The sequence below is a fragment of the Leptosomus discolor genome, chromosome 2 (genome assembly GCF_034619465.1).
Source record: "Leptosomus discolor isolate bLepDis1 chromosome 2, bLepDis1.hap2, whole genome shotgun sequence".
Lineage (NCBI taxonomy): Eukaryota > Metazoa > Chordata > Aves > Leptosomiformes > Leptosomidae > Leptosomus > Leptosomus discolor.
This window is the reverse complement of record NC_141392.1, coordinates 36,007,764-36,151,942: the sequence shown is the minus strand read 5'-3', so window position 1 is coordinate 36,151,942 and position 144,179 is coordinate 36,007,764. Positions and strand designations below refer to the sequence as shown.

At 43.5% G+C, this 144,179-nt stretch overlaps 2 protein-coding genes across 4 annotated transcripts; one reads left to right on the top strand and one right to left on the bottom strand.

The window, feature by feature from the left end:
• The first annotated feature begins 55,773 nt into the window (after positions 1-55,773).
• Positions 55,774-113,069, top strand: MRPS5 (mitochondrial ribosomal protein S5). Its single transcript, XM_086460892.1, has 11 exons — positions 55,774-55,837; positions 64,515-64,652; positions 80,082-80,207; positions 80,510-80,743; positions 85,324-85,358; positions 102,426-102,516; positions 105,160-105,206; positions 106,317-106,374; positions 108,200-108,262; positions 110,896-111,032; positions 112,468-113,069. The coding sequence occupies exons 1-11, from the start codon at positions 55,774-55,776 to the stop codon at positions 112,690-112,692; spliced, it is 1,218 nt and encodes a 405-aa protein (XP_086317018.1). The 3' UTR covers positions 112,693-113,069.
• Positions 113,070-119,837: 6,768 nt separating this feature from the next.
• Positions 119,838-124,072, bottom strand: MAL (mal, T cell differentiation protein (MAL blood group)). Of its 3 annotated transcripts, XM_009960864.1 has the most exons (4): positions 123,986-124,072; positions 120,398-120,565; positions 120,153-120,290; positions 119,838-119,912 (listed from the first exon to the last, which is right to left on the bottom strand). In XM_009960864.1, exons 1-4 carry the CDS (start codon positions 124,070-124,072, stop codon positions 119,838-119,840), a joined length of 468 nt encoding a protein of 155 aa, XP_009959166.1. The 3 variants fall into 3 exon arrangements, with proteins under 3 accessions (XP_009959166.1, XP_009959167.1, XP_009959168.1); XM_009960865.1 differs by lacking the exon at positions 120,153-120,290; XM_009960866.1 differs by lacking the exons at positions 120,153-120,290; positions 120,398-120,565.
• Positions 124,073-144,179: the final 20,107 nt, after the last annotated feature.

The window sequence follows — 144,179 nt, the reverse complement described above, 5'->3', positions numbered from 1 at the left end:
ATATTCAAGGCAAAGCTGCTCTTTCCAAAGTGCAACTCTTTCAACCTCTCACAGGACTGTGGTTTCTTTGACCCAGCAGGGAGGAATTTGACATATCTCATCAGTATGCCATAGTTTTGAATATACGCCAAGCTTTCTGCATGAAGCCTCCTCGCACACCCACTCTGTCCTGAAGGCCTTCACCCGCGTGACATTTTGGACCGAGGACAGAATTTGTGGCCTGCAGACCACAATTCAGTCAGTGAGGGGAGCAAAGGAGACACATCTCAGCGAAGCCCATCAGAGCAGCCTGATCTACCCTCCAAAATAGCCTCCATGACTGCAAAGGGAAAGGAACATCTTTCTCAGCAGCTTAGCAGCACATATGCTGATGGATTATTTTCAGACATAAAGTGTCCTTGCAGTTGTGTTTGAATTCAGCCAAAAAGCTGAAAAAAGCATACGTAACTGTTATTCGGCAGAGTTAGCTTCAGCTCAGCAAAGAGTCCCTGTGTGCTGTCTGAAGGCTCTCTTTTGAGTGCACCATTGATTGCACAAATGCTCTTGGGGAAGCTTTGAAACTTGGCTGAATCCTTCTGTTACAAGTATAAGGCAGGCTGAAATGTAAATCTTGACATCTGCTTGGAGACAGTAATGCTCCCCCAGCAGCCAAGTCAAAGTTACACACTCAAGGAGACGATTTTCTTGAAAAAGAATCATAAAAAAAACCCAGGAAGTTGAGAGAATCAGCCAAGAATTGGAAAAGCTGGTCTGGAAAAAGGCTGAGAAAATGTGACTTTAACCCAGGAAGGAGGCGATGGGAGCAAAATGTGACCTGCTCATGAAGAACTCAAAGAGTGGTGGAACTCACTTGTATGCAGAAGTCACAAGGCAGATGTTGGCAGTTCCCAAGAGGGAGGGAGTTTTACAAAGACATCAAGAGTTAGTGTTCCAATAACTGGAGCTTTCAAAGGGATATCAGACTTCTTTCCTTTAGAATACACCGCAAGACAGTTCAAACTCATTTCTTATTTGTAGAAAACTGTCATTTTAAGCTTTGTCTTGCTTTATATTTCTGACTGGAACAGCATGCAAATGCAATTCCCAGAGTATTAATTTTAAAAGACAGTTTTGAAAAGGCAATTTTGTAGTAAACTTATTTTTTATTTTAAGGTTTCACTTCTCAGGAAAACACAATCTTCCTGAGTACCACCAAAATGACCTAAGAAATTCTGATAAAATGCTAAATTTAAAATTGTGGAATGCAGCTTCTATATCATACAGATTTGAAACAGCTATTGTACATGAAAATGTATCTTTAATTACAAGGAAAGTCTGGCAAAGTATACTATAACCAAGAAGACATTTGGATGTAGGTAAGATAAAATTCACCCCACAAAGCATTTCTGTCAAAATAGCACTGAATAATTTTACTAAATGTAAAAACTTTTGAATTTAGTGATCTGGTCTTGCGGAAGCTTATCTGTAGAAATAAGTCATGTCATAATGATTTTTGGCCTCTATTGACAGCCCTACAACATGACAAATTTAGTAACGGTGAGCCTGCAAAATCTTTCTGTGCGTTGCAGCTTTCACTAGGAAATTGGCCCATTTGTGTTCCTCCATCTTCATGTAGCAGGAAATAGGAAAATTCACTGCAGTTTCTCTCCCATTTCATCTGCCCAGGGAACCGGACATCCAAGCAAATAACCTCCAGCACTGAGACAGTTTGAAGCACTTTGCAAAGCGATTCCACAAAGAAACTGGCTAAGATAATTGATGAGTGAAAAGTTTGCCATGTGTTTAAAAATCTGCTTGGGAAAGGGACTAGAAATACAGCATGAACAACTCTTTACAGTGGCTTAATTAGCAAAGGGTTTCTATTACTATATTACATTTTAAACCTATGTCACATCAAGAAAGACAGGAAATGATAAAAGGCCCCTCCAAGCTAGCCTGGTCTCTGCTACTGAAACCAGACTATAGCTAAGAGTTATGGACCTCTGTTTTTTCATTTAAAGTGCCACCTTTTACAGTGTTTTTTCATTTGTTATGTACTGTGACTGCTCATGGTGCTTTGTGTGATAACATGTTATAACTATTAATAGCCACCAAACACAATAAATCCATATTACCTGCTGTTACAGGGAGGCAGAGTAACTTTGTCATGTGATAAAAAGTGCTGAGAAAAATATATAGTGCACTTTCTGAGAGTATTTCAGAAAGATTTAAGACAGTAGGAAGATTTTATTTAAGGATTTAGCTTTATCAGACAACAAAGCTGTAATATTAAATCCTCCTGAAATCTGCCATGTAAAATTCAAGGTGGGATATTATTAGAAGCACTAGTCTTGGCAATTGTTGAGAGAAGTATGGGAGTTTGACAGCTTAGCCTGGTTAGGGGAAAGATGCTAATAAACAGCTAGGCTAAGGGCAGGGAAAGCTGTTCTTGTTAACACCATGTAATATGCATCATGACCTAAAGAGAACGAAAGCCTGTATCTAATAAGCCTGCAGGCAGCCAAAACCTTCTTCAAGGAGTTAAAGGCAAAAATCCAACAATAAAGGTGCAGGGGTTTTGTCTCCTAGTTCCTAGATTAATACTAAGTCAAACTGTTTCTTTGTGAACGGCCACATTCATCTGAAAGCACATCTGCAAAGTTAGTGCCAATCTAGAGGAGGCTGAGGTCTGGATTTGAGCCATTTTTTTCTTGCTTCTTCCTATGACAGAGTTTGCACCCACTCTTTGCTCTTGGAGCTTTTCATGAGCAGGTCCAGTCCCCAGGGAGCCAAAGGAGAACCTGTCCAACAGTCATTGCTTGAATCAATGTGCAGCTTTGTTTCAGAGAAAGGCTTGGAAGGGAAGGAATAAAGAAGAGGCAGGAATGTTCCTTTCCCCCTGCACTCTGGACGGTTAGTGTACAGGAAAATTTTCTATTTGCTAAAGAGGTAGGTACATGGTGAGGTAAATAGACTTAGATGTCCTAACAGGGCAGAACTTGGTGCAGTGCCCCATCTACCCACAGGAATAACATGCCTTTGGCCCTTAGCTCATCTGTTCCTCCCAAAGCCATAATACATCCCAAAGCACATCCAAAGGACTATATGACTCTGATTTTCCTTTGTGTCCATGGGCTGCTTACCATCAGTAGCTCCTCTGGCAAGGCGAAAGCCATGAGAAGCCCAGCAAGCCTGTTGAGCCACCGCCCCATCCCTTCCTGCTATTTGTCTCTCTCTCTCCCCTTGCCTCTCTACAAATCAGCCTTTCATGAGGATACAGGCCCTGGTCTGCTCCTCCACCTGATGCTTCTTCCCCCACTCCTTTCCAGAGATCTTTTTCCAGTTGAGTGGTGTGATTTCTCCTCGCTTAAAAATGTGGCTCAGATAGCTGTCTCTGTGGGGGTTGGCAACTAACTGGCACAGCTGCTGGTGCGAGCTGGCCTTGCTTATTCACACTGCAGTGCTTGCCTAAGCCCGAGTAAGACTGACGGGAGATGTAAACTCCAGTAATCCCATGGCAGATGGGATTAAAAACATCCCTACCTCCTTTCCACAGCAAGCACCTTCTCTGTATCACTTTAATGCAACAGCGCTTGAATGTTCTGTATGGTTGTAAGGCATTCCATCCATTATCTGCTATTAAAAAAAAAAAAAATTGCTTAAACACTTTCCAACAGTCAGATCTGGACTTGACGCAACTCTTGCTCTGCTTGCGTAAGACCTTCCCACTCTACAGTCATTTCTCACCTCAATTGTTTAATGTACCCTTTCTGCTTGTAACAGATTACATTATCCCAATTCTGGCATAAGAGAAAAAAGTTTTTCCTCCCAGTGCTAATTAGCAGCCATGGTTGGCTGTTCCCAGCAGAGTGGACCTTCCTTTGCAAAAGTCTTAAAACAGTAGAGAAAGTGAAATATCTTGTGTTAAAAAGCTGAAAATTGGCTATGTTAGATTCCACTCTTCTCTGTGTCCGGCAAGAAGAGCTTAGCATGGATGTTTCTAATTGCAGCTGAAAAAGGATTCCTGGTGGCCATTCCTTGCTGTTGCTTCATTCCATGGGTTTGCAACAGAGGGGCTGCTGGATGGCAACACATGTGGGAAATGTGAAGGGACTAGCCATCTGTGGCTCCGGTGAGATGGGAACACCAGTGAGAGGTGGCTGGCATCTGCCGTCTGGGAAAGCTCTCCCATACCTTGGCACTACTTTTGCCACCTTCTTTAATGTGCCTTCACAGAGAAGCAGCGTTCATGGTAGTTACTGTCAAAATGAACACGGTGCTGTCCCACCCGAACAATCCAGGGTTAAACACAGCTTCCCATGGAAAATAAACTCTCTGGCTTGCTGAAATTTGAGCCTTTAAAAGGACATGATGGCTCCAGTAACAACCAAGCTTGTCAATTCCCTTGGTGGGCTGATACAGGCAGGCTTACATGCCACAACAGCACTTTGAACTAGAGTTGTATCTGATGTAACTGTATTTGTACCTTGTCTGTTATAATCCTCGGTCTCTAAAATGAAGTTTGATTTGTTTTGGTGGTTTTTTTAATATTCCATTGACAAGCAAGCTAACATAATCCACTTGAGAGGGAGTACTTTAGTAGAATAAGGCCAGTCTGATTGCTGCCACATCTCATTAATAACTAGCTGTCCTGCTATTGCGACTCCAATTTCACAGCTCCCATTTGCACCCTCTCTGGTTAATCACTGCCATTTTTAGCTTGCCGATACTAATTGGTAATTTATTGTGGCTCTATTGATGGACACTGATTTCATCTCACCACCAATGCTTCTACCCCACTGCTTCTCTGTGGTCGACTGGTAAAACTAAAATCAATGAGAATTAAGTTTGAAGCTGGTTTGAAGTAAGAATCATTGCTGTAATTGATTCACTATAATTGTGGTGTCTCAGCCTCCTGTCTCAGTGCTTCCATTCACTGTTACTGCCTTGAAGGATGCACAAGGGTGTCCTGCCTCAGCACTATGGCAGCTACATCTGAGAGACCAAAGTAGCACAGAGCTGCAGTTCCCATGACTTACAGCTCAGGAACAAGAGAGCAACTGCCTCGCAGCATACCCACCTGTGTCTATCACCAGCAGAGGCTGTGAGGGGATGCCTAGAGAGAATAAGAGGAGATCAGGGAGCTATGCTGCTCCATAGGGAACCCTCTATAGGCAAACACTGTTCTCACCAGACTTCAGGGCTGTCAGTGACTACGACAAATGCACTTAGTCCCAGAAAACACATGTCCATGGCCAGCATCCAAAGGGGTACCAGGCTTTACTACACCTGGAAGCTCAAAATGGCATGGCTGTGTAGTTACAGCTGTAACGGCTTGATCATGCAAGCAGAATGAGGTAGGGAAAGCTAGTATCTTCTATTAGCTTGAGTGACATTGTTGAGGAAAAGACCCTGCATTAGCCACTGATAAGCACCTTTAACTGCACCTGCAGGTGGCCCTGCAGGCCAGCACACTTACTAGTCACCAGCAATGTTACACGGGAAAACAGCAGGCCATGGCCCTGCAGCACTTGAGCATTAGCAGGGGATGATGCTGCCCCTATGTGTGGTGACACTGGGACCTGGAAGGTCAAGGCTGGGATGGCCATGTGTCCATATGCCACCAAGAATGTACATGGGTAGGATTGTCTACAGACGGCTGCGATGTGGCTCGTGCAAGTGTGGATTTCCTGCAAGCCCCAGCAACTGTTCTGAGTCGAGATGAGTGATGGCACAGAGCTGAACCTCACGAGTTTGGAGGCTGTAAATCTCATAAAGGGCACTAGGAAATGAGGGGGACAAGGAGAAAGCAAGATCCTGCACTGGAACAACATTATGTAAGCAAAACTTTGAGCCCCAGACCAAGCCTTTTGTGACTCCACAGCTGCATATGCATCTGTCACGGGGTGAGAGCTGTGGGATATGTTGCATGTACCTTGGAGGTCTGAGCAGGGACCCAAGGGTTTCTGGGGAGATGCAATACTTATTCTCTGCTCACCATCCCACTTCCACCACCCAAGGCCCCTCACCTGCATGCTGAGTCCCAGATAATTCCTGGATCGTCACTATGTACAGGTCTGAGAGCATCACTCTTCCCTATGCATTTTCTGTAGGTAGAAAATGGGTTTTTGTTTGGCAAACTCAGGGGGCTTCTTGGATCATACCATTGCATACAAGTTTTGTACTCTGTCAAATATGCAGTTGGGAAATGAATATAAAATTTAAGTGTGATTTGCAAGATAAATTTGCATGGGCTCAATCAGCTCCAAGGGAAGCAAGAATGAAGCCAGTGGCTTAGAGCAAGCGATGTGTTACAATCCTTGCCTACAAAAGTATACTTCTAGTTCTGATGGGTTGTCAAGCCTCTCCTGCATTGACACCACGAGTTCAAAACAGCACACCCAATGTGCTGCAGCTGTGCGCATTACAGAGTCAGTGTTTGCAGCTCAGCAAAGATGCACTGAGTAGGCTACCATCTAACTTCCAGGTGCACAGCCAAGCACTTACCAGGAACAAAATTGCAGGCTGGAGGCTGACAGTAAATCAGAGTTGAATTGCATCTCTGGGGTCTCAAAAGAGCAACTGGCTGGTTTATGCTGTTAAGTTTTTCTTGGCCTTCAATGCTGCAAGAGCCCAAATTAATAATTATTATCATAATTATACATATAAACAGTAACAATAATAATACCAAGAGCTAGGTGATAACATTAACTTGTTACTAGTAGAATACTTTCTAGGCCAAAAAGAAAGGAACTGGGACCTGTATTTACTTACCATTGTAAGATCCAGATTTAAAACATAAAGGAGAATGGATGTAGCAACAGAGGCTGTTCGAGTTTCCAACTTGGAAATGCAATTCAGTTAAATTACACTTTCAGTCCCTTGCCCTTCCTGGAGATAGTCCCCTGGGAGAACTAAAAAATCAGCATCTTCATCCCCATGCACAGAACAGCTCCAACAGACTGTGAGCCTGCAGACAGAGAGTGAAAATGTTGGGGAACCGTGGGAGGGAGGCGAGCAAACAAGACCCAAGATAAGATGAGCTGGGAGGGCAGTTCACTGCTGCACTGGCTAGTTACAGGACAAGACTAGTTATGGCAGCAGATTTATCCTCTGCTAGTGAAGGCATGCAGCTCTCTGCTGCCCAGGAACCTGGCCTTTCTTGTGGATGAGCTGAGCTGGGGGCTTGGAGGAGCTCCCCCTGTCCTACACTCCTATGCAGCTGCAAGCTGGTGGTCTCCACAGTGGGAACCTCATACAGGAGACAGACAGATCCTGCTGCAATAACTGCAGCAGTCTGGGCCCATTATGTTATTTTCCCACTATTTTTCACAGCAAAGAAAGGAGCAAATGCCACACAGTTTTGTCCCAGCTGGTAATGTTTCTTACTCAATAGCATTTCCAAGAGAGAGAGACTAAGCACGGACCTCTGCCAGTGAATCAGAAAATTAATATCTTCCGCTCTGTATATCTTAAATTTTCATCTTAGCATATTGCTGTTAGCATTTTTCCATGTTGGCAGCTATATTGCTGTAACACTTCCAGCAGATACCTGAGCACTTTGGAAAAACCCTCCTGGCCACATAGCTCATAAAATACATCCAACTTTTCTAACTAGTGGAGCGGTTTGTTAGAGTGGAGGGAGAGTTTCTTTAAAGAACAGAGAAGAAAATAATGGGGGGAAAAAATCTCAGAATGTGCCAAGGTCAGGCCATAACGACCTGATCAAATCTGACCCTGGATAAGACATGGAAATATCAGGGATTATAAGAATAATAGAGTTCAAATACCTGGGGCAAATCACTCCTGTTACACCTTCCCTGTAGTTCCCCCTAAGAACGGAAAAAATGTGTCAACCTGAGTTACCTGCTGAAATCCAGGGAAATCTCTAGCTGCCTTCTTAAATGACCTGATATATCACTCTTGGCAAAGGATTAATTGCAGTGCACAGGTGGCTACTCATCCATGCATAGGGCAGGCTACACCCAGAGCTTAGGGGCTTTCAGAGCAGATACTGTTCAAACATTCCTGGAGCGACTGGGAATGCATACTCTATGGAAAGTCAATTAAATTTGTTTCCTTCTTTTGGTTCCACAGGAGCAGCTCTAAACTCTACTAATGTGGAACTTTATAATCTATGTCATATCCTCCCAGCAAGGTGGCTTCAGTCTGTCAGCCTCATGGTGACACACATGGTGCAGAGTCCTTGCACCTCCAGCACAAGGTGGGTCTATGTGTGCTCACCTGCCCCAATATGACTCGCTCCTATCTTGTATAAAACACACCCTGGCAGTGGAAAGTCTACTTGGATAGATTTCAGATGTGTTGCGCATAAAGCAAATACCTGCCCAGCACTATGACACATAGACCCCATTCGATATGTAGTGATCTAGATGTGGCTGTGCATCAGGCCACCACTAGCAATGTGCATCACTGCATATGTCTGTGACTGCCCAGAGCCCCACCAGAGCTGAGAAGCTGAGCTTCTCCCTTTGGTAAGGAGAAGCACTGCTGGACCTTTGGCAGAAGCCGGAGGAGCCAAATGACCTCTGGTTGCCTAGTAAATATTTCTGCACATCACAGCCTATTTGCAAACATTGGGCATGACTGTTTCCAATGAGATGCCGTCTGGAATAAGAACAGGCAACTTCAAGCATATATTTGAGCATTCAGACAACTTCAGAAAGCAGACAGGAATGGGGAAGTTAACATTCAGATATTTCCCAGGCTCATATACCTGGAAGCCAAATGCTCCAGTTAAACAGATTGTGCCCTATTAAATCAAAACAGCCCGTTGACAAAACCTTAGCCCACAAGATGTCATCTGGATCATCGTTACACAACAGTGTGTCCATTGGCTATGGATATTCTCCCTGCATTCTCAGGAAAAATATCAATGCCTTGCTAGCTTCCTTGCCCACCCTAGCCACATTTCAAGGGAAGAGGGATTAGTTTCATAGGAGGACAAACAGTGCATTGTGATGCTGTGCTCTTTGCATTTGGAGTTGACTTTTGCCCTGGGGTGCTTCTGTGCTCACGCAGCACCAAACACAGTGGGGTCCTCATCCACCTCTGGATAACCCAAATAAATAACTATGATAATCTACCAGGTCTTTGAAAACTGATAAGCGAGCCAAAGTCAAAATCTATTAATCTGATTCTCAGGTAGACTAAAGCCATTTTAAGCCTCTATGGCAATAGAAAGGGCTTCATAATTACAGCAAATTATATTTATAGTCACTTCAAGGAAATGTTCTTAGACCTCTCTTCCTCTAGTTCATTCATGGGCATTTAACTTAAGATGTTGAACTGCATTGCAAAGACTACAATAGAGCCTCCTTCCTTTATATACTCTGCAAATTGAGCTAACACCGAATTTTCTCAATTTGTGGACCCTTAGATGTTTTCCAGTGCAAGTACATTTAAGCTTCCTGGGAATGGACTTGCTCTTTTTTGCAGATTTTTCAGAGCTGCCTGGTGCTTACAGGCAGCAAAACACCACTTTGGCGCAAAAGGGGAAGAGGTGGCAGTCTTGTTGAGAGAGAAAAGCTAAAGAACATAAGCTTTTCAAGGACGTCTTGCATAGCAGAGGATCATGGTTTTGGTGTATTTATCCAAATTTATAATGCGTTTGTCGTCATGGTACCTAAGCATTACATAATGGATTTAAAACAAGAGCAGTAGCCTGGGGCTGTCATTTAAACCTACTTAGGTTTTGAAGGCTGAGGTGGGATGGGGGAGACAGAGCTGTGCACAGAGATTTAGAAATGGCATTAAAAATCGTGGAGCCACTTTTAACTCATTCACAGCCAGGCGCTGCCCTGCATTTGCTGAAGCCAGGTTTGCTTGCAGCATGCAGTACCAAGTGGTCATCCCTCAAACCTCTAACTCAGCAGAGTAGGTCTGGCCCTCATTGAGCAGTGTCAGGAAGAGATAGACATGAACTGGGATGTGTTCTCATGGGAACATAGGTGGGAATTTCTTTATTCCCCACTCCAAGCACCCCATGACAGTTCAGGATTTATCAACACAAGCAAACCAATCTAGGTCTCTTCCTACTAAGTTAAAAGAGTGAGAAAAGAAAAATGAAAGATGATTCATGATGGTTTATGGTGCTGCTGTTCCGGGTGAAGAGATGTTTGCATGTATCTATGGTAAGAGGTGGGCTCCCAGCCAGGGACCTCCAGCATCCCAGCACGGTCCATCAGCCATGCCTGAAGAAGAGACTTTTTGGAGTGAATTTAGATCTAGGAGCACGAGCTGGCAGCCCCAGGTGTCAATGTTCTGCTTTTCTGGGGCTCACATTGCAGCTACCTCTTGGAGGCCAGCAGAAATGGCTTGTGCTTCTGTGCAAAGAGTCTGGCGTGGGTCTCTCGATCTTGGCACTCCTCACCACTGCCTCTGGTTGTCCTGTGTTTGGAGGGAGAGGGGCAGATACTACCACGGTGAAGCACAGTACCATTAGGTCCTTTCACTCTTCTTCCTCCCACCCACCAGCTCGCCCCTTGCTGGGTCTCCCCCCACTTCCTAGCTCTTCAGTTCTGCTCCTCCTCCACAGCTGGGGCAGGGAAAGGCATGGAGCACCACATGGTAGAACTTGCATTTGGCCAGCCAAATGCAGCTGCATCACTCACTTCCTTTGCACTGGTCTCAAGAATCTGTTATTTGGTATAGCAAACCCCCAGGCCCCATCCCAAGATGCCACCAAAACCATTAGCCTTTTCTTCCCCAGTTAAAAAAGCCTTTCAACATTTGCATCTCCTGCAGACTGCATGCACTAAATCCAGTCAGTTCACGCTCCTCTTCTCAATAACTGGAGCAGAACAAGCTCTCTCTTCTCATGAAGTATCATCTCCAGCTGCTGGCCAAGTTTTATTGTCTTTTTCTAGATTTCTCCAGCTTTTCAGCAGTCTTGAAAGAAGAACAGATCTGAGCCTGGCACACAATCTGCTCAGGGCCAGGCTTCTCATCACAGTTGGTGCTCCACTGCTGCTCCCTGGTACAGCCAAAAGTGGCAATGTGCCTCTTGACCACAGCATTCCAGCAATGCCCCCTCACCCTTCCCAGTCCTGTGTCCCTCACTAGCAGAGGGACGTGGAAATTAGGCCAAACTTTTTTTTTGCCTTCTGAAAATGTTTCAAAACCACACAGACTAAGGCTGGAACCAGAGAAAACAGAATGCTTCTATGCAATGGAGATTTTAAGCAAGAAGAAGCTCCCCCTCCCACCAATTCCTCTGCCTTTCTCCTTTCATGTAAATAAAGTTGTATGTGATCCTTGGATTAATCTGAGTTTGATATGACTACAGCAATACATTATATTCTTCATTGAGATTAATGTATTCTATAATTCACACTCCATTACATTGTTTAGGCGGTAAAACCACAACGTGACTTTTGCACATCCACGCCTTCAAGGCAGTTGAAAGAATTTGGGTGGGAGGGGGAATTAATCTTCCAGAAATGATGTTGAAATGTTGCCTTTTCTTTCCACTTCATAACTAAATTAAGTATTGAGGCATTATCATTTCCTGCATGGTGGAAATCGTCTGTCCAGCTCTAATTATAATGCACTTATTTGAATGGGATATACTTACTATGTAAGTTAACTAAACTGCCCATTGTTTTTATTATATACTCCATTAAACATTTATTATACATATGTGTATCTAATTATAGGTAGTTCCTAGTAGTCCCTGTTAGTCTAAAATTGTTATCAGCATTGATAACACCACTAAATAGCAGTGAGTTATACTCATCATACAGCCAGGTTGTAATCCTTCTAACATGGTCTTTGTGCTTTGTCCTAAACCCATTCCTGCACCAAAGCCTCACAGGCTACAGCACTGCCCACAGATCAGACAGCAGGCACCTAGCCCTTTTGAATTTTGGGGTGCAGGTTATTTGTGTGTGCTGGGTGATGGCTGGGGATAGCAGGGGCATTGTTGCACCTCCCTCCTGCTGTGCAATGGCCATGTGGCTTCCAGAAGCTTGAGGAGGAAAATATTATAGAGTTGAAAAAACCTGCCTGAATAATAAAAAAAGTCATGTGCTTTGGTTGCCAAGTACGGGTGCCTCTCCTAGCTGATGCAGCCAAGTGCAAAGCCTCTGAGTGCTCAGATTTTGCAGTCGTAATAAAGTAATTCTGTGGTATTAATAAAAACTTTCAATGAGAACAGAGGTTTCTCATGTATTAATGAACTTTTCTGGAGGAATCTCTTCTGTTCAAATGCAGAGATGGGGCTTGCTCTGCTTTTTGCCTCCTGTTCAGCCTCCTTGGCTTTCCTAGCAGAATTCATGACCGTGGAGAACATAGACTCATAGAATCATAGAATAGTTTGGGTTGTAAGGGACATTTAAAGGTCATCTACTCCAACCCCCCCTGCAATGATCACAGACATCTTCAACTAGACGTTGCAATGAGAGCCCTGGCAGCAGTGTCACCATGAGCTCACTGCAGGGAGGGTTCCAGCTTTGCCCTGCAACATCACTGTGTTTGATGTCACATAGAGAAATGTTCTTCTTCCACTTCATCTTTGGCAGAAATTAATTTGTCAAGCCCCAAGGGAAACAGTTGCATTTAATATGGTGAGCCTCAGGAAGTGGAGTGATCTTGGGAAATAAGCTCATACTGGACCTAAATTTAATCTCTTCCTTGAAAGGCTCTTTAAAAATCAGCACTGCCTTTCAACCCTATTCCTTCTCCTGCTCGCCACCCTGTGGTTCAGCACTGCTGATGGCAGCGCGCTTCTGCAGCACAGTGGGCAGAGTCCTTCTGCAGCACAGTGTCATGTCTAGGCCTGTGCTACTGGGTCTGAGCAAGCACAAGGCATCCTCAGACACAGCTTGCCCCATGCTTGCCACCCCTCTCCCACCCCCATAGCATGGTGCCCCAGGGGCCTTACGCTGCTGGGGTAGGCAGTTCCACGGTCCTTCTCTCCGGAGCAGAAAAAGTTTGCCCGTTCAAGTGAGATCTCACCTCAGCCTGGCTTTTTGGCCACCCTCAGGTAAAAGGAAGGGATGTGGAGCACCCGCAAAAAGCCAAAGCCCTGGGCTTGCAGAAGAAAATGCCACTGCTCCTCCATAACCCAGCAGCATGAGGCATACCATACCTTCACTATCCCTCAGTCTCTCCTGCTCCTACCCTCCACCCAGCTTACCCCCCAGCCTGCAGCATCCTGGTCGGTACCGCAGCGAAGGCAGGACTGTGCTCACTGCTTTCGGCTGTGCTGCCTGGCAGAGGTGATTTAGCTCAAAGATTGTTTGTTTGCGCTCCTCCTAGGCAGTGTTTGGGATTGAAATAATAAGTGTAGGACTAACGCCGGTGGGGGGATCAACCAGCAGCATTTCAGAATTATGGGGGGGGTTCCATTTTATTGTTCACATCAGAGTTTTGCTCTGAACCTCCACATCTGTTCTGCTGTGAATACTAATCAGTTTTAATACAAAGCATCAGTCATAGGAAAGCTCCGCTACAGAAAATATCTCTGCATACAGCAATAATTCTTCAATCTTAATGAAGTCTTTCACAGGAAAGCTGTTCTCCTTCTGCACAGCCAAGAGCAGGGAGGTAGAGATGAACTTTAGATTGCAAGCCCACATAAACCAGTCATTTTTGCATTCATCAGGTATGTACATGTATGTAGCTTATGGGCTTTAAGCAATCCCTGCTGATTTAGAAAGCCTGGAGAAAAGTCCCTGGATCCCAACACGGATGTTACTTCTACCCCTGAATATATTCTCCTTGAATATTATTACAATTGTGCCAAAGATGCATAGTTGGGGGTAAAATCTGCTTCATGCTTGGTGCTATATAGATAGAGCAGAGAGATGGGCCTTGCCTCAAAGAGACTGAGGTCATTTTAGATACTTTTGTAGTAGAATATTGCTGAAGTATAACATGCTTGGAAGGGTTGTAGCTCTCATGACAAAACAAAATGTTAAGGGTTTTTTGGAGGGCATCCATTATATTCTGGGGGCCAAAGGACCTAGGTAAGGTATCCATAAATAGAAAACCAGTGTTTTCCTCCTCCTTCTCCACTGCTCCTGCTAGTCAGGACTGCTGTAACCCTATACCTATAGAGCTGTTTACAGGATCAATGCTGAGGAGGAGGGCCTGCAATTTGTGCAGCGGGCAGCTCTTTTCCATCAAGAGGAAAGATGCTGATGGGTCTTTATTTCAATGAAACAGTGTTTGCAGCCTTCTTTAGCATGGAGAGTAATTGCACACAAAAGCTCTGCGATGGGAACAAACCTCTCTTTTGAGCAGCCAGCTAAACTTCTCGGAAATGGCACATAGACACAGGGGCTTCTCTACAGACCTTCTCTTTTTGAAAGGGCGTCTCAGGACTGCACTGCTTTTATGGGGAAGAATTTTTTCTCATTTCCAATTGTAACTTCCCTTGTCCCTGTCTTTCCGCTGTGCATCCCTGAGATATCCCCCTTCAGACAACTGATGATAGCGTAAGACTTCTCTTCTCTAGGCAAAAGAAACTCACAGTGTGTCGAGCCCCTTGATTGACTTAGTGGTCCCTTGCTAGATGACTCTTATCCTGGAGAACCCAAAACTGCACACGATACTCCAGGTGCTGCCTCAACAATATCAAATAGAGAAGAACAATCAGTTTCCTTGATTGTTTGGCTGATGTACCCCAGTGTGTACTTGGCCTTTATCAGCACAAGGGCATAATGCTGGCTTGTAGTGTTGCCTGGTGTTATTATACAGGAACACACACTATAGGTCTTTGCAACAGCAAAGCTAACCCAAGATATGGTGTTAAGTGCAGGTTTCCCTCTCCTTAGCTAGAACAATTCCAGTACCTGTCCTGCAGATTAATGAAACTGCACCAACAAAAGGCTGCGGGACGGCAGTGAAATGTGCTGGCTCATTGAACTAATTTTTCCACTTTAATTGTGCAAAGCATTTGACACTGTCCTGCATGACATCCTTGTATCTAAACTGGACAGACATGGATTTGATGGATGGACCACTCGGTGGATTGCGTGGTTACAGTCAGAGAGTCACCGTCAACGGCTTGATGTCCAAGTGGAGACCAGTGACAAGGAGCGTTCCTCAAGGGTCGGTATTGGGACCAGTGCTGTTCAACATCTTTGTTGGCAACGTGGACAGTGGGATTGAGTGCACCCTCAGCAAGTTTGCCGATGACACCAAGCTGTGAGGTGTGGTTGACACACCAGAGGGAAGTGAGGCCGTCCAGAGGGACCCTGACAGGCTGGAGAGGTGGGCCTGTGCAAATCTCATGAAGTTCAACAAGGCCAAGTGCAAGGTCCTGCACCTGGGTCGGGGCAATCCCAAGCACAGATACAGGCTGGGCGATCAGTGGGTTGAAAGCAGCCCTACAGAGAAGGATTTGGGGGTGATGGTGGATGAAAAACTGAATATGAGCCAGCAATGTCCTCTCACAGCCCGGAAAAGCCAATCGCATCCTGGGCTGCATCGAAAGAAGAGTGGCCAGCATGTCGAGGGAAGGGATTCTCCCCCTCTGCTCTGGTGAGACCCCACCTGCAGTGCTGTGTCCGGTTCTGGGGGCACCAGCATAAGAAAGACTTGGACCTGCTCAAGTGGGTCCAGAGGAGGGTCATGACGATGATCAGGGCGCTGGAGCACCTCCCCTGTGAGGACAGGTTGAGGTTGTTCAGCCTGAAGAAGAGAAGGCTCTGGGGAGATCTTATAGCAACTTTCTAGCACTTAAAGGGGGCCTACAGGAAAGGTGGGGAAGGACTCTTGATCAGGGAGTGTAGTGATAGGATGAGGGGTAATGGTAAAGAGGGTACATTTAGATTAGATATCGGAAAGAAATTCTTTACCGTGAGGGTGGTGAGGCACTGGCACAGGTTGCCCAGAGATGCTGAGGCTGCCACCTCCCTGGCAGTGTTCAAGGCCAGGGTGGATGGGGCTTGGAGCAACCTGCTCTAGTGGAAGATGTCCCTGCCCATGGCAGGGTGTTGGAACTAGACGGTCTTTAAGGTCCTTTCCAGCCCAAACCATTCTGTGATTCTATGAAACACTTGTTTTCAGTCTTCTAGACAGAGAGTGGACAGGGAATCCAGCAGGGCAAACTTCTAGTTTTCTATTGCAGTGTGGCGTTCTCATCTGGGCTGGAAGGCATGTCCTATGAGGAGTGGCTAAGGACTCTGGGTTTGTCTGTTTCAGAGAAGTGGAGGATGAGGGGCAACCTCATTACTCTCTGCAGCTTCCTCAGGACAGGACGTGGAGAGGGAGGTGCTGAGCTCTTCTCCTTGGTGTTCAGTGATAGAACATGTAGGAATTGTTCAAAGCTGCACTAGGGGAGGTTCTGGCTGGACATTATGAAGCATTTCTTTACTGAGGGGGGTGGTCAAACACCGGAATGGTCTTCCTAGAGAAGTGGTCAATGCCTCATGCCTGTCAGTGTTTAAGAGGCATTTGGACAATGACCTTAACACCATGCTCTGACTTTTGGTCAGGCCTGAATTGGTCAGGCAGTTGGACTAGATGATCATTGTAGGTCCCTTCCAGCTGAAATTTCTGTTCTATTCTATTCTATTCTATTCTATTCTATTCTATTCTATTCTATTCTATTCTATTCTATTCTATTCTATTCTATTCTATTCTATTCTATTCCATTCCATTCCATTCCATTCCATTCTATTCTCTTTGCAGTGATAAGGCTTTGCAAACAGGAGAATCATGTCTATTGCAAACACCCAGACATGGCTGCTAATTAGCACTTCATAGATCTCCAAGGAAGATTTTTTTTTTTTGTGAAGAAACCGGGCTAACATAATCTTTTACGGGGAAAAAGGGAGCATAAAATTGTTGAGATGAGAAATTATTGCAGCATGGTCAGGTCTGAAGTGAGCAGAGCAGAGCAGTATGGGAGTCGTGGAATGAGTTTCTTCATGCAGTTTGAAACACAGAAGAGAAGGAAGAGAGTGCAGACAGCTCTGTTTTCTCTCTGAGATATAGAAGTTATTGGTTCAGATAGTACATAGCCTAAATTAAAAGAGATGACTCACCCATCTTAGTAGTTTTAAAGTACCATTGGGGATTTTTTTTGGTTTTTAGAAATCAGATATTCAGCTCTGCATAGTAGAGAGTTGGGTGAGCTGTAAGATGAATGTTCCTAAGAAATCCATGCACTAGGGGGAATGAACTCACGGCAGAGAGAAGAAATAGAATAGCCATCCATTAATACTGCACAGCAAACAGCACCACATGCTTTCAGGCACTCTCACACCTTCGATGGACACATTTTGTAAAGCTCAGTCATATGGAAAGACATAACGTTTTTTTGTTCTCCCCAAGTCACAGTGACAAACTGAATTACCACTTCTGGGGGCAGTAGATGAAAAATAATCTTGATTCTTTTCCTATGCTTGCTTTTGAAACCACCTGTGGTAGGTGGAAATTCCACATTCCACTGGCTTATGAGAAGCCTTAGTGCCCCATTTGCCCTGAGAGAACGTGGTCTCTCTTCCTGTCAAAAGGAGCTGAGCATAATTTCTTCTCCCTTAACCACATGGCCATGGGGTAAAATAGAAATAGGAAGCCTCTAGGAAAAAAAAGAAAGAAAAAAGATTTTTTGTTTGGATAATGGTGGATCACCAAGGTTAATTATAATGCTTCTATGCAATGGTTTGGAAGGTATCAGAACATGACAGGCCATGGCACTGACCTGTTTAGACAGCAGTGCTTGCTTAGTGCAACACCACGTAATTGTTCAAATAAGACACAGTGGCAGGCTGTTCTACAAAAAGCTACCTTTATTAAGCAATTGCTTTCATTAGCAGCTTTTTCTCTACCACCAAGACCAACTCTATTAAACAGCTAATTTCTCCTGGCCCCCTTCGTCAGGTTTGATGGGGGTTAGAAAATATTTCTGTCAATCTTCTTTCACCATATGTTTCAAACCAGTCAGTTAAGGATTAGTGGTCAGTTTAAAAAAACAAACAAACAAACAAAAAAACCACGGTGAAGACCTGAAGGCTTCAAAAATCTTAATAAAAAAATCATGCAAAGGAACACTGTTTTGAAACTGTTTTCAAAAATACATCATTTATTACTGGAGCAAGGAAAACTGCAAGCACAGGTGAAAGCAGATGTGAAGTGACACAGCAATGAAGGAACAATCATATCTTTGTGTATAAAGTGATGGTTTGGGTGCTGGGTGTTACCACTTGGCAGGGAGATACCTGGTGAGCATGCTGAAAACAAGGCATGAGAACACCAGCTTAATGCATTTGTAACTATAAGGAACAAAATAAGTGCAAAATAGAGGATATCTCTGTACTTCTCAAAACAATCTATGGACTGCCATCAGTCTTCATACAGTGTGCAGTTCTGGTCCCATATCTCTAAAAGGACCAGAATGGGAGAAGATTAAACAAAGGATGAGGAATGATCAGAGATTCTGGAATAGCTTCCCTATGAGGAATGATAAATCATGTAGGCTGGGACTCTTCTTGTTTGGAGAAGCAATGCTTTGGGAGGGCATGTGGTAGAGCTCTGCCAAATCCCAAGTGATCTGAAGAAAGTGAATGCTGACTGACTATGTAAGAACTAAGTGTCACAAAATGATACTGCTTGAGATCAAGTCCAGAATAAATGAAAGTACGCAACTTGTCATAGCTCAGGTGTAAACTCGCAGAACTCCTTTCCAAGGGACACTGTGGGTACAAGACAGTACTTAGAAGAGACATCTGTTAGGGCTATGGAAAAAATGAACCACAACTTCAGGAAACCACCTGTGTCTAGAAGAATATAAGCTGTGAAAGTATCAGGTATGCTTGTCTTCTTATTCTTTTGAAATAGTTGAGAAAGCTCCATGCTACACACAGAAAACTCAACTATCAGGCCGAGGCATTGCTGTGGTTTTTATTGCAGTAATATCTGAAGACCATAGTCTCTCTGAATAAAAAACACAGGACCAGTAAGAAGAAAGGTAATGCTGTGTCTCATTGTGTTATTATCAGTATTAGGAATTTTTCATGCTTGCAGTGAAACTGGTGTCCACTGAAATACCCTGAAGTAACTCTGGATGTGGGGAGAACAGATTCAGGCTGCTGAAGGAATAGTTAGTAAGGTCCCTAGGAATCTGCTTTTAAAGGTATTGAGGTCCACGAATGCTGGTCAGTTTTTAAGAGACATCTCTTAAGAACACAGAAGCAAGCAATTCCATAGTGGCAGAAGTCAAGCAAGCAGGGCAGAAGGCTGGCTTGGATGAGCAGGGATCTTCTTCTAGAACTTCAGTGGAAAAGAAAAATGTACGGATATCAGAAGCAAGGACAAATGACACAGAAGGACTAAAGAGATGCTGTTTGCCACTGTAAAGAGAAAATCCATGCAGCCAAAGCTCAAAGTTCAAGCTGGCCAGTACCGTGAGGGATAACAAAAAGGGCTTTTTGAAATATGCTAGCAGCAAAAGGAGAATGAGAGGTAACACTGGTCCATTACTTGATGAGGTCGGTCACCTCACAAATAGGGATGGAGACAAAGCAGACGTTTAATGCTGCCTTCTCCTCTGTCTTTAATATTGACGATGCGCCCCCAGAGGCCCGTGTTGGAAGACCATGACTGGGGGAACAATAAACTCCCAGAGGACTCTGAACTTGTTTGAGACTTGCTGCTCCAGCTGGATGCACATAAATCTATGGGGCCCAATGGGATTCATCTCAGGGTACTGAAAGAGCTGGTTGATGTTATCGCAAGACCTGGCTCCATTATTTTTCAAGAGTCTTGGGAGTCTGGAGAGGTAACAGTCAACTGGAAGCTGGCAAATGGTATCCCAATTTTCAAGAAGGGTAAGAAGGAAGACCCTGGTAATTACAGGCCTGTCAGTCTCACTTCAGTGCCTAGTAAAATTACAGAGAAGGTTATTCTGGGTGTTAATAAAAAACACTTGAGAGACACAACAGCTATTGGTCATAGCAAATGCGGGTTCGCAAGGGCAAAGTCCTCTTTAACTAATTTAATTTCCTTTTATGACAAGGTCACCTGTCTTGTGGACCAAGGGAAGCCAGTAGGTGTGGGATATTTTTAATTTTAGCAAAGTTTTTTATATTGTCTCTCACAGTATCCTTCCACACAAAATGTCCAGCAGAAAGCTAGACATGTCCCTAATACGTTGGGTGAGCAATTGGCTGACAGGTCGGGCTCAGAGGCTCATAGTAAATGGGGTTACATCAGACTGGTGGCCAGTCACCAGCGGTGTTCTGCAGGGCTCAATTTTAGGGCCAGCACTCTTTGATGTTTTTATAAATGATCTGGATGCAGGAGTCAAATGTACATTAAGTAAGTTTGCCACTGATAATAAATTAGGAGTTGAGGGCTCCCTCAAAGGTAGAGAGAGGCCTTACAGAGAGATCTGGATAGACTAGAGAGCTGGGCAATCACCAATTGTATGAAATTTAACAAGAGCAAGTGACAGATTATGCACCTGGGATGGGGTAATCCTGGTTATACATACAAACTGAGGGATGAGAGGCTGGAGAGCAGCCTTGCAGAAAGAGATCTGGGGGTTTGGGTTGATGGCAAGCTGAATTTGAGTCAACAGTGTGCCCTGGCAGACGAAAAGGCCAGCTGTGTCCTGCGCGGTGCATCAAGCACAGCGTAGCTGGCTGGTCGAGGAGGTGATTGTCCCACTCTACGCTGCACTGGTGCGGCCCCACCTCAAGTACTGTGTGCAGTTTTGGGCGCCTGAATATAAGGAGGACATGAAGATATTAGAGTGTGTCCAGAGAAGGGCAACCAAGATGGTGAAAGGTCTCAAGGTCAAGACTTATGAAGAGCAGCTGAGGTCACCTGGTTTGTTCAGCTTACAGAAGAGAAGGCTGAGGGGTGACCTCATCGCAGTCTACAAATTCCTCAAAGGGGGCAGCACGGGAGGGGAGATGATGATCTCCTCTCCCTGGTGATCAGCAATAGGACACTAGGAAATGCCATGACACTGCATCAGGAGAAGTTCAGACTGGACATTAGGAAAAGGTTCTTCACTGAGAAGGTGGTCTGTCACTGGAACAGGCTCCCCACAGAAGTGGTCACAGCACCAAGCCTATCAGAGTTCAAGGAGCATCCGGACGATGCTTTTATTCTTATGCAATGTCTTGATGGCTATGCAGCAGCTGCCAGCCTTGCTGCATTTTCCAGTGCATGTGTGGAGATGGAGCCAAACACCCTGCCTCTGCACATCCCTGTCCAAAATCTAAAATGCTCTATGACTCCCCAGTGTTGGTGGGAGACATCTGGCTGCCTCAGGAACAGGAACACTCATGTCCCAAGTTCAGTTATATGGAGCTAACTGACAACCATTTCTACCTGCAGGTTGATTTGTACGACAGAAGCAAGCGAGGAGGGGACATATTGACAGAGGCTAAAACTGTTCTGGGGTAAGTGTGGCCAGCTAGGACTGTCTGACCCTCCCTACCAAACAAAGATAAAAGTTGCTGAAGTAGCCAGGAACTGGCAGTGTCGTTTTTGTAACTGACCACCCAACCAAGAAGGGCAAGCTGCAGAAAAACATATTTCCATTCACTCAGGCAGCACTGAATATATTGAAGAAATCGCAGTCTATTCATGCCTTTTGTCAGCTGGGAAATAGGTTGAATTCATGCAACAAATTATTGAGGAAAAATTCTTTGCCAGACTCTCATTATGAGCTCTACAGAACAGAGGAGTTGAAACATCAGATACAATTAACTTCATGTTATAAAACCCTTTTGGGACGTAAAGACTAGACCCTGCCAGCCCTACTGTACTGTAAGGGCCTGATTGCTGATGATTTGAATAGCAACCTATGTCTATTCAGCTTGTGTCTGTCTGCGTGTAGCAAAATCCATGAAAATCCTATGAGATTTGTCCAGGATATGTCTGAGGAACAAAGCAACACTCCAGGCCAATGTAAGCAGAACTGAAGTTTGAGTAGGAATAAGCATTCCTCAAAGTAGTGAAATATCAAGCTCGTAAGCATTAGCACTGAAAAGGATTTTCAAAATGTGTTGCAGCTAGCAAGCTTTTGCTGAGGGCAAAGCTAGACCAACAGCAGTCGTCTTCCCTAATTGGATCATTAACTACAAGATCTTTGCTCAATGCAAATAATAAATCTCTTCAGGACAAGACACTGTGAGAACATGCATTCTGCTCAGCACAACATGGGGTCTGTGGCCAGAGCAGTGGTCCACAACCTGTACAGTGGAGAAAGTGCAATTTGTTCATGAGCATGTGAAAGCAACAAATCAGATTCAGCTGCAAATGTCCTACGGACTCTATGCCATTTCACCAGATTGCTCACAGCAGCTCAGCAAGTGTTGATTTTGCCTTTTTTTAATACACTGTGTTGGACTTTAATGCAAATTTATATTCTTGTCAACATCTGGTTTTCAGTCCTGTTCCAGCTAAACTTATTTGGGCAACTTGAAAGGTATTTTTAACTTTTAGGGACCTCAGTTAAAAACAAAAATAGTAATGGAAATTATTTCTTTTTCTTAACTGACAGGGAAATGGAAAATCATTTAGTTGCACAGCTCTGGCTAGAATCAATGGGAGAATGAAAGGAGGATGAGTCCTCTTTCTGCAGCTGAGCAGAAAGCATTTCCTGATGCATTTTGGAAGGTAAAGTTCATAATTGCTCAGAGGCGAATACTGTGTATTCCTAAGGATGTGTTGGGCATTTCCAGTATTTTTAGCTGTCATTTATTCAGAAAGACGGTTTTAGCGCTTTTAAGGTACACGCTCATCTTAGAAGAACTCCAGTTAATTAACCAAACCTGAAACAATGTTTGCATTAGCAACTAGAAAAAAAAGACACTCAAATCGCTGCAATTATCCCCTGAAATCTCACACAAAGGAAACTTAGTAACATCTGTCACTTCCTCAGCTAGAGAAGAAAAAAAGCATTAAAGGAAAAAACCAAGATGAATCCTGCTGAGAATAGGGGCCTTAAGCATAATTCCTCTAGACTTACTTTCTTTTTTCTAAAACAGCAACTGTGATGGTGACCCTTAGAATAACCTACAGTGATGATTCAGTTGCGCAGCCTGTAAACAGCAGGGATCAGATTTAACTTCGTGTCTACACACATTGCAATGTGGGACAGATGCTCTGTAAAACACCATTTATAGCTAATGTTAATAAACAGCCACCACTTCGTGCTTTCAGAGCAGGGCTTGTTCAAGAAATAGCTAAGACCATGGCTGTGATGTAACTGCACCCAACAGCCTCAGAAAAAGGAATGTTCCCAAAGGTAGTGCTTTGTTTTCTCAAGTATCACAATTACCCAACATAGGCAACTCATACAAATAAGACATGGAAGACCAAGCTACAATAAGGCTTGGTCAGGGTGGCTAGGACCAACTGGTGCATCTCTAAGCTGTAATGGGATTTAGGAATAAAATCAGCTGTTAAGAAGGGTCCAGTTCATGCAGCTTTTGCAAATGCAAACTAGGTTTTGCAACCAAGAACACTATGATCACAGCAGCAAAAAGACTCTGCAATTGTCAAACCTAAACCACTTGCACCATGCAAAAGGGAGGAATGTAACAGTCTCCCCACATTGGACTGGCTGAATGTGGAACTGGGATTGTCACTTTTCTTGGGGAACAAAGTTCTCCTGAGAAGGTCCTGTGATTATGCACGTGGGCTGGTGTGTGTGTGTGCTGTGTTTGGGCAGATATCAAAAAGAAAGCAGAAATGGAAGCACTGAAATCCACGTTAAGAGGCAGAAGTAGTTTTGAAGCAGGGTCCAAGTGAACGGAAAGGAAAAAAAAAAAAAAGGCTTCATGATTGCTCGGGAAGTCGAGTGTAGCTTTTTTCCTTAATCTCACCGAGATGCCCTTTTCCCTGTAGAAAGTCAGTGATACTTTTAAAAAGGGGTAGGAGGATAAGGGCACAGAAATCGGGTGACCTTTCAATGAGATGCCCTGTGATGGCAGCTATTTCCTGGGGTGCCTTCTCATGATGGTTCTGCTACATTTTAATTGAGTACAAGCCTACCAGGGTCAGGCAAATCAGCAAACCAAGGGAACAGATACAACCATTCTTACAGAAGCATCTGGTGTCAGGCTCTCATTAAAATAAGCAGGACATTCGCTTTAACATCTGCAGAAGCCTTAACTATCACTGCTAATTGAATCGGGAAATTTGTTTAATTAAGCTAAGCAGATTAGTACAGAGATCTGCAGGAGAAAGATGTTGCTTGGCCTTAACAAGCGAGAGGTGCAGTAGGGACTTCTGTGCAGGTGAGACAGTGGCTGTTGAGTTAGTGGGTGTTCCAAGAACTTCACTGGTGCCCTTGCAGGATTTGAGGTCCAGCATTTGGCTCCTCAGCGTTTGTAATTCTCTAGATGGAGCCAGGTGCCTGTATCCACATCTGACTTATAAATCTGCCCATCAGGTTTTCACACTGGTACAATTAAAATGGAAGTTCTAAATTGTAGTGCAAACAGGCATGCTTTCCAGCCATTTCCAATCTGTCATAGGGGAAATAATCACAGGAGATGGGATCTGTAGGGATTTTGGCCCGGGATAAACTCCAGCTCAATAAAATACGTAACAAGAAACAACATCAAAGGAAAATGATTGCCACTGCAAAAACTAAGTACTCAGGATTTAGCAGGTAATAGAGTTAATGTTGCCTGTGAAAATTTTATTCGACACCTCCCACCTCCCCAACAGCGGTTGATTGCAATGTCATGAAGTGCTTTTTTTCTACAGTGCTAATGTCTCTCTCATGGAGGAAATTTTATTTTTTTAATTGCATAATATTAAACTATAATAGATTGTTAATGTGAATTCCTGCCAAGCAGTCTGGATCACAAATGCTGCAAACCTGAAAGTAGCTGTGTAACATTATTTGTGACACTCAAACTGCAAAGGTTTGTGTGCTGTTTAATTTTCTTTGGATGTAGCAGAAACTAGTAAGCAGTATTTGCAATATACAATACATGGTACCTGGCATTATTGAGAGAGAGAGAGGACTAATTCTAGACTAGAGCCTGTCGAGATTTGTGCCCTCAGAAAGGGAGTCTGCAAAGGACCAAATTGTGGCACTGTATCATGATATTTCATGCACCCTTCATGCAGGGGATGTCAAGGTCAATATACTGAAGCACTCAGGGAAACAGACAATCGATCTCAACGGTGTGACAACAGGTGTTGCTTGCAGGGTGCTTAGCTCCCATCTCCAGTCCTGGGCTCACATCTGGTGCAAACACGTTGGGTGGATTCCTAGCTAGCTTTGCTTGGTACACTACTATTCATATTGGTGAAACTGAGTGGGTTTTACACCAACCATGGACCCAGCCACACCCGTGGGCAGGAGGAATGGATTCAGGTGCATTTTGCTTGGCTGAGGCAGTAATATACAGCTGTTGTCAGCTCACTGAGTAGCTGCTGTTCATCACAGGTTTTGCTGGTTGGAAGCCAGCTGTTTTGTGCATTCATGTTGGATACACTGCATTATCTGGTATCCACATGTGCATGTATTATACATAATAAATTGCACAAATGCACAATTGCAATAATGTAATAATACATTCATATTATACATGTGTTTATGTATATCATGTTAGCTACTTCTATGAGAGTTAGTGGAATCTGAGAAGCAACTGCTTTTCCAGTAAAACACGAGTAAAGAAGAAGTAGAAACTATTTGAGGGTTGCTAAATCTGAAGTTAATGAATGGCATTAGGGGCATCTAAAGTCACAAACAGCTCTTTGGACTGGGCAAAAGCACTTAGATCCAGAGTAATGCCTCCTAGCTGGTGCCATGTGGGGTACACTATAAATACTCACTTAAAAGGATGTTGCCTCTAATATGAAAGAATGGGAACACGTGGTGATTCGGCTGCAAAGCTGAAGAATCCTGTTTGGATCTGTGGAGAAAGCAACTGGGAAGAACAGAGGCAGGGAAGCCGATGCTGCTGTCCGTCCCTGCTGTGCACCTTCCACCAAGTGCTGTGAAGTTTCAGCCCAGATTGCATCGTCACACAGCTGCAACAGTAGGCCAGGCCCAGGGAGGACAAATCCTTCAGGTCTTGCTTCAACCTAGAGCTCTTTGATATTCAATTGAAAAGAAAAAAAGTTTGTATTAAAAGAAAGACCAAATGACCACATCACCCTTTTGCCATATGAGACAGTGCCATGCAATATTTTTAGTTTTTTGAAATTTAATGTTTTACACTTCATGTTTTTCTGTGGAGAAGAGAGTGAAATGGAGAAAAAAAATCTTTCTTAGGCTTTCATTCCCCTGTGCTGTAGCAAGCCTCTTCCCATTCCTTGCATCACAGAATACAGAATAATGTAGGCTGGCTCTGAAAAGCTCAAGTCCAACTCCCTGCTCTGAGCAGGTCCAACTACGTGGTTTGCTCAGGGCCATGCTCGGCTGAGGTTTGAATACCTGCAAGGATGGCAATCCCACAGTCACTCTGGTCCCTGTTCCAGTATGCATTGTGAAAAAGACATTTCCCTGTAAAATGGAGAGTCTCAGAAACGCAGATTTTCAGCCAGGGCATTTTCTTATAATAATATTGAACCCCTATTTTTTCCCAAAATGTCAGAATATAAAAAACAAAATCAGGAAATAATAACAGATGAGACAAAATATTCCAAAATTAAGTGACAAACATTTTCACTGTATGTTTTTTGTCAGAACCACAGAGTTTTCACAAGGTTTTTCTGCTGTGAGAGAAAGGCATATTCTTAGGGATTATTGCCTGGTCTAAACCTTTCCAGTTACCTATAACTAGGATTTTGGTCAGTGTTACTGTGAGATGGGGTCCTGGCATGCTGCCCAGTGCCATACTCCTAACTTGGGCTCCAGAGTAGGAGCTTGTGATCACAGAATCATAGAATCGTTTAGGCTGGAAAAGTCCTTTAAAGTCATCAAGTCCAAGCACAGATCATCGAGTCCAACCATTTGATTGTTTAACCCCTGTACTGGCTTCTCTGTTCCCATCAAAATGTCTCTAACCAAAACACAGTGATCTGTGAATTCCAGGACTGGGGGATTGCTTTATTCACTGTGTGGTTTTGTTTGCTTGTTTATTTTGCCAGATACACTTTCATGTGCAATGGTGCTGTTTACAGCTGGGTATATTCATCTGCCATTGCTCTCTTCCTTCAAACACTGTTACTTACTTTGATTTTAGTGACTGGATGAAGTTTTGCATGTTTGCTTTCATTGTTTCTACGTCTTTCAGAGGGTTCTGGTCTTGATTAAAAGCTGGGTAAATTACTCAAAGGCTTCTTAAGGACCTAAGCCCAGATTTTAAGCACTCAGCTCCCGTCAGCACTAGTGGAGTTATGTGATGAAACAGTCGTGGCAGATCTGGGTCCAGTTGTGCAGAGAACTTTTCAGAGGTTGAGGTAAAGGAAGATGCCTCACCTAGGTATTTTGCAGATGTCCCCATATATAAACACTTTTAAACACAGGAAGAGCAAATCAGTACATATCAGGGACTCCGACCTTCCTTTGGCCACTAATAGCTTACATTTTCTTTTAACAGCCTACCAAAACCTTCTCTTATGCTGGGCAGAAGGGCATGTGTTTCAGAGGTTGTGAAGGCTGAAGTACATCTCACCATTTCTTTTCTCCCTAATCTGGTGAGCTTTAATACAGCAAGGTGTCAGCTGGAGAAACCAACTGGAATGACAGCCTGGGAACTGCTTTTTGGAGTATTCAAAACTGTCTGAGCCTTGTCCCTGAGAGCTGGGATATTTAAACCCTTACATGGATAGAGATTCCTTCTGCTCTGCCTCCTGGTCGTGAGCCAGAAATGAGCATTCATTTCACAGTTCCAAGCCTTTTCACTCCATTTCATTAAAGGAGAAGGAAAAGGAGAAGAATAGCACAAGCTGAGATTCTAGTCCTCAGAGAATCAGTTTATTTCTGCATGAGTGTGTGTCCATGCCTGTATATATACATACATACATATACACAAATAAGGACACATACATATTTACACATGTCTTGGTTTGAAAGACAGGTGTCTGCTGAGGAAGGCAGGAGCCTCCCTTGAAATGGAAAAGTGCAACCCCCTTCCCTCCAAATTACTATAATTTTGAAATTAAGGGGCCTTCAGGCAAAGATGTAGGGAATAGGAATAACAGTTCTTTACTAATATGTATATATATATATATATAACACAAGGCAGGAAAAAAACAACCCACTGGTTTACACTGACAGAGTCAGAAATACAACCTGACACCCTGTTAGGGTGGCAGTAGCAGTCCGATAAGATGCTGGCTGCAGTCCTCCTGAAGTGATGGATGTAGTTCTGTTGAAGCAGTGATCTTGTAAAAGGGGTCTGGTCTTCCTCTGAAGGTCCCGTGGTAGATAGGTAGCTCTTGTCCTCTGGAACTCCAGTGGGGGAAAAAATTCCTCTGGGAATCCAGTGGAAGAAGGCTGCTAGGGTGTTCGATATCTCAGTTTTTATTTAGCATGGACTGCTTGGCTCCTTCCCCCCGGGCGGAGCATCTCACAATGGGATGGCGAGTCGTGAGGCAGTTCCTTGATGGGCCATTAACAGGAGATAGTCCAGGAGCGAGTTATCGATGGGTCAGGCGATAAGGCATTGTTGTGCCCATTAACAGGAGATAGTCCAGAGGGGGGAGGCAGGGAGCACGGCCCCACCTGGTCTCAACAGCTCCTGAAGATGGTAATAGAATACTTTTTTGGGGCACATTTTACACTGTAACCTAGGACAACACAAAAATATATATATGTATGTTTATAGGTAGGTGTATATATATATACGCGCTGGACTTATCCCCAAGAAGAGCTGTCCATTTTTAAATGGTCTATTTTCACAGAGCATCTACTATACATTTCCAGCACCTGACTTTCTGAGCACAGATGCCCACTTTACAAATGAAGAAGCTGACACAAGTTTTGTCCTGGAGCTGAGATTAAGCCTACTTTTTGCAAGTTCCCTTCCAGGGCATTTTTCTGCTGCTTAGCTCTGCCTCCTGGTGTGCTGCTGCTCCGACTTGGAAGAACAAAACTGGCATTCCTCTACATGGGAAATAGCCATGCTGATGGCTATCAGGCCCAGAGCACTTGCGCAGAGGGAGACTCCAAGGCAGACGTGTTAAGTTTTCCCACCTTTTCTCCTCCATGCCATTGACGTTTGGTTTGCTGCAGCCTCCCTGAGCTACTTGCTTGTAATTCTCCATGAGTGTGGAGACCATAGAATCATAGAGTCATAGAATCATAGAATAGTTTGGGTTGAAAGGGACCTTTAAAGATCATCTAGTCCAACCCCCTGCAGTAAGCAGGGACATTTTTAGCTGCATCAGGTTGCTCAGAGCCCCGTCCAACCTCACCTTGAATGTTTCCAGGGATGGGGCATCTACCACCTCTCTGGGATACCTGTTCCAGTGTTTCACCACCTTCACTATAAAAAATTTCTTCTTATATCTAGTTTAAATCTACCCTCTTTTAGTTTAAAGCCATTAACCTTTGTCCTATCACAACAGGCCCTGCCAAAAAGTCTGTCCCCATCTTTTCTGTAGGCCCACTTTAAGCACTGGAAGGCCGCAATAAGATCTCCCTGGAGCCTTCTCTTCTCCAGGCTAAAAAGCCCCAACTCTCTCAGCCTTTCTTCATAGGAAAGGTGCTCCAGCCCCCTGACCATTTTTTGCGGCCCTCCTCTGGACTTGCTCCAATAGGTCCATGCCTTTCCTGTGCTGAGGACTCCCAAGTGAGACATAGTACTCCAGGGGGGATCTCACCAAAGCGGAGTAGACCTCCCTCAACATGCTGTCCACGCTTCTTTTGATGCAGCCCAGAATACAGTTGGCCTTCTGGGCTGTGAGTGCACATTGCTGGATCATGTCCAGCTTTTCACCCACCAGTACCCCCAAGTCCTTCTCAGCAGGGCTGATAACAGCAGGTTGTCAGCTCCAATCTACACAAAACAGAGTGCCCTGGTCTCCCTGGACCTTACCAGGATGCAAAATCCATCCCATTTATTTTTAGAAACACAGACTGTAGAGGCTACAAAAACCAGTTGTGGGGGGGTTTACGGGTGTGTGTGCAAGTGTGTGATTGTGAGATTACAACAGGCAGGACATCTTGTGTGAATCTTCTTAAACAGGTTCTCCCTTTACCTGGGGATGTGTTTGCCTGCCACTGGGACTAGCCTGCCAACAGAGCACTAGCTCACATGTTAGACCAGGTCACAGCATTCTAGGCCATTCCTGGAAGTCTGGATCTACTCAAGCTTACTTCAGGCTTCCAGGAATTAGACTGCTGCTCTAAAGTCTTCTCTTAGGCTCCTCCATAGTAAGCAGAGAGAGATGCATACCTCCAGACAACTAGCCGGCCTATTAGAAAACAGATGTGAGTGAGAAGCTCTGGGCAGCTGAGATGGTGGTGGTGGAGGTCCCAAGCATGATCATCAGCCAATTTCTGTTAGTACTGCTGCACAGCATGTTTGAAAGCAAATTGGGCTCTTCCCATTTCTAAAATGCCCTTATAACAAAGAAAAATGGAAACATCCCAGGTGACTGCAAACATACTTAATGCTTCAGTTGTCTCCAGTTGCTTAGAAACAAAAAGCAGAATATATTTAGACCTCAACTTTTTGAAAAATGCCAATGCTGAGAACATCATCCATTTCCAGCTGTTCCCTCCATTTCCAGCTGTTCCCTCCATAATGCAGATGAGTCTTGGAAAGCAGCACTGTCTTCTGCTAAAATTGCTTATGTCAAAAGTGAGTGACCAGTAAAAAAGCAAAAGAAACATATAGATTATTTTAAAATGCAATGATGATCATTCCACTCTGCTTTGGGTTGATTAAAGCCACTCATATGAAGCCAAACTGAACCACAGGCATTTCTGTGGCTAGTTGAAAGCAAAGAAGTTTGTGCATTAAGTCCTTCTCTGTAGTCACAGGAGTGATTCAAGGGTGCAGAACACTGTCTAGGTTTTTCACCACTGTCACATTTCATTCAATTCCTGCAACGTACTAACCAACAGCACAACATGTAGGTATGTCCTGGGTGCACCAGGAAGCTAGTGTTCTACTTCTTTTCTACAGTCATGCAAGTTCTAGCCAATGCCAGTGCTATTCTTTCCATAGAAAATGTTTTGTTCTAAGGAGAAATCCCAAATCATGACTCTTCTGGCCACAGAGCAAAACAATTAAGTTCTCATGGTGAGAGGTGTTTCACAGGCCACAGAGATTGCCAGCCCCACGCTCCCAGTCTCTTCTCAGGGTGCTTGGACTACATGTCCTGTGTTACTTTTGGTCCCCTGCGTGCATGAGGGCACACAGGATGTCTCTCGGCAGAAACACCACACAGTGGTGAGGAGGCAGGTCCTTGTAAAACTAGAGCTCCCTGAGCTGTTGTTCAGGCATTCTGAACCCGGAATTTGGACTTGGGGGTAAAATCTTTGGCTGGGAAGATTATTTTTTTACAAATTATTTTTGAGGGAGCTGGATGTGGGAGGACATTGCTCTGTGAATATATATTGATCCATGGCAAATCCAAGTGGTGTTTTCTTGCACAAAATACAACTCTGTGTTGTAAAGACTGAGAGAGTTCCGTCTACGAGTGTGCTACAAATATGATGCATATCTTTCACTCACACGAACTTGTCCTATCAATGATAAAAAGCAGGAGTGCATCACTTATGATTTTACCTACATTATTGACCTTTATAGTTACCATTTTTTTCTAGTATATGAAAAATAAGTGATCTGTTCAGATGGAGTTGGTCTTGAACTGCTTTCAGCATTTGTTAGACACAAGTCCCTGGAGAGAAAGAGCTCACAACTGCCAAATTCAGCTGTTAATGCCACTGGTAACCAAGGAAGCTGCAGGCTTTCTCCTGTAAACATTTGGGTGGCTACACAAATGAGAAGAGCACAAAGAAGCAAAAGTCCAGAGCATCTTTATGAATAAAGGTAGTGCAGTAGCTATCCTGTATTATTAATGTAATTTACACTCTCCAAACAACATCTGACAGCTATTTTTGAGCATTTGTAGTCATCTCAGATTCCTAGAAGTACTGGTTAGAATGGCTCTGTGGAGTCTCCAGTCCAACTTCTCACTCACAGCTGGACTGATGCCAACACTAGATTAGGTGGGCCATGTCTTTGGCTGTGTCTTGGCAGCCTCCGTGGCTGGCAGTCCCCACCTCTGTGGAGACCTGTGGCTTGCCTGCACCACCCTCCCAGGGAAGATGCCAAACTAATCATCCTAAATGTGAGAGCTGGCACTTCAGTCAACTCCTGTTGTCTGAAGAGAAACTTCTCCCCGGGGGCTAACAGGCAAAGATGGTGGAGAGTGCACAGAGCTGTGGCAAAACTCAGAGTGAGACTGTAGGAGGGGAAGACAAAGCTCATTTTAAACAAGACTTATTTCAATTACTCACCCATTCTTCAACACTCTCAAGCATCTAGACATGTCCGTCCAGGGTTCCTTGTGGTGACACAGAGGATTAGGAACAACAGATTCTGAGTCCTCATCTTGTCTCGATAACTCCCATGGTACTGTGTGACCATTACTTTTACAATTCAAACCAGCCCTGAGCCTGCTTCAGCAACAGAGAGGGAAGTCACACCACTGGTGCTCCAGCACCAGTGTGCACTCAGTACTCCTCCCAGTGCCACCTCCTGCCAGTTCCCAGGCATTATCTATACTCCATCCTAGATTTCACAGCTGCTCTCGGTCTCTTGACTTCCTGCTCTACTGTTTCTTCTGGTGCTTCCCCATATGTGGGACTTACAAATGACTGTCAAGTTTCCTTTGCAAATCACTACAGAGCTGGAACATTTTACTTACTGTCACTGAAAAAGGCATCTCTTCTCTTCAATAAAAACAAAAGTCAGAGAAAGTATAATTAGTGCATGAATCCAGCTGACCAGCAGAAACCTGTATAAAATGATGACCCTAAAGGGTGTCACTAGCCAGCTCCTCTCTGCTCTATCTAGCACTTGTTGGTGTGTGTTCCATGCCTGGAGGAAAACTTCTAGAAGCCATGGGCAGAATAAAGTAAACAAGACATTGGGCATTGGGCGTTGGGCATGAGGGGTGAGAACAAGGCATTGGGCACAAGGGATGAGAACAACTTGTTGCTTTGTGGAGCTATGTGCTCTTTGTCAGTTCATGAGCACCATGGAAATCCAAGCCCTGGCCTTGTATAGGCTGGAGGGATCAAGGTTTGTGGTGCAGGGGGCAGTACATGCTTCTCCTGTTTTTTTTTTTTTCTGCGCTTATTGCAGGGGGCTGTTGCCTGCTGTAGAAACAGCACTGGAAGAAAGCAGAAGAAGTGAGATGAAGAAGTCTCAACTGCCCCAGCATCACTCCAAGGGATGCCAGAGCTGCCTGTGCAACTGTACAGCATTCAGAACAGAGTCACTGCAGCCCTTCTGCTTTCTCTTGTGGAAGATGGCCGATGGCTGAGTTGAGTTATATTGCTCCATTGACAAAATAGTTTGTCAACAGAAACGTAGTTGGTTGTGCTCAAAGCTTTGATGATCCTGTAACAACAATTCCCTCACCTACTATCAAGATCTTATCCTTTTATAAGGTGTACAGTGCAATGCCAGAAAGTTTCCCTTTCCAAGGCAGCCAGGTGCCTTATGCCCTTGCTTGGGAATTTTCTTGCCCTGATGCTGCTGCTTCAAAAAAAAGTTCCTCTAGTTCCACTTCAAGCAGTTTCTCCCAGCTCTCAGGCTGCACTGGATTTGCTCTGCACTGGTTGAACAGGCCAAACACAGAAGTAGCTTGCAAGAACCTAACTGGTATCCCAGTGCACTTTGCAATGTCTTAAATACCCACTTCCATATGTACAAAACAAACACTTTGAAGACAGAGACAACTTCCAGTGTCTGATTTGAACACTAGCCTGAGTGATCTTGGAAAAGAGGACCTCAGCATTGCCTGGCTCATTTATGCCACCTCTTTACACAGTCACAGTAGCCTGTATTGCTGGCAGGCAGAAGCAGCAAGGGAGCAGGCTGTGGATACACAGAAGATATGAACCATGGCTGGTGCCACATGCATAAGTTTAATGCTGCCCCTGCTTGTGCAGGGAACACCATCAAGAGTTTGTCTCGTGTAACAGCAAAATCAGCTTTGCAGAAAAGGCCGCCTTTGTTTGTGGGCCTGCTAACACACAACTTAGTGAGTGTAATACACATATTGAAATGGAACGTGCTGGGGCATGTCTGATATCTTGTTTGGCACTATATGCACTGTGCCCCCAGTCAGGGTGTCTGTTGTGGACTTAGGAGCCCTAAATTGTGCATGTAGCTGCTGGCTCTCACTGCACTGCAGGGTACACAGCCATTTTGCCTGTCCCTGGCTGTTCTTCTCTCCATGTGGCTAGTTAGAGACAGATTCTCATCCTTAATCTCCTTTCAGGTTAGTTCTGCTCTGACAATGATTTGACTGGCCTCAGGTTTTTGCTGGTTTGGGGTTTTTTTTCCTCCAGTCCATCTCACCCTTTTTAAAAGACAAGTAAAATTGAGTTGTTATGGAGGGAAGCTGTGCCCAGAAGGCAAAATGCTTCAATAAAAGAAAAAAGGGAGAGAAAAATACTGTTCTCTTTAGCCTGGTGGTAGCCAGGAAGAGCTGTAAGTCTCCTGGGAGGTTTTGTTCCTGAAGATCAAAGAGGCTCAGAGAAGACTTGCCTGCTTTGGAAAAAGTCTCCAGAAAGCTCTCAGCTCCATCCACAAGCCATTTTGCACCCAGTAACTTAGCCAGTAAAATGTCTTGTGAGCCTCCTTTAAAGCAGTGAACTAAAAAGTGCAGAGTATGAAGTGGGATTTTATGGCCCCATGTGTATTTCCAAAAGATGTTTATACTCTTTATGGAGACTCAGTGTGGAATTTTAATGCAGAGTGGACGATATAAAAGGCAAGGTGGGGCCACTTCTGGCCTGGATGGAAACTGCTGAACTCACTCTATACTCTCTGCTTTCAAGAAGAGAGAGCTACTGCTGAGCAGGTCATAATGCTGGTGCCGGGGCTTTTGTAGGGCAGAGGAGGAAGCATCCAGTGAAGCAATATGTTAGGCTGCAAGCATCAACATTCATAGCATTTACCCACAGGTGAGCTATAGAAACCTGAGCAGAGGGCCATAAACCAGAACTCCCTCATAACAAGAATGTTTATCAAGAGACAGATCCCATAGACTAGGCCACTGTTGCTGAGCAAGGCAACTCAGGATTTCCCTGGCACACAGGTGCTTTATTTCTTTTTCAGCATAATTCTGCAATGAAAGCTCTTTTTCCCCTAGGCATTAGTGGCACATGTCGGGCCATAAGTGTAATTGCATAGCTAAGACATAGCTCTTCCTGCAGCTAATGGTTTCTTTCCTCTATAAATGATACAAGCAAGAATGTTTGCACTTAGTCCTTTTCAAGTTTCTGAAAATCAGAAAAGACTAAAACATTTCCTGAGCTCAAAATAGAATAATACATTCACAATTTATATTCAGAGCATTGGTACTTTATTCTGAATGAGGCAACAAATAAGCAGGCAGATCGAATATCCACCAGCCTGATCATGTGCTCAGCAGAAAGTGCTTCTGACTGTATTTGTAATGCACGGCAGTCACTACATCACCACAGTCAAAATATTTGGCTTTGTTTATAGATGTTGAAAATATCTCTGAACTTTATCTTCCTAAGTGACTGGGTTTCTTCTAAGCAAAGATAAACAAATGCTTCTCAAGATGTTCTCACACCTCTAAGTGTTTCAGGTTGTCTCAACTCATCACAATACAGAAAGTCACTCTGAGGCAGCAGGAGACTCCTGGGGCAAGTTTTCAGAAAAATACTGTCAGTATGTTGCCCCTCTCCAGACTGGTTTAACATCCACTCTGACGGATGCTGGCTTATGGTAGGACTTCTGAGAAACCAATCTGGCTTTTATTCTGAAGTACATAGACTTTTTCAGTTCATAACTTTCATTCGTGCCTAATTCTTTTTCCACAAACTGTAAGAGCAGAAGTACAAAGCAGCAGCTCCAGGAGCTTACTCTTGGCAGGCTGGAGATGCAGCTCAATGCAAGTAAGTGAAGGGCTGTACTTGGGCAGGAATTACAGGCAAGCCTGACATTTGCTTGGAGGGCTACCAAAGTGACCTGAGCCACAGTCAATCACAAGCCAAACAGGAGGCAACTGTGCTGTCATGGAGAAGGTACGCCTCGTACTGGGATGTATCACAGGCAGTTGTCCTCCTTGCATATGTATAGTGAACTGGTTTTTGGTATTTGCTGTGGGTCAGCTGTGGGCTGAAGAGCTGTGTCTGAGCTGGGGCATTCATCATGGAAGGGATGTAGGCCTGCTAGAGAGAGTCCAGAGAAAGCACAAGGTGATTTCCAGGTCTGAGCCCTAGAAAACATGCGCTATGACAGGAAGTAAAAAGAAAGAGTGGTTGACTATTTAACCTATCCTGGAATTGCCTTCTCGGTCACCAGCACGACTAGGCTTTCAGTCTTCCCTAGAGGCTGTGCACTAGTGATAAGAATAAATATTTTAACATTTCATATTCATGAAATGGACTACCACGTGCCCTGAAGATAATAGCCATTGAGCTGTCAATCAGAACATTTTTAGGTGCGAACAGATGCCTTTTCCCTTGCAGCAATTTTCCTCTGCGAGAACAGTGATATTATTAAAGTTTGCCCAGAGAGCATTTCAGCAGCTCATTAAACACAGCTGCATATTTTGTGTAGCATTAAAGCAATACACTTAGTAATTAACTAAATGTATGATAAGGCATTTTAACCAATATTACTTTTCTCATGCGAGTGGTTTTCATTCATCTCAATCTAGTGTCCTCCTAGCTGATAGCATGGTAGGGGAGGATCAACTGCCATCCAGGGTGGGGGCGGTCTGTGAAGCTACTGCATGGCCCTGACAGGCTTTTCATCTGATCATGTCAGGTCCTCCTCTGAAGCAACTGCTCAGCTCTGCACTGGACTTGCCAGCCTTCTCCCTCTTGTCTCCACCCTACTCCTTCCAAACAGCAATCTTGACATTTCTCCACATTTTACACTCCTCTTTTGGACTTCTGTATTTCTCCTCCTGTGTCCAGAGGTACCATGTAGTTTCTCCCTTCGTGCTGCTGCTGCTTCTCTCTTCATCAAGAGCTCTTCGGGTAGTTTTGCAGCCCTATGGGTTGACCCACGTCCCACAGTGGCTCTTCCAGGTACTTTTGCTCCCTGAGGCTGCTGGAAGGCAGAGCTGCTCTCTGCTATGCAATGGCCTCAGGCCCAGAAGAGCTTTGTTGCGCCAGGGCCCCTGCATATTGGGCACCCTAGGACCTGTTAGTCCCCTGAGCTTCTAGGGCTGAATTTCTCATTCCTTGCCCTGCTCCACTGCTGTGCTCAGCTCCTTGAATCCCTGGCATTGAACTGCAATTGCTATGGCCCAGCCATCACACGCACATGCATGGCACAGCATGTGGAAATGCATCTTCCCTTTCCAGCTCACAGTGCTTGCTGCAGGTGATCACCAAGACCTCCATCAAAAAAAGCAGTAGTCAAACAGTCTTATGCTACATAGCCATGTGTTTTCTGCCCTATAGCAGTTGCTCTATCACCCACCAGCCCTCCACTAGCCAGTGAGGAACATTGGGGAAAAAGGAGAGGGGACCCATGGGTAGAAGTAAAACAGATTTAAAGAAAACACCACCAATATCAACAGAGATATACAGAGTTATACTCGGCCAAATGAATATTCAGTCATCACAATCAACCGGAGAGCAGTCCTCAGGAGAATCCACATGAAGAGCAGGAGGAACTTCAGGAGGAACCCCACAGAAGCTCCCTCTCCTCAGCACACCTCCTCCCTTTGCAATGACCATGACATAATGGTCTGGGCTACCCCTGTAGCTAACTCAGTGCAGCTGCCCTGGCTGGCTTGAAACTGCTAATGGCCTGCCTGGCATGGCTGGGCTGTGATTCTGTCCCAGACAAACCAGGATAGTCTGTCACTGGAATCTTTGCAGGTCTTGCTTAATGCATGTCAGTTTTTTCTGCAGCCTGGATCCTGTCATCCAGCACCAGGAAGGATCTCCAGTGTGCTGAGAGAGTGCTCTGTGCCACCCTTCCTCCCTGAGCCAGCAGCTGAACAGATGAGCATTGTAGTGGCTGTTCCAGGGCAGCTACAGCATTCATCTTACACCCCGAGGCAGGGTGACCCCAGGGACACCTCAGGGCTCCCAGCGTGCTCAGGGCAGGTCCTGGTGGTGGGCAGCAATGCGGTGCTGCAGCTCCTATGGCAATGGGGAGCAGCAGGTCTGCTGCAAGGAGGCAGCTCTGGGATAGTCTTTTGCTAGGTCAGCAGCTGGCTGACAGTCTGTCAGGATGGGGTGAGCTATGTGGGAAGCAGGAAGGAAAATGGATAAGGAGAGCCCAGGCCATTCCTGCAGCTTGGTTTTTGCTGAGCAGCCAGATCACAGGCAACCTCTTTGCTCAGCACATGGGAAAATCTGTAGCAGATTCGTGGAGGTGGTATATACGCAGAGTTTGCATCCCTGCCCTAAATGGAAACAAAAAGGACTCAGAATTACCTGCAGAGCAACCACCATGCATCAAAGTCATAATTTCACTTCTGCTGTTCATAAATGGTGATATGGTTTGGTGTTTCCTAACAAGTAATATGACATAGGGCCTCCACTGAGAAAATGGGAGCACTTTGTTACACCACAACGTCTAACATTCCTAAAGATATCTGGGATACTCCCTAAGTTTAAAATGGACCCCCCAACCTCAAGACAGAACTGAGTGTAATAATATGAATATAGTTTTTAGCAGCTTCCCTGTATTTTTAACCAGAGAATGAAAATTAATTGGTGTAAACCTTATTTTGGAATATTTTTGCCTCATCTCAGAGTCATTCAAAGTTTTCTTTCGTTCACTTCCACCAATACAAAGCATGTGTGATGTTTGTAAGGGAAATGGAAAACTCCTGGATCAAACCACTTCTCCTTACAAATAGTTTGCCGCAGACTGGCATCTCTTTGCCTTGTTAGTACAATGTATCCTGCAGACTTCAGTGTTAAATAGAAAACAGAGCAGCATGAGGAGCTTGCCTCATCTTCTGAGCATTTAATGCTAACTTCATTGCTAGACTTCTCTCACTGGATTGTGAAATGGTGTTTTGTGTGTGGGTGATGGGCTGTAATGGGATCCCACAAGAGGCTCCCATGTCACTGCTTAATATACTCCTGAGCAGGAATCTGGGAAAATGCTGACCATTATCTTTTTAGGCACTTGCAGCACCAGACTGGCAGTGAAACGCTGTTGATAGAGACATCTTTGTAATATCTCTAGAGCCAAAGTCTGACATCCACAAATGAACAGGGCATTCAAGGGATTATCACTGGCAGCCTTCCTCTGCTTAAACAGCTTACTGAATTTTAATATTATCAACTGGGAGTGGGCAAACTGGATAGCATGAATATTAATAAACATAATTTTCTTTTGCATGGGCCCCAAGGTGTTATTTTTCCCTCTTGTTTAATGTAAGGAGGATGCTGTGTACTATGGAAACCTTCAAACTCACTTCACTCAAGTTCGGCGGAGGAAGGTAGGGGTAGAGAAAATGGAGAAGAGATGCTTTTCTCTTTGGCAGATTCCTCACAACTCCTAGATCCCACAAAAACAAGACACGGGTTCTCTTAGGGGAAAGCATTTCTCTTGTTCTGTGCAATTTAATAATAATTTGAACACAGTCAAATTCTCCATCTTGGTCTTTATGTCCTGGATCCTTCCACCCATCTGGCTGAGCCTGGGGTTTTAGTGCCTGGATGCTGCACAACTCACCATCCATACAGGAAGGAAATAGTGGGAAGAGAATTGGAAGGAGAATCAGAAGCACAGGGAGTTGTAGAGGCTCCTACAGCCTTGCCTGTGCAGGAGCCATAGCAAGAGCAGAAACAGGAATCAGTTCCCTGCTCATTACCCTCTCAGCCAATATATCCGTTTGTGCATTTTTTCTTTCATCCCAAGGACAGAGCTTTTGGTCTTGTCCTTCCCTGTGGGAGTGTTAGTAGTGTAGACTGTGCAGCCCTTGCCTGCTCTTTGGGCAAAGCAGGTGGTGGAAGAAGATGAAGGCACTGACAGGCTAGGCAGGGTAAGCAGCACTTACCAAGGCAGGGTGAATTCACCCCTGCAGCACTAATCTGCAATTCATGGAAAAAAGCTTCCTTTGGTTCAGGAGACAAATACTGCAGGTGTCGGTAAGACCAGAAGTAAAATATCCTGAGAGTACAATTACAGAAACTAAAGGAGAGCAAAGGCAAAGGTGCTGCTGTTTTGTACTTCCTTTCTCAGCTGTATCAGCGATTGGGATGGAAGTTAGTGCAGGCCCAAGACCCAGGGATTAGCATCCGGTTATGATCCAAAGATCATCAGCTCAAATATCATTACAGCCTGGTTATGATCAAAGAGTAGTGCTTACACCAGCAATCACAGAATATACTGTTTGGCACGCTGGTACTGCAGCTCTGGCCAGTGAAAACTTTAGCTCAAACCCTCCTCCTCAGGTGGAATATGAAGGCATCAAGGAAAAAAAAATACTTAAAAATTTAAAAACTGCATAAAAACTTGAAAAAAGTTATAGAGAGAAAGCAGTCAACAAAAATGAGACATCACAATGTGGGCATGCCTAGGATTGGAAGGGTTTAAGGAAACAAAAAAGGAGGTCTATGAGAACAGTGAGTAAAAGAGAGATTGTAGTTATGGAGTACACTGAATGTCAGGCAATGGAATTTATTAACTATGGTGGAGAAAATGCACATTCACTCAAACTGCATTTTTGCTTTGCCTTTCTTTGGAATAGATCAGGAGATCGTTCATTTATCAGAGCAGGAGGAAACACTTCACACTTCACATCACATCAAATCGTATTTATTACAGACAAACATATTCTGATCGTTAGGTCCCAATCATTTGTATCCACAGGTCCAAAAACAATGACAGAGGAGGAGATCCAGCTCACTGAGGTTCATTCTTAACTAATACCAGAATAATTTCAATTGGAAGGAAAGTAATTTTGGCCAGGACCTCAAGAGATCATCTAGTCCAACCCTCCCCACCACAAGCAAGCACTCTCAGAGCTGGTCCAGAGAGGTCTGGTTCCTGCAGGAGCAAATGGAGGAGTTTCCAGAGTTTGGGACATGCTAACATTTGCACGTGTGCAGACAGTGAGTGGAATGACCAGGTAAGTGTTACCAGATACAGCAAAAACAATGGAGAGACAAAGAGGAGATTGGGGTAACGTGGATGAGATTAATACCTAGTGACTGTCAACAGGGTCTTCTGGGAAACAGGTTTGACCTGGATTTTATTTTTAAGAGAGGCTCAGCAACTGCAGGTGTTTGCATGGACCAACCAGACTTTGGCTTTGGCAGCACAGTGAAGTCCTGTGCCACATTTCTGCAAGACAGTGCGTGTGAGCCAGCTTGCGCTGCACCCCCCTCAAGTGGGTGAAGTGACAGAGTGAGGAGGGGCCTCAATGCAGGCTGAATGAGAGTGTTACTCCCTGCTTTCTCTGAAGCGTTTACATCCCTGAACAGCTGATTCAAGTCAATCTCACACAGCCGCTGAGAGATCCACAGCTTAAGCAAACTTCTGAGGCAAAATAGGGAACCTCTGGAGGTTGCCGGGGATCTTATACTGAGTATTTGCCGCTTTCAGGCAGGAACCTGTTCCCATTTGAATATGGTAGTGATCACCCTAAGTGCTTCCAGAGCCACATGAGGCCAGCACTAGGCAGATGTATGCCCCACCTATGCCTTAGAGATAATCTAGTAAGAAATGGTTAAACTCAAGCAAAGGGTCTGATGTTACAGTTGGACTCAATGATCTTAAGGGTCTTTTCCAACCTAAATGATTCTACATTGATTTCAAAACAGCATTATGAGATATTATATCTGAGATCTTCATGAGTCTACAGAGATGCCCTTACCTTTTCCTGACTCTGGCTCTAGTTGCTTCCTGTGGCAACAGTCTCCATTTCATCCGCTAGCTCAAATGATTTTAGGAGGTGAGTGGGATGGTCTATTTTCCTTATGATGTTTGCACCAGGTCAGGTTTTCCCCATGTTTTTCTGGGCTTTCACCAGCATTACAAATGGTTTGCCCATTCTGCATTGGAAACCTACACAAGAAGTTCAAGAACTTCTTGTGAACCTATTACAGGTCAACTCCTGCCATTCTCACAATGTCTGGAGCAGGTTTTTGCTGGAGAACTGCCTGGAGAACTGATTTTCTTACTCCTTTGTTGTTCCTGGCTGGTCTGACAACTAAACCAGCCTTAAAAAAAAGCATTCTCTTCAGGATAAATTTAAACAGAGCAATGGTTTCACTTCTCAGCAGTGGTTTGGGTTTTTTGGTTGTTTTTTTTTTGTTTGTTTCACTCCTGGTGATATAGCAGAAGGTCCACTGGGTTTGTAGCTAGTGATATATTTAAGGAACTCTTTGAGTCTTTCAGGTTTTAAGTCTCCAGCATTAACATATTTTTGTGTTGTAATTTTCTGTGCTGCAATGGATGTCTGGGACTGTCTCATTCACAGGAAGCAGAGGAAGAGTCTCAAAACAATTTTCAATACGTGTTTTTTACTGATGGTCAATCAGGTTGGGGTACCTGGTTCCTAATCAGGCCTTTGAGACCCCTGCAATCAACCCTGATCTCCATCTCCTGATAATGTTTGCCAGGGAAAGACTTGGTCTAAGGGTTTATCCTCTCCTACCCTGACAGGGAACAGATATTCCTCCATGTGCCTTTCAATCACACACTGAAGACAACACATCAGGCAAATTAAAAAATAAAATAAAAACCCATCTTTCATTCTTGGCTTCCCAAAAGCAAAAGGGCCACAGTTAATTTCCCTTGGCAAGGAATTGCCAGTTTCTGAAGTCAAGTGTTCAGCTGCATACCCTTGCAGGGATATATATGATAACAACATTTTCTCAATGGCTGTCCAAAAAAAGAGACAACAAAACTCCCTGTTTGCTTCTGGAGCATGACCACGCAATGACTAGGACTTTTTTCCATGGTGGTTGCTTCTTCCGGGAATCCTTTCAAATGGGCTGAAGATAGAGACTGAACAAAGATCTATGCACAGATTTGCTATTGCTTGGAAATAGGATGCTTGAGGACATGATGCGCCTTCATCAGGGAAGACCTTTATTCTTTGCTAAATGACAAATAGTCACACCAGAGGCCATCTGGCCTAAAGACCATACTTTCTTGTCAGGGTTTATCCGGCACTTCAAGCCCTGAAGCTCCCAAAATATTAGCTCCAGTTAATGGTCTTGAACTACTTCATGGCACTTATGCCATGGGATTCCAGGGGCACTTATGCCTCTCTACCATTTCTTCCCTTGTAAAATGGAGGCATTTGCACACCCTGAGTGGTTGCAAAGACCTGCATTGACTGCAGACCATGGACTTGATAATGTTGTACTCGCTTTGTTTATTAGTAACTTTTAGTTTTTCCCTCTGAGGCTGAAGTATCCTTTGTTGGGCAAAGGGTTTCCCTAAGGCAGGAGGAGGGAGGTGGAGCAGTGTAGTCAATGTAATCTATGGGATTAATGGGGCTATGCCATTTCCCATCAGTGAAAAAGTTGGTCCTCTGTGCTAATAGCAATCCATGGGCAGTGCTCTGGAGCAGGGCACCCCAAACACGCTGTTAAAAAACAAATCTTTCAATTACTTACAAATGCTCAAGCAACTTTCTGTGCAGTGTTTTTTAGACGATTCACTGTACCTAACTTAAATTGCATTGCTTCACTTGGGGTGGGGGGGAGGGAAAAGCTACTTTAAGTAGTTATTTAATTACTGGCTATAGATACTGCAAAAATTTAACTGAAGTTGGAGTTCCAGTGAAATTTCTCAACATGGAAGTTAAACCTCTTTCTTAAGAGACATCAAGGTCTTCCAAAAACTCTTTCTTTTTTTCCCAAAGCCTAGTACGAATATAAAGTTTTCGCCTTGTAGTCTGGCTCTATTTTGTGAAGACAGCATTGAGCTCAGCGACCATGTCTTGTTGTGGGCATGCTTCCAGCTGTGCCTTCAGGAGGTGCTGTTGTTGTTAGTTCAGCTGCCTGGACAGCATTGTCCACAATTAGGCCAAACATCCCCTTGGCCTTTGGGACCTCATCAGCGTGTTGGACTGTTCATAGGTCAGGATCTGTCACATGAATGTTGAGGAGCAGAAAACGACTGATTCAGGAAAATCTAGTGCTTTCTTATCTTTTAGTGTGCTATCTCAGGCTGCTGCTGAAATCTTCATTTCTTGATGGAATATTTCAACAGCTTCTTCAGGATGCCAAGCAAGCAGAAAATCAAAGCATGCATTATTTATGTGAAGATACCAGTTCTCGATTTTTGTACATTTGCTTAGATCGAATCTTGACAGGATGTGGCTGTGAAGTTGTTCCACTGATTTCCAGCCAGTCTAATTGCCTAGAGGTCCCAGCCTGTGAAAACATATCATAGCATCAGCCAGGGTCCCTCCAGGAGTACTACCTCATGCTGTGGGTAAACCATCATTAGAGATAAAAAGTGGAAAACACAGACAAGTAGGAAGCAATAAAAAGAAGGAAGAACACACCAGCAGACTGTGTTAAAAATGTTGCAGCTTTCTGGCCCTGCTGTGAATCCTTCCCAGTCCATTCCATTGCAGAGGTAGGTGCCTCATGGGAGCCCATTCTCACCAGCCTCCTCTGCCAGGCTTTTTGGCAGCTCTCATCCATGGCTTTGTTTGATTGTAGGTATGTAAGTGTGCCTTGTGCACATCTGGGCTATAACTTGGAAGTATTTCCTAGACACATGTCCCAGGCTGCATCCAGTCCTGCTGAATGGCCCTGTGGTTGACCTTAACTGGTCGCCAGGTACCCACCAAGGTGCTCTGTTGCTCACCCTCCTCAGCAGGACAGGGGGAGAAAAACACAATGAAAAGCTTATGGGTCAAGATAAGGACAGGGAGATCACTTGCCAATTACCATTGCAGGGAAATCAGACTCAGCTTGGTGAAATTAGTTTAATTTATTGCCAATTAATTTCAGAGTAAGACAACAAGAAATAAGAACAAATCTAAAACCACCTTCCCCCCACCCCTCCCTTCTTCCTGGGCTCAACTTCACTCCTGACTCTGCCTCCCCTGACTGACTCTGTGCTCCCCTGAGCAGTAAAGGGGAACGGGGGTTGCAGTCAGTTCATAACAATTTGTTTCTGCTGCTCCTTCCTCCTCACATTTTTCCCCTGCTCCAGCACGAGATCCCCTGCACTACAGTGTGTAGCCCATGGGATACAGTCCTTCATGATCTTCTTCAACGTGGGTCCTTCTCACCGGCTGCAGTTCTTCACGAACTGCTACAGCATGGGTCTTTTCCACAGGATGCGGTCCTTCAAGAACAAACTGCTCCAGCGTGGGCCCCCAGTGGGGTTACAGGTCCTGACAGAAAACCTGCTCCAGCATGGGGTCTCCACAGGGTCACAGTTTCCTTCAGGGCACACCCACCCACCTGCTCTGGCATGGGGTCTGCCACGGACTGCATGTGGATATCTGCTCCACTGTGGTCTCCCATGGGCTGCAGGGGGACAACCTGCCTCACCACAGTCTTCTCCATGGGCTGCAGGGGAATCTCTTCTCCAGTGCCTGGAACATCTCCTCCTCCTCCTTCTTCACTGATCTTGGTGTCTGCAGAGTTGTTTCTCTCACATTTTCTCACTCCACTCTACCAGCTGCTGTTGTGCAGCATTTTTTATCCTTTCTTAAATATGTTATCACAGAGGTGCTACCAACATCGCTGAATGGCTCTGCTTTGGGGGCAGCTGTAATGGGCTCTGCCTGACATGGGGGCAGCTTCTGGTGTCTTCTCACAGAAGCCACCCCTGCAGCCTCTCCCCTACCAAAACCTTGCCATGTAAACCAAACACATACAATGTTATACAATGTGGTTATAACAGCCCACTTTGTTACATACTGTACGCACACCTTATGACAGTTCAAATTAGGACTGCTACAGTGCCTGCACAAGATGAGAGTGTGTCCATGGTGAAGCAACTGAAGTCCAGAGAGTGGCTGTGGGGATTTAAGGTTTGCTTAAAGGATTGGTAGCAAAGCAACATTTCTCACTATCCTCCACAGAAGTCATTGCAAATGACTACTCCCAGTGTCAAAAGCCAAGAAGGCATGAATGCTGCTCCATGTGAGGTCATTTTTAATTTGAAGTTAGAGATGGAGCATGGGCAATGTGCTAGTTTCTGTTTTGTTTTGGGTTTTTTTGTTTCATTTTGTTTTACCAATGTCTGTAGACAATACAGCCTGCTAGTCCAGATTTTCCAACATATTTGAACACCCAAGGATAGATAAAAGATATATAGCACTCACTGCGAAGCCTTTCAAATATGCATTTATATCTTTGGGTACCTTAACATAACTAATTATGATACCTAGCAGAAGCAGCATGGCTCAGCAGCAGCAAGTTGCGCTGAACCAGCAGCAGGCCACATGTGACTCAGCTATCAACAGCTGATACTCAGTCTCATGTAGAACTTAGCACCATATTGCTGCCCACTGCTGTATGAAAAACATGGGTCAGTATTATACTTTGAATTCCAGATGGAGCAGACCAGGGTTCCCGTCAGATTTCAAGCTGCAGATTTTACCTGCGTGTTTCACGAGTGAGCTGCAGCTTGAGGAGAATAATCACAGCTTCCTCAGTCAACCACAAGTCTTGATAAGTTTGAAGAAGCACCTTCTTTTATCTTTCTCATAATATAACATGCTGAATGATTATGACAATAAAGATCAGAGAATCATAGAATGGTTTAGGTTGGAAGGGGCCTTTAAAGATCATCTAGTCCAACCCTCTGCAGTGAGCAGGGATATCTTTAGCTGCATCAGGTTGCTCAGAGCCCCGTCCAACCTCACCTTGAATGTTTCCAGGGATGGGACATCTACCACCTCTCTGGGAAACCTGTTCCAGTGTTTCACCACCTTCACTACAAAAAATTTCTTCTTATATTTAGTTTAAATCTACCCTCTTTTAGTTTAAAACCATTAACCTTTGTCCTATTGCAACAGGCCCTGCCAAAAAATCTGTCCCCATCTTTCCTGTAGGCCCCCTTTAAGTACTGGAAGGCCGCAACAAGGTCTCCCTGGAGCCTTCCCTTCTCCAGGCTAAAAAGCCCCAACTCTCTCAGCCTTTCTTCGTAGGAGAGGTGATCCATCCCACTGACCATTTTTGTGGTCCCCCTCTGGACCCTCTCCAACAGGTCCATGTCTTTCCTGTGCTGAGGACACCAGAGGTGGATGCAGTATTCCAGCGGGGATATCACCAGAGTAGAGGGGCAGAATCACCTCCCTCAACTTGCTGGCCACACTTCTTTTGATGCAGCCCAGGATACAGTTGGCCTTCTGGGCTGTGAGTGCACATTGCTGGCTCATGTCCAGTTTTTCATTCTCCAGTACCCTTAAGCCCTCCTCAGCAGGACTACTCTCAATCCCTTCATCCCCCAGACCATACTGATATCAGAGGTTGCCCCGACCCAGGTGCGGGACCTTGCACTTGGCCTTGTTGAGCCTCATGAGGTTCACATGGGTCCACTTCTCGAGCTTGCCCAGGTCCCTCTGAATGGCATCTTGTCCCTCAGGCGTGTCAACCACACCACTCAGCTTGGTGTTGTCAGCAAACTTGCTGGGGGTGTGCTTGATCCTACCATCTATGTCATTGATGAAGATACACAATATATAATACTGGCCCCATTAAGTCCCTGAGAGTGAGCGGCGTTTGAGTGGTGGGGGTGGCTGAGTCCCAGGTAGCCGCTGCTCCTCTTAGCACTTTCCCTGGGTGCTCCCAGGAGAAGGGGACAGAAACAGTTTTCACTCCTCTGCAGGGAGGTGGAGGTGCTGAAGTCGGCATTGGCAGGGTAGCTTTTCACGTCCTCTTTTACAGCGGGATCATGCTTACTTACCACACCCAGGACAGAAGGGTCTGAGATTCCCCTCCAGATGCTGTGATGCCTGAGACAGAGAGTACAGACCAGTCTCACACCTATCTTGCCTAGGTTTGTTCTGTATTTCAGACCCTGGCATAAAGCAGCTTGGCTGCTCTGGCCCAGATCACCTCCAACAGTTCACAGGACCTGCAGACAGGGGAGTTGGTTTTTTGGTTTGTTTTTTTGTGTGTGTGTGTGTTGCATTAATTTTAAATTTCCTCAATCTCTGACATGTCAGGGAGGGAAGAAAGAAAATCTCATCACCTTTTTTCTCTAGAAAAGTAGTTTAAAGAGGAGACAACAGTATGTTCTAATTTTTTAACACGTCACTTATTAGGACTGATTTCTACAGACCCTGAGTGGCTTCTGGGAGGACACTGGGGTCCTCAGGAAGACAAGGCAGGCTGGCTCTCACTGCTGTGAGAGAACTAGTACCCCAGTACCAGCTCTTAGCACTCAGCCTTTTAATTTTGTGCTGCTACTGGGGGCAGCTGACATGAGAGTTTTTTCTTAGGTCTTCACTACACTTGCTATCTCACGAATAAGCCTGTGGCTGGGTGTTACTCAGACAGGTCACACAGATAGGAATATAAGATGCTTGTCTGCTAGATAGCAGGACAGCCCTGGAAGATGATGATCTTTGTGTCAGTAGTTCCCCGACTCATAATGCATCCTTGCCACCAGCACAGGAAAGTGGCAAAACCAAGTGACAAAGCACAGGCTGGCTGAGAACTCTAAACTGGCTTTACCTGCTGGCACTGTGTCACCTGTATTCCCTCACTGCTACAGCTTATTTAACAAGCTAAGCATATGCAACAGAAAGCTGTCCTGAGGGTCCTAGAGTTATTGCAAAAATTGAGATACTGCAGGTAAATAAATGATTTGTTGGTCTGGCATGCATCATTAAACCGTATCAATAAACAACGTGCATGGCTGACTCAATGACAAACACTGCATTACTTGCTCTTACTTCTTTAAGTACAGTGTCTCTAAAGAAAGAAAGCAATGACCCTAAATAGTTAAAGGAGCAATTCCAATTTAGATCCTGTAGATTTAGCACTGGTAGTGAAGGCCTTTGTCCTGTGCCTTCCTTTGGGGTATCTTTTAGAATGACCAGTATCGAAGTTGCCTGTTCTGTTCTTTGTTGTTTAGACTCATGTGCCAGGTAGAGGCAGGGATCTGAGCATGCAAACAAGAGCCTGCAGCTTTGTTTAATTTCCTACTGCCATATGACAGTGGCCCTAGCAAGACAGTCTTTGCAATAAGAGGTCTGCAGATGTGAGTGTCCAGCTCAGCTGCAGCTGCTATTCCTGTATGATTTCTCATTGCACCCTCTATTTCACATCAGCTCTCAGGGAAGTCAAGCAAAGCCTGGTGTGACAGATCCCCTGTGAGTTCCTGCTCTTGGAGTCTGCCCAGGCCAGCACAAGAGTGATGATGGATTTGTGCTAAGACCCTGGACTGGTCAAGTATGCTGTCCCTGCACTAACCTGCCAGAGCAAGTGTCCATGTCCCCCAACAATGCCACTAGTATGGAGCCCAGCAGCAGCTCTTCAGAGCCAGAGTTCATTGTGCACCTGAGTGCTAGCAGCTGGTTTTTGGAGAGAGCAGCCTTCTGCTTAGCAAATGATCCATGTGGAACAGGTGGAGCATCCTTTGTTACTGCCAACAATGGGAAGGAGAACACATAAATAATGTGAAGAGATGAACAGTTGCTTTGTTTACTACTCCTCTATCCCTGGCTGCTGCCAGACAGAAAGCAACTATGATGCACTTGATGCCAGGTGGCATTAATACTTGGATCTCAGCGGAAATATGTATTTCTTTAAAATATGGAGCAGTACTGACAGATGAACATTACTCTGGCTGAGAGGTATCTTTGAGCAGCCTCCTGAGCCTGCCAGACCCTGCTTTACATATATGTTTGTTGCTCTGTACAACTGCTTGACTACTTTTCCAATTGCACAGCCTTAAAACCAGGTGCCTGGCAGTAACCATCTGCTTCAAGAGGCATGTAAATTATCTTCTATCCTGCCTGGAATTCAGTATACCTTGACGGGGCTAACGACGGGAAAGCTTCAACCTGTTTCCAACTTTGGAAGGTTACTGATGTGTAGCTTGTACACTGCACCCAACGTTAGAAAAATTATGGCAGCAGTCACATTAACCTTTCCAATCAGCTACATGCTGGTTTCACATTGGTCTGCTAAGAGCCTGACAGTGGCTTTTGGGACTCGCAGATGCCATCTTGAAACAATTAAATACCAGGGAATGTCACTGCTGAAAGACTCATAAGAGCAATGGCAGAAATAGCCAGGCACCTTCAGAACTGCAAGTCTGTTTACGACCTTTCTTTTGGCTTCGTTAGCAATATCGTTGTGCAATTGCACATTAACTGTTATGAATGGCCAGTGCACCTGCTCATTTCCCTGCTTGATTCTGAACACAACCAGCAGTTGCAAGGCTCGTGCTGACCACCTACGTATCAAAAGTAGAAGAGTAACCAGGCAGAGCAAGCAGCAATTGCTCTAGACATGTATGTTGGTATAAAATTTTATTGGGAAGAAGCAAGGGTTTCACCTGGTACCACATCACACAATGTTGTTAGATGCAGCATCACTACAGCTGCTACAACCCTGTCATGCATATCCCTGATAATGTGGACACATGGGATTCACGTGTTGCCTCCTCCATAAAACTGAGACCCATGGACTAAAAAAAGAGGCAAAAAGGCAGAGAGAATACTGACCAGGGCAGGAATGTTTCTGACTGCAATTCAGTGAGCAGGTGTATTAAACACCCATTGAAGGTTTCAAATTACCGAAAGCTGTCTGATTTCAGTTGTGCAGCATCTCTAGATTATCAAAGAGCTGTATTTTCCTTGCCAGTCTCCTTGGCAGCTGATCTTTGGTCCCAGAGACACATTTCTGTAGCAATACTGGAGTTTTACAGCATGGGAACCTCCACAGACTGGCACAGCAGAACAGGACATGAAGCATCTTGCAAACTGCAGGCAGGAGCAGAAGGGTAGCATTTGCAAAAGGAATAGCCGATTTTCCTGGCACAGGGCAAAGGAGTGACCACCCAGGAGACGGTGTGCCACAGTTACTCCTGACTGGCTGAGGAGAAAGACGAGGTTTTTGCAGAAACCCTAAAAACACTCTGGTAGTAGGGGGCAGCAGCAATCTGGCAGGTACGTCCCCATGCCCTCACTGGATACTGCTGATGGCCTTGCTCTGGTGGATCCTGGAGGTGCTCGTCAGTCTCCAACATGTACAAAAGCAAACAGTTAAAGTGCAGGTTTCCATGGAGAATATATTATGCTTTCTCCTGGCAACCCTCCCCTAGGCAACACTGGCAACTAGCTATTGTGTTTGCAGGGCTGATTTCACCCTTATCAAGGAAGCTGGAAATGAGGCCTCTTCCATGTGCCATTAAGGCCTGGGATCAAGGTGGGTATCTGGGCTGAAAGCTTCCTGGTTCCTCACTATCTAGTGGCCCAGGCGGATAAGAAGGGTTACAAAAACATATCTCCTCTACCTGCTGCGGGTTTACTGTGTTACAGCACACAGCTGTTTCCACCACACCTGGAAGATCTTCCTACTCCTTCTTAAAAATGCATTGCTTAGCATTAGTTGCTAAACAGCTAAACACTCCTGAGGCTTCCACATTATAAGGCCACCCACAATTGCCTGCGCTATCTCACCTCACCTTAAGCCCTGGGAGCAAGGTCTGGCTGATTTTCCCTGCGACAGCAGAGCGCCTATGCCAAACAGCCAGTTCTGCTATTTTAGAAACTGGTTCATCAGAAACTGTTCAAACATCAGCCTCTTCCCTGCTGACACTGACACAGAGTGAGTGAAGTCTGACTCCACTAGGTCTCAGAGCTCTTCTTCTTCAGAGAGGTTTCTTCTTGCACGTTTGAAGTTCCTGCCAAGGAGGAGCCAAAGCAGTGTAATGCATTTAGTTGACATTGCTTTTACAATGGGAAAGCACGCATTGGGGAGTAACTTTAAACAACAGATTTACCAGCAATGAGCCAGGCAAAAAATCAGTGTTTATGTTATCAGTTGTTCAAAATTATCAGTCTTGCTGAAACAAATGAGCTAGATTGAGACTCTGCTATTATTCAAAGATAGGAAAACTGTAATCAAAATCCCATCTTCTCTGAAATTTCTGTCTGCTGGCATTAGAGTGCACTGTTCATTCTTCATTGCAGCAGACTGCCTGCCTTTGAGTGGTCCATTATCAGCTTGCATTGATGTCCCTCCCAGTGGCAGCACTGTTCTCACATCAATGACTAATACTAGTTTGAATCTATTTTACTGCCAAGTAAAACAGTTATCACTGGTGAAATAATTGGAGCAAATAAGGTTTGCTCCAAAGTGAGAATGACAGCGTGCCCAGACGGTAGGCTTACTGTGATTGTTTTCAGTTCTGATAGGTTATCGGACATGACGGGATTTTTCTCTACTCTAAGACAGCAAAGAAATAGCTGATCACATCACTTTGCTGAAAGTATTCCAGTGCTTGACAGTCTCACAGGAGTACAGTGGGATACTAAAAGCACCAGGCTGCCTGACGGATACCTGTGGAGTGGGGTTTTTTCCACCTTAGCTTCTCACCAGGGGGAGAATGGTGGCTGCACCACGGCGTTTTAACAATCAGTTATTCCCCCTTCTGGACTGATCATCCCTCTGGTTCTTTTTCCCCACCTGCCATCCCTACAGCCTTTCCTGCTGCTACAACAGCATCATGCCGGCAATAATAAGGTGCTGCCATCAGCTCTGGTCATCTGCTTTGTCTCTAGCTTCTCATGGCATCACTCATACCAGTATCTTGCAGAGCGACCAAGAACTAGTGCCAGGTGCTTTTCTGGGGCCACAGCCCTAGCACAAAGACTTTTGCAGGCTACTTGGGTCTCTGTGGAGCTCAGGGCACATGAGGAGACCTAACATGCTCTTTCTAGTTCTAGGGAGAAAACTTGGGGTTCAACCAGGTAAGATAATAATAGTCCAGAGCTAATGGAATCAGATTTTTTTGAAAGCCTCTAAGTGAACTCCCCAAACCATTCTGAGTCAATTCAGAACTTTGTTAACTTTTCAGACTTGGAAGGTTTTGGTCCAAGATGATTTAGCCTTTTGAAAAGTCTTTTCTTAAAATGTAGGCACATTTGTATAAGGGGTGGGAGGAAAAAATTCTAATAAACAACACTCATGAAGAAGGAAATTTGTCCCCATTGAGTTGGACCTTGAAGCTGAATGACTAGTAGTGAACTCCAGGAACCGGCTGTCAGGACTGCGTATTATTTTTTGTCCATCTTTTGTAGTCTGTGCATCATACTGAGAGACTGGCTAGTGCATAAACTGATTCCCATTGACACAAGACAAAACACATTCACCCCTACACTGCTGGCATTGACTAGCTGCAGCAGTGTGACAAGGTACGGATGCTAAACAGCTACTTCACTGGCTGCAACGTTTTTCCTGTGTAACAAATTTGCACAAGACAAATTCTTTCTCTCCAGTAAATGAAGCGCAGAAAGTGACGTTTCCATTAGATCACCCGGCGCATAAATAAAAAAGAGAGTCTAATTCTCTATGTGACACAATTACTTCCAAAAGGAAGAACTAGAAACAAATACCGCAGTAAACGTATGTGCAGGAATTTATGAGAGACTAATTGGTTTTATCGTTAGTGACACTGTCAGGGTTACATCCTGAAATATGTGGTATCTTAATGCTGTGAGAATGGGCATAAAGTGCCTGAAGATAAGATAAAAATCCTGTTTAAAAGATTATGTCTTGTGCCAATTTTCTGCCAGCATTTAGTCTGTCAGCACACTACAGGAAATTCTTCTCTACAGCTTCTGAGTGTATTTTTGTTCCGTAAGGTATAAAGCAATCATTGTGTTACATGTTGAATGTATGACAAATACTGAACATATTGCAGGTTGTACGCTTCTGCTCACTAATGCAAATTAAGCTATTTGTCTTTATTGTAGTCTTTAATACTGGAGCTAGTACATCAGGAAGAATGGTATGAAAATGCCAGTATTGCAGAAGAGGGCAGTCAGACCAACAACTTCACTGGCTTTGCCTCACAGGAAGGAGAAAAATAAGAGGAAAAAAAGCTGCCGTGAATAATTTCCAGCAAAATTTTCCCTGCCCCAAAACATGTTCAAAACCCAAGATTTTATCCCCTAGCATTCTGCCTTTTCATTCTTGGTATAATAATGCCTCATAGCCACAGTGGTAGGCACCGTGCAGGAGAAGGAGATGGTTCCCACCCTAAGGGAACTGCACCAAAGGTGTGTGCAGCATGCTAAACTCCAAAGTCTTGTTGTTACACTTGCTGTGAGTGAGTTTGAGCAGCTCCTGAAGTGCATTGTGCCCCTGTACTGGGCACTGGTGAGGCTGCACGTCAAATGCTGTGTGCAGTTTTGGGCCCCTCACTGCAATGAGGACATTGAGCTGCTGGAGTGTGTCCAGAGAAGGGCAACGAAGCTGGTGAAGGGTCTGGAGAACAGGTCTTATGAGGAGCGGCTGAGGGAACTGAGGCTGTTCAGTCTGGAGAAGGGGAGCCTGAGGGGAGACCTTAGCGCTCTCTAGAAGTACTTGAAAGGAGGTTGTAATGAGGTGGGTGTCGGTCTCTTCTCCCAAGCAACAAGCGATAGGATGAGAGAAAATGGCCTCAAGTTGCACCAGGGGAGGTTTAGATTAGACATTAGGAAAGATTTCTTTACCGAAAGAGCAGTCAAACACTGGAACAGGCTGCCCAGGGAAGTGGTGGAGTTGCCATCCCTGGAGGTGTTCAAAAAAATGTGTCGATGTATCACTTGTAGACACAGTTTAGTGGGCATGGTGGTGTTAGGTCAACAGTTGGACTTGATCGTCTTAGAGGTCTATTCCAGCCCAATGATTCTATGACTTGGTCCTTAAGCTGCTGCAGTTCAGGGGAGTAATGGATCTGCAGGGAGACCACAAGCTGTGTTTTGACAGCATTATTGTCAGGCACAGGGCAGCCTTCTAAGCCACAGGCAAAGTTCATTTGCACAGGAAATAGCTTCTGCTGAAGTCCAGCTGCCCCTTTGGATCAAACGGCCAGCAGCATTCATGGAGCAGCAAGCAAGCCTTGGCTGCCACTCCGACCGGACACCAGGAAGAAGCTGCTGTGCGGAGACACCTCATCCAACCAAGCCCCCACCCACCAGGAGCACCGCAGAGCCCACTGCACCTCAGGCGTGTGAAAAGGGAATAGAACCACCGGGAAAGGAGATCCTAACTCCTAGGAAAGCCGCACCAGCTCCAGGCAGAGCTGCCGCCCTGGTGTTCACGCCAGCTCCGGTTTCGGGCGGAGCCCAGCCCCAGCCAGCACCCAGCTGCGTCCACAGCCCTCCTCCACAGCCCTCCTCCACAGCTGCCGGCGGTTGCGGCGGCAGAAAACGCAGAGGTACGGCCACTGGCTTCAACTCCCTCACGCCCAGGGCCTGGCCTGGGCCCGGCCGAACACCCAGAGGAGTCCCGGCCGCCGCCTGGCGGAGTCGAGGAGCGACTCGGCGATCGTTGGGGTCCTGCGGCGGAGCGGTGGTCCTTGCTGAGGGGCTGTCCGGCCGCACGCCTGTTGGGCCGTTAATTGTGCACCTGCTCGCGGGGAGGGGCTGGGAGCGTTTCCGTAAGGCTTCAGCTGAGCGTACAGCCATTGGTTTTCACCGCTAAGTCCTAGTTTTCCCCCGAGCCGCTCTCTCGCTGCCTTCGCTTTCTCATCAGGCAATGCACAAGACAGCTAAGCACGGCGGCCGGGAGCGGGGGAAGGGGCCAGCATGGCGGCGGTGGTGGCGATCGGCAGGGCGTGCACCTATGGGGCCCTCAGAGTGGCGTGGCGAGGTGATGAGGGAGCGCCTGGTACTAGGGGCACCTCCTCGGGGAGGGGAGGTGGTCACAGCTGGCGGGCCCGTCTCCCGTGGCAACGGGCTGGTCCAGGCAGTTGCCACGAGAGGCTGGGACTTTGCGGTTCCCCGCAGTCCGGGACGGGACGGGACGGGGGTGGGGGTTGGGGGGTGGTGTTGCAGGTGTATGCACGTAAGCGCGGAAGAGGGGGTTTGCTGTGTCTCTGCCGTGTTCGTGTAGATCTGGGGCATGAACTGCCAAGAGCTCTTCGCAGTGGGAGCAGCCTGTACCCCTCGTGGCCTGCTGCCTGCCTGCTCCGGGGCTGCCCGGCGGGGCTACCTGGTCAGAGGGAGATCCAGAGCGGAGGCGGATGGTCGTTGCCGTACGTGGGTGCCTGTACATATATACCAATTTTATAAGCCCTTGCACTGGTTTTCCATCCATTGTATTAATTCCAGCTTGGAGAAAGTGCTTTGCCGTTTGTTGAACTCGGCTCTGTCTCTGAGACTTAACAGTGGTTGCTGTGGCACAATATTAGGTGGCTAGTGATTAACTCGGAAACAAGATGAGAGAGAAGCGGGAGCTGCACTGTATGTGCATGGATCAGAACGCACCACAGCTGCATCCCTTCCATTGTCTGTTGCCTCCGGGTCCTACATAGGTAGGACATACATTCCTAGATACAAATTCTGGTTTGTATCTAAACAATGCTAATGAGACTTTCTAAACGAATGTTATTTTTTTAAAGCCTGTATTTTGCTAGGTGTTCTGAACCTAGTGCCGTTGCGTGTGCTATTCTTCTCCAGGACAAGAAGGGTAATAAATACCTTGTAAAATAACTATCTTTACACTTAGATTGTCGGCAGTGGACAAGGTTGCTGTTGTCATTACTTAGCATTTTCCATATTTCTTTCTTCACATGCAGTAAACGTGTACTTCAAGTCATAAACGGGCTTTAGGCATGCAGATCCCAGTCACCCCTTACAGGGATTGGGGCAGGCCAGCTGTGCTTTTGGAAACCTGTTATCCCACAGAGTAACTTGGGCAGTAATATGTGCCTTAAGACAGTGGACTGAGGTGGTTCGCTTTTTAATTCAAACATTGTTTTCTTTCTATTCTTTCTGCCTTTCGTCTCTTACATCTTCCTCGACATTTTTAATTGATTTTCTAGACTTCTGTAATTCTTCAATAGCCTTTTCTTTCTGGTTTTTAATCATCTGCAGTCACTTTTCAAAACTCAAATGTATTCTTTTTCCCAGTAGAGGCGAAAGTATACTTAGGAGGAAGGGAGAACATGGATATTTTTTCCACTAAGGATCAGAGTTGACTTTGGATCTGTCCTTCAAAAACTGTGGTTAGAAAATTGGGAAAAATGTCTTTTGGTATATGAGAAATAATACTGTATAACTAAAAACTTCTGCTGGGTGGCATTTTCTGAATTATGTAATTAATTTTGCTGTAATTTTTTTTTTTTTTTACCTGCACGCTTCTCATAAGAGAAGATTAAAGTCTTTTCATTATACGGTGTTTTTAAGCAGTGAACGCTACTTAGGTTTTGACACAAACTTAAGGTGGTATAGGTGTGCCATGGATACCTTACCCTTTTGTGTTGCTAAGTGCCCTCCATTTGCAACTCTGCTACCTGCCTTTCAGCAGCTCTGTCCCCTTTCACCCAAGCTGCCCTGGCGCTGTTGCAGAGCCTTTGGGGCAGTATTTTCCCCTTGTTCTCATGCTGTTGTCCTTATGACCTTGCAGCTGTGAATCCTAGTAAGTGTTTGGGTGGTTCTCCTGGGTAGCAACTGGCAGGAGCCAGTTCTCTTCTTCCCTTTGCTTTCCTCTGGGTTGCACGTTTTAGATTTGTTAGGGGATGCCATGATATGCCTTTGAAGTGCTTAACATCCAACCTGCCTGCATGTATCCAGCGAGGAGTCTACAAGGGTTCTGATGGAAAGTATATACGTACCATGGGAAACTCTTATGGGGGGAAATCATCTGCAGTGCTGGAGACTGCCTTGGGACGCATGTTATGTCTTTCTGTCTCCTTTTGTTTTCACTTTTCCCCCCAAAGTGACTTCCATCGTTAGAGTCACTGTATGCCGTCAGGTGTGCGCCCTGATAATATATCTTGGTGAACCTGTCTCCGAATCCTTTATACAGCCTAGGTAGCTTGTATGCACGTGAGTTCTAGGCAGAAGTAATAATTAACTCCATTAATGCCTGTGTGTTCTCCAGGGAAAGCTGGTGACTGAGGTGGGAAGAAATGCCACATTACATTGGTAAAAGTATATTCGAGCTTGGTATTACAATACCTGGGAGCTGGGCCTGTTTTTTGCTTTCAGCAGAGGATGTCCCTTCTTTCCCACCTTCAAAGGCAGAATAAAGTTCCCTAACATTTTTTTAGCTTCTGCAGTCCTCTAAAAACTTCCTTGCCTCCAATCCTAAAAAAAAAAAAAAAAAAAAAAAAAAATCTAAGCAGTTAATGAATTTCTGGTCTCTTCTTCCTCGGGGCAATCTATAATGAAGTGTGCTGCCCGTTCTGTAGCCAAACTGCAATTAAAGCCTGAGCATTCAGGGAGGTTTGAAAGCAGGCCAATGGTGTTTCCTTGGTGGAGGGAAACATTTTCGCTGTCTAGTCACAGAGTATATCGTAAAAAAATTATAAATATTTCTTGTAGACAGGAAAAGTAAAAGGCTACAGCTGCTCCTAAATAATTTATTACAGTAATCTGTGGCTTTTCAGGTATGACCGTCTAACTTTCTGATTTGATTACCTTTGTGTTTCATGCTTAGCCTGGGTAGATAGTGACTGTTTCCATGTGCTGTGATTTTAAATGCATGGGTTTTAGTTTGAGAAATTAAGTTCTTAATATCCAGGTGTTTTCCAAGGTAGCTGGAGGGTTTTTTGAAAAGCAGTTTGTATCGGTCCAAAGGTTTCATTGCTACATGAGCATTTCTTGAGCTCTTTGTGAGATTATTTGAAAAAAATAGTAATGATTCTGAAGTTTCTTCTGTGTTACAATTGCATGTATGAATGTGTTATTTCTGTGTATAACAGTTTAATTTTAATTAAAAGCAGAGAAGAGCGAAACGGTTTTATAGTGGTTTTAAGTGAATTTTTAGTGCTGAATATATGTATATTTATACTTGTATAAATTTTTGTATTTAGCCAGTCAATGCCTAAATTAAAAGTCATTTAAAAGTCAGTTCTGGATTTTAATTGTAATGTTTATAGCAGGGAAGCAAGTATCACTGAGGAGTTATTTTTATGTTAGTTCAGAGCACAAATGTAGTAAGCATGAATATTTTTTTTTTCTGCTTTGTTGACGTGTCTTTTGCTGGTGGCAAGACATCAGCCATTCATGACCTGTCTTGCTTTTACAAATGATTCAGTTTGGAATAGCTTATTGTAAGAAACATTTTAGATTTTAAATTAAAAAAAACCATCACGGATGGTTGGAGGAGGTATAGGAAATGGAGGATATGATGCATTAACTGTACATACTTACATGTCAAAATGCAGTTTTATTGAGATGTGGTATTTCAAACTGTTTACATTCCATAAATATTTTTATTCTTTGCTCTCCTTTCAAAGTGTCTGTTCTTTTGGTAGCAGTATGTGTACAGAAGTATGTGAGTATACTTTGTTAAATAACAGCATTCAGTGTTTCAGACTTTGGGAATCACATGGGTTTGGGTTTTTTTTTGCCGTCCTCCTCCTTATGTCCTGCTGCAATTCAGAGACCAAAACAGTCTTATCTCCCAGTGTCCCGAATAGGGTCAACACAGCCCCTGGACTTCCCTAGAGATATAATTTTGATTGCCAGCTCAGAACTAGTATTCTCTTTCTACCAGTCTCAAAAGTATAAATTGCTCTCACTTTAAAAACGATTGAATTCTTAAAGAAAATAGGAGATTTATCACTGGTTTCAGTGAAGCCAGGATCTCAACCTGGGCTTTAAAACTTCTGTTATGAATTGTAATAGTCGGATGTTTTTAAACATAACTTTGGATCACCAGGCTTCTTGAAATCAGTTGAAGGTCTTCTGACCTTTTTCTATCACACTAGTGTTTAACTGTCTGCCTCTTTTTCTGACATTTGACTTTCTCCTCTTATGTGCCCCAACCATTCTGTCAGAATTTTATTTCTGCAGCAGTTATTAATCTGATTCCACTGTCTCTTGATTCTTTTTACTGTTGTCATTTTGTCCTGACTTTATTGTGTCTTTATAGGCTTTTTTCAGATTTCCATCATAATTTCAGAAGGAGAAGGTGTTTAGAATGTGGAACTTTTTTTGCTAAGGAAAGTAGGAGTAAACAAACAACCAAAAGCAAATTGCATGGCAAATATTTTTGGTCACGAAGTAAACTGTCTAATACTCTTATGTTTCATTTTCCAAATTAATGTGTTGTTTCTTAAGCAGATAATTTAGAATATGCTTTTGTGTTACGGAACTGTGAAAGAAACCATCACCGCTGCTGCTGGAAGTGCAGATGACCGATTCAAACAAAGCAATGACTTTCTCACTGTAATGTTTTAAAGTATGTTTGATCCTGGCCTAGCCAATTAGTGGTGTTCCTGATTTTCTGAATGTTGACCAGTTGTTTATCTCAGTTTTGCTAGTACAGTGTGGCTCCAACAGATAACTCAAAGTGAATGTCTGCAGAGCTTGTTTAATGAACAGGATATAAGAGGAGCACTCAGGGGTAGCAAGGCACGGAATCTAAATTAAAATTAATTCTTTGCATCGTTATTCACTGGAAAAAGAAACGTGATTTCCATATGGTGCCCCTTGGTGGTGATGGCAGTGAGAGTTAGAGGATATTTCTGAAATTGAAATAACTGTGAAAGGGGTTATGGGACAAATCTACAGGATGATCATTAGCAGGACCAGAAACTATTCACAAAAGAATTCTAAGAGAACTCCAGGATGAAAAAGATGTTACTAGTGAGAGTGTGTAACCTCCCCTTTGAAATTGCTTTGATACCTGAAGAGTGGAAGGTGGTAAATGTGGGACTGATCTTTTAAAAAAAGCTTGCAGAATAAGTGTCAGTAAAAAGATTATGTATGCATTTAAAAATGGAAAATTCAACCTTACAAATCTCTTAGAGCCTGGGCGTGTTTGTTGGCTTTTCTGAGAGACTCAGTAGGATAATGGTGATCCAGCTAACTGCATGCATGATTTCCAAATAGCTTTTAGCAGGGTCCCTCACCACAGATTTTAAGTAGTTCAGCAGATGTGGGATATGAGAGGAGGTTGTGGTGTGTTTAAATAATTTGCTGAAAGGTAGGATAGAGTGTTGGAAGTCTTTTGTTAGAGGGAGATCACCATAAGGTTCCATAAGTATCTGTACTGGATAACATGTTCATTAACTCACTGGAAAAGGGGTGAGCAGCAAGGTAATTAGTTTTGGTAGTGGTGGTACCAAGTTATTTAAATTAGAAAAGCAAGACTGACTGGAGGATTACTAAAGATTAAGTGAATGGGTGGTAAAATGGTAAGTGAATTACAGCATAGATGTCTATAAAGTGATGAAGTTCTGAATCCCTTCATATCCAAAAGACTAAACCATAACTGGAGAAGGCTGGTAGAAAGGGGAGAAGGGTCACCAGAAATACCATAGCAACAGCTGAGTAGGCTAGGAGTTCTCAACCCAGGAAAAGGCTTCCTGGGGGAGTATGAGAGAAAGTCTGCTAGATCACGTGTGGAGTGGACAGGAATTGACTTTCTCTTTCAATCTGACAACTAGGCCATGGAGCTAATAAAAGACAGGTTGATGGTGATGATTATCGTGTTCATTATGTGGTGAGTAGTAGATGTGTGGAAGTCTTTATGTGATTATGTATGTGAAAAAATCGTTTATAGGCAAACAGGAGGTATGTGAAGTAGGGAAAAGTGTGCTACTTTAAGTCGTGTTTGAGGTATGACAAAATTTGCAAGTGCACAAAGAAGACAGGATTAGATCTTTCAAGTTATTTTAAAGCAATTTCCAGCTGTAAGCAATTAAAGGGTTCAACAAGGGAAATTATAAATACTGCCACACAGTGCAATTTTTAAATTTGTTGGAGATATATGATATTATTTTTTTTAAAATAACTTCTGTAATTTCATGCCATTCCAGAAAATAGATTAATACTTCACATAATTTTTGTGAAAATTATTCTGCGGTGAACTGTTAATTTAATCACAGAATCTTGTAGATAACAATTTGTCATTAAATACATATTAAAAACACAGAACAGCTCCAAAATTGTGATAGAGTTATCATTAACATTGTCCATGTAGTTCAAATTAGGAGTGACTGCTAGTTCAGTAGCAGTTTGAAGTGAAAGGAAGTGTTTGAGTAGTGACTAGCATGTTGTTTGTATGTGTCTCATGCTATGACTCAGTGATATGTTCTGCATTCTCTGTGACTTTAACTAGGTATATAAGAAACTTCTATTCCCATTTTTTGCTCTTTTGTTTCTAGGCTGCTTGTTATTTTGTGAAAACTAGTAGTTTTTCACAAAATTTTCATAATGGAGTTTTATTGTCAACTTCTTCATAGGAATAAATGACAATAACTTTACATTTTAAGACTACTTTGAGAGGAATTTTTTAGAACTTCCTGCTACATTACCCCAGTTAACTGAACTGATTGTTATTTGCCTAGAAACAGTTACTGGCCTGACTTCAAAAAATGGATTGTTGTTTTATTGATGCTGGGTGGTAACAGAACACAGAAAGAGTCATGCTTATTTTCTGCTTTTAAAATCTAGCTGAAAAGATTGAATTTAAGTGTAGTTTAGGAAGAAGTAGATTTTTGAATTTTTTAAAAATTTTATTATCATTTTCTGAATAACATGTTGAATAATTGATTTCAAGCCCTTTTGTATTTTGTTGAATCTGCACACTGTTTGGATTGATTGATTATGTAAGTAGGAAAAAATACAGATTCCTTACTTCTGAAGAACCACCTCTCTGTGCTGGTCAATAAATGAAAGTATATCTTGCTTTCATTGTTGTAGGTAAGCCTCTGAGCCCTAGCAGTTATAACGTGTTCTCTTTGGCTAATAGAACAGCAACCTTTCTGCATTAGCTGAGCCAGCTGTCAGAACATGCACCACCATGCTATATTGAAGTAATCTGTTCTGGAGATGATAAAAGCACGTGTAATCGTCTAGCTTTGTAATAATCAAATCCAGAGGGCCATGGGGAAGGCACTTGGATGTACTTTCTCCTTTCAGGATGTCAGAGTAAGTCAGGTTCATGAATTCACAGAATAGTTGAGGTTGGAAGCCTCTGGAGATTATCTTCCCTGCTCAGAGCAGGGTCAAATAGAGTAGATAAGACCATGTTCAGTTGAGAGTAAATAAATAAATGTTTTCTTATGTTCAGCTGGAATTTTGTGTTTTTAAGTTTACACCCATTGCCTCTTGTCCTGTCACTGGGCACCGATAAGAAAAGCCCAGCTCAGTCTTCTTTATACCCTCCTTTCAGATATTTATATGCATAGGTAAGATCCCTCCTGAGCCTGCTGTTCTCCAGGGTAATTGGTCCCAGCTCTCTCAGACTCTTCTCTTACAAGAAATGCTCCGTTCTTTGTGACACTTCACTGGACTTTCTCATGGAATATCTGAAGTTGGAAGGGACCCATAAGGATCATCCAGTCCAACTCCCTGCTCCTCGCAGGACTACCTAAAACTAAACCATATGACTAAGAGCATTGTGCACACTCCTTGAACATGGCTGGGTGCCATGACTGCTTCTGTGGGAAGCCTGTTGCAGTGACTGACCACCCTCTCAGTGAAGAACCTTTTTCTAATGTCCAGTTCTCCAGTACATCCACGTCTGTCTTGTACTGGGGAGCCCAGAGCTGGACACAGTGCTCCAGGTGTCTCTCACCGGTGCTGAGTAGAGGGGAAGGATCACCTTCCTCAACCCACTGGCAGCAGTCCTCCTAACACAGCCCGGGATGCTGTTGGCCTTTTTTGCTGCAAGGGCACATTGCTATCTCATGGCCAACTTGGTGGCCACCAGGATCCCCTGAGCCCTTTTCTGCCAAGCTACTTTCCAGCTGTTCAGCCCCCAGGATGTACTGGTGCCTGCAGTTCTTCCCCAGGTGCAGGACTTTGCGCTTGCCCTAGTTGAACTTCATGAGGTTCCTGTCAGCCCATTTTTCCAGCCTCTCAAGGTCCCTCTGATGTATCAGCCACTCCTCCCAGTTTTGTATCATTGACAAACTTGCTGAGGGTACGCTCTGCCCCACCATCCAGATCATTAATGCAGATATTGAACAGGATTATTGGTCTGGTTTCAGATTTGGTTTTCATAGCACATTCACTATTTTATAATGTAGTTATTTATCACTTCTGATCATGTCCAGGAACATTATTGCACGTTTTGCTGCTAGGACAATATTTCTCCATTTTTGAGGATGCTTTCTCACTCTTATCAGCAATATGCTTGAAGACTTCTAGCCTTCTTTGTGAAATTTTCGTTGGACTATTTCTTCCTCTTCTGCAACTTGTTTTGCACTTCAAGACAAAAGATTCAAGTCTGATTCCCTTTGGAAACTAAGCTGTACTAGTAAATATTACGGGATTTTTTTCTGGTGTGTATATTTGCAGGAAATACAGTTTTAAAGAAAAATGTGTCCTACTGTATATAAACACCTTTTTGTCTTCATTCTCAGGATTTACCTCTGTGCCAGTGAAAGGGAGTTGCTGTTCGTATTCTAGTCTGGCGTGGGCTTTCCAGTTACGGTGTTCCATCTCTTCCCCCTGGCCTGTGACAGTTGAGCAACGCAGACAAAGCAGTTTCTTCAATATGTGTAAGTCTCAAGTTGGAATAAAATTATTATCTGTAATAGAAGAAGAAAAGAAAATTTTGCTTTGGAGAGAGAACAGTCATGAAAATCTATGTGTAGGAATTTTTTTATCTACTCTAGTGACACAGTGCTTAAGATTATAGTTGCAAGTACAGCTATTGACATAAATCCATGCAGCAGGTCAGTTTATTATCTTTTAATAGCAAACAAGGATTTGCTTTATGTCACAGTGAATCAATCTAATATATGTCATTGGATGGAATGGGGGAAACACCTTCCCCTCTGTTTTCTGGCCCTTTATTGAGAATATAAATTGTGTATTTATTTTCTAAATGATTTTTGAGCCACAGGCAAGACATACTATTCAAGCTGTGCTGTCTCAAAACCAAAATAACTAAAATGCAACAATGTGTTAAAAAACCCCTGTTGATAGTGTCCTGCTAATTGTCTGGCCAGCTGCAGTATTTTCCTCCAGTCCTGAAGACACTTGCTTAGTATAGTTGAGAAATGATGGCTGTTTAAATTCACACTTGGGACTGTGAACTGAGATAGCTGAGGGGCCATTCCACCTGTTTTGTGGTTCCTTATCCTATCGCATCGAGGGAGAGAAGGAGTACTAAGAACTTAATCTCTGGAGGAGATAACTGCAGCAGTTTGAGAGTCAAAGTGCTTTGACGGTTTATAATCCATAGAATAAAAGAGCCCTGAAATCAGGCTCTCGGAACTGATGGTCTTTTCCTATTCTTCTCAATGTCTGAGTAGCAGAACACTGTATTTGTTTTCTTTACATTTGTTAAAGAAATGAGGTGTAAACAGTCATGCTGTCTGGTGGTTCATCTTACCCAGTAAATTTTGACCCTTGACTGATTTCAAACAACTGAGGGTAATGAGGTTTCGAAAGGCCTCGAAAAGGCTGCAGTGTGAACTAGAGGCTCTATATGCTAAAGGTTTTCTGAGGATGCCAACTGCAGGAAAAAGTAATTTCGATCTTTGCTTTTAGGCACCCAAGCAGTCACATGATAAGAATATGTAAGAAGCTAAGTGCTGTTGTTATTTTGTTTATCTTAAATTTAAAATACAGCACTGCAAGTAATTGCAATGTGATTACAATTTGTAGGTTAGATTGTTTCCTTAATTATGCTTGTGTTCATATTCACAAAGTCTACATGAGCTCTGTTTTACCAGGAATTTTGCCAGCTGTCTTGTTAAATGACTTAATTAAAAATGTTTTTGTGATGGCATCAGCATTGTTTGACTTAATAAAATTTTAAACAAGTTATATTTAGGCAAACTACCTAAAACTGTTGGCTCACTTAGTAAGGTGTTTGGAAGGATTTGAGTGTATCTCCTTTATGTATTCAGCGGAGACAGTAGCCATCAGATTTGGAAGACTGATGGTTTCATATTTCAAAATACAGTTATTCTAAGAACAGTTTCTCTTACAGAAGTCAAAAATAAAATCTCAAAATTCAAACAAAGTAGTTAAGAGTATAAATCACTCATATCCTTTAGCAGTGCAGTTTCTTCCGAAATGGTAACATTAAAAATGCAGATTGACCATTTTGTGTGAAACAAATCTCAAGTGAAATGTCAACCAAATGACAGTCCTCTGTAACTGAGAAAGTCACAGTCACTTTTCTCATTGGTGAAGGTTTACTTCTCTTCTATCATACTTTTAAAATATTAACATGCTTTTGTTAGTAGGGTCATCTGTGCCTTCAACTTAACTGTTAAAAACAATTTAACTCATTTAAATAGAAGGAATTCATTTAAATGGGAGGAATTGCAGAGGTCCTAATTACAGTCTGTGATCCTTATCCAAATAGCTGTCTCCTGCAACTCTGACCTAAAAACATAAGCAGGGTTTTATGACATATTTCAGTGAGTTTGTAATGAAACAACTTAAAATGAACTTGTTATTCCAGGCTTAGCTTCTGTCCCTCCCTCCTTTCTCCTTTCCCCGCTCCCTGCTATGGGAAGCAGTTCAGTTTCCATTTCCTTAACAAATTCACATGCTTATTTAGGGATGTGGAGGGGCCTGAGGTTTTTCAGGTCATGTTTAAAAAAACACGTAACTTCCTCTGAAAAGTCTTGCCTCCTTTTTCAGTGTGTCTCAATAGACCTGGTATTTGCAGGTAGTGTCTTTCACGTACCTGTTTCAGTCCAACTTTTGTCTGAGAGGATAGGGCAGGTCTGTTTTCCCTACCTCTTGGTACATTTACATGCTCTTTTGTGCAGGCACATGGACTGGGAAATCCCACCAGTCCAGACTTTCTGAATAGATGTTTAAGCTTCAGTTGTTGAGGAACATTGATAGCAAGTGCTGTATGTTTAATGGAAGAAGTATGTATCTGTCTGACCTGTAGATGAGGAAGATGTGCGATACAGACCATTTAAATTTGATAGCCTCAGAGTTGGGTTGAAATACATGGGCTGTCATTCCTGAAGGCAGCAGACACACATAGATGTGTCATGAATACTGAAATGGGTTGTCTGTCTCCCAGCCATAGGAGTTGTCTTTGTCCCCGATCGTCCAAACCAGCTAGCATAATTTTCTCAATATTTGTTGTGAGAATAAAGAACTTGTATTTCATACTGGGACTATATGAAAATTATGCTTTCCTACTCACAGTATTAATTCTGTTAACTACTCTTGGGAACAAATGAAAAGAAGAACTGAATTCCTCTGTTGCTAGGTGATGTTTCCTCTTATGTTAGAATACAGAATAAAGAATAGATGATTTTTCAGAGATTGTAAAGATCAAGGGAGAAACATTTAGACCAACAGTTACAAAATCGTACTCAAGAGTAACACATTTTGTCTCTAGAGGCTTTGCATACTGGAAGCAATTGTACTCAATATAAATCTCTGTGTGTGTTTTCTTTCTTGGCAACATCAGTTCCTGAAAGCCTGCTCCTTAATTACATTTTATATTAAATTTTTTTAGTCCTATGCAAGTTTTCTTTGGATTAAGTTGTTAATTTTTTTATGCTGTGCTTAATTCAAGGATCAGAGTGGGAAAAAAAATATTTCTTTTTCAGTTTTTAAATAATTTTTCTTTTAAATATGAACACTCCAGATAAATAATTAGAGTTACCACTTGTCGTTGCCAGTAGCATCATATGAAGAGTTTTGATGTTTCAGTATTAAGGATGTAAAGAGTTCCAATAAATGACTGCTTCCCCCCACCCTTTTACAAGAAGGGTGTCTGTGTGTTGAAGAATAGTTGGTTAATTGTTTTTAGTCAGAAAAAGGGGAGAGAATATTAAATGCCTTACAGTTAATTGTACTTAATGGGGGGGGGGGGGTGTTGTTTTAATGGGTTTTGATTTGTTCTTATGCAGTGTAACTTTTGTGAAGGCACTTGGCCTCTGTTTTTCATTTGTTTTGAGGAGATGAACCGGGTCAATGATGTTTAGTTTGCCGACCTCACTGAAATATCTGTTCTCTATAGTCATCTGGTGACACTGAGGCCAGCTTCGTAATACTTTTTTATTGTTTTGTTAAAAAGCTGCAAACAAAAGCTTTAATAATCAAAGCAACCTTCAAAAGATGGTAGCATGTATAACAGCATCTATTAGCTAAGTTAAGGTCCTGGGTTTTTAATGAGATGTTATGAAGGAAAAAAAAAACAAAAACAATTTCTCAGGTGTTTATCAGGATAATTTACAGCAGTTTTGGTTCTTTAAGCTAACAAGTTTTTCATCTGTTAATGACTGGGTTTGTAGTTGGATTTATTCGGGATTTTAATTGTCACTAACTTGAAAATCCCATGTCTACAATTTCCTGCTGACATTGTGATAAATTGCCATTTTTAAAAAATGGGAAATTCTAGTGCCAAGTGTGCTGTGGAAGTCTGCTCTAGGTTTGTAGTGAAGTGGAGTTATTCACTGTGTCTGTGTAGCAGTGTGAATGCAACTTTCAGAATAATGTTTTCCAGCTCCAGAGGTTTTGTTGTACTATCATAGTGCAACAGATTTGTTTCTGGTTTGGGGGAAGTTGCCCAAACTATTTCCATCCTATGGGAATAATAGTTACATTGTAGACATCTTTTGCTGCCAACAGATTTGCAGACAAACCTAAACTAATTTTTTTCTGCAGTCCACGTAGTGAGAACTCTTGCATTTTTAGATGATGTTATTGAACTTCTGTGAGTAAGCAGGTAGCTCCTAAAAGCTTCAGCTTTGTTTCAGCAAAACTGAATAGAAGCCAGAAAGTTTGTTAGTAGATGAAGTTTTTTCCTGTTTCACTGTTGTGGAAATCCAGTTAGCAGTGAGAAGTAGAAATGAGCTTAAGTTTTCAGTGGAAACATTTCAGAGATGTGCAGTTCTAAATTTTAGTCTGTGAAGTTTATCTAAAACCATTTTATATCTGTCCCCATGGTACTAATCTCTTACATGGCTTCACGTTCCTCTTTATGGTCTTGCAGTAGTCTTTGTCTTTCTCAAGACGTTTTCAATGTCCAGATTCTTGCAGTTCCTCATTTAAATACCACCTGCTATTCAAATTAATTTTGAGTGACTCAATAGCAGGCTGTCTAGACTGAATGCTTTATATTCTTCACTACTTCTAGGTTTGTATAAAGGCCCAATAGAGCTAACAGATAATATCCTCAGAAGATGACATCTTAAGAGGGTTGAGGCAGAGTTGCTAAGAGGAACATGTATTTTGCTAAAGCAGCCCATTTTTTTACGGCATCACTTGGCAGGGGTGGGAAGTTTTTCTCTTCTCATTGTCTTTCAGCAGAACTCAGTATCAGATATGCGTTGTACCCTTCCATTTAGAATGTAAGGTGTCTCTTTTGCAGTTGAAGAAAACAAATGTTTTGAGCATGATTACGTAGGAATTGAGAGTAATCCAGCAGTATATCTTATTTCTTATGGATCCGTGCTTTTCTGCTTGCAGACTGGGATTAAACAGGGAGTCAAGAAACTATGATGTCACACGATGGCAGACAGTTGCAGTTCAGAGATAAAGAAAGCAGCAAGGGCAGTTCTCATTTGGGATGAACACACTGATTTTGATGAAACTGCTTTAGAATCTTGCATGTTGTAAGGAATCCATCCAGTATTAGGATGCCATTGTCCCATTTTTCTCGCGTAAATAAATCTATTTGTATCATCATTTGCACGATATTCCCTTTTGAATTGTGGAGGAGAGGATTCAACCTGTTGGAGTTAAATAGTTTCTGTAAGTATCTTTAAACAGGCCGAGTAAGTCTTAGAGTTAAAGACTTCTGCTTTTTAAACTAACAGGAAAATACTATATTAGAAACATAGCTTGTCAGGAATAACTGATGGATGGTATGGACTGAGTTGAAAGTTTCTGAGTGGTATATGAGTTCAGTTAAAGATCGTGAAGGACTGTGAAGTCAGATTCCATCTTTGTTTTGGATGGTTCACTTCTGTTGTTCTAGGATTAGGTATTTCATGTAATTGTGAGAATGCCTCCAGCCACTAGTAAGTATTGTGCTTGAAATTAAATGTTAATATGTGCAATTGAAAGTGACATCTAAATCATTTGCTTCACGTTTGATTCATGTTCAGCCACTGAAGTAAGTTGTAGGTTTTGCTCTGTGTACATTTTTGCTTAGCGCCTTTATCTTCAACACTTTGTAGTTAAGGATATGGTTATTTGGCACATTTTAGAAGATGGTGGAGAGAGAAGGGAAGACTATGTAAGGCTGAGATTTAAAAATACAGTTGAGCACTCTTTTTTTTTTTTCCTGACCTAAGTGATTTAAATTGCAGTTCATTGCCATATCCTAGAAGGTTATCACAGAATCACAGCATGGCAGGGGTTGGAAGGGACCTCTGGAGATCATCTAGTCCAACCTCTCCCAAAGCAGGTTCACCCACAGCAGGTCGCACAGGACTGCATCCAGGTGGGTTTTGAATGTCGCCAGAGAAGGAAACTCCACAACCTCCCTGGGCAGCCTGTTCCAGTGCTCTGTCATCCTTAATGTAAAGAATTTTTTCCTTTTCTTGAGGAGAAACTTCCTGTGCTCCAGTTTGTGCCCATTATCCCTTGTCCTGTCCTGTTATAGTAGTTCATGTAGCTTGCTCTGTGCCATCCTCTGTCCTAGAAATCTTTTGTGTATTGATGGGGAGGGGACTGGAACCAGAAAGATGTTTTTTAGAATGGCATTTGTGAAAAAACAGAGAAATATATTCTTGCAGAAAATGGGAGACCAGGGTTGAAGTCCTTCAAGTAGCATTTGGGTCTCCAAATTCCAGATAAGTGTCTTACATACAATTTAATTCAGTAGTTAAGGTTCACCATCACTTCCTTTGCCTTCTCTCTCCTGTCCTGAGCTGCATCTACCCCACTCCCTTCGCAAACTCTTCCTGGGCTTGCTTCAGGCAGCTGCTAGGTCAAGTGCCCATTATGCTGGCAACTATCAGTATTGCCAGTTTTTTCTTTCCGTGCCATGCTTGAGCAGTCACTTGAGGTAGGATATAATTAATCTGAAGTTCAAATTTCTCTTATATAGACTTCAAAATGTGAAAATAGTCTCATCAGGTAATGTAAGATATTACACATTTATCTGGCCATGCTGGCTGTGGATAGCTATTTACAAATCATTCTACACTCATTATTTTGTGTCTATTTTTAAAACAGCTGGCAAATTCATATTAGCTCGTGGCCCAGACTCCTTCAAGCAAGTTTCTTTTAAATCAAAATAGATTTAGCACTAATATGAATTAAGAATTCTAAGTGTTAGTTTATATCAAAAACAAAGGTTTCTTTTAATCTGTTTCTAACTTTGGGTCACTTAATGATGTAGTCATTTGTTGCTGACTGATAGAGAAAAAAAGCTTTATGCTCAGTTATTTGAAATACACTTCAATTCATAATGTGCTTGCAAAGGAGTAAAAAAAAGAAAGCTGATTTTGTTGCTCTTGTTCTTCCAGTCTCATTGATGAATGCGAGTTCATTAAAAATCTGATGTCTCTTTAACTTATACTGGTTCTTGTTTTTTTGTTTCTTCATTGTGATTTTTCGCCTTTGTAGACCTAATTTACATGAAAAATAGCCTTTTTATGTATTACTATCAGTTTTCAGCATAGATGAGTTTTGTTCTGTAAGCTTTTGTTCTCATATAACTTGTATATGCAGCTTATATGCCTTATTAGGGAATAGATGCCTTTGTAGGGAACTTGGAATTTGAGACTGAAATGGCTATTCTAGCATAAGTTGCCACTGGAAATCTTGCTGTGGCGGTCATACCAGTGGTTGCTTGAGTATTGAAGTTTTTATAGACCCAAGTTTAGGCAAGTGTTCTCAATTTGCCTTTGAACTTTTGAGAGTGAAAGCACTGGGTTTTATTCTTCACTTCCCTAACATGGAAAGGAAGGAATTTTTCCTACTTGCATGGGGCAGCTCAGAAAGTCTTTTTCTCTTCTCAGTTCTGTTACAGGCTAGGGTTTTTTGTGCAAGCGATCTCTTGACAAGCTGGTTGTAGATATAAATCGATTTGCTCTTTCAGGTGTGTAAGTAAGATTTATTTAGCTAATTGATATGTTGTTTTTTCTATCATGAGGTGCTTCTGAGCAAGTTCGAGGTAGCCCTGCTTGAGCTAGAGGTTAGAGTCTCTGAAATCCTGTGGTCCCTTCAAACCTAAATTATTTTATGTTTCTAAAGATGATAGAGACACACTTCTCTGATGTGTATAGGCAAACAGCAAAGGGCAGTGAATGCAAGTTAGATGCAGGAAAATTCTGCTTACACAGTAGGAAAAAGGTTTTCATCATGAGGGTAGTCTAACACTGGACCAGGGTGGACATCCTGAGAGCCTGTGAAATTTGTATTACTAGAGATAATCAAAAAATGTCTGAGCAAATCTCTGGCTGTCCTCACATAATCTTGAAGTTGGATTTAGCTTTGAGGTTGGCTCCATTTTGAGTGTGGGATTAGATCAAGGACCTCCTGAAGTGCCTTGTAATGTAAATTTTTCTGTGAATCTGTGATTCTAGTACAGTATTGAAGATGGAGAGTTGAATTTCACTAAAATGTATAAAGTGACAGAAGAGTAGAAGCAACAATTTATTTTCATAACTTCAAATTTAGTGACTTAACTTAGCTCCAGCGAGGAGGGTGGATTGGGTGTTTTGGGAGTCATGGTTTAATTTTTTCTTTTGTTCTCAGGTGATTCTTTGAATAATTTTGAACGCCGTTTCAGTGCCTTTGTCTTAGCTTGTTCTTTATGTTTTGTGCTGCCCATGTGCTGCTTTGTTTCCTAATAAAAGTGTATGTAATCAGAAATAGTCTGAGTGTTCTGGCTAATTATCTAGTCAAAATGGAAGCTTCAGGAAGCTATAGTTATAAAAGAAGAGTGGCAAACTAGTGGAAGATAAACCGTGTGCATGCTTAAGACTGTAAATCATTGTGAATTTTTCAGGCTGTCTTTGTATCTAGTTAAAGCTGAAGATCAGAGTCTCAGAAATTAAGAGAGATACCTACTCTTGTCAGATTACTGTGCCTAGCAGGAGAAAAAGTGCTTCAGAAGTCCAGATTGGAAACTTCCCACTATGACGATGTCTTGTGCACAGGTAGAGAACATTGTTCTTGTTTAGATGCTGCAGCATTGGGGCCTGTGGTGAGTGATCCTTAAATATCTTGAGTGGTGCACTTATGGAACCAGGTTAATGTCCAGTGCAATTTAAGTGGTGAAATATTGTGAACAACTACATGTTGAATGTGCTGTTGCAGAATTTTTACAAGAGATGCACAGCTGAAATGCTACCCATAGCCTGTCAAAAGAAAAGAAGCATTTCTTTCAGGGTGAAGAGTTTTGGTGGCCACTTGGAAAAAAGCTCAACATGCAGAGTGTTCATCTGTGTTCTCTAATTTCTCTAAATAACTTTTTTCCTGAGTTGGCATATTTGTCTTGCTCTTCAGTAATTGATTCTGGTCATCTGGTGATTGTGTAGTAGCCATGAAATTATAAAAAACCCCACTTGTTTAGCATGGAAATTGTGGATGGAATCCAAAGTACCGAACAATACATAGAGGCATCTTATTGGGGCATTTTGTAGATTGTTGTGATTTAAACACTGGTTCCTAAAAAATTTTTAATTGTAAATTTTGATTATTTCCCATAATGGAAATGTACATAAGGACAAGGACAGTATTAGAGTGATTAATTTTCTGAGATCATCAGCAACATGCAGCTTGAAGTATAGCACTTTCAGTTTTACGGTGATACAGCACCCTGGCGTGTGACTGCAGGTCCATTTAAGGGTGTACTTCACCAGAACCAGTGGGTTTATGCAACAATCAGCTCTACCAAAAGGTGATTGTTACTAGATATGTAGCTTTATCAAAATTTTGAGAGTTTTGATAAGATTTCTGAATAGCATTTTAGTAATTTCTGTTATCCATTTTATAAATGGAGGAAGCATCTGATCACAGTTCTCTCTGGCTTTGGAACCTTGATAATTGGTTTTGTTTATATTGGTGAAAGAATGCCAAAATGTTGTTGTGATCTGTTATCAAAAATAACAGAAGTATAGGTTAAAAGCCAATGCCTTTTAAAACCCATCAGGGGTTTTTAAAAGGACTTAACTGCTATTGGGCTTTCCAGGCTTCTGAAGAAAGGTGTCACTTTACAAGGAAAGCCTAACATTTAGAACTCCTGTAGACTATTTTAGTTAGCTCTGATGAGACAGGGTTGCGGTCGTCTTTTTTGGACAGATCGTGAACCCCAGTTTAATTGGAATAATCCAGCTCTGCCTGTACCTCAGTGATGAGACTGCTTAATAATTTAATTTCATCATGTCAGTGCCGTGTTAAAAATTCTTACATGACGGATTATCAATTTGTTGGCAGAGGGGTTGTCGATGAGAACTCGTGTCATTTAAAAGTGAGTAGATTACTGTGTTCACCTTAATACCAGTATTAGCTACTAGCTATATAATCAGTGTTATAAAGATGAGCTTCGTTATATTTCTGGACTCCCAGCACATCCTGCTTTAGAAGGATGACTTAATATTAATTGTTCATGAACACTGACAGAATGACCTCTCTCTCGAGGCTTTGCCTGTTCAGAACAAATAACTGAAATACAGTTCTCAGTAGTGAAGAATTTGTTTATAAGCTGTCTGGGACATGAACAGACTTTTCACTGCTTGATACACAGTTGCGTAGTTCTTATCAGAGATGCACATCCTTAAAACATTAGCCGTAACAGTAGGCTTTTGAAAGTACAACCATGTCAGAGAACAAAGAGTGGGTATGTGGGGTTTTTTTAACATCTTAGACAAGATCTTGTTCTGCAACTGGAACCTCTAAGAGGTGAAGTTGTACAGTTAAGTAACATATTGTTTTCCCTATTCTCATCCTTTCTCAGCTATACCTAGAGACCAGCTCTGAGGGCAGGCCTGTCGTTTGCTTTTCATACCTGTTTAATGCTTGGCCTGTTCTTAATCAGTCCTCAGTGCTTCCAGTTGTGGTGAGGTGATAGAAACATGTGTGTTTTCTAAGAACTTACGGAGTCCATAGTGTTTTTTCAGAAATTCTTTTGAAACCGACAGAGACTGAATATGAAAACTATATCTTACAGTAGTATCTTAGAGGAGTAAATTAACAATGAACTTCTAGAACAGGAGAAAAGCCTTGCCTTATCAGACCAATGTCCATCTAGCTGAGCGTTCTGTCTTCCAACAGCAGCTATTGGAAGAAAGTGAGAATTGGATGAGCATGCAGGGATGCTTCCTTAGAAGAACTTCACAATGTTCAGTGATTTGTGACATGGAATTTTTTTTATTCTGGTGGCTTTTTCTTCTGTGACTTTGTTTGGCTGCTCATGAACCCATATAAATGATCTGACAAGAGTGCATTCTCTTGTAGAGATGGGTAGATGGGATCAGAGTAGACAAGGTCAAGGAAATGCCCTCTGCACTTGAGTATAATGAGGTTTGTGAGGCTTGGTTCCTAGAGGAGTTTATTGTTATGCCTTTGACCTGCCTCCGAGAAAATGTGTCTCATTGTGGTCATTAAGCAGCTGAGTCTAGAATGTAATTTGTCATGCAATTTGTAATAGAATATGTGAGAAGCACATTCCCTTTGTACATGCTCTTTCATGTTTCGTGTGTGTGAAGTATTTTGTTTTTGTTTGGAGATGGTGGCAAAACCGTTGGTGTCTGGAGAAGGAAAGGGGTTGAAATACGTACCTTTTTAGAATTAATCTGCTAATAAAAGTAAGTATTCCAAGCTGAAACCTGGAAGAGAATGTTAGAGATTTGAAAAGATATTGATAAATTCCTTAAGATAATACAGATGCATAGATGTAACAGCATTAGTGGGCAGCAGTACACTGAAAGAAGCATGTTCATATGTCTTTTTATTTTGTCGTTAATATTGATGTCTTTAGATCTCTGCTGCTGTGCTGCCACAAGGCTATTTGCCATCAAAAAACTTAAGGAAAAATTGCTTTTAAGTGGAAGAAATGAGCCTGCTTAGCTGTTTTACAAAGCTGATTCTTCTTTTACTCCCATCAGTTTTCCACCTTACTGCTCTTTGTCTTTCTTTGTAGTTTACATTCTAAGCAAGCTGGGAACTCATCTTCTAGGAGGCAAAGGAATCTGCTTTTAATCTCAGTTTATCAGGATCTAGGATACTGTTTTCTGGTAGGGTTTATGGCAAGTCTTTTTGGTACTACTTGTGAGTTGCTGAGGTGTGATCTAATATTCATCTTTCTCTGATATACTAGGGCTGTCTGGTTCTTGAAGTTCAGGGTTAATATAAAGACACAAAACCAAATCCTTTATCAGGGAGTGTAATGATAGGACAAGGGGTAATGGTTTCAAACTAAAAGAGAGTAGATTTAGGACTAAATTAGGAATAAATTCTTTGCTGTGAGGGTGGTGAGGCACTGGCACAGGTTGCCCAGAGAAGCTGTGGCTGCCCCCTTCCTGGCAGTGTTCAAGGCCAGGGTGGATGGGGCTTTGAGTGACCTGGTCTAGTGGAAGGTGTCCCTGCCCTTGGCAGGGGGTTGGACTAGATGGTTTCTAAGGTGCCTTCCAACTCAAACCATTCTATGATGATTACAGACACCTCTAATGTAGATTAAGCAAAATGGAGTGGTGTCATACAAACTTACTATTAATGGTTGTTAACAGTCAGCTTGCATAAAGCATACTTTCAGCAAAATTCAGTAGTGGACCATTTTCTAGGCCATAAAATAAAATTTTATACATGACATGTTTTCTTTCATTTTTTTCAGTTAGTAGCCATGTGCTTTTTGGGTACTGACTAGAACTGTGTGGTGGCTTTTATGACTGAGTCTCTTTTAGTTCTGGAGGCATACATGCAGCATTCCAAGACAAAACAAAGGTAAGGCCACAATACACTAAGAGACTGCATACCTACTGTACTGTCTTCATTTCGGAGCATTTCTGCAAATGTGAAAAGCAGTCAGCAATCTTCGTTTCCGTTTCGGATTATTTTCTCCCGTACAAGACACTTCTCCTGCCTGTGTATGTGCTCTCCAGTCATCTTAGTGCTTTGCTGCCGAGTCACATTGACCTTTCTTATGGTCAGATTTTGATTTTTCTTTGTTGCTGTGTTGTCTGTCTGTTGTAAGCAATGTCCTCACTGTTGTAATCTTCTTGACTACAGCCTATCCCTTCCATATTCCATTCTTGTCACTTTGTCTTAAAATCAGTGTGATATCTGCCGTCTTATAAAGAACTCTGAGCTCTGTAGTGTGCAGGCTTCTGATGTGTTTTATTAAATTCAGCTGCTTTCCAAACACATGATGATTGTAGACTGATTAGATGAACCGCACTTTGGTACCAAATGTGATGTTTTCATCTGCTTCTAATTTTGTCAGAATTTGTGCGGTGCTTGAGGCCAAAACTTGGCAATATGACCTCATCCCACTAAATCTGTTGTCATTGACTGGTCTCCTTTGGTACGAAACAATCTCCTTATCTGTAACTTTTGCTACTTTCTTCTGTTGGGATTAAGTGATTTTACTGTACAGATTAGAATACAGCTCGAAGTGCTGGGGGTTTTTTGGTGTGTATTGCCAGCTCAAGAGCTCCCTGTTCTTGTCTCAGCTGCTTGTTACTGCCTCTTTGCAGCCTCCTTTGTTGCTGTATGACCCTTTGTGAGGCCACACCAACTGCAGAATGACTGGGAAACTGTTCCACCTTAAAAATGACCTTGCAAAGAAAAATTTATCTACCTTTATTGTAATTCCATGTTTCCAGGCTAGAAGGATTATCATAAAAAAAAAAAAAAATTGCTAGTGAGACAGTGTTTTCTGAAGAAGCTAAGCAGCTTATCATGATTGCTCATCAACCTTCCAACTCATGCAACAGTTTTGTAGTCCACTTCAGAACATGAAAAGCTGCATCGTGCGTTTCTTACTTACCACTAGTCTTTTTCTATACTGAACTTTAATGCAGTGTTATCTTAGGGTAATTTTGACTGATTTTAGCCAGTCTGGTATCTATTACAGTTTGGCTTTTGCTGAAAGTAACATGCTGAGTCAGCAATGAAGTCTTTCTGTTTGAGTTCTGTGCAGCTGAAGATTTTTTTTCTTCTTTTTTCTTTTTTCTTTTTTTTTCCATTTAGCACACAGCTACATGCATCAGTTTGTTGTAATCAGCTGGAAATTTTTTTAGTGGCTGACAGTTCAGATCCTGGTTTCAAGCCATTTGATACAGTTACTGTTTGTGGGATTTTTTTTTAACCATAAATCTCTGGGCATTAAGGTTCACTTGAACATTTATTTATAAAAGAGTGTAATTTCAGATATAAATTTCTTTTTTACAGGGACTAAGAAGTGCCTGTAAGAAATGTGAGAAACATTGCTGTTATCCATGGGCATTTCTACTTATGTGTAATGCACAACTTCCACTTGTCTGTAATACAGTCGAAATCTATATTGCATATTTTGGCTTGTTGTACTGTTCGTACAATATATTATTTGGATACTTAGTGACTTTCTAGGCCATTCTGCTCTTGTCTGTCTTGAGGGAATACTATTTTGTAGCTTCCTGGACTTGCAGTTTTGTGTGTCCTTCCCTGTATGCTTGCTTTCTGATGTACTGAGCTTTGGTTACTTGATTCAGGATTGTACATCTCAAAAAGAATCACAGTTACACATCCCACTTTGAAGAAATTTTTTGACTGAAAACATGGTGTCATGCCTTTGGAAGAGCCGCCTTGACACCTTGTATGAACTTATTCAATACAAAAATAAACCTGGGCACTTAAACACAAACAGTGGTACCTCTGGAAATGCTGTATAGCTCCTGTCCCTCACTATGTTGTCAACACGGCAGAGTTTCCTCAGTTCCAATGCATTTGCCAGTCTGCAGGACAAGATCTCTCACATGCGTTAATCTAAGAAGCGTGAGTTGCTGATGGGAAACTGTAGCAAATTGAGCAGTTATTTTAATTCACCTTGTTAGAAGTGTTTACTGACTTTTTGGTCTACTTTAAATAAACAAGATTGGTTTCTAATCAGAAAGGACAAGAAATTTAAATTGCCATAGTATCATTGCCCCTGGATGAAGCACGTACTAGCATTAATCTGCAAGGATAGCAATCAAGGTGCTTGTGTATTCCATGGTGATAGGCTTCTTGTCCAGAATAACAGGGTGAAATATTGTCTGTAGTGTCTTTTCTTCACATCATCAGTTTCATTTTGGTGGTTTGTCCAAATTATGAGGATATCCTATATTTCCGTTAATTGGCCAAATAGTAGTTTGAAGTTAACGACTAAATATGTGCTTCCTAAGTCATGCTCTCCTGTGTTGGGTGAAAGATCTTAAAACAGTGGATGTCCTGTACACAGCCACTGAGTGAGGAGGTCTGACCAAAGCCTGAGCTCTGTGATGAGGTTGTTGAAGTGTCTTGCATTCCTTCCTCCTTGCATTCCTTTGCATTTATACAGGCAATAAGCAGGACTGTGTATTTTGTCAGAACATGAGAACAGCAGCAGATTTGTGTTGTTCGTTAACTTCTTGTGTTTTGTGACTTTTTAAAGTAGGCTAACCCTTGGATATCTTTAGGAGTGATTCAAATTGACTGTCATTGATATTTGTCCTTGGATAAGCCTTAGAGGTATTCTGAGTTACTAGTGAATGATTTTCTTTTGCTGACCTGGGAATGAATACCTTACTGGTTAGGAATGTTTGCCTATAAATCAATTTTGAAAATTCTTTTAGAAACTGTGCACCTGGCTGTGTGTCTGTCTGATTGCAGTCATCAGGAGTAGAGGCGTATCTCTGCACCAGGTACATATACACATAGTAGGAAATCACTTTCTTAGCAAGGCGGTAATCCCACAGCTTGAATCCCAGCAAAAATCAAGCAAGGGTTTACATTTCAAGGATTTTTGTTGTTGTTGTTCAGCTTTAGTTTCCAATATAAGCTGTACTTGTACATTACTTATGAAAGCTTTTTTATTTCAGTGACAGCTGATGAGCTATGGAAAGGAGCTTTGGCAGAGACTGGTGTGGGAGTAAAGAAAGGAAGAGGAAAGAGAAGGAAGAAAAAACTAAGGAAAAATCTCAATAAAGGCCAGGAGATTGGTGAAGGTAGATTTATAAATAAGGGGCTGAAGACATGTCTTGACTTTTTCGTGTATAGTGTTTCTTGATTTAATAAATTGACAAATTGCCATTAATTTCTGTGGTGTCAGAACTACTTGAGATATTTTTCTTTTTTTAAAAAAATCCTGATGTGATTGTTTAATGTTATTCTTGTTTTTTAAATATAAATTCTTTATCATAAAACACGCTTGAAATACGTGAGAATCTTCCATTTTATTGCATTTTTCCAGTGTGCAGAGTTTCGGTCCCAATTTGTCATAAACCAGAATTTTTCTCTTATTTTTAAGGACGTTCTGGTTTCCTCTGGCCTGGTCTTAATGCTCCTATAATACAAAGTGGGAGAGTCCAGGCAGTTACTCAGCGAAAAAAAGAAGAACGAGAGAGAATTCAGTCTGAAATTCTTCAGCAGAGAGATACATGGGAGAAGAAAAGAAAAGTCAAAGTTAAGAGAGAGGGAGGATGGAGTGGAAAGTGCTGGGGAGGTGTCCTTCTGGATCCTCCTGACCCAGGTCCTAATGGAGGTAAGAAAACTGATTATCTGTCTTAGTCTTCCTTAGCCTTTCTGATAAGGGGCTCAGAGAAAGTGAGATCCAGACTTTTCCCGTGGTTGAAAATTGATTTTGTACCTTCTATATGCCCCTACATGAAGCAATGCAACTAAATCAAAGAAGTTCTGATAACACAAATGAAATTTGTTAAATCACTGCTTAGTTTAGTACAGCTGTTAGATTATTGTACTGTGTTACAGACTGTACGATGTTGTACTGTATTATGTTGTAGACTGTTACAGGAGTTTTGAAGTATGGAATTGTTTCTCTGGGTTCAACATCAATTGTCTTGAGTATGAAATATAGCTAATTTTTTTTTTATAGTTTCTTAAAGGAACCAGTGGGATAAATAAGGCGCTTTTTTCTAGTTCAAATAATGAAATATGGTTAAAGATGATGTAGTTTGAATGTACCTACTAGAAGATCTTAATTTTTTATTTATTTGCTGCCTAGTTAAATATCATAGTAAAACTAGAGTTCCCATACGTAGAGTGGAGGGATGACCTAAACTTTTTTACAAAGCTATTATTTGGACTATTAGAAATTCTGTAGTAGCTTTGTTTAACATTTAGCAGCCTAATCCTTTTCAACTAATTAAATATGAAAATGTGTTGTTACTCATATTCACCTGAGTTCTTTCATGAAGCGCTTAATGATGCTTGTATGTTTATTGTAATCTTTCTGTAGGCTTTTCTAGTAAGATGAGCTGAGAAAGACAGTTGATGTTTTCTAGCACTGTTGTTTCAGGCTTGTTACAGTCATTCTAAGTGTTAGGCTTGTTCATGTTTTCAGAGCTCTCTTTGTCCAGGAGTATGTTCTACCAGTGCAAGCTTGGATCTTAGAACATGTGTTGCAGCAAGTCAACATAAATGGGAAATTACATACATGGAATCAGTTAGATTCTTATCTGATCATCTTGAAGTCACCTTTGCTCCCCAGTCTGCCTGGTGCTCTGTTTACTAATTTCTTTCTGTCTGTGAACATTTTCTACGTTCTATTGGGCATTAATTAAAAATTCAGACCTGCTTTGAACAAAGCCATAAGGTAGTGGGAGCGTTGTCTTTCCAGTGTGGTCGAATGCCTTTATCTGTGTAGACTGAAGTTATGCTAGAATTTTTGTAGCTTTCTGCTTTATAAATTCATGCTGTTGTTGCTATCTACTACTTCCCTTTCCAGATTTTCCTGTAGCTGGTATAGAGGATTTTGTGGCTTCTGTTGCTGTAGTGTCTGAGATAGTTGTTTTCCTCAGATTTACCTTGTGAATTTAAGGAGAGATTGCCTGCCAATCTCTTTGAGTATTTTTTGATTGTCTTCAATTTTAAGAGCAATTCGTTCTATTTTAATATCAACATAATACTGCAGTATGAAAATGAAAGATTTCCTATATTTACTTCCCTGTGTTTCATTTTATTGACTTGAAAGCCATTATTGCATGGAAGGCAGTGATGTGACAATGGACTTGGCAGACTTTCAATGTATCTCACAACTGAAAAATAGAAGGTTTGAGAAATTAATGAATTGTTCCAAATTCCCCATAAGTCAGTGGTGGAACATAGAGAAAGTCAAGAAAATTTCATGGTTCTAGTTCCATACTTTGAACACAAGACCATATTGTTTTTAAATTCAAATAGGTTTTCAATTAGTTTATTCCACTAAAAGAAGTGACAGCTGTTGCAAACAACATTTATGCATGTATGAATTTTACCTTCTGGTGTTTTCCTTGATTTTGCTTTTGGCTGATACTATTGATGTTGATTACTTGCATTAAAATTGGCTGCTTGAAGGCTGTAGTAGTCAGGTCAAGTTCTGCCAAGAAGAAAGGGTACTACAATCAAAATAGGAAAATGAAACTGTCAGCTTGTATTATAAATGTGCTTGAGAAAAAGCAGTTTCTGATTCGTATATGCTACTTTCCTTTTAATCTATTAAAAATTCTGGGGATTTTCAGGTCCCCATAGTTCTTTCAGCACCTTTTTATTCAGAGAATTAATGATTTTGCAGGGGAACTGGGATGTTGGCTGTGTGCAAAGCACTGTCGAGGTGTTAGGAGGAATAGACCTGAAACCACCAAACCAGATGAATCCTTTTGTCCTGAGACTGTGACACAGCTGGATTCCCCAGTGGCTAAGCAAGAATGAATTCTGATTGAGATTCTGCAGTTCAGCCATTCATAGTATTCTGGTATTAGAGTCCCCACTTCTTCACCATTATACTGTTCTCAGCTTTTGTCCAGAATCTCATGTAACTACACCAAAGAAAATAAGTATTAAATGCTTTAATGAACGTTGGCCTTCTACGTTATACTGAAATGCTCTTGTTTGTGAGATAAATTGGAAAAGCAGGAAGCTGGAAGAATCTCTTATCTATTCTGCTTCTTATACCAAGATATTGCATACCAAGACACTCCATTGTCTATTGTGTTCAAAGTCAGTAGGTTTTTTTTCCACAATCAAGCTGATAATAGGATACTCCGTGTGGAAAATGTATCTGTATTAAAATGTAGATCAATTATAAGTATGGCCTTAATTGCATAAAAGGAAACAAATATATTTGGAATTTATACTCAGATGTTTGTGTGGTCATCAGGTTTTGAAACAGAAACTCGGAGAAAATGGGATCTTTTTTGGTAGTATCTGTCATTTGCGGCATTTTTGCTTGCTTCTATAAGACGGATTTTGAGAAATGCTGGTGGGACTGCTGAAAGCCAAGCCTGAGTGATTTGCTTGCTGATTTTTCATACAGCGTGTGTCAGGGTGAAGACTTACGGGTAGGATCTGACCGGGCTGCAGTTCGCATGGTTTTGTGCTCTCTCATTTGACTTCCTGACTTTGGAGGCAGTACAGGTAGATGCCCATGTCATGTCCAGAGCTCTCCAGTATTGCTTTTTCCTCCCCCACAATGTTGTAAGACATTTCAAAAACATCTTACTACTTTGAAGTCCCTTCTAATCACAGAGCAGAAACTTGCTGAATTTCTGTGCGGTGAAAAGGATATGATCGCTACTTAGAGCTGAATATGTAATGTTCACCTGAACAGAGCTCTGTGTTCAGTGTTTCGTTACAGCTGTGATGAAAAGACTTGAACACAGATGTGACATAGAAGCAGTCTTTATTTTACAATGGAAAACACTTTAACTGTTACTAGACAAAATAAATCATGCTGCAGTTCTCTTTGATTGCAAAGACATTTTTTCAAGCAGAATTTGAGATTGAAAGAGGCAAAAAAAAATATATGGCTGTGTGATTCTTAATTATTTGAAGAGGCTACGTATTGTTTTATTTTATCTTACCCCTCCCCTTTCTGGAGTTTCAAAAAAAAATGTATTGATAAATACTTGCAACTTATTTTAATCCCTGTTGATTGTCTAATACAAGTTTCAGGATATTCTGAGCAATATTGGATAATAGTTTGATAGTAGTTAATTATATAATTAGCTGATAGTTATAAGTACCAAAAATGGTCCATTTATATATGTAAAATAGATAATAGTTAATAATGATGGAATTGACACATTTACCTTTTTTTTTTTTTAACCATTTACAGCCTTTGCTCAGTGTATATGAAATTTGGGGTTCATTTACAGTTTTAGAGCAGTATTTAGGAAAGAAGGCAGTTTACACTACTAGCCAGTGAAAACCCAAAACTTTCTGGTTTCTTAACATGCTGTGGATAGTTATTTTTTTATAGAATTTCTGCAGTTGGAAAGAATTAGGAAGAATATCAGATATGATATAACAAAAATGCTTCAATGTAAGTGGCGAGTTGCAGTGACTTCCCAAAGAAAGATTCAGATTTAATTTGGAGAAGATGTATAGCTTAGCTTGTGATCAAAATATTCAGCAGGATCTGAGGATGTCTCAGTTTTTCTCTCAGCTTTGCTTACTGTGTGATGTTCAAACAAAGTGGCTAAATTTGTATATCTTGCTTTACCATTTAAAAAAAAAATAATTCTTTTTCTTCCTTTGTGCTACTCTGGTTATTTAGGTTGGACAGTCATCAGAGACTGTTTCCGTCTTACTTCTCTGCATGTGTGGTACTTGAAAAGATGAAAAGTTGATGGCAGTTGGAGGTTGGGGTCCCTAATAGAGCACAATGGATGTATTTAACAGTTGTCATCTTTTAATTACAACAGGAGCTGTATTGTAATCACAAGTGGTTTTACACTTTCTGGGAAGTTATCGTTTTAGCTGGAGGTTTTTTAAAGATAGTTCTCTTCACATGAGTTTATTTTACTTAAGAAATTAAAAAACCCTATGCTTTATAAATAAGAGATATATGCTGTTTTTTTACTGACCTTATTCTAAAAGAGATTGAATGAATGGAGTCAAGTAAGAAAAAAAATCTGAGGCCTTTTCAAAAGGAAGTAACTAATAAAGCTCACTTTAGATAGGTTTGTTCAATTTATTCTTGCCTTTTCTACTTACTGCTGAGGTGAATTTATAAATTACAGTTACATAAACACTGTGTCCTTTTTGTATTACACCACCTACAGGGAGCTGTGCTGATAGGCAAGTAGTACAAGGAAATGTAATATCCTATTTTTCTCCCAACAGAAACTTATGAAGATTTTGAAACAAGGGCCATTGAGGTAAGCGTTACAAATCTTTTCAAGGGCTCTAAATAATTATCACTATTTTATATTGAGCTTGCCGTTATTTAACTAGTCTTTGCTAAGTCAATCTTATTGCAGTAGCAATTAGTCTGGTATTCTGTTTCAACTGCATGACATCATCTGTCTTTCTTTGTATCGGGGTCTTATCTTCTCTGTTGAGCAAATAATATCTAATTCAAAGGCTGTTTTGAGTAACTCTGAAGTGGAAAATGCCTGCAGATAAAGCTTTAATAGTTCGTATACAACCATAATAGGGAACCTAGTAAAGTGTTAGGGTTATTTCTCAGGCAGAACTGCAAAGAGGAAGGTGTATGTCTCTGCTTGTAAAATAAATCGTTAATTAAAGGCAGGAGCAGTGGCACAGGGCAGAGTCTGAGTGGAATGAAGATGCCATTTTGTGTGCCTCAAGTAATAAAATACTCACTTGTCCTAGATGTCTTAACCTATGATATTTGTATCTTCTGGGAAAATATTCCGACAAAATTTCTACTGATGGGTTTGTATCTGCTCTGTCAATAAGCACAGTAACAAAGTGAGGATGATGGTTATGACTGGACTAATATAAGTCTTGTTTCCGCCCTCATTTCTAAACAGATTGTATTGCATTATCTCACTTTAAAAACATCTGTCAGTCAAAACTAGTAACTGACAAAAGATAACTGTATTCTGGTATTTTCTTTGTCTCTGTTTTTTAGAAAATAAGATTTAATATACACTGTAAATCCTGATATCTGTATTTGCAAATAATAAGGTTGTCTCCCACATGCTTATCTCACTACCTTAATCCTGATTGGACATCTTGGACTCTGTGAATAGCTCACTAGAGCTTCTTAATGGGAAGTGTGGGATATTTTAAAGAACAGCGTAAGTGCTGAAATGCATTCTGGCTGTCCTAGATATTTAATGAAATAAGTGAATCAACTTAGAATAATTTTGTTGTGGTAAGTTAAGAAGCTACAGGAATTTAAAAATACTTAGTTTCTTGCATTTCCTGACGTTGTCACCTTTTTCAAACATACAGTAACTTTCCAATGTGTAACTGGTTGTATGCAATCCCTTGGTTGGTGTGAAGTGATATTAGCTGACTGCTAACTCCTTGTCACTCAAGAGATTTGCTGACTGACAGCAAAACATCAAGCTAAAGGGTAAAGATCTTAACACTACCGAAAAAGTTCTTTAGCAACCCAAATTCTTAATGATTTCAACAGAAACACCATTCAGAATGTGGTCAGAGAAGATACTTATTTCAGATATGATACAGGTGGATTTTGCTTAGAAAACAAGGTAATCCATCGGTAATGATTTTTTTACTGGTGAAATGTAAAACGTTAGTAATGCCGACATGTTACTTCTCAGTGGAAAAGCCATTACTGAAGAAGGCAACTTGCAACTCCTTCCAAAGCAGACCATTAACAATTATTGCTATACACGCTCATGCTATTGCAAGACATTTTATGCTTCCCATTTATCTTATTATTATCTTTTTTTTTTTTTTTTTTAATTTCAGATACATTAGTTGCTATAGAACTAGCATAAGCATTATTGGGGGTAATCATGACTTCAGAAATAAACCAATTTCTTGTGACTCATTTGCTCACGGTCTGGAATCAGATGATGCACAGCATCCAGAAAGGGAGCAGTACTGGAAGTAAGAACAATTATTTGCTCTCTGTTCTTGCATGTTCCCTCCTCTGCTACTTGCATTGTAGTTTTAGTGAGACTTGTAGCAGTGGCCAAATACTTTCCAACTCTGTGTCCAGAGATTTGTTTTTTAGACAACTGAAATCTCAAACTTATATTTACTTGTATTTAGACACCTAATGTGTTAAAAGGACTTGATATGTGCTAAAATGATTGGTCTGTTAGAAAACAAAACCCTCTGTGGTGTGGCAAATTGACCACTGCCAGCTGGGGGCATCAGCCCCCAAATAAGATTTTGCCAAGTCTTTCTTGTTTGTAAGTATTGATCTTGTTGGTGAAGGAGAAGGGACTAGGAGAAATTCTGTTACTTACAACACTTTTAGCTGGGGTGAGATCTTAGAGCCATTTCAGCTCCTTGTGCCCTGAAGCCCACCTCACCAGTCTGTGGAGCCCCACAGAGCAGGAAACTGTGCCTGTGACTCTTCAGGTCGGCTGCAGGTGGAGGAAGGCATCCTTGCAGAGCATTCTGCAGAGGTGGTTGTGAGTGTGTGCTGCCATTCCGGAAACAGCTGCCGTAAGGCGACTTCTTCATAACTGGGCACCCGGAATGGAAGAATCTCAGCCTCCAATATCTGCCACTGAACTCTCACAGACCAAATGAATTCCTAAGGACTTTTTGTCAAAATTTGGATTAAGCTTTGATAAATTAAACGTTGTTACGTAAATGCTCTGGTGCATAAATCAATGCAGTAGTTTTGTGTGTAAAGAAATTAAAATCATAGAATATCTTGAGTTCGGGGGGACCCATAAGGACTATCTAGTCCAACTCCCCACTCCTCACAGGACTACATAAAGCTAAACCATATGACTAAGAGCATCGTCCAGATGCTCCTTGAACTCTGACAGGCTTGGTGCCCTGACCACTTCTGTGGGGAGCCTGTTCCAGTGACAGACCACCCTCTCAGTGAAGAACCTTTTCCTAATGTCCAGTCTGAACTTCCCCTGATGCAGCATCATGGCATTTCTTCGTGTCCTATTGCTGGTCACCAGGGAAAAGAGATCATCATCTCCCCCTCATGCTACCCCCCTTGAGGAATTTGTAGACTGCAATGAGGTCACCCCTCAGCCTTCTCTTCCGTAAGCTGAACAAACCAAGTGACCTTACTGCTTCTCATAAGTCTTGACCTTGAGACCTTTCGCCATCTTGGTTGCCCTTCTCTGGACACACTCTAATAGCTTCATGTCCTCCTTATATTAAGGCACCCAAAACTGCACACAGTACTTGAGGTGGGGCCACACCAGTGCAGCGTAGAGTGGGACAATCACCTCCTCGACCAGACAGCTACGCTGTGCTTGATGCACCGCGCAGGACACAGCTGGCCTTTTTGGCTGCCAGGGCACACTGTTGACTCAAATTCAGCTTGCCATCAACCGAAACCCCCAGATCTCTTTCCACGGGGCTGCTTTCCAGCCTTTCGTCCCCCAGTTTATATGTATAACCAGGATTACCTTGTCCTGGGTGCAAAATCTAGCACTTGCTCCAGATCTCCTTGTAAGGCCTCTCTCTACCTTTGAGGGAGCCCACAACTCCTAATTTATTATCAGTGGCAAACTTACTTAATGTACATTTGAGTCCTGCATCCAGATCGTTTATAAAAACATCAGAGTGCTGGCCCTAAAATTGAGCCCTACAGAACACCACTTTGGCCACCAGCCTGATGTAACCCCATTTACTATGAGCCTTTGAGCCTGACCCGTCAGCCAGTTGCTCACCCAACGTATTAGGGACATGTCTAGCTTTCTGCTGGACATTTTGTGCGGAAGGATACCATGAGAGACAATATCAAAAGCTTTGCTAAAATGAAAAAAAAAAAAAAATCCACACCTGCTGGCTTCACTTGGTCCATGAGACGGGTGACCTTGTTATAAAAGGAAATTAAGTTAATTAAACAGGGCTTTCTTCTTATGAACCCATGTTGGCTATGACCAGTTGCGTAAACTTATAACTTTAGAACGTTCTCCTGTTGTTTATTTACCTACAGATGAAATTGCTTAGTAGATTTATGTTCCTTTCAGGATTATCATCAGAACCTTAATTTGAAATTACTGTTTAACTACTTTATTATTGAAAAACTATACTAGTATAGCTGCTGCTTTGAAAAAGAGATTTTTCTCATTTCTAATCGTGATCTGAGAGCAAAGGTATTAACCTGAATCCATACACATTGTGTGACAGATGCACATCAGGTCTCTTTGCTTAATATGATTGTTGACACCCTTTTATCACTATAAAATAAAGTGACTGTCCATTGAGTTGTGACGCGATTTTAAATGGGTAGAGATGACTATTCATCACTTCACTCTTGTCATTACTACAGCTTTGCTTAGCAAACAAGTCTGTGAAACATTGCCTGTATTTTAGCCATTATTATGTTGTACCTGTGTCCAGACGAAGTATTTGTTCCAAAGTATCTATGCTTGAGTTTCTATTTAGTTTCACTCCAAGCGTATCGTCTTGTGTTCCACTGACAAAGTTCACTAGGGATGCCCTTTTTGGAAGGGATTACACTATCTCTGCTACCCTGCACTGGCATATACTGTTGGAACAGCGGGTTTTCCTTCATGTGAATGCTTTTTAAATCCTTTGTCTGACAAAACTGACAAGGACTAACATGTTCTTATTAGCAGGATGCACTTGAAAACAGTTCTGTCTCAAGATTTTGTGTTGTGGTCATATTAAAAATCTCATATTCAGATTTTAATCTCTGAGACAGCAGTTTTCTTCTATACTGCATATCTCTAAGCAAGCTATAAATGCCAAAAATTGACTTTCTTGACAGACCTTATGTCTGGTTGTGTTTTTCTTGGAACATGGCTGAACATCTCCCTTTTTGAGACAGGAAGAAGTGAACCATTCTCTTGACAACAAAATCAGAGCAGCTGCCTAAAGAACTGTGAAATCAAGTGTTTACTTGTTTTGGAGAGAAAGGAAAAGTTTGCCCTTTAAATGGGATTGTAGTCAAAGACGGAAGATTGCCGTGTCCCAGTCCAGAACAGGATCAAGTATATAAAGTGAAGACTCCCTTTATCTGCGAGTTTTGCGGGGTTCGTTGCAACATAAGGCTGCATAGGTGTAGAAGTAGAATGCGAGATGTGCAAGAGACCTTAAAGGTACATCAGTATCTGGTTTCCGTCACTGTCTCTTTTGAGGAAAAAAAAGCTAATACTTCAGGTTAGGGAAACAAATAATGTCCTTTAATAATAGTACTCTTACATGTTGTTACCTTATTTAGGGGCTTAGGATAAAGGTTGGAACCAGAAGTGCTGAGTGTCAGCTGTGAACCACATCTCTCATGTGGAGACAAGAAACAATTTTCTGTCCTTTTGTTTTTAACTCTCAACTCCCTCATTTTTTGTCATTGATTTGTGTCACCTGTCTTTGGAATGATGGTCAACTACCTTTACTTGAAATCATTTTGCCATTCCTTGGTGAGGTACTTTCCATGAAGAAATGTTTTATTCAGAAATTACTTTCACAACAGTTGAGAATTTTATTGTCGTATTTGATGTGATAGTTTAAGATCAACATTGACTTTTCGGTGTCTGCAACAGAATGTGTGAAGAGGAACTGGTATGCACAAGAACAAATGAAATTCAAGTTAGTTTAATGAGGGATGTCTTTTCCGTTAATGAGTGTATTCAGTCTAAATCTTAAGATAACATTAATCAAAGGATCAGACCTTCACTGGCAGTTCATATTTAATGCTCTATATGTCATGTATGTCTAAACAGACATGAATATAAACCTATACAAATGAGTTTGGTACTCATATATTTTCTGTTTTCTCAAGTATCTCTAATATTATGTTCTCAAATTTGTCATTGGTGTCTAGAGAAGACAGAAAATAAAATTAGTAGCAAACTTGTACTTAATGTCACAGGTGGTTTGTTGCAATAATAAATGGGTTGCATACTTCTACACCTAATTGCATATGCTGATGTGCATATGTCTAAACTTCCCCAAACAGCCTTTAAAGGATGGTATTATTGGGAAAAAAGCTGGTGATCATCGCATCCATTTACATACCAGATTCACATTTAATAGTATTTTAGGGATTATGTTGATAAATGCAACAAAAATGAGCATTAATGAGATGTCCTGAATTGCACCTTACACCTTTTATGCATTCTTATTTTAACATGCGAAATTAACCTATTATTCTCAGGTTTAAAACCACGCATGTGTGTGGTTTCATTTTATATGCTGAAGAATCAGAAAAGCCTTCTCCATTTTTTTTTTTTTTTTAGTTCCTCTTAGATCAGGAGTAGCTGTACACATGGTAGATTGTTGTGGTGGGTTTTGGAAAACCCACACAATTTGTTAAAGCTTCTTTGAGTAAATGAGTTTTTGGAGGGGACTGGGCACTGCGGGCTTTGACTCTGATGTAGCAAAGACTGTTTGGATCACTTAGCCTTTAGCTGTGTCTGTGTTGGAAGGCAGCTTGTAGTAGTTGAGGTGCATGGGCACCATTCATAAAAGAAGTGACTTTTCATGAGCCCTGCAGTTGGCAGGGCTTTCAGTTAATTGAAAGGGCACATCGCAGAAAAGTGGTTGGGGTTTTGTTACTGTGACATGTCACAGCTGGCTGTCAGTTTGGATACTAGAGCAGGTATTTACTAAAATTGTCCATTCTGTGCTGGCATAATTATTTACAGTCAAATTCACTAGATTAAACAACAAAATAAGTTGCTATTCAATGTTTCCATGTGCTATAGAGATCTGCTCCAATGCTGTGTTATATCTGAATAATAAAAAAGCTTTTTAGAAGCAGGCTGGGGCTCTACTGTTATATGAGACTGCCACAGATATGAACTGAGAAAGAGGAGTGATTTTTGCAGAAAAATAGCAGCAGCGGCAAAAATTTCTATATTCAAAGCCAGCAGTGAGCCCAAAATAATTGAGTCCTATAATTTTCTGATAACAAGTATGAGTTTTGAAATAAACAGATCTTTTTTAGCATTCTTATTTTAAATAGATGGCATGCATTATGCTTTTTCTGTATGTCTTTTCTATTTATCTTCACAACAGTACAGGAGATTAAAATAATGTTTGCTGGGAAATTATACTTTGCAGCAAGAAACTGAAAGCGATTTTTAAAGGACTGTCTTATGAACAAAGATACAAAAGGCTTTTTCTGTTGTGATTATGCTACTAGAAAGGCTGTGCTCCCTTGCTAAGAGAGAGAAATTGTTTATTGAAGTGTTTCCTTGTAATGTAGAAACTGAAAAGCTAACTTGATTTTTTTTTTTCCCCCCACTTGTAGAATAGAGTACAGACAATGTCAGATCTTCATGTAAACAAGGGCTAAAGTTGTCATAGAGAAAAAGCTAGCTTGAGTGAGTGTTAAGGGACAGCAGCAGGGACTGGATATTGGGTTTTGTTTCTGCCTTTCCTGTAGAGTCTTGTGTTACTTAAAAGCAGATAACTTGGGCTACCTGCTTCTTTTCCTGTCAGCCTGAAGGCACGTTTCCTGTTTTGCTCATATATTACACATAAGAAGAATTTCCGTGAATAGAACTGGTGGTAGTTTTTACTGTTGTTTAACAGAATATAATAATAGTGGTAATTAAAATTTACAGCTGTGGTTAACATATGCCATTCATATTTTAACTGGAAGGCTTCTTTTTGTGTGTCATACATCCTCAGATGAAGTTTTCTTTGGTTTTCTAAAAAATCAACACGGTAACATAGTAAAAAAATGTCACCTACGTGATATCCTGTGTTACGATATTATTTGCCTTGTAGTACAATCAAAATTAGAGAGTGAGACCTAGTAATCAGTAAGGGCTGAAAGCACATGGCATGAGCTTAGTGGTGCTCTGAATCTTTCGTGAAGGGGACTTTTCTAAGGGAGAATATAAAGTTATAACTAATGCCCTTGGCAAAAGACAGATATCTTGGGGTTTTTTTGGGTGAGTTGGTTGGTTGGTTTGTTTGTTTGTTTTATTTTTTGTCCAGCACTGAAGTTGCCAGTTGTGGAAGCTCTGCCTTTTTATTGCTTACTGCTGTTTTCGTGCTTTTTTGGTTTTGTTACCTGTTTCTAATAAAGATAATTTTATTTGAAGAATTTTATGCAAGCATGGCCCCATTGTAACTGGCTCAGTGCAACCTTTTCAGTGTCAGAATAGTTGTCTCTTTCAGCCAGATGGTTAGGATATGGTACTGTCGGTTTTGAACAAAAATAATGTTGATTTGTGTTGGAGTATTAAATTACAGAAAGATAGAGACTTGCAGAGAAGTTCATGGCCATCACTGCTAAATTTGTACAGAGAAATGGTGCAAAAGGCAGCAACATACAGACACGGATCCTGTCCTTAAAGCGAAAGCTGCTCTCTGCAGGTACAAGTACACTGGTGCTTTGGTTTGTGTACAGAGCTTCATATGTCATGAGCTGGGTACTGGGATGTTGGTATTATCTTTTTTGGTCCTTAAAACAAGAAATCATTTTATGTTGCTATTGTAGTTCAGGGTTATGTCTCATTCTTTCTTAAGTTGTAGGTAAAACTCTATGTGGACCTTTATCTTTTGGGTGTTTGTGTGGGTTTTGTTTGTTTGTTTTCACTTTGTAAGAGTGTGGGAAGAGAGGGAAGAAGAGAGGACAAAAGAGATCTTTTTTAACACTTGCATGGTAAAAATAACTGTCTTCCTTAGATAGAATCAAAGTAAATTGGATTGAGTGGATAATCGAGTGGCTATTCTGAAGAGCATACGGATCATATTTTCCCAGGAATCGAGTTAAGTGATGAACTCTGCAGAAAGCGTTTGAGAAGAAATACTTTTGTCTTATAGTCATGATAGTATGCAGTAAATTAATCCATATTCTAGGCTGTCACCTAAATCTTCTCTTTCTTTTTTTGCATGTTACCTCCAGTAGTTTTCTTCACAGACTTTATTCTTAGTTGAATTGACTTGAAATTGGGTATGCTTCACAGAGTCATATCATAGCATTGGCAGTTCATATCCAAGTCCTGATGTGCCAAGATTCCATGCAAAACCTGTAATTTCTTAAAGCTCACTCACTTTTTCTATCAAGTGAGTTTGGTCATTTGCTTGTTCTTCCCCTTTTTTCTTCAGACATTCAGCTGTATTCAAGCATGCTCATTTTGATTGTCAGACCTGTTTGGATACACCATTTAGCTTAACTGTTGTATGGCACTTTGGAGAAGCAAGACTGAAGAGAGCAATCAGAAAAAAGCAGTTTCCTGACCAGGGTCTGCACAATTTGTATCTGATGTGCGTTGCTGCCCGTGCACAAAGCAGTGTTAGGTGTGCTTGTCACGGTCCGTTTTGATCGCTCAAATTTACAGGGCAACATACTCCATAAATTAAGCTTGTATTTGATGAGCTTACTAGGAGGGAAGACAAACACGTCCAACAAGCACGCAATCCCCTTCGTGCTGACCAGTCTAACACATGAATTCACTAGTTCATCGCTTGGTTCATGAGGTTTGTAACTCAATAGTTCTCTCAGTTCATAACTCGTAACTTGAGCACCTTTGAGCAAAATAGTCGCCAAACCAACAGTAAGAGGGCTCATCCATTCTCCTCTGTCACAGTGTGGGCATCCCCTGTATCCCACCAGGAAGCACAAAAGCCTCAGCAGGCTGGTTGCTGTCAGCTCCACTTCAAAATCTTTTGGGGTAAGCTGTCATGTTTATACCGTCCAGCTTGGAAGTTTGGTCTGTAGCATTGCCATGAGTTAGGGGATTCTGAAGAAACTGCCAGACAATCAGTATGCAAGGATTGTGGCTGCAGGGGACAGTAAGCTGCAATGGCAGTGGCTGCGTAATGACCTTTAGCCCTTTCTGGGCATTGTGTTTGCCTCCGTGTTGCTCTCACTTTGACCTAATGGAGCTGCCCCCAGCATACATCAGGCCTTAGCATGAGCTGTGTGTTAGCCAAAATCTGAGCAGGAGTAGAGCGAGTGGTCGCTATTCCTAGCTGGAAGAGGTAAGCAGAAGATTCAAGGTTTATATTCTTGCAGTTGAATGACACCTGTACTTATTTAATAATCCAAATCCAGCACTTGGCAAATTATCAGTGGGCCAGTAGAGAAGATTGGTTGTGTGGGGACTCATTCTCATCTGGGACTGTTCAGGGATGGTGGTACTAGGAACCACTAGGCTTTCTTTGCCAAGCCATGGAGGATTGACTTGCCTTTGGAACAGTATCTTTATGTTGGCATGTGGAAAGCAGGGGTAAAGTCAGAAGAACAAAAGTTTGTTGGGTCAAAATGTTATAAAGGACCTTGTCTTAAGTATTTCTAAATGTATTGTTAAAAAAGTGCATGTAGGGAATATAAACACAGAAAAGTGCATGTAGGGAATATAAACACAGAAGAGAGTTATAACTGTATCACTCATTAATTTGTTCTGCATCCACTAAACAAAAATAAATTGTCTAGGTGCAGGAGAGGGTTGTTAATAGGATATAAGGCCACTGTTTCAACTTCCCCTGAAACAGCAGAAAACCCACGAGTACATGTTTGGCTTAGGACCACAGAATTAATCTTGGTAGACTTGCCACTTGTGATAAAAAGAATATTCCTTAATACACAGTCTAAACCCTTAATTTCTTTTTTATAAGTCATTGAAAATTGTTTTCTAGCTATTGTTTTTGCAAAGGGTGCAATAAAAAAGGCTTGTGGAAAGGAAATGCTGCATGAAATTACAGTGAGATCCATTGTTTGACATCCTTGACTGAAAAATTACCTGGTATACAGGATACTCTCTGAGTAATAGTTTACTTCAAATGAGATGTTGGCTCAAAGTACTGGGGTATTGGAGCTCTAGATTTTGCTTTTAGAACTACAAGGAAGTTTTCTGTTCCCTGGGTGATACTGACAGTGTCTTTAGACTGACAATGAAAATTTCAGGCAGTTTTTAAGATAGCACCTGAAGCAACTTGTTACAGGAAGGAATGAGAGGTCAGAGCTGTTCACTAGAATTTATTTCTGATATTCTTGGAGTTATCAAGAGTTTTCACCTGCCTTTAAAGTAGAGTTTAAGGATGCTACCTTTAACTGATTCTGTTTAAATAATTAAGTCTTTTTATCTCCTTTACCTGTCAGCCTGGATGGATGAAATAATTGGCATTTGGAACATTCAGAAGCTTTTAAGTAAATTATAATTTGGCATGATTATGCATCATCCTTTGAAAAGGAAGCAAAGCCGTTTCAGTTGTAGCATGGCTTTGAGTATGCATTATTGTGGTGTTAATCCAAAGGATCTGTACTCTGATGGGAGCTGTGGTACGAAGCCATGTTTAGACACACGCTGTGTCAGTAGGGCATTTGAGCTATGTTGTTGTCCCCAGTGAGTTATAAAAGAGAGAGTTTCACACACGTGACAGGGGGAAACTATCAGCACTTTTAAAAATGGTTTAGTCAATAATTTCTCTGAAGATTGGGCTCATTGCTAATTTGGATGAGAACTGCACTTGGGGTTTACCCCAGAGCTGTGATGAGTGAGCCTATATGAAAAACACTCCAAGTATCTGGTCAAAACCTTTCATCTGTTTTGCTAAGTGAGGGGTAGAGGAGTCCAGATTGTTTTCTGTATTGCAGTTTCTCCACTTACTGTATCCTTGGGGGATGGATGCACTGTGAACAGGACAGCTGGTTCTAATCTTCCTGCTTCTCAGAGGTTATAGCTACTGAATCAAATTCTTCAAGAGAAGTATTTTCAACTGATGACCAAGTAGGAGAGAGTACTGACTGTTAGGTTATGTGATAAAAGGCCTGTCTGCCCACACACAAAGGAGCGCAGAGGCAATAGCAGGTAGAGGAACCAGAGTAACACCCTGCTCCTGACAGGACCATCACAGGAGAGCCATAACCATATCAGTGGCTCATTTGCACAGACCAGGGGAGCACAGAGGCAGGCAGGGGAACCAAAATTAAGGACTCGAGAGGAACAGACACCCTGTTTGGCTCCTTCTGGGGCTGTAGTGGAATAGCCTCATCCCGATGGTCCAGGGGTGACATCTATCAAGATGAGGCTTTCCAGAGCACTCCACAGTATTACACAAGTTATTACGCAGCATTTCAGTATTACACAAGACTTATGGCATGTCTAGGGCAGGAATCAAAGGGAGAGCAAGGGAGGGATCTAGGTGATTTGGGGAGGAACAAGTGTGGGAAAATAGAGGGATAAGGGGACAGAAAGGGTGGTGCATGTGAGCAGGGCTGGTCTCTTGTTTTAAGGGTGCATGGTTCGGGACCTTTTCAGTGTAAAAAAGGGGATAATAAGGGAGAAGCCATAAAAGAGAACATACAGAGATGCATATCTGACCAACAAGCTATAAGGCAGGCAGTAATGAGAACCAACCCTGGTCAGCCACACTAGTTGCTAAGGGTATGTGGAGTGTGAGGATATTTATTTCATTAAGATTATCTGCTAGAGGTCCAGTAGGACACCAAGGAAAAGGGGGAAGCTGTAAGCAAAATACACAGACACAGACCTGACAGAAGGGCATAATGCAGGCAAAGAAAAGAAACAAGCCTTGTGGGTCACACTCATTGGTGGGCTATCAAAAATCTGCAGGCAAACCAGTACTTTGCTACTGATGAGGATGCAAACCTGAGGATCCAGGATGTTGGAGGGGTGTCATTGGAACTGTGCAAACTGGTGAAGGAATGTGCAGGGGAAGGGGTTGGGGTGAACAAAGGAGGAATAGACAGAAAAGAGGAGTATAACAGGGGCTGGCTGCATTTAAGATGCAGCCAGTCAGTATTATTTGTCCAACTGAGCCCTGCACCTGGTCACCACAGTCTTATCTTCCTACTAAATCTTTTCATAATTGTCTCTAATCTCACTCGTGTGTGTGAGGTCTACAGGGACTAAATGCAAGGACTTTGTGGTGGGACTGGTGTGAGTGGACACTGGGCCAGCAACTGGAGTCATACAGGGGGTGTGGGTGCCCTGTGGACTGTGGTGCCACCTACTGACACAAGTAAGGGTCTTGGCATCAGTATTTGAAGAGGCCATAGCTCTCTGGATCTAGGGAGGGTCCTAGAGAATTTGAGCCCAGAGTGCCAGCTACATGAGGGGACCAGTGGGAGTGAAATTGGTGCCAGCAACTGCAGTTGGGCTGGTGTTGTGGGTGCCCCTGACTTGTGGTGTCAGTAGCCAGAGCGAGTGGGGTCTTGATGCAAGCTGCTGGAGCAGGTGGTGGTCTTTGCCACCAGCCACAGGAATGGTGTGTGTCCTGAAAATCAGCTACTGGGATGGTGAATGAAGCAAGTCAGGGGCTTAGCGCTGGTGCCTGGAGCAGGACCGTAGGTCACAGCCTATTTACCTGGTGCCAGCTCCTGTGGAGGCAGCAGGGAGGTGAGGATCTGTATCTCCCCCAAACCTGATGTTTGCTGGGGGGGGGGGCGGGGAGGTGTAATTTACTAGCAAACTTCAAGCTGGACTAGCCAGTTAGTAGGAAGCCTGAGGTCAGGCAAGCAGAGGACCAGTTGCTTGTCTTCAGGGAACCTGCAAATGTGGAGTGCCTGTGAGACAAGTGAGTGCTGCATATTTGCTAGTGAGGACTAAACTGGTCCAGCAGGCAGGTAGAAGATCCATGAAGCAGGTAAGTGAGCCTGGGCAGTGGTATCAGATGGACAGAGGGGCCGTGCTGGTGCTCCAGGGATCTGCAAATGTGCATGCACTTGTGAAGCTAGAGAATGGTGTGTATGTGCCTGCACCTAATGAACTTCAGTTTCTACTAGCTGAAGAGGAGGAAGGGGACATGGCAGTCCATACTTAGGTTTTATGGAAGTCCTGTGTGTAGGTGCTCTTTAAGGCAGTGCCTTGTCTGTGATAGACTGTAACTGGGCATGTCAGTGTCCTGCATGTGTGTCTCTGGGATACTTACTTGGCTTTGCTGCTTTTTTTAACCTGCAGCCATGTCCCTCAGCCTGTCTGGGCTGGGCTCCAGTGGCCGGGCAGGAGAGAGTCCTGGGCCCTGAGCTGCAGGAGGTGGTGTCCGCTCCTGACATCCCTTAACATCTTTCTACTTGGTGGACCTGGGAGCATGGAGCTATGGCAGCTTTGTCTCTGTTGGGCTACTGAATTCAGCCCTCCCTAACAGTGTGGACTGATAAATTCACTAGGTACTGTTCCTTGAGAAAGTCACATCTTAGTAATCAGAACAGAAAACAGACTAATTTGGCTTCTCCTGAAGCACTGCCCTTGCCACTGCCCACCACTTGCACACCTTTAGGGAAACCATGTGACACCCTTGTCACTTATCAGCAATACTAGTTCTGCCTTCCAGCTAGCTTGTGCAATTTCTGATTTTTAGGTACAACATGTTTAAGTTACAACTAGGAGATGTACTGTCACTGTGGTACAAATCTGCTCGGCCCTTGGTGCTTTTCACAGAAGAGAGAAGGGTGCTATGGACATGATCTAGCTAACATGGGCTTGTTTACAAGTTTATTACTGAATTCTTTTGAGCAACTGGCTTCCCAGCCCTTTTAACTGTGTCCCTAAGCCCCTCTAGACTCACTTGCATGGAAGTGCTTTTCTTTCAGCACTGCGCCCTGCTCTTATTTTATCTTGTCTCACCTTGTACCTTAGAGAAGTATTGGGACCAGAGGCCCTTATACCACAGGGGATCAGCTTGTGCAGACCCTTTCCTCTGCATAACAGCAGCAAAAGAATAGCATAACAACAGCAAAGAATAGCAGTGTCGAGAGTGCGGCCTAGAGGTAGCAGGTTCCTAAAAATCACGAAAAAAATATGATTTCTAGAAAGGAGGGCTTTCCAAGGGCAATTGTTTGGCCTGTGATTCATTCTGCTTTTACAAGAACAAAATCTCTAGGGAAGTGTCGTATTTTTACCTTCTTCTAACAGAGTGCTACAGATGGTAAATACTTGAAATCACAATAACCCTTTAGCAGCCTGTCTCTGACTGTAGCCTACTTCTACACTTTCAATTCCGCCTTTGATACTATTACTTGCCATTTCTCCTCTTAATAAATGTTTGAGGTGGGTTCATTTTGTATTTGAAAGATGCTGTTCTTCCCTCAGCTCTTGAAAGCAAGCTGAATTTGCATTAGCACCACTGAATAATGGGTGCAGGGAGACAGTCAGTTTGAGAGACAGATTAAGGTTGAGCATGCCTGTTTTCAAATTTTAAAAATTGGCTTTAAATCTGGCTTGAGTGGCAATCTAGTAAATAGGGGTAATTGTGTCTTAGGTTCAGTCACTTTTCAGAGGTCATGCAGTTTTAAAAGTGTCACGTTGTTCATTGTGTATTAATTAATTCCAGCACAGTTTAATGATGGGCTTTCAGCTGCGTGTTTTATTTCCAAGACAAAGGGAAGCATTGCTGAGCACGCTCCAGAAGAGCCCTGCTTTCTTTGATGTAAGGAGGCACAAGGCTGTGGCAGGGAGAATCTAAGGACAATGTTGTTGCAGCAGTCTGTGTACGTTATCAAGCTTGAAAGGCCTTCACAGTGTTTCAGGAGAGATGCAATAGCACTGATTATGATGGGTGACTGAACACATTTTCCTTCAGAGCTGCTCAGAAACAGCTGACAAGTGCAGTTTTAGCAAGGCTTCTGGAGAAGCTCATTGCATGTATCTTTATTGCCACCTTCTGGAAAGAGAGAAGAATATTTCTTGAGTAGGTTTCTACAGACGTCACAGCCTTTATTTTTGACAATATGGATGCCAACTGGTTTTTTTGTACAAGGACTTATTCAGATTGGCAGTGGAAGACAAAAGTATGTGCAAAGCAAAACTAGTATGCTCTTGATGCTGCTGGGGAGATCAGTCTACTTCACTCTCTTTTCTTTCTTTCATCATTATTTTGCATTTTCTGCAAATAGCCTATTTCCATGGCACTTTCATTTTAGGGGGCTTGGTTTTTAGCTTGTTCTTGCAAGCAGTAAGATTGCAAAAAGAAAAATAGCTTGGAATAAGCAATTAGCAAAGCTGATACTTCTTTGAAGTGCTCTCTAGAGTATATGTGCACCTTGAATTTAACAGCATCTTTAATTTAATGAAAGCAAGGTGGAGTTTTTCAGAAGGACTCATTCCTAATCTGTACCTAGTGATGTCAGTGGAATTTTTGTGGGTTGGGTTTTTTTTTGTGAATTTGAGTAAGAACGTTTAAGCCATGACCAAGTATTTTATAATAACGTGCTTTCAGATGTATAATGCTACAACTAGACTACCTTACTGAAGAATTACATGTAGGGGAAGGGGGGGCCACTGCTTAATTCATGTATTAACAATGAGTGTTTAACTGTTGTTATAATTTATGGAAATCACACTGAGGCTTCAAGAAAGTAGACCCTAATGCATTTGAGAGGAAGGGGAGAAATGAACCATAAAGTAATTTGTATCTTTTGACTGGTAATTGAGACACAGTCAAGCAATATCCAGTATGTTATTTTATCTGTGTTTGTGTGTATATATATATACACACACACATATACTATATGTTATAGTTTATATATTATATACAGTATATAAACTATACATAAAAATATACATCTGGATTTAAATAAACATGTATTTTAATATATCGGCAAAGCCAAGGAAGCTAGAACAGGAGCTAGATGAACAAAGGGTCTCAGAATATATATTAGACCATTTGAGGTAGGAAACTAGAAAGCAGTGACTTGCCTATAGTCACACAGGGGAGTCTGTGGCAGAGACAGAAGCAAATTTAGATTTCCAGTGTGCTAACCATAAGGCCACTTCTCTCTCCAATTGTTGTTGTGTGTCCCCACTCCAAACTAAGATCGCTTTCTTGCACCTCTGCTTGAAAGTTTTGCAGAGTTTCTGTAAACATTTCTAGTTCCCAGAATACAAAAATACAATTTTCTTCCTCCCCTCAAATTAAGTCTTCTTTTTAGCAGCTTGTTATCTCAGTACCGAGACTACCTTCTGCAGTCTGCAAGCACATTTCAGTCCTAAGGTGTAACCCATATAAAGCAACAACATGCCTTGAGCAAATCCTGAGAGAGCTTCTAAAATATGTTAAAATGTGAGTGGCGCAGTGAGATATGGATGTCATTTTCAAATTTTTTGGCATGTTTTTTTGTCACGATTGAAATCACACACAAAGCTAGTGGCATTAGAGCGTTTTCTGTTGTGTAGCTAAACACAACAGAGGGGGTATTTTAATGAAACTGTACTGAGGTAACCTACTCTGTGTGAGTACAGATTTTTAGCAGCCTTTACATGTTTAATGCCTCAAAGCCAGTGTCCCACTGCAGATGATACTATGTATTATAAGGTTTCATCACAGACCTAATTCCTTTTTGGTAAACTCTTTAAAAAAATACAGTTAGACTGTGCCATAACAAGATGTTTTCTGTTTTTTTTTTTCTTCAGGTGAAAAATGTGTTTTGTATGAAGGCAAAGGAAGGCAGAAAAAAATCAGTACGTGCCTTAGTGGCTATTGGAAATGGTAAAGGAGCTGCAGGTATGTGAGTTTACTGTATGTAAAAGTGCATTAATTTATATATAATCATTGCTTATAATAGGACTTAGGGAGGCATGGTGATTTAAAGTCAGGGGGGAAGAGAATTTACCCAATTTTCCACTGGACAATATTGAAATACCTGTAAGAATCTTGAGTTTCATCTATAGAAGTAAACTTTATAATCAAATTATATATCTATTCATTTGTACACTTTGTTTTGTATGAAAAAAGAAATTGGGAAAAGTAGTAATGGATGATTAGGTTTGGAGCCTGTATTATCCAGTGGTAAAAACATCTTTTGTTTAACTCTAGAGTGATAGAAGTAACCACTGGTAGATCCTACCAGAAAGTATCATCTATGCTTTCCTGTGCACACTGTCTTTTTACTCTAGATACTGTTTATGTTTGGGGGGGAAAAAAAAAAATCAAATCCTGAAAGTATTCAGCCATGCATATCTGCATTTGTTTTAGCTAGCCTTAGGCACCTAGCTGCAGACTGTAGTTGTTTACTCTCAAGTCAAAGAAAAGAATTAGGCACCTGTGAAAGGTGCCTGGAATTGCATGTGGGCTGATATGCCCCAGGAAATATTCATCCTCTTGCACTGATGGTGGAAGAAAATTCAGCTGAGTGTGCTCTTCACAGAGGTGCCTGTGCTTGACTGAGATGAATCTGGGCCTCAATGGTTAGTAGAGCAGATAGAGTCATAAGGAAGTAGGAGTTAGCAGATGTGGCTTTGTCCTTCTGGTTTTGAAAATCACTTTCATGTTGTTGGGGTTTTATTTGTGTTTGCTCTAGCAGCAGTGACCACTTTGCAGCAAAGGGCAGCATGACTGGTTGTATGTTTTCCTAGGTTATTTTCTAGCTAGTGTTAGTATTTCTAGATAGGTAGAATATAAATTTGGCTATTTGGGGTTTTTTTTTCTTCACCCTAAGTGTCAGGGTAGTCGCTTGGAAGTATTACTGCTTTTAGTTGAAAAGCGCTTGTTTACTCCTAGTCTCAGCTAGCATCTTTGATTCAGAAATTCTTAATGAGCCTGTCAAATCAGAAGACCCTAAATTTCCTTCTGATTCAACCTCTTTAGGAAGCTTTCTTATTTTATTGAAGTTAATCATTTAAAAAAAAAAAATCTACTCTATGGGCTTCCTACAAATACTGTATTTACACTTTTAGGGAAACATAGAATACTTGGAGCCCTTTGAGTCTGGTCTTATTGTAACTTCAGTGATCTGCAGCTTGACCCATTTGTAGACTTCCTCCATTATGACTCTTCATAACCATCTTTTCAGCAAGCAATTTGAAGTCTAACCATAGAAATGCTGCCTGTGGCATAAAATAAATAGGAAAAATCAAAAGACACATTAACATTTTGAAGGATCTTATAGTATGAGCTGAGAAGAGAGACCTGTTTCCTTTTCTCTCAGCAACGACTGAAGAAGGAATACTGATCAGAGACATTCAGTTTGGTTGTGATTTCCTTGTAACGGAGTTCTAAACGCAATTATGTATGCAGGGTAGTGATGGCCAAGCTATCTCTAGAAGCAACCAGACCGTCTCAGTGCAGCATCTAACTTGAATTAACTAGTCCCGGATACCAGCATAAAGGCACTATGTAGCCACCCGGTACAGCAATGAGTTTCTTGCGTGTTTCCAGTTCTGTTATTGAGGAAATAGTGTTTATCTCTCAATTTTCAAATACTAGGAGTTAAAGACTTTCTTTTGTTGTTGCAGAATAAATTTTATTTAAGAAGCACCCTTGAATGTGCTGGTTTTTTCCATGAGGAGATAGTTTCTTTTGTTCTCTTGTGTGTACAAACTGATGTACGTTAAAATTCCCGTTAGACCTCAAATGGACTTAGAGATAAAACAGCTGTGCAGAATTAGAAGAATCAGCTAAAACAATAGGAAATTAATAGCTCTGAAGTAAATAATCCAAATATTACAATCCAAATAATGGAGAATTCCTGCCTCTATCAGGAGGAAATTGCATCTGCATCTGTATTGCTATATGACTCTGGTAAAGAAAATCTTGCTTTCAATATATACGCAGAGCATCTACCTTTTGGATGTAGTCTCCTTTTATTATGAGCTAACTAGACACCTCTGATGATGGGATGCTTTAATAAGACAACTGTATTTCCTGTCAACTACAGTTTTGTAGAACTTCATTTGTGTGAAAGATTCAAGTCCAGATGCATTCCTCAAACTTTTTAATTGCAGTTTGGAGGGTAAGAAAAGGTACATAGAGAGTCTTGGAGCTAATCTTTGTACAGGTGTAGTTGATATATCTGAATCAGCTTTTTTTTTTCCTTCATTCTCTTCTTTCTTCTTAAGCAGAAGACTGGAATTTTTTTGGCTGAAGTGTTTGCCCCTATTCAGATGTTGGGACAAGTACACAAAAGAAATAACTTAAGCCTTATTTGTTTTCATTTTACAACAAGCAGTTGGCGTCCAATTGTTAGGCATTTGTAACTCCTAAACTGCGGTTTTCTCTGAACCGTTTTCTGAATATGATCTGTGCAATGGACTGGAAATAACACATACTAAACGTGGTTGTCAAGTTCTCCGTTTTTTCCCCTTTTCTTTCTGAAGCTCCTGGCTCATCTATTTCTCAGTAATAAAATGACTCTTTTCTGTCTTGCAGGTTTTGCAATGGGGAAAGGAGGTGACAGGATGAATGCTTTACGGAAAGTATGTTGATTGAATTATTTGTTGCTTGATGACAAGCTCAAATACTTCATATCTACAATTATTTCATAATCAGTATCTTTTGTAGTCTATGCAAGGAAGTAAGTCCATGTACATAATTTGTCCATTTTGATACAAATAATCAGAGAATCATTTAGGTTGGAAAAGACTTTGTAAGATCATCAGGTCCAACCGTTAACCCAGCACTGCCAACTCCACCGCTAAACCATGTCCCTAAGCACCACGTCTGCGCGTCTTTTAAACCCCTCCAGGAATGGTGACTCCACGACTTCCCTGGGCAGCCTGTTCCAGTTCTTGATAACCCTTTCAGTGAAGAATTTTTTCCAAATGTCCAATCTAAACCTCCCCTGGCACAACTTAAGGCCGTTTCTTCTCATCTTATCAGTTCTTACTTGGGAGAAGAGACCACCTCACTACAGCCTCCTCTCAGGTAGTTGCAGAGAGCGATAAGGTCTCCCCACAGGCTCCTCTTCTCCAGACTAAACAACCCCAGTTCCCTCAGCCACTCCTCATAAGACTTGTGCTCCAGACCGTTCACCAGCTTCGTTGCCCTTTTGACACACACAATGGGGTTGCCCTGCAATGAGATCCTGTTAAGGCGCTCTTTATTTTCTTTCTGCTACCTTTTCTGTGGTGTATAACTGTCCCCCCTTGGTCATTTGTTTCTTATATCAATATAGCACACGATCTTCTTGTACGGTTAGTGTGTAGGAATTTTTCTCTTACACGTGCATAATGACCTTATTATGTGTGGCTCCTTTAGACTTAAAAATGTTACTTGTCCATGTACATTAATTTCGTTTGTGTTGTAATGCTCAACTAAGCTATCAAAGTAGCAATGGTGAAATACACACAGTTTGATAAAGTTGTTACTATATTGAGAAATCTTTTTAGAGATTAAATCTGTTAAGAGAAAGCACTTCTTTAAAGAGAACATTTTCATTTCCGTAAAGTAAATGGTTTAAATTGGCAAACCTGTTTTGCTAAGTTTTATTTCTTGCCTTTTTTTTGTCTAGTTAGCTGAACAATGATAAATCTTGAATACTTTGCAGAACAATTAAAGAAAAAACGTTTTCTGCTTTTATTCCCTAGGCAAAGAATAAAGCAATACGCTGCTTACATTTTATAGAGCTATATCAGAACCACACAAGTAAGTATTATGATTTTTTTTTTTTAGTTAGTACTGAATACCAACAAGAACTGGTTGCATCTAGTTATGAAGCATAAGAAAGGTGTAAACTAAAACCTTTCTGATCTGATGCATTGCATTTTTCATGCATTTACTTCTTCAGCATGCTGTACGAAATCTTAGCTCCAGGCTGTTTTAGCTAGACAGTGGTAATGTCAGAGTACGTAGTCTGTCAGTCCCTGTGTAAAATAAATTACCATTACCTGGAATTAATACGTGGTTTACTCTTTACTTTTGCTCAGGTTTGTATCAACAGTTGTAGCAAGGTCCGTGAAGAAAAGTTAAGATTACATAATATGAGATGCTGTTGTTAAAATATTGAGAACTTTATCTCCCTTCTAGTCTCCTGCCTTTGCCATGAAAGATGGGGACCGACTTTTTAGTAGGGCCTGTTGTGATAAGACGAGAGGTAATGCTTTTAAAACTGAAAGAGCGTAGATTTAGACAAGGTATAAGGAAGAAATTTTTTACAGTGAAGGTGGTGAAACACTGGAACAGGCTGCCTGGAGAGGTGGTAAAAGCCTCATCCCTGGAAACGTTCAAGGTCACACTGGACAGGGCTCTGAGCAGCCTGATCCAGCTAAAGATGTCCCTGCTTACTGCAGGGGGTTGGACTAGGTGGCCTTTAAAGGGCCCTTCCAGCCCCAGCTATTCTATGATTCTGTGTTTAAAATTTGGATGCTTAATGCATAGTATTTTGGGCTCCTTAAAAATGGTGGTGGGGGAAAGGGGTAGTAGCAAGATTAGAACTCTGCTGGCACAATTTGAGTTAAGGAAGTCAGAGACTGGACATTTCTCCTCTACAGCGAACTCTGTGCTTTTCCCCTTTGCATGTCAGAGATGATTCCCTGTTGACTCCATCCATGTATGCTGACAAAGCCCAGGAGCCAGGAAGAACGGGGGGTGGAGAAGTCAGTCTGATGTTTCATGGTAGCTTTTTGTTAGTTCAGTTTAATACCATACAAGTTCTCTCTGATGTCAGACGTGGTACCAGTGTACCAAATACTCGGATATCTTCCAGAAAAAAATTGAAAGATAGTAACAGAGCATATGAATATTTAATGAAGTCATTGTGTAGATAAATATTCAGTATAATAAAACTGAATGCAATGAAACTTACAAATGCAAAACTGCAGTTATCCTCATGAGTTTTATTCCTTGAGCATTATTATTTCACACTAGCAGATTGGGGATTTGATTTAAAAACTCCTGGTGTTTCCACCGTGCTTTCCATTTCAGTTAACATAGAGATCCTCTCTGAGCCACCTTGACTGCAGTGCTAGAATCCACTATGCAGAGACTGAATCAGATATATATATAACAGCCAACCACCAGAGGATATGAGTTTGGGGGGCTTCCTTTAGAAGCAGTGAGTAGCAGGAAGACTGGAATGGTATGGAATACTCTGTATGGAAAATCCAAGAATGCTGAAGCCTATGCGGAAATCTTAGGTTAGGTGAATTAAAAAAATCTGAGTATGAGGAAGAGGGTTAAATAGTATCACATGAGCTCACTTCACAGCTAAATGAAGATCGTTGGAGGCATACAGACACTTAATAACTTTCAAGTGAAGCTTGGTTTTGTATACAATAACAGTATTTACGGATGTGAAAACATTCCTAATCTATTCCAGAAACTTACCTAGATTAACCCTATTCTTTAAAGAACTCAGAGGAAAGTTCCCATTCACAGTTCCGAAAAAGAAAGGTAGTCCTTAAGTGTGCTGAGATAAAGCTTTTCTAGAAGGAAGAATTTAGCTGTAATGCCTTTTTTTCCTCCCCTCCAGTTTATCATGACATTACAGTGAAATTTAAAAGGACAAGCATCCGCATGAAGAAGCAAAACAAAGGTAATTAAAGCTGCCTGGAAATTTCAAAGTTATTAATTAATGACTGGTATTTATTTGATTAAGTTAAATTTGTACAATGTCTGTTTACTTCAGAGATGGATCATTTGATGCTAGTCAACCATTTTTTCAATGTTGAAGATGATCAGTTGTTTTTCAGTAGAAATACGTACTGTTGATGACATGGCTGTGTTTATTGTAAATAGGTGTTTCTCACTCTTAAACTGCTGGGAGCTCTACTCATGCTTTTCTTTCATGCTTCCGAAGTGTAGTTCCTTCAGCTCTAAATTACCTAGATGTGGAAAAGTCTAATCTAATAGCACAGATGTTGGAGGCAAAGGCCTTTAGAAGAACCCTGCAGGTTTTTCTTCCCACCATATGCCCCATGCAGGCTTTGGAGAACTGATGGGCTCTTTCTATTATTTTTCAATGATTTTTAATTGCTGTTATGAAAACAAGATTCAGAGGTAGTTTAGTATCCAGTAGTGGGAGTGTTCCAAATGGAAATCAGAGTGCAAGCAACATCTGTAGGCCTGTCCTTCCAAAGTCTGTACTGGGATGGCATGGGTAGATGTCCTCCCTCAACAGCCTCAGACTACCTGTGGTCGTGAGCTGGAGCCAGGACAGTGTCCAGCCTGCTGCTTCCTTGAGACCGTTTCTGCTTTCTTTTCCCAAAAATCAAGAGCTCCCATTGTGGAAACTTAGAGGAATTATCTACCTTGGCTTGTTGTGCTGCACCATGCCGGCACAAAGACCATCTGATTGTTACACAGTAGCAGCGTTCTCATTTCTCCGTCTTTGCAAGCTGTTCTTCATTTTGATCCCAGTTCTAGTACAGGCAAATGCTCCTGTAGGTTTGATGTTAGTAGTAGTAGTGAATCCATGCCTGGTAGCTCTCAGCACACAGGTCTGTTCTTCCACAAAGCTACTGTTAAGTGATGTTAGATATACAGCCACCTCCTCCATCTGCTTAAGTTTAGTCTAGCTTAGTTTGCTATAAAGTGAAAACACATCCACGCCTCATGCAGACCAGGATTGGGGAAGATAAGATGCTCAGCCCTGCCAGCAGTCACCACCAAGCAGACGGGTTGTGACCCATGCTACTGCTCCAGCCGCTGGTGGGTTTGCATAGCGCTATTTGCTCTCACAGCCCTCCCAGGCTGGGTCTCCCCTGCTTTACAGTCTTAGCAGTTGCAAAGTCCAGATTGATCTTCCTGGAAGTGACACCTGTAGTTTCTTGATAGCCCATCAATTTGGGGCGATGTTTGTTTCTTGTCATTATCTTTGTGTTTGTTTTATCAAGGTCTGTGTCTCTGTATATGTTGTTTCTGTTTTCCCCTTTTTCCCCTCAGTTTCCCACTTGAAAGGTGCCAAATCAGTTGACCTCAATAGGATGGTATAAGTGGGTGCAATGATGCCTTCCTCAGTTTGCAGGCAGCTTCAGTCCCGCTTTCACTGCTCAAAGCTTTGCTTACCAAGAAGGGAATTAAATAAAAATTCGATAGGTTTTATTTGGCTACCCAAAGGCCTGTGAGCAGTCAGAGACAGCAGTGCCAGTGGGCACTCACCCTCTTTCCCAGAGCTCCGTGTTTAGACAGACTTTTCTGTTGGAGCATTATTACCCACAGACTTTTTAGACTTTCCTTTTCCTTCCATCCTCAATTTCTCTGCCAGCTCTATGTCTGATAGAGGTCTTAAGCACAATCTCAGGCTTTAGGAAAGCACTGTAGGCTTCTCATCCAGCAGCAATCTCCCTGGGAATGAGAGACGCTGATATTGCTTCTACTGCAGAGTCCATCTGGAAGGAAGCCCAAAGGACGGCACTGCTTGAGCCTCTCGGTTGTTTTGAGCAGTAACTTCACCATAGGAGAGGAGTTTAAATCCCTCCATTATATATGTAAACCAGGACTTTAAAGTCAGATTTGCCGTTGTTAGGAGTTACTGAAGCTGTCATTCAGCAGTTGGTCACCTGAAGTTGCACAGGAAGTGGTTTTGAAGCTGTGCAGGTATTGCCTTTTAGAAGAGACAGTCTTGGTTGAGATCTAGTTACATTTAGATCCCATCCCCTTGTAATGGCTTCTTTTTAATACTCTCTTAAGTAAACATGGTGCCTTGCTTATCTGCTCTTTTTTATTAATATTGTTATTATTTTTTGTTTTGGGAAGTACTAGAGTATTATTTTTCTGCTGAGTGAGAGAGAAAAATTGCCTTTTGTTTGATGAATGTTCCCAGGCTGGTGGGGTATGTTTGTGGAAGATTCTTCTAAAGCTGCCAGTGGTACTTCTAAGGAATGCTACCCAAACCTGTGGTATTAAGCAATTCTTCAGGTTGCATTTTTTTATGGTTTTATGTTTTGAGTTTATAGGTGGTGACATTTTCATTTGGTTCTGCAATATGTTAAGCAAGCTATATTTAGTATTAAAAATCCCCATGATCTTTACATTAGCACGGCTGCAAAGACTGGGAAGAATGCTCTTCCCAAAACAGTTTTGCCATTTTTAAGACATAATGTGTTCTAACGTGCTAGATAACAAAAACAACTAAGAAGAGGTCTGAGCTCTCTCTCCTTCCTTAGCTAAGTTTTATGCTTACAAATAAACACAAAATGCTAATATTTTAAATTTTTTTCCCCCCAGGGTATGGTCTTCGTTGCCACCGAGCTATCATCACCATCTGCAAACTAATTGGTATTAAAGACATGTACGCCAAGGTTTCTGGATCCAAAAACTTGATAAACATTACCAGAGCGCTCTTTAAAGGCTTGACACAGCAGGTAGATTGCACTCTCAGTGGTTTGGTACATTAGGTCGGGCGACAGATCAGGATTGATATTGTAATAGTTTGTGGTCAAACGGTTTATATTCTAGGCTTAAAATTAAATAATTTTCCAAAGAGCAAACAAAATCGGCATGCAAATAATTCCTCAGCAGTTGTATGAAGTTGTCCAGTCAGAAAAAGCTGTACGTAACCACGCCTGTGTCACAGCCAGGTACTTTCAGAGAACATTTGAATTTCTGGGCTTTTATTTGTAGTATTTTTGATGACACCTGAAAAATCATGGGCAGAGGAAAGCGTGGACTAGCTGCTACTTGTTCGTCTGCTTTCAGTTTTCATTGCCTAAGGACCGAACGTCACAGCAGTATAATTCAGATTTCGGAAGTAAATCAGGGAGGTGGTGTTGTTTTCTCTAGCTCAGCGTGCTCACAATGGAGATGTCTCTCTCTGAGCCAGCTGCCTGCAGTTGGTGGAAAGATCCAACACATAGGATTTCATCTGACTTCCTTTGAACACCAGCCTTAGGATGAGTCAGTCCTTTGGAAATTCCTGGTTATCTCATTTGGTTGTAGACTCTTGGTAGCTGCCAGGATTTAGCTGTTTATGTTCCCAGTATAGCCCTGCAAAGCTAGAGTTGTCAAATCTGTCACCTCATCCTAGCCGACTTTTCCAGTTTAGCCTCAGGAGGGGAGGGGGTTATGATTCTCTTTGCCTAATGAGATAGTTACAGATGCTTATCACTATCTGAGGTTCATCAGACTTGAGGAAGTCTGTAATATATTTTCAATGCATTGACTAGGAGAAGCCTTCCACAGAGTGAATAGAAGCATAGAAGAAGGGCCTGCTGTATAGATTATTGCTTTGACAAATGTGCACTTGGTATGTTTTCTTGACTGCCCTCGATGGGAAAAATTTACTGTTCCCAGTAGACATCTATTCTGTAAAACGTGAGTGTAACAAAACAACTTGTATGCGAGGAAGAGGTATAGTTGAACATAGTGTTAAACTCATATCATTATATTAGCTAACATTACCTGTCAGGGCAGTAATAAGCACTTTATTGTTATCAAAGCAAAATTCATATCCATATAAAGATGTAAAAATGTTACTGCACATTACTAACATGCCAACTTGCATCCTCCTTAGCAGGATGTGCCTTTTCTGGCCAGATCCTTTCCACAAGCAAGTTCCTCTAGGATGACATTGTGATGCTAGTGTATCTTCTATCTGAATTCCTGCTGTTTATTCAATTAGCTCATTTGAAACCCATGAGGATGAGCCTGACGAGTCATTTAATTTACGCAGTGTTCAAACTTCTTATTAGTAAATTACTTTTTTTTTTTCCCTACCCCTTGTACCATGTAGAGTTTGACTTGAAGTAAACCAACATTGTGCATCATTGCTCTGACTGTCTTTTCCTTTCCTGCTCCCAGGAGACTCACCAACAGCTAGCAAACCAGAAGAATCTCTATGTAGTAGAGTTCCGCGAGGAGCAGGGCCCTCTGCCTATCGTTGTCGCACTGCCCGAGGGGACTGTCCGTGAGGATCCAGAGCCTGAAGATGAGGTTCCAGACATAAAGCTGGAGTGGAGTGAGGTGAAAGAAGCTCAGGGAATGAAGAAATCTCCCTGGGTGAATGTCAGACAGACAGTATGGTAAACGCTTCAGTCCCTCTGTCTCTTCTGCTCAGAGCTGCAACTGGAAAAGCCCAGCCCAAACAGACAGGTTGTCTAGGCTTACATTTCAGGGGAGGACAACAGTAGACCTCACATGCCATTCATATTGCTGCTCCCATTGCGACCATTCAGTAACACTGTTCGCTTTCCCACAATTCTTCTGAGCACTGTTCAACTAGGGACATTCAGACATTTCCAGACACTGGAAACAGCCAGTGAACATGACTTTGTCTTCAAGCATGCATTTACTCGAATACTGAAGATGGTGTTTAATCAACAGGTCCCATGTTTCTTTCACAAGTTCTTGGGAAACTCCTGAAAAGAGAAGATTGCAAAAGCAATAAAGAATTCTCAGAATGAGTTCAGCGTGGGTTTGTTGGGGTCTTTTTTGCAAAATGCCAATATCTGGGAGATCTTGAAGAAAGCAGCAGTAGTGAGAGTTAATGTGTGCGCTCTCCATCTCACTCCCTAGGCTCACTCATTATGGTGAGGGAACTGTGAAATCGGTAGAAGTCGTGTGTCTTCTGGTGGGTGGGGAGGGGGACAAGGTGATGATGGGCAGCAGCTGGATGTTGTGTGAACACTATTCATGCAAGTGGGGGAGTTCCCCAAATGAAGCACAGCCCAAATATCTGAGGATGGCCACCCTGCAGTCTCCCGTGGGATATTGCAGTATTTTGACTGGCTTTGGGTGTCCAGTCCAAACGCTGCAATCCAGCCTTTCTGATGGTATTCTCTTCTGCACGTGTGCTGGGATAAGACCTAACTTCTTTTTTGCCAGTTTGGTACTGAGCACAGTAGAGTATTGGACCCTACCCAGAACTCAGAAGGTGCTACAGCTCTCAGAGGGTTAAAGGAGAAAGAGCAAGTCCATGATACCCACCTGCCTCTTACCAGAGATGGAGTAAACCCCTTCATGTAGCAGATCTCCAACTGGAGCATGCAGAGGTATGTGCTAGATGCTGGATGAGCTCTCTGGTTGGCGGGGATCCATCACCCAAGTCCCACCAGAAGATAAACGGACTCTGCATCCACATGCTAGGATGCAATGCTCTACCTGGCAACTCCATGTTTTTGTCTTGGGCATGGCAAAAGAAAGAGTGGAACCGTACCCAAACGATGGTTTATCATAAAGTGTTGGAGCAATCCAGGCTATAAAACAAGTCCAGATTTCAACTTCTGTGCCTCCCAATCTGTGAGTGTTTGTCATGGCATTTCTCTGTATGCCAAAAGATGCTTGCACCACCTGTTTTGTTAGTACAGGAGAAAATACCTTAGAAATATTTTAAGAGGAGCCTGGGGATTTACATTTGAAGTTCTGATGCTAAAGACATTTAGAAGCAGTATTTTGCATTGATTTCAACGCAGGTTTCTGAAGACAGCAGTCACATACATAGAAGCAGGCATGGTGAATTTAATTGAGTTTTATCTCACTCTGGTAACAAAAATTCTAATCCAAAGGCCGTGCCTGTAGAGCAGTTGGCTGAAGTCTTTACTCCTGTTTGCCAGCTCAATCTAAATCCACGTTCAATAGGATTGCGAAGTGTTCGGTTTGCAAACTTTCTTGTAAGCAGCAGATCAAACTACTGTTTGAAAGTGCGTGCTCACGTTTAACTTGTGTCTTACGGTTGAGCAAAATCATGAATGAATGAATATGGGCTAAAGGAATCAAATCTTGCTGTATTTAGATGACCTTCAGTTTGCCTCTGTCCTTGGAGAAGCAGTGAGCTGAAGTGAATTGGCTCTGCCACTGACCCAAAACAGCCTCAGCTTGGGTGGTAGAGAGCCTAAGGTGACTAACTGGATCAGCTGTTTGTCATTTGCTTCCCTGCATGGCAGTGAGCAGATGGATCATGCCAGCATTTTCTCTGTTCTCAGACTCAGGAATAAGGTGCGTGTCAGTAGCAGGTGATTGCATCCACACTTGGAGATGTCCTGCTGCTTCCTTGTACTCTGTTCTTGCATTCCCTCGCCCAACACATGTGGAGAAGCTCCCCCCATATTCTGGCCTAAGAACGGTGATGGAGGTCATACACAGGAGATCATACAAAGCTGCTGCCACACAAAAATTGAGGATGTGGGTGACTTCAGGGTCTCCAGCAATGCCCCATCTGCATAGTGGGATGAGATGGCAGAATTAGGCAGGCCATTGTGTGATCTTGGGAAGGGCTGAAGAAAGATAGGCTGCGGGGGACAGGTCCTTAGCTAGCGATGCCTTCTTGGTCACTCAGTAATTTCTATTCTCACTGCTAGTGCAGGGTGAAGCAACTCATTGTTCTCAGTGGATCTTTCCTCCATCAGCCAAAGCACTGGGAAGTGTCTGACTGATTTGTAGCTGGTGCCTCCAAGAGAATCAATCCATACAGGCCTTGCAGGTCCAGCTTGGTGTGCTAGTAGAAATGAGGAGCTGCAAGGTAAGGAAGTGGCAGGGTGAATGTCACTTGCCTTTTCAGAACTTAAAGGAAGTAACGTAGTAAACACAAATCTCCCTCTTTCCCGAAGGTCTGCACACTAGCGACATTTGCATCTGCTCCCATGAGGGTCTTTGGGACTCCTTTGCCTTGCCTCTGCCCTCTGGAGGAGGTTTAGGGCTCTTCTCACCCACAGGACAATAACTTACATTTGAGCATTTCCATGGTTCGGGAAGAAGGCATTTCCATCCCTCAAAGCAAATGGGGTTTCAATGCTTGTTTATTTTAGCATAAGGGAGACCAAGGAGCAGGAGGGGGCCGTTGTGTCTTGGTGCAAAGATCAAAGGTGGGGAATGGATCATAGTTAGGTCGGGAGAGGGGGAGGCAGCCTGAGCCAGCCATGAATCAGACTACCACAGACCCACGTGGAGCTTTGATCCCTCCACAGAAGTCATATCTTGTGGGTTTCCCATTTTCACAAGTTTGATCGTATTAACGTAGGTGCTTCTATAGATGTTTTCCCCAGCATACAGTTTTGCTTGTCATGCACAGTTAAAGCTGACTGTAAAATGAAAAATAGCAGAAACCCCTACATTTTCCATGGAGCTGGTCACAATTTTCTATTAAGTTTCTTTGCTTTCAGACAAAGCAAATTCTTCTGCCAATCAGGAAAAGATGGAAGTGCTTCTAACTCATTGTATCACTGGAGGCAAGGTAGCCAATATACAAATATTTGGGGAACAGCTAATGTGGCGGTTAAGAAGCTATTTAATTAAGCAAGAGCAACCAAGATTACAATCTGGGCATAGTTAATGAATGATATGTCTGTAATCTTGTTTCTGTCACAGGAGATGAGGTTGTGCCTGCCTTCAAGTGGATAGTTTAACTAAAGTCTAATTGCCTGCTCTCTAGAGTAGATGCCTGCCAGACCTCCTTGTGTTGCTGAGGAAGCTGGAGGAGAAGAGCAAAGATGGAGACTAGTTACACTAACAGTTGAAATCTGGCTGTGGGGATGCAATAGGCCCACTGTTTTTAACAGTGTGAATGGCACTTTTAAGTTCCTCTGAAAAAAGGGCTGGTTTGTGGCCTTTTAAATGGGCTGCTCCATCTAGCTACCTCTGCATGGGGATCCCAGGGATGGGGAGAGTGAATGAGATGACACGAGGAGGATGGGGTTGAAGATGAGGCGCCAGTCTGGGGGAATCTAGAAATGCCTGAGCAAATGCAGAGCCTGGGGTAGAGCAGCCCCATAGATTGGCCCAGGCTGGGAGCAGCTCTGCAGGCAAGGACTGCAGGTGCCTTGTGGTCAACAAATAGCAAGGGCCAACGGTGTGCAAGCAGTACTCGGCAGAGCCAGCCATCTCACGTTCTGGGGAGCCATGCTAATATGCAGTTAACCCAGACAAGTATCTCCATGGGAGAAGGATGAAGCCTGCAGCATTCTTCATGCCCAACGTTTCCAGTGGGGTGACAGCAAATTCGCAGGCCAATGCTATCCTCAGGGCTCTCTGTGGGGACTAGACCTGGTGCGCATATGGTAGATGGTTTGTGGGTCCTGGGAGATTCTCCGAGCTCTGGGCAGCACCTTCCCCTTCAGAAGCATTGAGGTGTGCCATTTTCCAGGCAGCTACCTTGGGCTGCCCAGCTCCCAGGGCATGTGGTTCTTCATGGCTGAGTTGAGACGATAGGAGGGCTGGGCATGATGGGCAGTGAAGACCTCAGGGTGCTTTTTTCATTTCCTTTTTCTCTGTTTCCCTTCTTTCCACCACGCAGGGAACATGCATATTGCTGCAGCTCACCTGGCACATGAGAAGTGCAATTCAGCAGCCTGGCATAATGAAGCTGCACCTCGCTGTGCTGGGGCTAGCAACCCTGTGCCAAACAGGGGCACTCATTCACCTGCAAGCTGTTCAGCTGCATGGGATTGAAGTTGGGGCCACACTGGGTTTCAGAGCTGCAGCACCGCTTTGTATCAGCTCATTTGGTGGATGCTCTTGATGGTGTAGTGGCCCTTCTCTCTGCCCAGCCCTCCCCAGGCAAAAACTTGGCCCAGGTTTCACTTGGGCCATAGGGTCTCCCACCTAATGCCACATCCACAACCTTGTCTCAGCCCACTCCCCAGCTGCTCTGGGGCTGAGGAGCATTCCCATGCCAGCAGCACCTGGCAGTGTTTTTCCAGTGCTGGTTTACACCAGGGTTACGCTAATGCTAGGGGGGAGGTATCTCAGCCAACCAGGTAGGGCCAGAAGGAAAGGGAAGAGCAGGTGAATTAGTGTAGACTGGTGTAAACTGGTGTGTGGCAGGGAAGGGAGAAGCAAAAGGCAGAGGCAGGAAAAATGGAGGAGAGATGGAAGCCCTGCCAAGACATAGGCTGCAAATGTGATGGCCACAAGGCACAGGGACATGGATGTGAGCAGACAGCACCCCTTGGCGCAGAGCTGCTGGCCACACCTGGGTGCAGAAGGTAGACAGAGATATCGTATCGCAGGGTCCAGGGTATGACTGCAAACACCTGCCTTTGTAAATAGACCCAAAGAGAAAGGCATCTTTGTGTTTTAATGCTAAATTCAGGGGTGTTAATAGAAGCAGGGCAAATCTGGGCACCAAACCTCCCCCCACATACACCCCCCATTGGGACGTGATGTTGAAGCCTTCAGAACCAAGTGCCAACATCAAAAGTGGCTGTGAGTTCTCTCCCTGCTCTCAAAAGGGGTTTCTTTTTCCACCTCTGTTGCAGTTAGCTTGCTGTTGTCACACTAACACAAGCAAAACAGGTCAGGCTGGTTTTCAGCAAGGAAAACACAAGAAAAAAAAAATCAAATGTTTTCCTCATGTTGCAATTAAAAAGCTTCAACCCAAGCCTGCGGTCACAGGTCAAAAGTCCCTCCTCAGATCTGAAGCGACAGAGGTGCAAGTCAACATTTATTTCCTTTCCATTCACCAGTTGTTGTTGTTATCCAGGAACTTCAGACTCAAAATGGAAGTATTTTTTGCCCCACACGCTGGAAGCGTTAATTTGGTACCACTGTTCATTAGGCAGCTCTAACATGTGAAAACACCTCTCCTTGGGTCTAACCCATTTAAATCTAACTCTCTGTCATAATTTAATCCTAGCCAGCAACCAAGCACCATATGGCTACTTGCTCACTCATTCCACTCAAATCCCAGGGTGGGATGGGAGAGAGAATCAGAAGGGTCAAACTGAGAAAGCTCATTAGTTGAGATAAAGACGGTTTAATAGGTAAAGCAAAAGCTGTGCATGCAAGCAAAGCAAAACAAGGAATACTTCCCAGCAGCAAGCACGTGATCAGCCATCTCCAGGAAAGCAGGGCTCCATCACATATTACAGTTACTTAGAAAGACAAATGCCATCATTCCAAACATCCCCTCTCCCTCCTCCTTTCCACCAGCTTTTATTGCGGAGCATGATGTGTGGGATATCCCTTTGGTCAGTTGGGGTCAACTGTCCTGGCTGTGTCCCCTCCCAGCTCCTTGTGCACCCCCAACCTGCTCGCTGGTGGGGTGGGGTGAGAAGCAGAAAAGGCCTTGACTCTGTCCAAACACTGCTCAGCGGTAACAAAAATGTCTCTGTATTATCGACACTGTTTTCAGCACAAATCCACAGCATAACCCACAGTAGCTACAATGAAGAAAATGAACTCTACCCCAGCCAAAACTAGCACACTCACTCAAGTTAATGCCCTGGAGTAATTTAAGCATTCAGACGAACACCATCACTTGAGAGTAACCCGAGTTGGTTTAGCCCCTGGCCCTGGCTCCAGGGCCTCACAGGCTCCTCTTGCCAGAAAAGCCCTCTCCTTCATGGCCAAGTCTGTGCCTCCTCCATAGGCGCTGCCCTGTTACAGCGCAGTGCTCCTGAGGCTGTACAGGGCTGTGTACCTGTGTGCAGCGAAGGGAAAACAGCAGAAAGAGCTCTTGTCTATTTGCAAAATCACGGCAAACCCATCTTTATTAGCGACATCATGCTGGTGTATGTGAGAGCAGCCATGAACCGAAGACAAGAGCTGATTGCCTCTGCTTATTCAAGATGTTATTCTAATCGTCCATATGAGTCTCCTACAGTCTACTGTGCACCTTCTAAGTCGTATTTTATAGGGGGATTAAAGACTGGTAATTCCTGGCATTATGGTTGTGCCTCACAATTCAGCAATACCCTTCAGGGGCTGCAGTAACTCATATTGTCCCTGTTTCTCATCAGAAGTCAGAGATGGCATTTCCAGAAACTGCATGAAAATGTTCTTTTGGCACAGCAGGTTTAGGGAGGGAAACAGGCTTACGTAGGCAGGCAGCAATTAAAATGACCCATTTTCATACGCATGCTCCTTAGTGCTAGTTGTTCAGGCTTCCCTGACAGCAATAACAACCGTGGAGGCATAAAGGTGTGGTTCAGGGAGATTTTAGCACTTCGAACCCAACTATATTATTCTTTTTAAAGCTGGATGGTTTTCTGTTTAGACCCAAATTACCAGCATCAGACTGTACCAAACCCAGAAGAGACTGAAGGGAAACAGACTGTGCCAGGATATAGCTTTCTCTGGCAGGCTCTTTGTCTTCATTGCCATGGTTCCACGTAAAAAGCTCCTTGTTTATAGTTTATGAAGAACAAAACCCAAACCCATCCTGGAAACTGCAGTTATTGAACAACTTTCATGGTTGTGGAATGGACACAAGAAGACGTGCTTGCAAAGGGAGGCTCTTAGGATGATTTCCATCGCAGGAGCGAGCACACCTTATGGATCACGTACATCAGGGTAGCTAAGAATGCAAATACCTACAATGGAAAAACACATCGGCCAGTTAAATTTTTATTATATGGTATGAGCTCCTGTGCTGAGCAAACACCTCGTGATGCACGATATTTCTACTGACTCTTGCATGTTTGGAGACATTCATGCGTAGTAGGACTGAGACTCGTTTCTCTCCTCCGTCCCTGAATCATTGGTGCAAGTAAAGATTTGCCCTTGAGGCCACTCCACAATCACCTCCTCACTTTCCTTCCCCAGGCACTCACCACAGCAGCAACGTTCTCCTGGTAGACAGTCGTTTTCAGAGGGCTGGTAGACCACCAGCTGACGTAATAGGTGAAGTAGGCTTCCAACACGGCAGCACTGAGGTAGAACAGAGCTGCTGTCTCCTGGCAGATGACATCCTAAGAAACAAGGATCACACACCTGTGATTTGAAGAGCAGTAGCAGCAAAGGAGACAATTGCCTACCAGGGAGGGGAGAGGCCCTGAGGTTTGTCACATCCGCTTACCAAGGTGACCCAGGAGCTGCTGCCCCCATGCACCCCGCCAATGTAGAGGCACAGGAGGGTGGTGGACATGATGAAGCAGAACACAGAGACAAACATCACCCAGCCTTGCAGGATGGGTGACAGGACCCTTGAAGATGCCACCAGGATCCAGACAAGGCCCCCAAAGACCTGCAAGTGAAAGTGGGAGAGAGAGGGCAAGCATGAGATAAGTTGGCTTACCCAGAGCAGAGCCAAAAGCCATGCATGCACTGCATATGGCAGTAGTCCAGGGATGCCTTCGAGTTCTTCCCAGCCTCCACTTGAAACTGGGTACTAGCTGGGAGCACCTGCCTCTGATCTTGAGCCAAAAAAAGCCTTGCTTTAGCTTGCCTCCTCATGTCACTGGCATTCACACCCTCCCCACGTCAGTGTGCTTAGGAGGCTGGTTCAGAAATTTTTGAAGGCTGGTTTCGATGAACAAGGAGGCTTATTTCAGAAGGGCATATTTGCTTTACACCTAGTGTGGCAGGTCCCTGAAAGGATTGGTGTCAAACCCAGCTCACCTGCACGAGCAGAACAGACATGTGGCCCTTAATGAAAGTCACATACAAATGTCACCCTGAGAGGAGAGAGAACAGGTTGAAGAGAGGTAATACAACCAGTTTTACTGTCTGAGGTAGGAGAAATAAGGTTGAGGCTTCCAGCTCCTCATGGGAAGGGCCCTTGTATTGCTGCTCCAGCTATTTGGATCATCCTTTGTTGGCTACACCAGAGCTGTGCGAGGTACCAGCTGCTGGTCCAGTAGCAGGTAGGACTCCATTCTTTTCAGCCAGCCTTGGGAGTTTGCTATGGGTTTTCTCGTGTGGTGAGGAACACCAGGACAGCTATATCCAGGTTCCCTCCTTTCACCATCAGCAGATTCCTACACAAGAGGATGAGAGCATGATGTCCAATGCTGCGGAATTTCTGAGCTGCAAGTGGTATCTTTGCACTAAAACGCATTCAGCTTTTCTCTGCTACAGGTAAGCCCGTTTTTTTCTTGAACCTGTGCAAAGTTTATTCTATGCAGCATCCTGTCCTAAGCTCCTCAGCTGAACCCACACTGTGTGAAGACTGGTGCTGCTGTGGGCACCTGTCCCTCATCACCAGCTGGTCTTGGATTTGCAGGCAAATCTCCAGAGGTAAGAGTCTCACTGCCTCTAAGATCATTCTGATCACCAGCATATCCCAGGCCAGCTGTTGCCAACTCATACAAATCATGGCATTTCTATTTTCTTGGAGGCATTTAGCAAATAGAAAAAAAGTTTCTGATATATACATAGAAAATGTCGTGTCATTTGTGTCACCACCACGAATTGATACATTAAATCAATTATGTGGTCGAGACAAATATCTGCCTGAAAATAGGTCTTCCAAAGTGCTGCTGTTTCAGTTCCTCTTGTAACAACCAAAGACCAACACTGGAACACTAATTCAGTCACTGTAAGAACTCACATGGTGACACCACGACTGCCTTGCAGCTGAAGATCATGCAGAAACCCTTACAGTTGCTCCATTAAAGTCCAGCACAACTGGGGGGAGATGTGAGGTTGGAGGAAGAAGCAGCACTTCTCATTTCTTACCACTCCCCATCTCTCCTTTCTGCAGGATGTGATTTCTCAGTCAGGCAAGTATGTTTGATGTGGTTTGATTACTGACTTTGGTTTTATGGTGCTTCTGTTCAGCAGATTCATAAAAATGAGGAAAGGGTCAAGTAGCTTTCAATAAATGCACAGCAGGTTGGGGACAGCAGCCTTAAAAAAACTTCTAAATAGCCTTTTACAAAGCAAACAGATCTGTTTTCAGCTTGTTTCAGCTTTTCCACGTAGGCCTGGCTATCCATATACACAGAAAGCTCTTCAAGTAAAATAGATTACATGAATTAAACACAGCCTCACAGAATAAAAATGGTAGTTCTTTAGCAGCACATCCAGATGTGGCAATAATCCGAGCTTCGTCCAGGACCTTCTGGCATTTTCACAACTGCCTTAGCATTTGAAATGCCAATTTTTTTAAATTTTTTTTTTTTTTTTGCAGTTACCATATTAACCCACTGCAGGCAACCTCAGCTTCCCCTAAGGACTAAGAAACTCTTTATCTTTCTGAATGCTGTGATTCAAGGCAGCCGCCTCCTTTGTACACAGCAGAGGTAATACAGCTTCACAACCTAGAGTCTGACACCTCCTGAGATGGAGAAACCCGGTTATGTAGCATTCCTCTTTCCTGGCTGGTTCCTGAGCCTTGAGGATGTACATTTCCAGATCTTACCCAAACCAAAGGATAGGGTGCTTATTTTGGTCTCATTAAGCAAGCTGCCTTGCCAAATCCCCTGGAGACAGGAGTTACAAATAAGCAGTTCAAGGTGCAGCTGATACCGGTACCATAAACGTGCCAAGGCCAAAAGAACACTCAGCACAAGGACTAGCACAACCCAGTGGCAGCAGTGGCTGGCAAGTGTCCGCCCAGGCAGAACCTTCGCAAGGGACTCTGCGCCACCCTTTGTGCAGCTGCAGGAAGCCTGGAGCTTACACCCAGCGCCTGAGCTCAGAAACCAAGTCCCCAGAGCATATTTGGAGGAGCTGAAGCAAAGCCTTTCTCTACACATTGGTAATGCCTGCTTTAACCCAATTCTTCTTTGCCTGACTGCTGTCACTAGGAGAATGAAGTAAATGCTGTAAATCCCAGGAGGGTGGACTGAGTTGAGTAGCAGGAAAGGATTTGGTCCCAGATGGCAAAGCTGAAGTTTTTAGCATAAAATAATCTGAACACCGTCCTACAACACTCAGCCAAACCCCTCAGTGCTGGATGAAGGTGCACAGGCTTTGCAAAAAGCCTCTCAAACTGTTGTGAGAAGATCAGATTTCATGGGTGGGGGCAGAGGACACAGGAAAAAGGTTCTACTTGAAACTTTCCATCTTTTAGTCAGTGCTCACAGCAACTGCTTTTAATCACCTGTGCCAAACCCATTAAGATCATAATCTTCTCCTGCTCAGATGAAATACAATATGGGAAGAAGTTACAAAGTGTTTGTTCACCCTTTGCTCACCCACTGTTCCCCATACACCCAGGTCCAGCACTCTGCACCCCCAGCTCAGGAACATTGCAGCTGAGCAGTACAGCTTCAGCAGCCTAGACCCTTTGCTGCTGCAAACAATTACCTCAGCTAGCATTTATCCCCTGCTTTAAGCAAGCAGTTTATCTTCTGCCTGTATCAGCTGCTAAAATTCCAATTAATTGGCTCCATTTGGCAACCTAGTTAAAACCCACGAGCAACCCCTTCAACTTTGTTAGGCAGGAACTTATGAAAAGTTTTCAGAGGCACCACAAAAATCCCCTGCAGACTGAAGGAGAGCTTCAGAGCCCCAGCTCAGGGCTTTTTCCAATGGTTTTCTTTAAGGGTGAGCTAGGCATTGGGGGCTGCCCCCAGACCCTTGTGGCTCAGCGACCTGGTGTGGCTCCTGAAGGACATGCTTTGTGTCAAGTCTTATCCCTCAGACAACTGCAGCACAAAGTGTGCTGGGTGCCCCACAAGCAGCATCTGCCCTCCCCCAGGGAAAAGTCAGTACTCACGATCTCAGGAACAAAAAGCACATCGGGGAAAGTCATCAGGACATCCAGGCCGCTGGGCAAAGAGGTGGTGGAAGTTGCTGAGGACATTGCGAGCCTCTCCCACAGTGACTGTCAGCCACTCTGGCTCTAGCTGCTGGAGGTAGCTGCCAAATGCAGCCTCCTTACCTCCCTCACTTCCTCCTTCCTGCTCTTCCTCCTTCGTCCCTCCTCCCTGCTGGCAGGTGGCAGGTGTATGTCTGCCTTGCCCAGTTTATCGGAGGACCCTTCTGATGCAGGGCTGCTGAGGCTCGAGGAACAAAGGTGCCCCTTGCCATGGAACAGTGCGCCAGCAACGATATTGTACAAATAGAGACTCCCCGATCCCCATCCATGAGCTGATCCGTCAACTGGAGAACCAAGGGGTGATCAGCAAGGCACGCTCACCATTTAACAGCCCCATATGGCCAGTGCAGAAGTCCAATGGCTAGTGGAGACTGACAGTGGGCTATCGTGGCTGGAAGGAAGTAACACCACCGCTGAGTGCTGCCGTGCCGGACATGTTAGAACTTCGGTACGAGCTGGAGTCAAAGGCAGCCAAGTGGTATGCCACTATTGACACTGCAAATGTGTTTTTCTCTATTCCTGTGGCAGTGGAGTGCAGGCTGCAGTTTGCTTTCACCTGGAGGGGTGTCCAGTACACCTGGAATCGATTGCCCCGGGGGTGGAAACATAGTCCCACAGTTTGCCGTGCACTGATACAGTCTGCACTGGAAAAGCATGGAGCTCCTGAGCGTCTGCAGTACATCGATGGCATCCCCCATTGTATGGGGGATCACAGCAGAAGTTTTTGAGAAAGGGGAGAAAATAATTCATACTCTTCTGGAAGCCGGTTGTGCCATTAAAAGAGGCACAAGGGGCCTGCACGAGAGATCCAGTTTCTGGGAGTCAGACGGCAAGATGGGCATTGCCAGTTCCCGATGGATGTGATCAACAAAATAACAGCCAAATAACATCTCCACCAAAGAACGAGAAGGAGACACAAGTGTTCCTGGGCATTGTGGGTTTCTGGCGAATTCACGTTCCCAGGTACAGTCAGGTTGTGAAACCTCTGTACAAAGTGACTCGGGAGAGAAACAGATTTGACAGGGGCCCTGAACAACAACAGCCCTTTGAACAAATCGAAGAGGAAATTGCACACACAGTGTCCGTCAGTCCAGTCTGAACAGGACAGGACATTAAAAATATACTCTGTACTGCGGCTGGGGATAATTGTCCTGCCTGGAGCTTGTGGCAGAGAGCACCAGGGGAGACCCGAGGTCAACCTCCAGGCTTCGGGAGCCAAGGATAGAAGGGCTCTGAGGCCAATTATATTCCCACTGAAAAAGAAATAGTGGCAGCGTATGAAGGAGTCAGAGCTGCTTCGGAAGGTGATTGGGGCTGAAGCACAGCTCCTCCTGGCGCCACGACTAGCGGTGCTGAGAGCTGGATGTTCAAGGGTAAGGTTCCATCTACTCATCATGCCACCAACACTACGTGGAGTAAATGGATTACCTTAATCACACAGCAGGCCTGAATAGGAAATACCAATCGTCCTGGAATCCTGGAAGTGATCACTGATCGGCCAGAAGGCAAAGACTTTATAAGGCCACCAGAAGAAGCGGTGGTGACACGCACTGCTGAAGCCTCACCACATAATCAACTATCAGAAGATGAAAAACGGCCTGCCTTGTTTACCGATGGATCCTGCCGCCTCGTAGGAAATCATCGGAAGTGGAAGGCTGCTGTGGGGAGTCACACATGACGAGTCACAGAAGCAGCTGTGGAAGAAGGCAAGTCGAGTCAGCTTGCCGAGGTAAAAGCCATCCAGCTGGCCTTGGACCTTGCTGAAGGGGAAAAGTGGCCGGTGCTCTACCTCTATCCTGACTCCAGGATGGCAGCGAATGCCTTGTGGAGGTAAACACTGGAAGCAGAATAAGTGGCAGTGCAGAGGTAAACCAATTTGGGCTGCTGCATTGTGGCAAGACATTGCTGCCCAGCTGGAGAAACTGGTTGTAAAGGTAAAGGTATGGCATGTAGGCGCTCGTGTACCTAAAAGCCGGGCAACTGAGGAACAGCGAAACAACCAGCAAGTGGATCAGGCTGTGGAAGTGTTCCAAACAGACCTAGACTGGGAACACAAGGGCGAACGGTTTCTAGGCTGGTGAGCCCTGACACCTCAGGTCACCGAGAAAGAGATGTGACATACAAGTGGCCTCGTGACCAAGAGGTGGATTTAACTATGGACACTATCGCATGGGTTAACCACGACTGCAAAACGTGTGCCACAATCAAGCAAGCTAAGCGGCTGAAACCTTTGTGGTATGAAGGACGGTGGTCGAAGTATAAATACGGAGAGGCCTGGCAGATCGATTATATCACACTCCCTCGAACCCGTCGGAGCCAGCGTTGTGCGCTCACCATGGTAGAAGCAACCACCGGATGGCTGGAAACATACTCTGTGCCTCACACCACTGCCCGGAGCACCATCCTGGGCCTCGAAACACACATCTTGTGGCGACATGGAACTCCGGAAAAAACTGAGTCGGACAATGGGACTTGTCAAAAACAGTCTCATAGACCACTGGGCTAGGGAGCATGGTATCAAGTGGGTATGTCACACTCCCTGTCACACACCGGCCTCCAGAAATACTGAATGATACAGTGGGCTACTAAAGGCTACTCTGAAAGCAATGGGTTGTGGGACTTTTAAAGACTGGGACAAGCACTTAGCACAAGCCACCTGGTTAGTTAACAGCAGAGGGTTTATCAGTTGAGCTGGTCCTGCCCAATCTGACCTTTTACATGCAATAGAAGGGGATAAAGTCCCTGTGGTGTGTGAAAGGGTTTTGCTGGGGAAAACTGTGTGGTTATTTCCTGCTTCGGGCAAAGGCAAACCCAGCTGTGGGGCTGCTTTCGCTCAAGGACCTGGTTACACTTGGTAGGTAATGATGAGAATTGGTGAAATCCAATGCATACCCCGAGGGAACTTAACTCTAGGTGAGAACACTCTGTGCTGAGCTGTCTGATGTCAATTGTTAGGTAACATCAACAGCATTCAATGAGTGTCTTTCAGGCTGACATAATGGTGACAACTGGAGCTAGCCTCATTGAGTAACATGCAACAACTTCTGTGAGATGGACTGACAACCTGTGGGCACAAACTGCGATGAAGTTTGTACCGTCTTTTCCTGCCCTGAGAGACCACCATGATAGGTAGAATCCACTGGACTGGACAAATTCAGTGAAACTTTTGGACCAATAACTGATGAACAGAGGACTAGTAACTGTCTATATGTATCTATACATGTATTGTAAAAAATGAGAAAGACTATTAGTGATGTGGGCATGACGTAAACAGTATGGGCTAAGGGGTGGAATGCTGTCCTGGTTGGCTGGGACAGAATCACAGCCCAGCCATGCCAGGCAGGCCATTAGCAGTTTCAAGCCAGCCAGGGCAGCTGCCCTGAGTTAGCTACAGGGGTAGCCCAGACCATTATGTCATGGTCATTGCAAAGGGGGAAGGTTTGCTGAGCAGAGGGAGCTCCTGTGGGGTTCCTCCTGAGGTTCCTCCTGCTCCTCCTCTGGCTTTTGCTGAGGGCTACTCTGCAGTAGAACCTGACAACAGCATATTAATTCGGCTAAGTATTTTTCTGTTTGTACTGGTGGTGTTTTCATTAAATCTATTGTACTTTTACCCACGGGTCTTCTCTCCTTTTTCCCAGTTCCCCTCCCTTGCTGGTGGGGACTCACTGGGTGATAGAGCAACTGTTACAGTTAAGCCCTAGGTACAAGCTAAACAGAGATAGAGTCATTCCTCTTTCTGTAACATGGAGTGTTTACTTCTTTGTAACACACTCACCTGGATACCCAGCAGAACCACACAACTCTGGAAGCTGAGGCCAAAGACATGAAACATCAAGAAAAAAAAAGGAGCAACACGTCAATGCACATTGCTGTGAACCAGTGACCCGCGGAAGAAGTGTCCATTTCGGCCAGGCCCAATATGGTTCTTGCCTTTCTGCAGCTGCTCCCATGCACAAGGCTTTGGTGCAGGATCTTGGAGCAGAAGGTGGGACTGCCTTGTTCCCAGCCTGGCACATACAGCTCCATTAATTGCCATTGTCATCTCTGGCCCAGAGCCTTCAGCCAGCCTCATCACAGCTGCAGCGGAGGGCGTGTTCAGCCATTGTTGCTTTGCTCTATGTGAGGGTAGCAGCTGGTATCCCAACTCTAGTGCAGGAATGTTGTGCCCTGGGCAGCACAGAGCACAGGGGCGAGGTTACACAGAGCAGCTACATTGGAATAATGGTGGCATCTGCACCATGGGTGCAGATCCTTTTGGCTGGGAGCGCGATGGGTTCATTTTGCAGCAGGCTGGCAGGCAGGAGGAAATGGGGAGGGCTCTGCAGGGAGGAAAGGAATAAACAGCTGCCCTGAATCCAAGGGTCACAGAGATCCTGGGGACATCAAGGGCAAGTAAGGAAGACTGTGAAAACTTCCCCTTGCAATGGAAGCAGTGGAGCAGATGGCTGGAGGAGGCTGCAAAATCAGAAAAACTGGACAAAATGTTTAATAAGCACATTAAATGAGGGGGATAATGCTTTTAAATTAGCAGATTAAGTGGGAGGATTGGTTCCCACTTTAGGGACCTCCCCACCATATTTTTTACAATCTTGTTTTCTGACGGTTGGGGCAAAGATGACAGAGTCTTGAGTCTTCACTTCAGCTGAACAACGTTTTGTGTAGGAGCACCTCCTTAGCCTTTCAGACAGACACAATGCAAGCTTGAGAAGGAAGATAATACCAAGGCTACAATACTCCAAAACCTGCAGGAGCTAATCATTAACAACCATAGCCTCAGAGCTTTATCAGAAAAATGCCTTTCCTAGGAATTTTTTGAGCAATTTTATCTGCGTGTGTACGCGTTTACACTTCAAAGAAGGAGACAAACCAAATGGAGTTGTTGACAGAAGCAAGTGAAGGACTAAAAGGCACATTCTGACAATCTACGCCACTTGCCTCCAAAAGGCAGAGTATAAAATTCCACCATACAGGCTCTGCATCAAATTCCCCCTTATCTGTGCTTATTAGTGTTGAAAAAATACACCGGTGCATTCTTTACCCGCATCCAAAAGACGGATTTTGAAATGCTCTACCTCAAATTAAGTGAGCAAGAAGTGCTTTTCTTTCAGCTGTCGCCTTTGAGGGTCCCCATCGGTTTTCGTAAGTCAGGGCTAAGATGTGTTGGGCTGCTGCCGCACTGGTGTGACAGCGAGTGTCACAGATGGCTTGGCATGCAATTTGTCATCGTTCAGTAAAAGCTGAACTATGTGCTCACTCCTACATGCAATGCTGAGCTCAGGACCATCTCCTTTCTGCCAGCTTCTATTAGAATGGAGTCACAGCGCACACCAGTGTATTTGCTCCAAATTGCACCCCCTCCCATTTAAGAGGAGTTCTGAAAATCTGATGGGAAATGGTTAAGGCATCTCTGGGGACTTAGTGTCAAGGGGCTTGTGCTTCTGCATTTGCCAGAAAATGTTGGAGACCATGTGGGGTCCCCCAGGAGAGCAACAGAGGTCAGTTCAGGGGAAGCCCAGCCTCAGTGTGCTGCCCACAAGTCTTCCAAAGCAGAGCCTCCTGTGTCACAAGACCCTTTCTGGACAACTTTCAGAGGTCTTCACGTCTGCCAGGAAGGCAGGCCAGATTTAATTACTGTGGAACACAAAGAGCTCAGAAACTCATGACTGAAGTGGTTCTGTAATTCACAACAACTCCATTCACCCTAGGATTAATCCTTCTTCAAGAGACCATGTTTTCTAAAACGCTGATCCTTCTCAGTTGTAGTCTCCAGATGCCTCTAATTGGCATGTGTCTTTCTGGAACGGTGACCCTCAGAAACGGACATTGTGTCAGCAGAGAAATAACAGGAGACCCCTGCCCACACATGACTCTGGGAATGGTTTTCCATTAGCCGTCAGTAATTGGACTGAGACTGACCTCTGTCAGCCTGCTGGTGGGAACAGCTTTCTGGAGTCCACGTCCAGGTACCTGCCCTTGACCGGGTGTTTCACTGGCAGGGGAGGAAGCTGGTCTGTTGCTCCTTTTGCACTGTCCCCTTTGTTGTCATTTTCTGTTGTGATTGCCTGGATACAAGTGAACTATTGGATAATTTCTTTTTTCGAGTATTTTTGGGGGTGGGAATGGAAATTTAACTTGCTGCTTAAAATAACATGATTTCATTTGTAAATGAAAATAATGAATTTTCAATATGATTTAAATTTTCTTTGCCCCTCCTCCCTCTTATTATCAATTCTTCACCATCCTGCTGGGACAAACCATGTTGCTCTGGGGACATGGTTGAAACGCACGGGGCCAGTGGGGCTGGCGCACGTACTTGGGTCACAGACACAATTTCCTTTCTGGAAACCAGCCTGATCGCATTCTGCACAAGTATTTGTTTTCATGATTCCTGCAGCTTTTGTTGTGCCTGTTCTCATCTGTGTTTAGTGAGGGCCACAGTTCCCAAACTGGGGTCCTTCTCTGCTCGTGGTAGTCAGGCAAGAAATAAATGCCTGGCATCACAGCCAGTCATTCATTCATCAGATGACCTCACAGTTGAGTGCCTGACCTCGCTGCTGTCCTCATCAGGGCCCTCCAGCAGTCGGGAGGAAGGGAGAGAGGTGGGTGGTGTGTTTTGTGTCTTCCCACTGGGATGCCGATGCCCTAAACCTCCCCGCCATGGAGCCAAACCTGCATCTCTCTCTCAGCAGGCTGGAAGTTTTAACCAGCCCCATCCAGCTCTTCAGGTACAATAGCCTCAATTTTACCAAGACTTAGCACCAGTTGTGGTTGCGCCCTCAGAAGAAGAGAATACCCATGATTTCCACTTTGTTGGACATCCTTTCTCAGATTGGCAGAAGCCCTTCTGGCCAAGCTTCCCTACCAGCCCATGTGACTACTGGCCAACGTGCCATAAAGCCACCCTGCTAAATTCAGCCCTGAGGGAAAGGCCATGCTCTTTGTGGCAACCCCTTGGATAGCTGGGATTTGCTCCTGGGTTTTCCTCAGTGCTGTTCTACACTCAGCACTTTCCAAAGGTCTGTGGTGTGAAAGATCAAAATTGGGGAAATACCAGAATGTGGGAGCTTTCCAGAGCTGTTTCTGGAAGAACTGAAGATCAGCAAGAAGCTGAAGCAAACCCTGCACACCAGTGGGAGGTTTGAGTAGTATTTTCCCCATGTCAGTGCTCAGGGACTCAGATTAGTTGCTGAAATGGTGAAATGCCAAACTTCTGTATCGTGCTTGTAATGGGCAGACCTCCAAGTGCTCGACAAAGATCATGGTTTATATGGGTGGGATGCTTTAGAGATGAACAGAAGGCTTCTGGATATGGATTTTTTCCTCTAACACTGTAACTGGTTATTAATGTGTCTCTCAAATAAGGCATCCATGAGACACTGTCTTTGTGGATCTCGCAACAGGGACTTTGCCTGAGCTTAACCAAGGTTGTGCCTGGACAACAGGGGAAGAAGAGATTTCTGCACTCCCAACTGTGGAGGTTTACCAAGTTTATTCTCAATTTATTCCTTGATGGTTTTTCCTCCAGGGAGTCAACATGAATATTGTTGATACTGACATGGAAGCCGAGGAGGAACCAAACCCGGCACTGACTGGGCCTTGCCACTCCTGCACTGAGCTGTGCATGGTCTCAGCCCCACCTGCAACCCCGAGTCCCACCATGTCAGGGCTGTGTTGGGACAGGCAGCACCAGGCAGCTTGGGCTGGCCTGGGGCTGCTGAGGGGCAGAGACAGGCAGGGACAGGCAGACGCAGGCCGAGAAGGGGCAGGAGGCCCATGGCCCAGCTGGGGCTGCGGGCCCTGTTGCCCAGCAACGGGTGCCAGGGCGCTCGCCATTGGCTGCGCCCAGAGGCATCAAGGCCACCGGCCAATGGGGCAGCGCTCTGCTGCGGGAGAGGGGCTGGGGCGGTGACCAGGGGTGCGTCTGCCTGCCCTGCCCGAGGGCCCTGCCCCGTCGGGGGGAGGCCAGGGCCGCCCTGCGGGCAGCTGGGGCTGACCAGCTCCCCTCCTCCTCCTCCTGTTGCTGCTGCTGTGGCGGAGCCTCCTCGGGGGAAGCTGCCCTGAGGGGCAGCGGCGAGGAAGGGCCTGGCCTGTCTCGCCCCGTGCCAGGAAAGCCGTCGTGGCGCTGGCTGGAGCCGGGCTGTGTCAGGGCAGAGCCGCCTCAGCGAGCCCTCCCGAGGAGGGGCCGGAGCAGGTCTGTAGCCGGGGCTGGGGCTTGCCGTGGGGTTGGCTTCAGGTGGGGTTGGGCCAGGGCTGCGGTGAGGGGCCGTCGGGGCAAGGCAGGGCCCGGCTGGGCCGGCAAGTCCCGGAGAGCCCGTCCCTGCCCTGTCCAGCTTTGACCCCGGGGCTGGTGGCGCCCCCTCCCCTCCGCTCTCCCCGGCTTCGGGAGGCTTTGCGGAGCTTCGGGAAGCTTCGCCCAGTGCCGGGCAGCGCGAGGCGCGGGGGCGCGCAGTAGATAACGGCCGCCGCCGCGGGCGGAGGCTGCGTGTGGATGTGCCGGCGGGCCGGGCCGGGCGGAGCGGCGCCGAGGGGGAGGAGGGCGCCGTCGGGGAGGAGGGCCGGGGGAGCGGACGGTGCGGCCGAGATGTTGGCAAGCGAGGGGAGAGAGCCACTTTCCTCCGGGGAGCTGGCGGCAGGCAGCTGGCCGGGAGGTGAGGATCTTGTGCCCAGCCCGACCTGGGCCGGTCGGAAGGAGCCGGCCCTGCCGCAGGCCCCAAGGGTGCTGCAGGGTGTGGGACGTGGGTGTCCCGCGGGGGTTCTGAAGGCCGAGGTCCCAGCAGCTGAGAGGCTGAGCACTGGAGTTGGAGACTGGGGAGCGCAGGCGGTGCCTGGTTCCCCCTCAGAAGTGGTCCTTGCACACCCCCAGCCCCCCTTGGCAGCTGGGGACTGCCAGAGTTGTTCTAGTGTTGAAATAAGGGGCACGTTCATCAATGTAAACACATTCAACACCTGTTCTTCAGGGAGAATTATTGGTGTGGAAGAAATGAAGCCTGGCCTGTGCACTGAGCTACACGTGGGGGGAGTGGGGGGCAGAGCCCAGGCAAGGGCTTTGTGCTCAGGGAGTTCCGTCCAGGCTTGCTGTGCTGGGCAGGGAGAGAAGGGCCCTGGCTTGGGCAATAGCCATGGCCACGTTCATCACTCCCGAGGCAAGCAGGAGCTGCCTGAGCGGGCTTGATTCTGGTATTGCCCAGCTTTGCGGTGCTTGTCTGAAAAGGTGCTGTGGAGTCGTCTGTGCGGAGCGGTGTCACAAACATATCTTTGGGTGTCTTGGTGCGGGTGCCTGTTCCTCTTCCATCCCTGCTGCTCGCAGGGAGAGGAGGAGGGGGCTCGCTTTCAGAGAGGCCCCCTGCCCTCATGCCTGTGAAAGTCTTGCAGGGTCTAGTCTGAAGTGCGCTGGCTTGCACATTGCTTTCACTGCTAAGTACCTGTTTGCAGAACTTGTTGCATTCTGGTGCTTGGCAGCCCAGAAACGAGTCTCTCTGCTTTATTTTTCTTCTGTAGGGTAGTGTTGTGGGTGAGAGGGTGCTTCTCCCTTGCAGCACCTTCTGATGAGCTTGAAACTAAGATGAGACTACAGCAGACTGGTCACCAAGTCAGCTTCTCTGCGATACACAGCGGGGACCCATTCCTAGATGACTTGCAGGATTGACAGTAAGAGACTCAAGTTGCAAAGAGTATTCTGAAGGTGAACAGTTGAACAGAAGCAAAAGCTGGTGGAAACAAATGCCTCGCTTAGCTGATGCCTAGTCCAGATTTCACAGGCTGGTGTAGTGGTAGCTCATGTTCATGCTCCCACTCGGTGACGGTACAGCATGTTTTGACATGACTGAAAACCAAGTGTAGCCTGTTCTCCCTTCTCCTAGCTTTTCCTATACACGTATCCGCCAAGTACTGGTATCTGACACCTCCTGTCTGTCTGTCTGACAGGTCTGTTTGCAGCCAGCCACATGAAATGGCAGTGTTAACAGCAGCACCTCAGATTATTCTAGAATAGCTTTGAAATGCAGTACTTCTTGCTAGAAAGTGGGAAATGGCCAAGGCAAAAATACCTTCACTTGATGCATTTCATAAAAATTGATCTCTGTTCTTAGATCAGCCTATTCTGTCCAATGCCCTGCATTCCTGAAGGGCAATCTCCTTGGTTCCTTCTTCTGTGCCTTCCCAAGGTGAATTCATTCCCCAGGAGGAGCTGTCCTGCGGCTTGTCACGTGTCTGCCAGCCCTGTGCTTTCTGGAACTGTTTTACTTGCCCTGCATCTGGCCTCAGGTGGCTTCAGATGGGAAGACTTAGCCTTTAAACTCTGCCTTCATTTCTGTTACCTGTCTGAAATGGCTTTAGTGTGCCCTAGGCTTGCCATGCATCGGTTCAGTGGAAGGTAAGAGTTGCTGTCTCCAGCAACTCCCCTGATATCCTAGGAGCAAGTGTAGTGCTCTGTAAACACTGTGTGCCCCTCGGGAAGAGTCTGGCTTTGTTTCCTCCAGTGAGGGAGAAGTGAGGCAAACACCCCTGCAACACACACACACACACACCCCCTCTGTTGTGACTTCTCTAGCTTTTCCCCAGACCTTTGCCATTGGTTCCCTTCCTGTTGTGCTCACGTTTCCCTTAGTCTTCGCTCTGCTTCCAGCAGCCTTCCCAAAGCCCTTCCTGCTCTCCTTCATCTCTTCCTAGTTTGCCTTAGCTAAGCTGTGGCTTTCCAAAATCTTTCCCTGCATGCTTACGCAATGTCTGTCTGCGCCCCCTGGGTATCCCATCTCTGCCCGTGCCTTGTGCATTCTTCCTTTTCTGCATTTGAGCTGGGTCAGGAGTTTCCTGTCCATCAGTGCTGGTCACTGCTACTTGTGAGCAACCCTGAGTTCTGGCATGGACCCTTCTGGTGTCTGGGGAGGCAGAGGCCATTGTCCTTGACGTTCAACTGGTTGCCCTGGGCCGCTTTGCCCTCCAGGCCAGTGTCCCATTGGCTCCTGGCTAGAAGCTCTTCAGGAAGAGGCAGTCTGCTCTGCTGAAGTCCAGCGCTGTGATTCTGCTCTTTTCTTCCATTCTCTCAGGTTTTTAAATTCTACAACTGAATGCTGGCTGCAGCCAAGCATGCCCTTGGCTTTTGCATCCTTGATCAGTTTTTCCTTGTCTGTGGACAAGGAGTCGTGTGGAGGGTAGAAACCGGTGCCCAGTCATTCTGCTTCTCACATGTGGGGTGTGAGACGGTGTTGCTCCAAATTTGCTGTCCCCTGGACGCCTTCTCGCTGCCCCCTGCCTGCAGAATCTGTGCTGCTGTGTGTGGGTGCAGGCCTTCCTCACTGGGTTAGCCAGCCTGCTGGCAGAGACTCTCTTGCCCGCTCAGCCATGGAGGCCCTGTCCCCGGACCAGCAGTCCTTCTTCCTTGCGGTCCTCGAGGTGAGGCTTTTTTGTTTCAATGTAAAGTACATACTCTCTTGTTTATGCCCCGTCCACAGACACAAAAGCTTCAGCCAGAGTCTTCTGAGTGTAGGTAGTAAACACGCTGTCAAGTTCTGTTCAGCCTACTGGTGGAAAGCAGGGACACAGTCCAAACCCTTTTGTCCGTCAGCTGAGTCTCTGCTGCCGGCACATCTACTAGCTTTAGCCTGGGGAGCTTGGGTGAGCCTTCAGGTTGCCACAGATGTGGACTTTGTGGTGCTTGTGTATCTCTTGGGTAGCGGCTAAAGAGCAAGGGCAAGGTGAGAGTGACCAGAGGAGCAGAGCAGTGGCTCCCAGATGAAATAGGGGCTCTCCTATATATCTCCATATATAGGGTCATTTGAAGGGGCTGAGGGGAATGTTTTGGGGGCCACCTTGTATCTCGGCCACAAAGCGCCTGTGTGAGTGGCAAGTTTCTTCAAAGGCAGAGAAGTGGGCTGTGGCCCTGCGCAGGTGCCACCCTGAAGGATGCCAGCTCTCTAGGGAGCACTAAGAGCGGTTGACCACAGAGCTGACTGATCCCTGTGCAACAAATAGCAGGGGGCTGGGAAGAGGTGTCCCCATCAGGGGTAGTCCAGCTAAGTGCAGGCAGCGTTTCCGTTCTGGGAACGTGCAGTGCAGCTTTTTGGCACAGGAAAATGAGGGAGAAACGAGGGATTACCCAGGCACCCTTAGGAGGCAGTGGGTTGGGATGCATTCAGGGACTTTTACAGGACTTGTTAGGAATGACTGCCTCTAGGAGACTGACGGGAATGTGGTACAGTTGTTGGCTAGGAATTTCCGGACAGGAACAAAAATAACTATTCCGCTGCTGTTTTCTAGGATTGCCCGTGTTTTGGAGCACATGAGGAGCTTGTATGGCCCTGGAGGAGTGCTTCACCACCTGGTTGTTTTGGAGCACTTCATCATTTGGCTTTTTTGGAGCGTTCTGTTGCGTAGCTGTTTTATGGAGTGCTAAAATGCCCAGTTGTTATTGGAGGGCATCACCTTGCTGCCCTGGAGGAGCACATCAGTGTTTGGTAAAAGCCCACGGCTTTTTTGGAGCCCTCTTTATAGCAGGATTTTTTGAGCTCTCTATGCCAGGGCTTTTTGAGAGCTTCATCACCTGTGGCTTTTTTGAAGCACGTCACCGTGTAGATATTTAGGAGTGCTCCATCCCAGGGCTTTCTCAGAGCTGTCCTCCACTTGGGTTCTTGGAGCCCTCCACGCTGGGGCTTTTGGAGAGCTCCCCAACCAAGGGCTTTTGGGCAGCTCTGCACCCTGGGGCTGTTTTGGCATGCTTCGCTGTTTTGTTTTGGGGGGCCCTTTCTGGTTTCACTCCTTTCCAGAATGCCACAACAGCCACCATTTTTGGAGTGGGTCACGGCACCATCCCAGAGGAGTGCATCACCGCTCGGTTTGTTGGAGTCTCATCCCATTTGGGATATTTGTGAAAGTCCTACACCAATTGGATATTTCTGGTAGTTCTGCACCATTTCGGGGGTTTTATGGAGTCCTGCGCCATTTGTTTTTCTACTGGAGTCCTGCAGGGTTTGATTTGGGTTTTTTTGTGGAGTCCTGCACTGTTTGGTTTTTTTGGGAGCTTTCCATGGTTGGGCTTTAGTGGAATGCTTCACCATTTTGGTTTTTGGGAGCCCTTTCTGATTTCACCATTTTCTGGAATGCTACAACACACAGTGTTTTGGAAAGCTTCATGAGGCCACCCCCAGATGAGTGATTCATAGCACGCCCCAAAGGAGTCCTGCATCATTTGTTGGGGTGTTTTTTTTTTTTTTGTGAGTCCTGCATCGTTTGGTCAGTCCAGGAAAAGTTGGATTTTTAGTGGAGTCCTGCACCATTTGGGTTTTTTTTCGGACTCCTGCACTGTTTGCTTTTTTTCCTTGGAGTCTGGCACCTTTTGGGTTTTTCTTCTGGAGTCCAGCACCATTTGATTTTTCTTGTGGGGTCCTGCACCATTTGTTTTTTTTTGGGAGCTCTCCACCATGGGGCTTTTGTGGAATTCTTCACCATTTGTTTTTCTGGGAGCCCTTTATGCTTTCCCTATTTTCTGGAGTGCTACAACACTCAGCTTTTGTGGAATGCTTCAGCGCACCGCCACGGAGGAGGGCTTCACCACACCATCATGGAGGAAGGTATCACCGTTGGGTTTTTATGGAGTTCTGCACCATTTGGTTTCTTTTTGGAGTGCTGCACGTTTTGCGTTTTTGGTTTTTTTGGTGTCCTGCACCCTTTTTGGTGTTGGTTTGGTTTTTGGTTTTTTTTTTTGGAGTCCTGCACCGTTTGGCTTTATTTTCAAGTCTTGAACTGTTTGGTTTTTTCTCTGAATTTGTCACTTAGATTTTTTTCTGGTGTCCTGCACCATTTCCTTTTCTCTTGGAGTCCGGAATCATTTGGGTTTTTTTCTGGAATCCTTCACCATTTGGGTTTTTTGGGAGCCCTGCACCATTTGCTTTTCTCGTGGAGCCCTGCACCGTTTGCTTTTCTCGTGGAGCCCTGCACCGTTTGCTTTTCTCGTGGAGCCCTGAAGCATTTGGGTTTTGGTGGTCTTGCACCATTTGGGTTATTTTGGGGTGTGCTGCACCTTTTCAGGGTTTTTTTGGAGACCTGCACTGTTTGGGTTTATTTTGGGGTCTTGCACCGTTTGTTTTTTTCTCTGAGTTTGGCACCTTTTGTATTTTTTTCTGGTGTCCTGCATACTTTGTTGTTGGTTTTTTTTTTTTTTTCTTGGAGTCCTGTATCTTTTGGGTTTTGGGGGTTTTTTTGAGCCCTGCACTCTTTGGGGTTTTTTGTGGAATCCTGTACCATTTCAGATTTCGAGTCCTGCAGTGTTTGCTTTTTTCCTGGAGTCTGGCACCTTTTGGAATTTTTTGTGGTTCCTGCACTGTTTTGGTTTCTTTTTTTGGAGACCGGCACTGTTTGGATTTATTTTGGGATCCTGCACTGTTTTGTGGGTTTTTTTTTTTTTCTCTGAGTTTGGCACCTTTTGGATTTTTTTCTGAAGTCCTGCATCATTTCCTGTTCTCTTGGAGTCTGACATAATTTGGGTTTTTTGGGGAGCTCTGCACCCTGGGGCTTGTCTGGAATGCTTCTCCATTGGCTTTTTGGGAGCCCTTTCTGCTCTCTTCATTTTCTACACTACTACGCTACAACAGACAGCAATTTGGAAAGCTTCACTAGGCCACCCAGATGAGTGCTTCACAGCGCGCCCTGAAGGAGTCCTGCATCGTTTAGTTAGTTTTTCAGTCCAGCATAATTTGGATTTTTTGTGTCCTGCACCGTTTTTGGTGGGGGTTTTTTGGAGTCCTGCACATTTTTTGCCCCTTTCTTTTTTTTGGAGTCCTGTACCATATGTGCGTTTTTTTTTGCTGTCCTGCATTTTTTGGGTGGTTTGTTTTTTGAGTCTTGAAGAGTTTGGCTCATTTCTTTTTGAGACCTGCACCATTTGGGTTTATTTTTTTGAAATCCTGCACCGTTTCCTTTTCTTCTGGAGTCCTGCATAATTTTTTTTTTTTTTTCTCTTGGAGTCCTGCACCATTTGGGGTATTTTGTGGAGTCCTGCACCATTTCATATTTCCTTTGAGTCCTGCAGCGTTTGCCTTTTTTCTTGGAGTCTGGCATGGTTTTGATTTTTTTTTTTTTTTTTTTTTTTTTTTTTTTTGAGTCCTTCACCATTTGGTTTTCTTGTGGCATCTTGCACATTTTGGGGTTTTTTGTGGAGTCCCACACTATTTGCTTTTTTTCTCTGAGTTTGGCACCTTTTGGATTTTTTCCTGGTATCCTGCACCATTTCCTTTTCTTTTGGATTCTGGCACTGTTTGTTTGTTTTGTTTTTGTTTTTTTATTTGTGGAGTCCTGCATCGTTTGGGTTTGGGTTTTTTTCAGTCCTGCACTGTCTGGAGGGGTTTTTTTTTTGCTTTCCTGCATGCTTCTTTTTTTTTCTTGAAGTCCTGCACTGATACAAAATTTGGAGCTTCTAAACCCCCTTGCTTTCTAACACTCCTCACCAAGGTGGGAGGCTAGGTGCAGCTGGGTAAGGATTCCGAGATGAAAACTCAATAACAACAGAGTGTTATTAAGCAGGCATTCTTTATTGCAGCACTGGGCAGCACTGGGGATGCTCCACCATGAGTGCTCCAACGGGTTAGCAAAACACACCAGTTCATATACACAAAAATCATACATATTCATTAGATTTCCTGAGAAGGGCAGTCTTATGGTGATGAGTTCCCAGAATTCATCTACACGGTCCAAGCATGCGCAGTAAATTTAGGGTTAGGGTCTTTTCATCTTCCGGTGGTTGCTCATAGTCTTCCTCATGCTAGTTGAATCTTCCTTCTTGAGCACAAGCCAGGGCCCCTGTTCTGATGCAACCTCCTCTTGTAAGAGGTTGTTCACGAGAAGCTGTGCCATCTCTCTCTGACCCCTGCTGCAGCACTTACCCATCTGATGACTCTGACAGTTTTCCTTCCTGGCCTTGATCCCAGCTTCTTGTTACAGAGGAGCCAGAAGGTGATTACCTGCCTCTGCAGCACCTTCTCTTTCTCCCCAAGTTTTCTCTACCTTACACTACACTGCCTTTACTCTGCCCTTCAGCTGTCCTGCACCTTCTTTCTGTGCATCGCATTGCTGATGCTCTTGTCTGCGACTCAAGCCTTTCTCATGGTCATGACCCAAACAAAGCTCCAGGTATGGCAGTGCCCATTCTGGGCAGACATAAGCTACAGCTGCATGGTTAACCTATGCTCACCTGGTTAATAAAATACTCCACAGGATTGCTTTTCCTAACTGCTGTTCCTCAAACACAGCCAAAGCGCATTCAGTTGCCATGTACTGTGTCCAGTTTCTGCAGAACCGTTCCGTAAAAGCTAACAAACAATGCAGCTCGTTACTCTTCACCTCACAGAGCACAGCTAATTACAGATTATTGCATTGCTTTTAGATTCCTTCTCCAGCTTGAGATCATTCTGTACATATTCGTACCGTGTAGCAGTGTAACAGCCATGCTCACTGTTCCCTGCACCTTGTTAGCAGGCATGATGTTCACCTTGTCTCCAGCCGTAATTCTTCACGAACTGTCACAGACCCATGCTGCTTTCACACAACTGCAAGCACAGGCCACAGTTTCTGTTAGCCCTTGGAAAAACAGTACCCGCACCACCCCCAGCCCCGAAGCAGTGTTGCAGCTGATCAGAACACAACTCCCCGGCCTCTTCCTTGAAGGCAAGAACTCTCAAGGTGAAGGGCTCCCAAAACACCAAATGATGCACCGTGCTCCAGGGCGGCTCGGGGAAGCGCTCTGGACACAAGCCCCTGGGGTGGGGCCCTGGTTTTCATTCCCCGCCAAGACCCCACTGTGTCCATCTACACATGCCCTGCCAATAGCCCAGGTTCTTAAAAACATGACAAAGGGCGAGTTACCCCAGCTGCAGCGCACCCCCAGGCTCTGCCCGCAGCTCAGAGAACTCCCGCAGCATGATTCTCTGGGCCCTGCTAAAATACCACCTATTTTAAAGGCTGGCATCGTCTGAGTCTGCCGAGTCCCGTGGCTCTTTCCCCGCTATCCAAGCCTCCTTCCCTGTTTTATTGTCAGTTCCACGGGGAGGCACAGCACAGCGGCTCGGCTGAGCTGCACTGGTAACCCACATGCACAGCCACGTACTCCAGCAACGGGAACAGACATAAAAAGCCAAAGCAGCAGAACTAGACAAGATCATCTGAGACCACAGCTTCCAGTGTGAATAAAAGAAGTGTGATGAACACACACTTTTGGAACTACACAGTAACTTACTGTCCTGCCTTGATTTTTTTTTTTAAATGTCCATGCAGTATATAAACACCACATTCGCTTCCAGAATTGTAAGAGGAAAAAATGAAAGAAAGTAGCAACTCCTTTCCCTTCTTGCCCACATAGACCTTAAGGATCAAACCAAGTAGCGGGTAAAATATTACCCCCCTCCTCCACATTAAATCTTGAAAGGGAAACCAATGAGTTAAACAAAACCTCTGGACATTTCACTTCCCACATCACTGTTCTCTTTTTCAACGAGTCCAGACACACTAATGGAACAGCACTTGCAGGCTGATAACTGATCTGTAGGCCCATGGACTTTGTGAAATCAACACAAGCACTGTTCCAGCATCACTCTAGCACACAGCGAAGTCCTAATCAGAGTCTCCCAAGAGAACTTCAGGAAATGTACTCGATTCCCAGATACTAGTGCTCACCTATTATTTCACCCTTCCTTCCTTATTTACCTCCCTCTACACTCTCTCAGGAGGAGTCCTTTTTTGCCCTGCGATCCTCCTCATTGCTTTTGTTCTACAGAGGTTTGTGTATCATGTGGGTTGAAAACATAGTACTTAAAACCCCAACCCCCCCAACTCTTGCTGAAATTTTAATCAGCTTTCCTTTAACTGTTCTCCAACTACACTTCTTCCTCTCGCACCTCACTTATCATGCTTGTTATTTTTTAGAACAGTGTATTTTGTCCTATGCTAAAAGGCAACAATTATCCCTTTTTCCAGTAAGTGGACCCAACTGATCTTGTAGAATTCTATCTTAAGCATGAGAATACTTAGTTTCCATGGCCTATTTCAGGTAAGAAACATTTACCTGCTTCTAGTTTTATTACTTTAATCAGTGCTACCTCACCTGTGTTGACAGTTCGAGCCTACCAAAAATAAAAAAAAAGGAAAAAAAGATTATTTAGAGAGCAGAATGCAATCAACCAGCTCTGCATTCTCAACTCGACATTCTCTGACAACACGGAGTCAAAGTGCAACTGCGATAGATACACAAGGGTCTAAACCAGTGACACCACTTGTTGGGTTTGTTGGGGTTTTTTTTGAAGCAAAAACAGCCTCAGGAGGAGCCAATAAATTACAACACCTTGTATATTTGGGTTTCATGCAAGGTTAGAAACTTTTTTTCCTAAATACACTGTGCATTTATTTTTTATTTGGCTTGCAGATATATTTTCATTAGATAAGCATCATTACTGAGTTCTATTATATCCAAAACACTAAAATAATCCACATCTGTGCTTAATGACGATGAACCAAACAGCAAGAATACTGTAGCTAGCGTGCTCTTCCCCAGTAGACATTTTAGGAAGCATTCTTCCAACAAAACTTCTCATCCTGGATTTATTTGCCACACAGCAGCTCTGTGGCCAACTTCAGCAGCAATTACTCAGCATCTTAACTGCACCTTGTACAGGGCTCTGTCATGATGAAGCCTACATTCTGCTGAGTAACCAAGGGAGATTAATTTTTAAATGGCCATTAAGAAGCAACATAAATTATTATCATAATGATCTATTTGCCCACCCCACCAATGGTAGCAGGGTCTCCACTCATGGCAATTTCATACCAAGAGACACAAAAGTCTTTCTAAATGAGAGATGAAGTAAATACAGAGCAAACAAAATTAAGCAACCACCTCATTTAACTCTAGGAATATTTCCTGAAACTCAGCAGGACAGGATAGTGTCTCTTTTCCACGACCAAAAAACCACGACTACTCTTTTACACTTTGCTGGCCACGCTACAGAATGTAATTCTTTGCAGCAGTGAAATACACACACACGAAGGACAGAAGTGGCTTGTACAACAGCAGAACTAATTTTCATTCTTTCCAGCGAGTGTCATTTTGGATGAGAAATTTTGACAGGTGAAATTCAAGAACTTTCCTGACATGTCACTGCAGCCACAAAAGCCGTTTTGCTGTCAGTGTCTCAATTAGACTCTAGATGAAGCTAAATTACTTGACAAGTACATTTATTGAGACACAAAACCCAAAACTATGCAGATGAAAATGTGTATGTAACACTCAAGAACACTCAACTCTAAAAAAAAAACGCTATTAGCAGGTCATCTGGCTATGTTTTGTCAGCGATACATCAACTGTCTTACAAAGTGGTAACTCCATTTCACTGTTAACTGCGGCAGTCTTCAGAGGAGACATCTCTGGACATGGGAACGGATTTTAAGTCTTGTGTTTTACTTAAACTTCTAAGCATAACTTTGTAACACTAGTGTTTTAGCTATCTAGCGTGGCAACGGATCTTCACTAAAACAAATTTTAAAACCCCAAACATCATCTCTCTTTCAGGCCCTCACTGAGAACAGTGTTATGTCCAGTGTTTACGTCCCCAGGACACATCAAGAACTAAGCAACCCAGATCAAAGTTCATCTCCTACAACAAACCTGCGCTGGTGAGGCTTAACAGAGACACATCACTCTTGACTGGGCATAGCTGATACAGAGCTAATTACCTTTCTTGTGATGCATTCATCATCATCTACTCCAAGGCCACTCTGAAAGCTGAACTTGGCTGGGAGGGCAGACAATGATGAAAATACTGTTCTAGGCCAAAAATCCCTACTCGTGGTGCACTAGCACCTTTCCAGGTACCAGCTAAACTGCAGGGCTCATAGCACCAGGATCCTATCAGTCTGACCCATATCCTTATTCCCTTCAAGTCTCCGCAGTTCAGTCCGCACCACAGGCTCCTATATCAAATTAAAAAATCTTCAGAGTAGAGACTCTGCCATGGAAAGCACACAGATAAAGTAGTGCTTCCAACAGGCTACACACAACAAACTTCAACAAAAGAAAAAGATCAAATAAAGCACAAAAATCAAGACACACTGATCC

Bases quoted from the DNA above. Each gene is read 5' to 3' on its own strand.
- MRPS5 (XM_086460892.1), top strand. From the start codon at position 55,774: ATGGCGGCGGTGGTGGCGATCGGCAGGGCGTGCACCTATGGGGCCCTC. The intron at 80,744-85,323 runs GTAAGAAAACTG...TTCTCCCAACAG, and splicing joins TGACCCAGGTCCTAATGGAG to AAACTTATGAAGATTTTGAA. The intron at 111,033-112,467 runs GTAGATTGCACT...TCCTGCTCCCAG, and splicing joins TTAAAGGCTTGACACAGCAG to GAGACTCACCAACAGCTAGC.
- MAL (XM_009960864.1), bottom strand. From the start codon at position 124,072: ATGTCCTCAGCAACTTCCACCACCTCTTTGCCCAGCGGCCTGGATGTC. The intron at 120,566-123,985 runs GTGAGTACTGAC...TTTCACTTGCAG, and splicing joins TGCTTTTTGTTCCTGAGATC to GTCTTTGGGGGCCTTGTCTG. The intron at 119,913-120,152 runs GTGAGTGCCTGG...TTTCCATTGTAG, and splicing joins AGGAGAACGTTGCTGCTGTG to GTATTTGCATTCTTAGCTAC.